This window comes from Antennarius striatus, chromosome 5, assembly GCF_040054535.1.
Source record: "Antennarius striatus isolate MH-2024 chromosome 5, ASM4005453v1, whole genome shotgun sequence".
NCBI classification, from domain to species: domain Eukaryota; kingdom Metazoa; phylum Chordata; class Actinopteri; order Lophiiformes; family Antennariidae; genus Antennarius; species Antennarius striatus.
The window spans coordinates 22,257,217-22,401,395 of NC_090780.1; the positions used below are offsets into that span (position 1 = coordinate 22,257,217).

General features: G+C 41.6%; 1 protein-coding gene across 2 annotated transcripts; it reads right to left on the bottom strand.

Moving 5' to 3' along the window:
- Positions 1–4,240: 4,240 nt before the first annotated feature.
- On the bottom strand, positions 4,241–84,106 carry pdzrn3b (PDZ domain containing RING finger 3b). Of its 2 annotated transcripts, XM_068315137.1 has the most exons (10): positions 82,607–84,106; positions 78,048–78,134; positions 76,001–76,108; positions 10,583–10,836; positions 9,393–9,480; positions 7,440–7,538; positions 7,260–7,322; positions 7,038–7,139; positions 6,816–6,932; positions 4,241–6,609 (listed from the first exon to the last, which is right to left on the bottom strand). In XM_068315137.1, the coding sequence occupies exons 1-10, from the start codon at positions 83,318–83,320 to the stop codon at positions 5,086–5,088; spliced, it is 3,156 nt and encodes a 1,051-aa protein (XP_068171238.1). In that variant the 5' UTR covers positions 83,321–84,106; the 3' UTR covers positions 4,241–5,085. The 2 variants fall into 2 exon arrangements, with proteins under 2 accessions (XP_068171238.1, XP_068171239.1); XM_068315138.1 differs by lacking the exon at positions 78,048–78,134 and having other exon boundaries at positions 82,607–84,105.
- Between the last annotated feature and the right edge of the window lie 60,073 nt (positions 84,107–144,179).

Sequence of the window (144,179 nt, forward strand, 5' to 3'; positions counted from 1 at the left end):
ACGCTTCATATAAAAGTGTGACGTAGTCAAATAAATCATCTCTGGTTCTGGAACACTTCACTAAATAAACCTACAGTAACTTTTATTTAAAGGAGTAAAAAAAATGTCTCAGTTAATGAATAAAACTGATGAAATGTGGGAAATTATTTTTAAAAAAGATTATTAACATCAAAATATTTTATATATAATACAGTATATAGGAAATACTTTATTTCTAGTGAATTTGTCACCACAAAGAGATAGTAATCTCTTGATGTTTGCCTCATTCACTAGCTCTTAGTTGTGAATAGTTGCATGCCTCCTTTTGTGCAGAAAGAAAATAGTTCCTGCGCCCAACTGTTCAGAACATGTTGTATAGAACACCTTGTTCAGTCTATCTTTCTCTCACCCTGTCCTTAATCTTCATTGTATTTCTTTTCCACCCAACCGGTCAAGGTGGATGACTGCTCAAAAGAGTCTGGGTCCTGTCCGGAGTTTCTTCCTCAATTAGGCTGTTTTTCCCTACTGCTGTCGCTTATGCTCTGGAGGGTTCTGTTGGGTGTTTCTGTCTGCTACAATGCTTTGAAATGTCTGTTGTCATGATTAAGCGCTTTATAAATAAAACTTGAGTACCTCTGGGTATTTAATTATAATATATGGGACAATCAATGCTTGATTCACTTAATACCAATGTGACTGCAAGCTACCAGTAATCTGCACCAAAATGTAGCAAACTTTTAATCTAAGTTTCCTGTTCCCAAAATACTGCATTCAGACGGGGGTCTTCATTCTGTCGGCCTCCCCTTTCTAAAACAAAAAAAAAAAAATCCAAGGGCGTCAAATGATTTTAGCATGACACATAATCTGTGTACACATCTGACGTTGGTGTTAAGACACACCTCATTCTGCAGAGTGTATCCGAACATAGTCTCGGATACGCGGTGCACAAGGTCGAGGTAAATCTCTGGGATCCAGCAGGGAGATGCTGTAGAGTGACAGCTTGTCTTTCTTTTTCTTTCACTCATTCTCTCCTTTCTGGTTGCGTTGCCGCCATCCTGCTGACTGAAGCCTATAATTTGGAATGTGTATAAGGGATAAATTAGCTGTCAGTCAATAAATCTGCAGGAAGGGAGCCTTAAAGATTCGTGCGATCTGACCCAGGAAACTACATTGTGAATAGTTGAGCACAGAGGGATGAGTTGTGGGAGGACGGACCGCTGTGAGTTACGGCTGCGCCCGGCCATAAACAAAACACAAGCAAAAAGGGCCTTTTGAAGCTAACAAAACTATGCAAGGGTCAAATACGAAGTAAGAGACGTTTAGGTGTCTTTGGCTTTCAGCAACTCACAATTTTCAACTACTTGAAAAATGTAAGAAGAGACAAAAACAACATAAAGGTGAATACAACATTTTTTTTTTGGATGTATGACGCATAGCCTCCTTGAAATCGACCAGAAATATTTCAGGTCAATATTTTGTTTGGATTCATTTGTTACCACTAACATCCCACGTGGATCATCAAAACCTTTACAGGTTATAGAGTCTGTTTTGGATATGACATATCGATCGATCATCCATTGATCAGTGGATCAATGGATGACTTTCTGAGGAAGAACACTATTTCTGAGGCAGAATTCTATTCACACATCTTTTTCTGTTTCATCAACACTGAGATAAGCCTGACAAAGACTCTTGGATGGGAGATGAAACATCAAACTGAAAAAAGGAGTCCAGTTGCTTTCTATTCAACCTCTTGGGATTACCCTGACCTGCATGATTGTGAGTCTTCACAAATGTTATGAGACCCTATATAAATATAGGATTTTAGGGTGAATTTGGGTTAAAATACACTCTATTTCACACTATTTCTTTTCAAAGTGCAAAGAAATGACTCTAAGACATAGCATCAGGGGCACGTGTGAATTTTCTATTTAATCATGGCAGCGCCTAACACTTGTTTCAGAGATAATAATGAATCTGGACTTTAATATCTCACTTAGATCTTTGACTTCTAAGTCCTTAACACAACACGTTTTGTCTTCTCTCAGTCAGATCTCTGAATTTTCCTCCTATATTTTTCTCCTCTCTGGTTTTGCATCTTATATTCTTACACGTCTGTGTTTTTCCATCTTGTGAAAGGTCATTATGCTAATCCACAATGAACTTCTCTAGTAAGACATACAAGTAAAGAGAACAATCCTAACTCAAATAGACACTGATAGTATGACTATCCAGCAGATTATACAGACAGAACTTTCTGGTTGAATGTGTCAGCTCTCATGTTGGGCTTTATTTTTGTTCAAATGATGCAAAAAAATAAAGTTGATTTCTACAAAGACATACTACAAATGCTTCATTTAATTGAGTCTTGTCATCCTCTGTCGAAGTAAGTATTTTGCGAATACGATGGCGAGCTTGTAAACGTGGTGACGTGAAGGATGATGATGGATAACGTTAGCAGGAACAAGCTTCTCGGTGCGTCTCTGTCTCGGTGGAACAGCATCATAATCGGCAGCAGAGGAGCCGCCTCCTTATCAGCTAATGGAGAACACTGGAATGTCGACCTGTTCTCCACAGTGACATTTAAACTGATGAGGCTGGCTGTCCAGCACAAACACAGGACTGTCAGAGATGTGTGTGTGTGTGTGTGTGTGTGTGTGTGAGGGGGCAGTTTCATCCCAAAGATAATAAGAAAAACAGGGCAAGGAGAGCCAAATATGTGATCGACTTATCTCCCAGCATTCTATGTTGTCAGTGGGGATGGGGGTAGAGGGGATGGGGGTGCTTTGCCAGAATTGATTGTTGGAGCTTTTTGTTTGCCTTGCATGCCATATTGTTATCTCCCATTAAAAGAGCGTATACAGAGACTTGTACCCGAGACATAAATCACAAGGCTTGGGTTTGTGAGGAGTAATCAATTACACTCCGGCAGACATAGAGGAAGAGGCTGAGATTGCACCCCGGGGCTCCTCTCATTATCATAATCATCCCTGTTAAGTGATGCAGAGTCAAACAGACAAGGGATGAATGCGCGAAAAGAGCTTGGGAAAGAATTACAGCCCTTTACTATAAAAGGAGATTTTGTTTTAAATAATTCACACACTGACATGTGTTTGTGGCGGGGTGTGGGCTCCATGAGCAGTAAGGTTTAATGAGGGTCCAAGTGGTGGTCAGTCAAAGCCGGATGAGACTTTTTTTTTTCCTGACATGAGCCCAATTAAAGTTTAAGTAGTATCCATAAACTATTCTGATTCAAGAATTTAAATTTAGGAACTCAAAAGTCATTTTTAGCCCCATTTATGAAATGGCTCTATATATGGGACAACTTCACACAAGCTAAATAACCTAAAATATGATCATTTAGTATTCGTAATGATGCATCCAACAGCAATAGGAACATCCATCTGGATATTTTAGCAGCTAAATGCTCCACTAGCCAGTTAAAACCTGTGTTATGTAGAACTGGGGGCTACTGGCAGCTAATGGTTTGCTTCAGCCCAGTCATTTTTTGGTTATTATTAATACAATTGAAATATGTTTGTTTGTTTTTTAATTTGAAAAGTATGAATAACCACAATAAAATTTAATTCATTCATTGAACTGCCTCCTAACAAACTGTAGGAATCCTGAGTCAGATAAATAAACTAGAAGATATGTTCATCACTCATGTGGTGGAGCATCATGCTAAGAAGGTGCCTCTAGTTTACAACTGCAGGATAAATCATGATAAAGACAGATTCTGATTCTGACAGGGGAAAACCAAAGATCTCCTGTTTCCACTGTGACATCTGGACAGAACGGATTTCTGCTGATTTTTTTTTTTTTTGGGTTAAGACAGCATTTGATTGATGTGTTGCTGGCTCAGCGATAAGTTTTATTGCGGCTTGTTGTTGGGAAAGAAGAGTTAAACCATAATCATTCTAACATGTTGACGATTTCATGTAAACCGCATGTACCTGAGCCAAGCAAGTAAAAACAGTAAGGCATGTAATAACTTGTTACACAGACGATTTACACTACATATGACACAAATAATAACGTTTGTATGTAATTGTTTTGCTATTACTTTTATGATGAAATAAAAAATTTGAAGTATTTAACACTTTTCTGGGTCACGACTTGTACTTTTGTGTAGTGGACGTATAACACCGTTTGTGAAAGTAGCTTAAAATTATGCAAATTCTTCTTTTCTCTGGTGCTTATATTTCCGGTGATCCAAATACAAATGACAAGTTTCACCAACATTTAAGAGCTCATCATATATAAAACAATAATTTATTATCTCTCATTGTACAGGACATCAAATTGTGTGGCTAACTAAGGATTTAAGATGTTACGTTCAATACAAGGAACCCTACGAAAGCAAAAATCAACTACAAGGTGTGCAAGATACTTAAATTCTGACGTGAGAAATATCTTTCTCAACAGATAGGTGCTGACGTTTTGATGTTCTCTACATCATGTAACAGCTGGCATTTTTGCTGGTGATATAACCTTCAGCACCATTAGAGAGAAACTTAAACTATTAAAATGGATTTGTTGTGAAACATGTATTTATTCAATTTACAAAAAAAACCTTTTGAAAATGATTACGTGTTTTTACCTTGCAGGAAAAATAGCAATGTTTCCATAAAAAGCATTAAGTATGCATAGCAGTAAAATACTGATAGGGGATATATAGTAGAATTAAAATAATGTAAAATAGTGTAAATGCTGTCTGTTTATGTATGGCACACGGTTTTTACACACTTTCTAAAACCTTCCAAAAAACGTCAAATGTCATGTTTTTATTTCCAAAAGTTATTCAAGAAAAAAAAAAGAAAAAAAAGGCAAGCACAAAGGTAGAAAAGTTAATTGAAAAAAAAAAAAAAGTTTCCAAAATCATCCTCATTGCCATGTCCGATTCGCGTCAAGTCCAACCATCATCTCTTTGACTTTCTCCTCATCACAGTGGTGGAAAAGGTTTGTCCAGAAAAGGCTTTTCTTTATTTCCTATTTACAAAAAAAAAAAATTGCCACATTGAACGAGGCGGGAATCTCGACTCGTGTCCTATGTACAGTCCGTCCCCCTCCCTCTGGCCCCGCCACCTGAACTCAGAACCCGGCTTAGACTGTGGTCACAGATAGCAGTGAGTTGTAGACCCTCGTGCCGTCTGGTGACTTGGTCCCGTGGGTCAGAAGTTCTTGGATAGTCATCCAGTTGTCAAATATTTTCTTATTCCTCTTTTTCATCATCTTTTTGTGGCTGAGTTCAATGATGTTGGGCTCCTTTTTGTCCTCCGAACCGGACACTTGTTCCTTCAGACAATCGGCCCGGCTCTGCTTCATGAACTCGCGGCGCTGCCTTTGCTCTTTGGCGCGAACGGCGTGCTGCTTCCTCTCCTCTTTGCTCCAGTAGCGGCCCATCTTCAGCTCGCTCAGAGCGTCGTCGTCCGTGGTCATACCGCTGCGCTCCTCGTGAATGCGCAGGGCCCGCTCCCTCAGCAACTTGTCTCGGACGGGCCGTTTGGTGATGTAACGGGTGCCGTCGCTACGGATCTTCACCTTCCATTCCATCTTGGGCTCCAGATCTCTGGCGGAGATGGAGTCCCGACACATGCTGACCAGACTCATCTGGCTCTGAGCGTACTCCACGGCTGATTTCTGCTGGATCAGCTGCATGTAGCTCTGGTAGTGCTGGGCGTGAGCGGGGATGTGGGCGTGCTTGTAAGGCGAATGTGGCTGGGAAAAACCCCGTCCGGACTTGCTGGACTCTCCCAGCTTCCTCTCCTTGCTCTCTGCCAGCAGGGCTCCGGTTGGATCTTTGGACGAGCCTCTGCTACGATTGGCACCGCAGCCTTCCTGAACGGGGGACAGAGGTTTGAGCATCCGGCCATTTGTACCATTCGTGGAACCGGACGCTCCGGTCGGACCCTGACTTTCCGCTCCACGACGGAGCGAGTTGTCCGGAGACAGCTCCAAGGTGAGAGGGGTACTACGACAGCTCTCCCCAGTGTTGTAGGCACTAGAGCTGTCTTTGTCGGACTTCTCCGGCAATTCAGTGATGTCTGACAGCTCGTGGCGACGTGCGTCAATGCTGGTGTTGTAATTGCGGAAGCCGCTATTGTGCAGCATCCAGGACTCGCGACACTGCTCCCTCAGAAGCTGCATCTTGTGAGCACGGACAATATTCAGGCACTCCAGCTCGATGGTGCGCAGCTCCTCATTAAGCAGCTCCAACTCTTTGTCTACGCCGTCTTGGTCCTGACCTTCTGCGCCACCGCCCTGACAGTACAGACCCTGGGCGCCGCTGCTTCTCATTTGACACTTCAGTTCCAGGAGTTCTCGGAATCGCTCGCACTCATCGGCTGTGATGCCCAGGAAGTCGGCGTCCGCGTAGTCTGCGGAGATGAACGACTCGCTGCTGAAGGGCAGGTCGGTGCTGCCCAGGGTGTCCTGGCTGTAGGTCAGCTTCCTGCAGCTGCCAAGAGTGTTGGAGGCGGTGGTCTGGTCATCGCCCAGGTTCTCCTGCTCTGAGCTCTCATCGTTTCGCGTACTCTCATCTGTGCGACCGACTCCGCTGTCCTTCTCGTGATGGTTGGAGAGCAGCGTGGCGGTGTCCGTGGTACCGCCATCCTCCTCGTGTTTCTTCTGTGAAAAGAGACAAGAAATAGCTAAATAAAGCAGACACAAGCAAAGATTGTGTGTTTACATGTGAAAGTCTGAACAGCTGTTACCCACAGTAGAACTGGCTTAGCCAAAATAATCTATAGATGAACGTATGTGTTAGTGCAGATTGATGATGCTATTATACATTTGGACAGTGTGTGTGTGTCTCTGTGTGTGTGTGTGTGTACCTGCTGCAGCATGCTGGCAGTGAATTGCATGGCCTGATGGTGCTGCTGTTCCAGCATGTCCATGTGAAGGTCATCCAGGAAGTCGTTCCTGTCATCATCCATCCAGCCCTCATCCAGCTGAGACACAGCAGGAGGTTTAAGATGCAAATATTCAAATAAGTCTTTTAAGCCCACAAAGGGAGAATTTATATTATCAGCTTTGAGATCACGCCGCATTGTTACCTGGATCTCTGGTCTGGCTACAAGCAGAGAGATGTTCTGGTTCCCCTCACTGGTCAGCAGTGCTACAGCATCTTCCCGATTCTGGATCTCTATACCATTGATCTTGAGGGACAGGAGGGAAATATTAAAATACCTTAGAATAACGATGCTTTTCTTAAAATACCTAAAAAATGTTTTTTTTTTCAATATTACTGTACTGATTCTTTTACAAGCCAATCTTACCTGAATGATTTTGTCTCCTTCTCTAATCCTGCCATCCTTTGCAGCAATGCTGTTTGGATCAACCTGAGGAAAAGAGAAATGAAAACATTATAGAGAGATAAAGAGGCCTTCATCACCGCTAACAGCCTTAGCATTTGGTAGCCGCTGAAACGGATCTGAGAGTTACCCATTGCCACTTACCTCACTAATGTAGATCCCAGCCTCATCCTCATCGTCCGTCCTGTAACAGATTGTCAGACCGAGCTTGTCTTGGATGTTGGCCCGGTACAAATCAACTTCCTGGTGAGACACATCCCCAAATGAATACCCCACACGTCTATTAATGTTCTTAAAGACTGAGTAAATAATGTACATTTGCTCATTTTCCCTTCACAGACTGATTATAATTGTCTATAGAATGGGATCACGGTTCAGGAGTGACCCATCCATCACTGTAATGAATCTCAGCTGGACACAGGGAAGCTGCTGGTTTTCATGGAGGACCACTGACAGAATGAGAGATGGTGCGATGGGCTGCAGATGGGCCGAATCTCCTTTTTTCACATGTCAACACCTGTAATCTCACAGATACAGCTATGGATATGTGCATTGTTGTTCTTTGAGGGCAGAGGTTGAGCTCTGTAAGGGTTAAACCCTCAAAAGTAAAGCTGCAGATTAATAAAAAAATAAAAAATTAAAGGAATGGTTTTGGAACATTTAGTAAAATTGTTTATTTCTTTTTCCGGGGATATGTGCCAGACTCTTTCTTGGCTGGCTGCAGTGACTTCCTATTTCGCTGTGCCAGGTCTTTGAGCAATGTGGTGGGAAAATGTGGACCGTCAAAAAAAAAAAACCCCATCAGACTGTATCAAAACAAATAAAGGATGCGGTTTTACTGCCAACTCAATGTCACATTTCTGTTCATTGATATGTAATCTATTTATTGTGATGCAATATGTTGAAAACTTGTCAAGATGTTTTTAGTTACTTTCCATTAAATGTATTTGGCAACTGGTTTTAGGTGGACAAATGATGCAGAGTGTGATTATTAATTCCAATTCTACATTATTTATATCTGGGAGGGATAAAACCGACACTGGCTGCTCGGCCATGAAATGTATATTTTATAGGTCTTGCCATGTGGATCATATGTGCAACACCTGGGTAACTATTTATTAAATTAAATTTTATGGCTGTTGGTGCCACTGAACTGCTTCCTTATGAATAAATGAGACCTCAGCTCTGATGCTATACCTAGTTTCTCCTAAATAATATCATGCCTGGGAATTACAAGGAGAACTTTTGCGCCAACTATTCTCTTTGATTGTTTTTAAATTTATTGATGCTTAAATTAAACACAGAACACACTCAGTCTAAGTTTGAGAGCAGAGTTACTGCAACTGCCAGCTAATTTGAATAAAGTACAGGCTATACAATCATTTTCTATGATGACAGAGTATTTCTGGGAATGAGAAAGAAAACTTAAAAACAGTCTCTCCTGTTTTTCCATGAATTAAAATCTTCTTGACAAACATTAATTCATACATGCATCCAATTCTAATCCAAAAGCGGATGTAAAAAAAGAATGTTTGGATCATTTATCCATCATCAAGTTCTAAGATGAGAGAGTCCTTCCACAAGGTCACTGGACTCAGTGTTTGCTGTATCAAACAGTAGGTGTCTTTGGTTTAATGACAGGGGTTGTCAGGGTTACTGGAGGTCAGCGAATGCAACAGAGGGTGTATCACGGTTTAATCACGGCGTCTTCCAAGCATCGTTGATGTGCATCATCAGATTCATCACTGCAGACCTATCATCCGTGCTATCTAATTATCCCCCGGGTCTCATCTCCACTGCGTAGGAGGCCAAGGAAGACTTATTAGGCCTTGTCACTAATAAGTAATGATGTCACCATTGTGCATCTGCTGGAACAAACCAGCAACTCGATTCCTGTCTGGCCTCCAAGTCAACAGTCTGTATGTAGGGAGAGTGCCCATCAATAACTGTGATATATAAGGATTAGACGTTGCTAGCAGGGCCATTGGACTGGAGACACAAAGGCGACCTTGGGTCTGCTTATGTAGAGATAATGCATTGCTGTCTGTATGTATATCTTCATTTAAAGGGAAAAGAAGTGGAGTAGTTCAGATTTACCTCATATTCCATCTCCTCACGCTCTATGTCCTGTTGGATGCCCTCCAGGAAGTCATTGGGGTCAAAGAATGCATGTCCAGGAGCATGTCTGAGAAAACGACAATGACAACGACAATAAGATCAAATGGAAAAGAGCAGAACGCAGATTTACCCCACACAGAGCCTAAATAAATTAAAAGCAAAAAAAAAAAAAAAAGAGTCAATCTGGATTTACTTTTACCCCAGACTTGGTGAATTAAATTAGACATAAAAAGAACTCTATGTAGAAATCACTCTTGAATCAGATACACTGAAGCTACACCCGCAGGCTAATTTCAAATTAACATGCTGTGTGATTAATTGACTCATAAATCAATTAAAGAAATCAAAAAATATTCATTAAAGGGCAACTGCTGCCTGTGTAAAAATACAGACAAACTCTGAGCTCCGGGGTCCATCTCACTCAAACACAAATAATAGGTACCAATTGGGAATATGCAAATCCGAATGAACTGAGCAAATCTATTTAATATGTCTGCCCCCGGGTGGGGGGAGGGGGCACACACACACATTCAGTCACTGACAGAGACAGCTTCCCTTCAAACTTCAGACAGGAGCAAGCGGGGTCTGGAGACGGTTCGGTCTGTCATGATTAGTCAATAGAGTAAAAGGTATGGTGATGTCTGAGAGTGAAGTGACCTTTGACACCAACAAATTCCTGTAACTTCTCAGTTAAAGAGAACTTCATAGAAACCGTAGAAGCTTTTTGTCACCGCCGCCATGCTATACACCCAGACAGCGCTCTTTCAGATCTCAAGGCAATCCATTTCTTGACTCGGATTTCTCAAGCCACTGATTTTAAGGGTATATTTATATACGGTTGATTTGGTTCAGTTCCACTTTGAAAGCACTTGCTATGGGGGTCAAGAGCTAAATGGGCATTGAGAGCAAAAAAACCCCAAAATGTGGTTTTCGGCTTTTTGCTTCAGATACTGAGAGCAAGGTACCAGAGAGGTTAGAAATACAAAAACTCTTCGTATAATACTGTAATATTTTCTCCATATCCAGATATGTCCAGATTTAAGCAACTGCTGAGTCAGGCTATAGCTTTTACTGCATTGTTTTTGTCATTCAGGTGTAGCTGGATGTGGGACACAGACAGATATACAAGACTTTTTATGGAATTCATCACGAAATGAGTCGGTACTTACTCCTCTGGGAGTAGATACTCTTCAAGCTCCGTCATAGGGGGTGGAGAAGGAGGCAGATTCTCGAGGGCCATGATGTCCTGGAGGGTGATGTCTGTCTGGGTGCTGATGTCTGTGACCTGGGAGTCAGCAGCTGGGCTGACCACTTTGGGATGCGGGGCTCGGCGCAGGACCTGGACCATGATGGGCTCCTTGGCTGTACGGAAGGCCTCCACCGCCTGGTCATGCGTGGCCTTGGAGAGGTCCTTGCCATTGACCTGGAAGAAGAAGGAGCAGAAAGAATTGGATGAGCAGACGCCGTTAAACCCGGTTTTTGCGTGGTCTGATGATGGAGAAGAAACAGGAAGGGAACTCCAGAGGATGCAGCAGCTGCACGTGTTTTATTTACGCCTGCCGTTGCGATCTCTCACCGAAGAGGATATTCATTATTTCAAAGGGGTTTAATTATCATCTCTGATAATTAAGGCACTGCGTGAAGTATTGTGTCCATAAAAACTGGGTTTAACGCTGACATTCTGTTTGAAAAATGACTCATTACCTCCTCGGCTTGTAATACAGGGTCATAGTTGGAACAAGTAGAATAAGACCTTAATTAGGAAGAGTCTCTGGTTAATTAATCAAGGCCATTGGCTGAGGCGGCACGGAGGAGCCCTCATTTAGCTAAGTAAGTCCTCAGCAGAGGATAAATTTGACCTGATGTCAAAGACGGGTGGAGTGGGTGCCGCACATTAACCTGAGAAGATTAATTTGAACAAAAAGGCTGGAGCGTGTCGAAGAAAAGAGGCTAATTAAGTTTGGTCAAGCCACTTAAGGCCTCCTCCGTGCGCCGATGAATGATGAGCAACCGATCCTGCCTCGGGACAGAATGTCAGCGGATCCAATCAGAATTATAATTGGATGAAAAAAAGCTCGTATGCAAACGCTGTCCAAAATGTCAGGGACAAAGCGCATAAATCAAATTTGAGATTTCTCACTTTAACACAATTGTATTCGCGTTGCTGCGAGCTCGACGTATATAAGCGAAACGGAAAATGCCGAGGATCCCCACGCGGCGTGTACTTCGTCCCGGGTGACCGCGCTAGCCCTTTCTGATTGATTGCTGTTTGAGCAGAGCTTCTGTTCCGCCTTTCAATCACTACATCATGTGCAATTTGTTGGTGTATGATTCATGGATGTGCTGAACTCTTTGATGGGGATCTCAGCCGGTGGTTTTACTCATTTCTCACCACCTCCTTCTCAAACGCAAGCAGACGTGCTCAAAGGCTGTGTTAGAAACGAAGCTACTGTCAGGCAGACGCATATCTTGTTGAAGGTCATTTGGCTTGACATAAATCTTTAGCGTCCCGTCTCACTCCTCCTGACATCTAACATGCCTGTAAGTCTGTGTTTGAAGATTAATTTTCTGATAAACACAGGCCTGGTTTGAGCGCCTGCCTCTGGCCATTGCTATCTCATTCAAATTCATGGCATAGTTTGCAGACTTAACTCACTGGTGCCGCACATGAGTAGCAGCAATATTAAATCGCCTCCAGGGAATGAAAGCTGCATACCGATATTTATATTATATATATATATATATATATATATATATACATATATGAGATCCGACTATGACCCAGACAATGTAAAAGCCAAGTACATATTTCCATAAAGGAGTACAGTACATGTAAAAAACCAAAGGTAGCGAGATATTGTGTTCTTAGAGTAAGAAGGAAAAAGTGCAGAACTTAACGCCGAACTTCTGTGCCCACTAATAACCGCAAAAGATTAATGCTAATCCCAAGCCTGAAGGATAATTGGATCATCTCTGCAAACTTAAACTTCTACTTCTTCTACATCAAAAATTAATAGCTCATCTATTTGCAGTTGTGCTCCGAATAATTTGACATTTGCAAAGGCAAGTCGTATCGTGAGAATATTAATGTGAAAAGTCACATTGAAGAAACAACCCAGAGATCTGGAGATCACTACCAACTTCCTGCTAAGAATAAATTGTCAGCGAGCTGAAACACAACACGAAGCGATGGCAATAACACAACTTAAGACATCTCTGATGTTGCTGGTTATTGCCGCTGGTATTGGAAATAAGCCTTCCTGAAATTGCAGAGGACCTGATATCCTCTCTGCCATCTTCGCTTCCCAGAGCGAATCACGATGTTGTACATCAGCTGGAGGAATACAAGCGCCTTTGTGCTTCCTTTTTCTCCAGCAGTCAAAACCTGGTTGCCAGGAATCCCAGGAACACTTGAAGGCAGTGAACCAGAGACAAAGCCCTTTTAGCCCCCCCCCATCTTGTTGAGCCTGGAGCATTCTGCCTCAGTGCTCTCAATCAGGGGGGTGCAACCAGTTGGCTGGGGGAGTTGGGAGTTGGGGGGTCCCACGACCTCCATTCACTATGTTCACCTCTGACACAGTGTCCCTCTGCAGCACACTGGGAAAAAACACACAACACTCCCCTGATGCAAAACACAATGCTTCCCCACCGCTGGGCTAAGCTAGGCTAACTCTGTGCTTTAACACAGATGCAGGAAACTCCATTGACATAAAGCTAATCCAGCGACGAGCCAAGGAACCGACTGTGATGTGCATCTCTTTTCTTTGTGCGCTTGAGCTTAGCGTTGTTGACGACGATGACTGACAGAAATGACTCAGTCAACCTCTGGTGCATCGTCCCAGAGGGGGTGTCTGCGAAATCCCTTTTAATGGCAAGGAGACAGCAAGGAACCACTTGAAGGAATACTAATTAAGTCTAACTCGCAAATCTGCGGTGTCCTACTCGGTGAGGGATTTACACGGCTGTGGCTTTGTTACTCGTGACCTATTTTCTCTAATTAAAGCATCACACTGGACCTGTTGTAAAAGCATCAACAGCGTCGAGGACCTGGATCCCCGATTCGCAGCAAACGCATATTAAACTGACTGACGCGTTAGTGTGTTAATCTGTGTGTGGATTTATGGGATTCTATTTAGTGATTGATTGATGACCTAATGCCGAAGATGGTTATCCGCTAGGCAACAAGCTCAATCTGTCTGTGTCGCCTCATTGAATTTCTCGTTTTCATGAAATAACAGACAATATCACGCTTTGGTTCTACGAGACTTCTAGTTAACATCTTCACCAGGTCAAGGCTACACAAGCATATCAGTGTTGCTTCATGTCCATATAACCTTATTTGACTGCATAATATACAAACTTGGGCAAAAAAACATAAAAAAATTAAATGTAAAACTTATTTTGCATTTTTTTCGAATAGCATGTTTCACTTTTAATACTTGAAGAGAATTGTTTTTGAGATGAGAAATATGTTGTTTGAGATTTCTACCAGAACTTCTTGAATTAAAAAAAAAAATTCAGGTGATATTTCCGTTTCCATTTCCAAAAGGACTTATTTCTAAATATTTCAATATAGTATTTTTTTCTCTCATTTGTCTAAGGGGATTGCTGTTTATAGTGTTTATTGGATGATTAAAGTTTGGGGATGGGATTAAGTAAAAAGAAATTTAAAAAATCCAGAAAATATGGTGACATGGGTAATTTAAAAACATTTGCATTACATTGCTCTAATGATCACACAGAAATGCCTATGTAGTATATTAAGTCACCTCACTGTGTTGTGCAGCATTATTCTCTGATGCACCATTGACATTCATTCAATCACAACGTAATCCTTCAATACAGAGGAGAGTGTCATTAAAAAGCCAGTGTTTCTGTTTTATTTGGGGAAACGCGGTGAAGTGAACGGAGTGGAAAACTCTGCCTTTCAGAGCCGGGCAAAGGAAACTCTACAGATGATTTTCAAAAGAGCCTCTGCGCTCACGTCCTCTTTTTCTGGTCCGATACACTTCTTAGACAAACTCTTCAAAGTGTGTATTTTGGAAAAGAGAGGAGAGCTGACGTGATAGGGAGCATGAAGACTTGAAGGCTTCCTTTCTGTGGAGTTGTTGGAGTGGTGGTCTGAATGCGAGCTTTTGAAAAAACACAGTTAATCCCTCTATTATTCCACTGTTAACCACTTTCAGAGAAGAAAATTGAATTTCCGAGCATCGGCCCATGATTTCTCCATGTGCATACTGATGCACACGCTTCTCAACGTGTCATGAAACCTGCACTGTTGTTCTTTTTAACTGAGCGGGGTGAAAACACCCCCTGGTGTGAGGCATGCAAACACAGCCTTCTTTATTTACCGCGGTGAGGGAGCTTTCAGAGGATTACAGAACAAACAGCTCAAAACATAATGCCGTCTGAAAGAGACACCACTGTTTCCTTCCATTGAATCGGATTTCAGCGTACGCCGATGATACTGTCCTTAAGTGATCGATCACTTCCAGGGAGCTTTCGGCAACCCCTTACCTGTTCCATCCATCGTATTTGTACATAAGCTTTGGGAAATTTGTTGAACTTCAAATGGATTTTCAAGGTTTTATTTTTCTGCAGGGTGTACGAACAACCCACCAGCAGGAACTTCCACATCCTGAGTATTGAACCAAGACTCAGATTTGGTGCTAATCACTACAAACCTTCAATTGAAATCAAAATTATTTGACTATTTTACTTATTTTGAAGAGAACTCATCAAAAACCAACACGGCCTAACCGGTAAGCAGCATCACCACCTCAGAATAAGCATTAAAACAGGTTATAAAGTTGAGTTCGGGAAGTTAATATCCTGTGCCATGCTTCATTAGCACACTTATCCAAAGGCTTCCTCTTTTTCCAGCAACTACACACACATACACACACAAACACACACAACAAACACACTCATTCCCTTTGAGAGCTAACTGCACACAATGAGCTACCAGGGCCCAATTCTGTTTGTTCAAGTCGACAAAGTAAAGTTTGCTCTGGCGGCAGCGATCAAACAAAACTGTACTCTACTGGAAGAAAGGGAAAGCATCAGTCACTCACCAAATAAACACACACACACACACACACACACACACACACACACACACACACACACACACACACACACCGACTACGACAACACCACAGTGAGTCTCCTCCATGATGGAGAAGCAGCCAGTGGCCGCCACAGTAGAGTCTTCATCACTTTGTTAGACACGTAACGCATGCTTGGTTCTGTCACCTGGTAATAACTATTAATCATCCTCATTTAAATGTGCCCAACAGGACGGAGATGGTGAACAACCGCTTAAAGGCCACATGGGCCATGCGTGTTTTATTCATGATTCGGCTCACAAACACACAAGATGAGGTACTTTCAGGGTACACATACATTAGTTTTATTATGAGACAACTCTTCATCATATACCTACCAGGGCAATCAGCTTATGCCCCGTTGCTCCTGTAAAAACACATTTAATTCATTCAAATGAAGTGCAACACGGTGTAAAAGGAGCAGATTGACTAATTTTAGTACCACTAATGACATTTGTGACCCCAGTGTGGTTTGAGAGGTTAGTCACTTGGGTTTGTTTTTTTTCTTATTAGTGGAGAACCTGTCAAATTATATGTTGATAACGAACATTAGTTAGTAGTATACGAAATATCTGATCGATAGACATGATCGCCACTCAACCATATTGGGCCATACACATTTTTTTTGTCTCAACTCAGAACTTGAAGCGGCTCATTAGCAGCTGTTGGAAAAACTGTTAACCAATCAGAACACTGCAGACAAGATTACCCGCTCTTGTAATCTAGCACGAAAACAAGCTCTGTCCGTTTGGTAAGAAATAAATATAAAAGACTTCAAAAAATACTTGTCCTCCTTCCTGATACACACAGAACATGTCAAACGATATAATGCTGTATGTACTTTACGAGATGTCCATTTCAAACTAACCTCTTCCAAGTACAGTAATAGGTAGAGATGTTGCCATGGCAACACACAAACACACTAAAAGGCACCACTCCAGTACTCAACTGATGTGTGTGTGTTTTTGTGTGTGTGCAAAATGGCTCCGGTTGAAAAATAAAAATAATAAAAACCCAACATTGACAAAAAAAACCCCTCTCGTCTATGAATCTATGTGTGATCCAATGAAAAAGATTCCACAGCTTTTTGGGTAAACACACACACAGACACACCAAAGGATGACCGCATCCACCTGCATTGTTTGCCGAGGGATAATGAACGAAGCTAAAATAAATATCATCACAGTTTAATCAGCAGATTCCCCTTATGTGCCAAAGCTGCCTCGTGGAAAGCTAATATTTTCATACGTTACATTCCGATAAGCTCCCACGAGCTGGCTTATGGTTTTGGTTTTGCGAGAACTCACTGAAAGCTGCCTCACTTCTGTCGTGCTTTCTGGATAATGTTGTATCTCCGCTTGAGCGTCGAGTCCTCTTTGCTGTTTTCTTTGGACTGACGGTTAAGTACACGGGCTCCTGCTCGCGTTCCCCCGTGGTCGCCCCCGCCACCTGCTCCAGTGTTTAACAGATGTGACGGCGCACCAGGCCTGATCTTAGCCGTTATTAAAAACACACAGTGTCAGGCTCCGACGGCTGCGCTGGCTTAGCTGGTGATCCCTGCTTTTGTCTCCGTACGCCGCTCATGTCAGGCCTCATTACAGGAATGGGAGTCGGGGCTGAACGGGCCATCTTCACTAGGTTCCACTTTACTGGCGGCTGCTTTGATGATGGGTTTTGGGGGGGGGGGTGTCCTCTGACAGTTGACAGGGGTGGGCTGAGGATAGAAGAGATGAGGGACTGTCTTGCGCGAAACATTTCCATCTCATTTTTCTCTCTTGTCTGGTCCGGAAGATGTCATACTGAGACCATCTGGCGCTACGACAACTTGGCTTCTTGGGCTGACATCTTCGCAGCCTTCAATCAGAAATACGGCTAATTAGGCGGTGGAACTCCGGCGGGCTCATTTGTAAACTTCAATTGCTCAGCAGATCAATCCGTTTTTTTGTTTTTTTTTGTTTTAAAGTGCTTTTCCTCCGCAGGGAGCAGAGGGAGGGGAAAAAAATGACAGAGGGAGACAGATAAAAAGTGATCTACTAAAGCGAAAGACTTAACGGACAAACAATAGTCCGGATCGGTTCAGAGAAGATCAGAGCCTCAATAGTTGGCTTGTGCTAAAGCTCTAATTAAGATGTGGGTTTTGTAAGAGCCGCAGCATGGCGCCACAGCCATTACTTGGTGTTTCTGCTGAGATTTAGAAGCTGTTGGACTGTCAAACAGTTTCTAAGGCCTTCACCTTGAAGTCCTTGACAAAAGCAGCTGAGCTTACGACTCCACATGGCGCTAGCTTTGAAGAAAGGTCGAAAAGGTTTCGCCACCGCCGACAGGAGGGTCAAGTTTAAAAGGTTGGACTGAGCTCAGGCCTTTAATGATCATGAGTAGAAGTGAAAATGCTCGTCTCAAAAGCCCTTTATTTTGTTAAGATCTAATAGACCTTAATGTTTGACCTACAGTCTGGATTTATTATACAAAGAAACATTTGCTTAAGAGCAATTCCTTCCAGAAAATAAGGTGTGCTTCAAGATATTAGTTATTTATCTATATGGGAATCGATGCTAAGGTGTTAAATGAACTGGAAAAACTTGAAAGTTTTCATGTATTATTAAGTCTTCAGAGCAGAATGGGCGTCGTGCCATCTACGCTTATCAAGAGGATCTGCCTGTATTATCAACAAGGAGGAAAAAAAAAAAAGACCTCTAAAAGTCCCTCAAGATAAAAGATAATCAGATGGCCAACCTTCACCTCCACCTACTCCACCGACTGGGTTTCATGGAGCAGATGCGACCACAGCCAGAAGAAATACTTCACGATGAGTTAATGAGCCGTTTTGGTCAGAATCAGTCGTAAAAGTCCTCAAACAGACAACTTTACTGAACGTGACTGTGATCATCGACATGATCCTTCGCCACCAGGTTGGGATGAATTTAAAAGTTGCATTTTTGCCAACACAGCTGAGACCGATTGCTTCAATGTAAAATCATAGGAAAATAGAAAAGGTCAAGCTGTAATCAGAGCACAACAACCTGAACTCAGCCATCATTAACCAACTGGAAGTCTCTGTGGGTTACAAATCCACCTTCCACTGGGATGTATGTAATCATTACACATGTAAAGTGTGTTAGAGGGCTGTACCTCTGAGCCGTGTGTAACTTTTAAATAAAAGCTTTCTCAAAGTTGTCAAAGGAAGCGATATGACCAAGACTTTGGCAGAATAGGAAAGGTCTTCCATGAACATCACTATCACGAACCTTCTGAAGCAGAGTGTTTGTTCCAGGACACCACATCTGATGTCTCTGGTGTCACAGCTGATTGGCTGGAGACTGCTACCAGGCTAACGGCAGAAGGCTAACGTCCTGCCAATCCAGGATAATTGACAGGCAGGATGACTCCGTGACCGAAAAGAAAACAGAACAAAAGAAAAGACAGCGCTCGTCCACACAGCAGGTTTGAGACGTTAATGGTGGTCGGCTGGAAGTGGAGGAGCGGAGGGTTTTCTGACCCCAACATTAGAACCCATAATCCATTTATTAAGCCGCAACACAACACCAACCTACTCCTTGAACAACCCACAGCTTCTTTTTTCTCTCCTCCATGAACAGATCTGATCAAAGCCAAGCTATTTGTCTATCTTCCTCTGACGGGAAGGGTCATTTAAAAAAAAAGAAAAAAAAAGAAGAAAAATAATGAGCGAGATCCCCAGAGAGTTTGATCATTATATTCATTGAAGCTAGCCACTGGCCACCCGGCACCCCTGTGTAGTAAATGGAGATGTAATATGGTGTGATAGGAGGATAACACTTGGCTGGGGTCCATTATGGATGAAAAGAAGGAGCAAAAAAAAAAGAAAAAGATCTGAGCCTCAAAGAAGCGTGACATATTTACATCTGCTGTCAGACGTCTTGGACTGGACAGGCTGTTGGAATCAGAGAACCTCACGTGAACAAACCAGCATTTTAAATTGTATTGCCTCAATCAAAAGTTGAAAATGCAGCAAAGACGGCAAAAAAAAATAAAAAATAGAGAATATAAACACAGGTTCCACTACAACGGAAACACAGAGCAAATAGAGTAACGTCAGCAGGTTCTACAGGGGAAATATTCAAACAGAAATATGAAATATTCACTTTACTGCCGCAGTCAGAAATCAATAGTTTCTGAGAAATACTGCAAGAGGTGGATTTCATGAGGTCATCTGAGGGAAGCTTATTGGGGAAGCTGGCTATACTTGATCATTTTTAACATTCAAAAATCAATGCAGTGGTCTTTCCCAAATACATCTAACATCAAGCAAGGTACGGTACAATGAATAATTCTTTTTTTTTTTTTTTAATGACAAAACACTAAAAATGCTCTTCACCAACAGCCCAATGTGAAGATTTCAAGTTTGCAATCATGCAAAACAAAGCAGTCAGAAGTCAGACAAGGTAATTTGCAGTTCTTCAATTTATCAAATACTCTTTAGCTCCAAATGTTGGTCGACCGCAATCGTTTTTTAAATGTCACCAAATAAAAAAAAAAAAAAGTGATAAAACCTGTTCTGTTATTGGTGTGAGGAAAGTTTTCTCCCGGCGTGTTAATGTTGCACCTACAACACTCCTGCTCTGTTTTCTTTGGTGGAAAGAAAATGTGCAAAACAAGCACCGGCGTGTTAAATATAAACTTTTAGTGAAAGTCAAATGGGGGGGGGGGGGCTGAGAGGCGAAAAGCTCCGAGTCAGCATTCAGTCGACAATAAAGAGTTGGGCAGCGATCGGCGAGCTGAGAGAGCTGTCACCTCTTCATCACCCCCCTCCTTTTAAGAAGAGCGCGCCACCTCCCGCTGACCCCTCGCGACCGGAGTTCAGGCTGCTCAGCTGCAGGAGCTTCCAGCTGGCAGCAGCGGCAGCTCCTTCCTAACACTGGAGTTGCTGACTCGAGCAAGGAGTCAAAAGACTCCATGAATACAAAAAAAAAAAAAAAACACAACCCCAAAAAAGCACAAAAGTACAGCAAGAAACCCAGAGAAGATTCTCAAAAACTCTTGGCTTGACCACAGTACCTGGCAGACTTCGTAGAGTAGTTTATAATGTTCCTCCGGCTTCTGCAGGGTACAGAGGCTGCATCCCATGGTGGAGGAGGTCTCACCATCCAGGATCTCCCTCCGGTCACTGACAGGAGGAGCAGCAGCAGATATCTTCCCCTCTCTCACTCTCAAATGACTCCCTCCGTCTGCTCCGTGTCTTTTTTTTTCCACAGCCACACAATGACAGGAGTAACACCCCTCCAGCTCGTGGATCTATCTCTCGGCACAACCTCCTCCCTCCCTCTCTCTCTCTCTCTCTCTCTCTCTCTCCCTGTCTGTCTCTCTCTCTCTGTCTCTCTCTCGCAGCGTGCTGCCGAGTTTAACGAAAGGCCGGCAAACCTCCCCCCCATTCTTTCTCCTTATGTTTATTAAGCAGCCACTTGCCGTTTAGTCATCAAGAAGGCCAACACAGTCTGACGTACAAGATGAAGTCTTAATTAAATATCATCAGACGAATCTTTTGGATGGGCTTTTTCTTTCGTGACCAAACCGAGACATTTCTCTCGCACTCTTCAAAAAGTTCATTGGTACCCAGACTTTTAGGTTCTCTCTCCTCTCACATTTCTTTCCCAAATAAAAGGGAGGAAAAGCAAATAATACTGGTAAACATTTAGGCGTAAGGTAGAGATCTGAATTTGACTCAGTGATGTCTTTGCTCGCGCCCCTTATAATTTGACCCCACTTTCACCGTGAAATAGAAAGGATTGTTTCAATTAAGTCTACGTTGCATAAAGGCACATAGCTGGATAGATTTCAGGGCAGGATTGGGGAGGGTAGTCCTGTGGGAGAAACCCCTGACTGCTGGTGTTAGCGGTATTTCCTTTTGCCAGACGTGTCCACTGATCCCTATCTATCAGCACTTCCACAGGTCCAGCGCTTTTTCCTGAGACAGCCACATAATTAATGAGGCTCGAAGATTTCCAAATGTCAAGCAAATTTTATGTAAAGTTGTTCAAATGCCACAGAAAACAAAACGTGAAGCCCGAAGGAGGGATAAAACTCCACTAGGAAAAACAAGCAAAGTGAAAGCAGCTCTATTAATGTTGCCCGTTTTTCAAGTTGCAACTCATTTTAAATTTTCGTGAGAGTGTGTGAAGACTTTCTGAAAGGGTTTGTGAGACTCATAAGTCATGCTTTTTAAAAAAAAAAAAAAAGAAGCACTACCACAAGTTTAATGGCACAATTTACAAATCAGCAAAAAACATTCACCCAAAGCAAAGCCGTTTTTGCCAGAAATAATTTTAATTGGAATTTCCATTTCTACTTAGATTCACTAATTTGTAATTTAAATAAAAAACCTTGATAGGATTGGAATCTGCCTGAGAAATTTCCCATCTAATCTCTTTGCTTGTATTTTTTTAATTTATTTTTTTATCGAAGAACTCCATATAAATTCTCATCATTTTCCCACAATGTTACCTTTCAGAAAGAAGAATTCAAAAAAAAAAATATATAGATCGTAAAATCGGATCCTTAAGTTGGATGGAGTGATGTGACAGGAAGTTGCCTCGGGCTGATATCAGAGTGAACCTAACAATCGCTCATGATTACTGCAGGCTTTGCTTGTCTGGGCGCTCGGCTCAAAGTTACATTCGGCGTAGCATGAAAAATAATCCTACGCTCACATTAGGTGCACCATTGTGCCCGGGGCGGGGATCAGTGGAGAGTTTTTGCTGGTGCTCTTGCCCAACTAATCTTTCTTTCACACTGAGATTATCCCATTCACAAAACCAAAACAGAGACAGAGCCGTGATGTAAACAGGATTGTGGAGCTAAACGCTACGACGTCGGTGCACCGATGAAAGAAATAGGAAGCAGAGGGGAGCTATTAAACCACAAGAGGAGGATGAATGTCTGTCGCAGGATTAGTCTCATCTTTGCTGAAATGTCTTGTCCTCTGAGAGAAAACCTTTGGTTTCCATTCCTAAGGTGCGTTGTGGATAGACACACCTAAGCACATCGTCGCAGGTTCCTGTCTCAGCAGGAGTCAGATCTAATGATAATCGCTTCATATGGTTTGCTATAACAAACACCAACATGAGGGCGAGAGGTCACCACATCTCCCCCCAATTAGCGATGTGGCGCTTGCGTCCTTCGCATTTGATCTACGCTCGGTTGGGTCTTCGTTTTCATGCCGAGCAAGGTTCATTTCTGGGTCCCACTGGACTCGGTTTAAAAATCGTGACTTTAACTGAGGAACAGTGGGATCAGGTGCAGAATACACCCTCCTTGTGTGATTTATTACTAATCTTACAATTATGAGCTGGGATACAAGTTGCTGATGATTTCACTACTTGGTTGACCAACTGAAAATAAAGACAACTTCAGACTACTATTTATGTCAAACAGTTCTGACATAAAAGCTGCCAATCCTCGCTTTTATGAATCTCCAGCTTCCTTTGGAAATCTATAATCAATAAATGACTAAAACTGCTAAAGAAACATGGAATCAATATAAACCTGAAGCAAGGATCCAGTTATCTTAGCTTTGGCATAAAACAAGGAAGTGGTTAAAGTGAGTGCTGACACAAGGTGACTTTTTGGTTGATCCTACAAGGGAATAAAATAGAAAATTTTTGTGTTTCATTGCAGTTTTCACCAAAAAAGCAATTATGAAAACTATTGCTTTAATGGTTTATCTGCCGATTTAAAGTCTGATCCTCGTCGTCTCCTGTCCACATCGTTATATCTCTAATTAACATAAACTTATGTTGCCGTTTCAACCTGAGCTGTGGAGAAATGCCATTAATCTTTAAAATCACCAGAAGCCAGATGTCGGCGCTCAGACAGTTGGACTGATGGTAAATTTTTTTTTTTTTAAAAAGCTAAAAGCTGGCCTTAGCGGGGTGTGAGGTAACAATGTGGAAATGTGAAGTAACAGGACACCGATGGGTGATGGCGATAACATAAGGAAAAAGAACTATGTCCAGTTTGCCTCACCTGACTCTAATGCGCCGTCCAGACAGCAGGAAGACGGGAGGAGGGATGGAGGATGAGGAACGATAGGGTGACGGGGAAACTTCATTGCCTTCATATTGTAAATCCACGAGGAGCAAGTCTCAGGCTGGGTTAATATTACTTCACATCATTTAACTTGAGGTCAAACGAAAAATTACAACTTTTTTCCCAGTCTTGGGCACATGTAGGTAACTGTCATGAAGAGGTTTGTACATACTACACTCTGGCTTTAAGTTGCGTTTGCACTTTATTGCCATAAATTCTGGATATTTTTATATATGGCCATCAGGTAGAACTTACATCCACGGAATAATTTCAGATGTAGGAAACATTTGTGGTCAACAATCTGATGGACTGTCTGATTGAAGAGCTCCTCATTCATTTTATAAATGAAGACTATATGCCCTATTGGAAACACAGGTTACGCCGAAGGGGGTAACATGGGGTACGGGTTCTTGGAGCTAAATTCACTGGTAAAATACATTTAGCTATCCTGACTGCCGCTGCTTTGATTTTTTGAAAAATCTGCAGTTGGCATGTCCCTTATAATGCATTTACTAAATCTCTGTGGAACTTGTTTCATTATTGAGCAAAAACTGGGGATGTGTCCTGCAGGAGTCAGATAAAACCAGTAATACCCACAGGCTTTGAAAAATGGCTTACAAGAAATATATATATAAAACTCAGGAGCCCTATAAAGCATTAGTGATTGTAACTACAAAGGCCATCTGTCACAACTTATTTAAATGGGGTAACAATGATGAATGTGAAGAGCCTTTCTCCCCTAACTACTTTCTTCTCAAGCATTTTCACCAGCAGCTAACAACAGGTTCATCCCATCAGAGAAAGGGGCTAAAAGGCCTCCACAGTGTTAATTTTGGGTGTAGCATCGACCACTTTAAATCTTCATCATGCGTTCTCACATCTGCAAAGACTGAGCGAGGAGACGGTAGCCTGATCAAAAACAAGGAACTGCTTTATAGGTGTGATTTAACAAAAGGAATGAGAAAGAAGGCGTGAAGACGATAGACATGAGACGCAAATGCAGAACCCAAAGAGGAGTGAACGGGCGGAGGAGTTTAACGAGTCTCCAGTTCCTCCTTCGGTGTGTGTTTGTGAGCATCCGCCTTTGAAACATTGGGCTGTGCATAATTTATCAGACAGCTGTCAGCTTTGTACTCCTATTTACTCTTCAGGCCCGATTCCGTGCCAACAGGGAGCCCGGCCAGCAGGAACGAAAGCCACTGAAACAGTTTAATTTGAGACTCAAACAACTAATAATGTCATTACTCTCACTTCAGTGTGATTATATATGAGTTATGAGGGGAGGTTAACAAGAATGTCAGGTTAAAATGCTACGATGATGCTCTATTTTCTACAAACACCTTGATGTAAGACACTGGATATTTTTGCGATTTAGCTTTAAGCAGTTTCACCTCATCAAGCTTTCTCACATGCACAGAATTTTGCTCTGTGGGTGTATAAAATCATCTTGAAATTTTGAGGCCTGGAAATAAAAACACCTTCAGCTGTCTGTTGTGGTGCAACACTATGAAACAAAAAAGGCAGTAATTGTTTTTGTACGTAGAACCTCTGTGCCTGTTTTCTTTTCATGGAAAAGCAAACAGCATTCAAAAGTTTAAGTGTAAAATGAATTATTTTTGGCTCTGACACAATAACTGCACTCTTTTTCTTGGCTTGATCCCTGAGTGACCGACCCATTATCAAGTATCACCCGTAGACTTGCACTTAGAACATTACCTCACCTCACAAAACATCTCCACTCCAGTTTGATGTTGAGATAATAAATAATAAAATACTCTTTACCGCTAATCAGTCAAATGCCACGGCATTGCTGTAGGTAAACCGTGACACTTGTCAACACAGTTATTAGTCAGGATATTAAAAGGAGCTCCCATTTCATCCCCTCTCCTGCAGTGAAAGCAGGGCTCGATGATGTGACTCCACTTCGAGACTCTGAGGAAGGCTCTGCCAACTCTGGAGTCAACGCATAACTCCTGTCACCGACTAATTCCCCAAGCCTTCATCACTTCTGGCTGCTCCAGCATGCTGGCAGCTAAAGTCACCAACAGAAAGGCCTCCAGCTACTTTGGGTGCAGATGAGGAAGAGGAGGTGCTCAGACTGGTGATACAACATGGAAGATGCAGCAGCTGACGTAGTGAAATGGAACTGGGTTGAGACAGTATGGAGGCAAAGGCAGTCTTACAAGATAGGTTTCCAGCGTAAAAACATTGTTTTAAACTTCAACCGATTATGAGGTTGAAGTCTCCAACAACTCTCCTAGGAGGAGGAGCTAGGTTGATTCTAGGCTACTCCTCCTTTAGTTCCTGATGCTTGTGCATGTGCTGTTTTAATGAAAGCTATGTAAAATGCACATCTACTGTACCTCATCAGGAAACCAACTGGAGCACATAGTAAAGAGAAGATTGGTAGGTAAGACCTGATAATAAAAAACACCTGCCTGATGCCAGGGGGTCCCTCAAATCGTTTGAAAATCCATCCATCCATTTAATGAAACTGCTTCGATCAAGAAAAACACAAGCTGTGAAAAGCCAGGAGAGATACCTATCCAGCCAGACAGCTAAACTAACAGGATAAGGAGGAAGCGGAGACCAGTTCTGCTCCAGTAGTCACAGGTAAGTCGAAATTGTTAACCCAAGGAGCAGGGAAACCGAACACAATCATGAGGGACAAAAACAAGCACCCTTACGGCAAATTTGAAACATAACGGGCAAGATTGATTGTTGTGTGGAAGTTTCAACATTTCCCTCAACTGCAAGATATTCAATTTGAACTCAGCCAGGGTTGTGGTCTTTAAGCTCTGGCTGTGATACTCTACCAAACAAACCTTGATTCAAGACATGTCTTTCTTTAGTTCATCTCTGTCCTGACAATTCAACCAGTCAAACTGGAACAAATGGCTCCTTTCATGCAATCCCGTATAAAATATAGTCACAATTTCGTACTTTGGTATATAAACGCTGTCGAAACCCACATTTCTTTAAGCTTTGTTTACCTGTTTCCAGTGGTTGAGCTTTGTCCCTGACTAGATTCTACATTGCGTTTCAGTTTTATTTTAACATTTAGAAGATTTTAGATATCAAAAACTGAATATCATCACTCCAATCTTTTAGTTGTTTGCTGTGCTGCCATCTTTCTTAATTAATTTGATCATTTCCCCGCACTAATTCCTCATGTGGGATATCCTCAGTTACCCCGATTGCTACAATACCCTCTGGTGCAGCGTACATCAAGTTCTCCCAGCTGTTTCCAGTTATGTCTAAATGATAATCTTCCCCCTACGTCACCCTAGACACCCTTCCTTCAACAACAGCAATTGACAGCAGTGCTCATACTGTTGAAAGAGCCGCCGACTTTTTATCGCCTCCTGAGAACGGCTGATGATTGCCGGTCTTTAGTAAATATAGGACTAAGTGGACCTCTTGACAATGTCAGCGAGATACGGTAAACCACTTTCACAACCTGCAGTAGGAAGACGGAGCATGTCGACCTGTTTGAGGAGTGACTTATGGCCAAAGGTCCACAATCAACCCTCAAATCTCATTACATTATATTGCTCTTCTGAATGAAAAGCTCGGAAAGAGAGCTGAGGTCACCGAGAGGTAAGTGACTGACATGTTGGTTGACATCACTCAAATGTTCCCAATAGTCTCTGATAACTGTGTTTAACCAGCCAAGTCAAGCCGTGATAAACGAGCCCACAACCGTGGAGGCGGATTATTACTTCTACACACATCCACATCTTTAGCACTCCGCTAGAATTGGATGAAATTGCCTGCAATACTAACTAGATGCCTTGACCAGTCAGTAAATCTCTCTGGAACGCGACCCCCTGGCCATTACTTAGGCCAAGGCAGTGACCTCAGAGGTCTTACGGGCAGTGGAAACCGATTCATATCCTCCCCCTTGTTTTTTGCTGAACTGGTCTGGGATTTCAAAGCGAGGCGTCTGCTCTTCTTCAGACGTGTCAGACTCTGGTGGCTGCAAGGTTACACCAAACATCACTTTGTCTGATTGATACCACTTCAACATGTGGCCAAGACCATCTCTACGTACAAAAGGAAAGACACAAGTGCTTTTAGGCACGTCTCAGCTCTTTGTCTAACCTCAGGGAAGAGAAAATGGTCCAGGTGGTTTCATTAAGGGAGTTTTGAAAATTTGTATTATTTCTTCGTATAATTAACACGGTAAAATCCAAATACTGGAAGCCTTCAATGTGAAGACTACTTGGTTAACTAATCCAGGATTTTAAGAGGTGTGCAATGAAAAGTTGTGAATTTGATGTCATCATTAGCCAAGAAACCCCGCAAGATACCTGTGACAGTCTGGTCTGATGATGGCTTTTTAGATACGGAAACTAAATTGTCTCATAGATCTGATGACATGAGTTTATCTGCCATTCCTCTTTATTCGTCATTTGATCCATACAGTCCTTTGGTTGAAGTTCAAATAGAGCAGGTTTGCATTTCCTGCAGCATAAATTGCAGCTGGATTTAAAATAAAGAAATCTGTTTAATTCCAGTAATGCTTTTACTTGTTTTTTTTAAAAGAAATGGCCTTTTTTAAAACTCTATACTGAGAAATCCTTGTCAAATAATTATTCTAAATGTCAAATGTGTAACCGTGTAACACTAAATATGTCATAGGATCACCGATCGTGCGATCTGTAATGAATTGGATTTCACTGATTAACTCCACTTAACTGCCTCTCGTGACACATCTGCTCATGACAATACAAATCAAGTTTGCCCAAAATAAATTTAATTAGCACCTCCCAGGGATTCCAAGCATGTACAACGGTCCCATTCTCCGCTACTTTGCAAGCAATTAGCCAAAAGAGTGGGGCTTTTAACAAAGGAAATGCTAATACCATTAGCCCAAATGGCACTCTTATTTATGACACATGTCAATAGATGTAAAAAAATATTTTCTCTGAGTGGTTTTCAGAGTGCTAATAGAAACATTTAGTGTCCTAATGTGTTATTCTGCAAGCATCAAAACAATATGCAAACCAAGCAGAGAGTTGTGGAATAAACATGAAAAATGAATGGCAGCTGGAGAAATGATGTTTATACCAGTGTTTTCCTGTTTATTTTCAAAATACATAAAAATATTTTACCACATATCTCAAGGGATCTTAATACAGCCTTTTTTTTTTTTTTTCAAGAAAAATGAAAGACATAATGTGGATGATCACCGTGACACACTTAGCAGCCATGACAAAAAGAACGCGATGTCAATATGAGGGGCGCTGGTTGAAAAACATTTCATCTCTCATTCAGGTGGGATTTCTCCTTTGATGCGCTGAGTGTCATTATTCTAAATATAATTTCTCGTGCACCACTTCCACATATGCATTGTAAGAAGGAAGCATGTTCGATTAAAATAACAGCAACGTCTCCACCAAATGGAAGTGCAGGAAAAATAAAAGCATGCTTTTAGGGAGCTCAAGTCTGTAATTTTCATTGGCAAAGGAAGTGCCTCACAAATTCTATCCATCCAGAGAACAATGCTCTGTTGACGCTTCAGAAACCAAGTCCATTAACCACCTCCTGTCTTATGAGGAGCTGAGAAGAAGAGAAAAACACATGCACGGAGGATGGAACGAACATAGACAGAGTATTAAAGTAGCGATAGGGAGAGGGATAGAAAGCTGCAGTTTAATGAGGAGACGGTGGTTTTAGGAGCAAGCCGGGGGATGGTTTGACCTTTAACATCTCAGATCTCTTGGTGCGTGTGACAGGTCTGGGTTCAGATGGAGGATTAAGGTAATCAAGGGTAGTAATGAGAACAGAGCACACATTCATGAGGCCAAGAGAAACAACTACCCACCTTGGTGCTCCTTCTCCTGAACGCTCATGTCAATGCTTAGACCTCATCTTTAGCTGCGTGGTTTAATTCGTGGCACACGTGTCTAGTATTGACCACAGATATCCCCGCCCCCATCAATTGGATACCTCGCCTTATCTCTAATCAAGAGGATACATGCCATAGAGAGATCTATGCAATGGAACAGCACAGCATCCAGAGTGGAAGCTTGGAATGCAGGAATCATCTGGTTGCCGTGGGCGATTTAAACAGCAACAACTTCTATGACAGATGAAACTTCAGCTTCTGATGCAGGATTCCTTGCCTATGACAAATTGAATATATTTTATGAGCTGAATGGCCAAACCCAGCAATTTCATGGCATTAATTGGATTTTCAATGAAATGTTGAGTTAGGATTATTCACCATTACAGACACTCAACAAAATAATCAATTACATTTCAAGGCAGGCTTAGCACCTTCTCTAAAATCATACTACTACAAAGGGGATGTGTGCGTCTTTACAATAAGGATGGTTCTCCATTTGACTGTTGGATAGAGTTACATTCAGCGATGCTCATCCTTGCGTTTTTTTTTTTTTTTAATCACGTTTTTTCAATTACTCTGGGCGTTCACAGAACCAAATTGTGCTGTGATTCAATAAGGAGACAAAGAAGCAGGTCAAGTGGGTGAGACAGTTGGGTATTGTCCCGGAATGGCTGAGTGACGGGGGCGAGCTCAGGACCTCACAGCACACAGCGGTTACTTTGTAACCTGTCAATCAAGCGGTGACACATACAGCTTCATGGGGGGACTGGGTGGTGGTGGTGGTAGGGGGTGCACTCAAATGTGCGTGAGGTGAGAGGTCGGGGACCGCAGGGCAATCGTGCACCAGCAGGTAACTCCAAACGTATGAGAATAATTCAAATAACAATAAGGAGGGCGGAGGAGCTGCAACATAACAGTGAGTTGGATAAAACTAAGAACCCTTTCAGACCTTTAGAGAAGCTTTAAGAGCAGATTTTTAATTATTTCTAACCAATTCGGGCAAAGGTGACATTTTCTTCCAGGGAGTTACAGAGGAGGCAACCGGCCTTGAAGGAATCTCATGGTGTAAAAGACCTCACAAGAGGTTAAATGCATTGAACTCCACAACAGCATGAGAGGTGAAATGTCTTCAAAGCTCCAAGCAAAGACTGCTTGCTTTCTGTTTAACCCCCCCCAGAGATGGAACCTTATAGAAAGAACCAAGCTCCAACCTAGACACCTTCCAGTAACACTGATGAAATCAACTGTCAGACCAGCCTTGGCTTTCCAAATGCTCTTGCCACAGCAGCTTGATTCCAACTCCATTTTGCTTTTGGAAATGAGATGTCAAGCAAATTTATAAAATGCAACGAATTTTACAGTCCAACTGGAATGTGCCACCGTTGCTCAGATCATATCTATTGGCAGCATCGAAATGTTCCTCTCGGTCCTAGCAGATTTCCTTTCCGTTGAAGCTCACGCTGCAGGATCTCTCAGCTCATCTGTCTCTGTCAGAGCTTCTCACTGTCCAACTCTTTCCTCCATCCACCGCCGACTGCTTCCTTATCTACTGCTCTCAGCTAACACACCATCACTCAGACCATTTCTGAGCCAGTGAATGCTCCTCAGCCAAAGGGAAAAAAAAAAGATTGATTTTTGCAGTTGAGCGGTCGAGGTAAGGGGGTGTTCTGTGCCAGTCTTGGCAGACTTTACTGTCAGCTGGAGTAAATGGTCATGGATGGACAACGAAGGCAAAGTCCACAGGAGGTTACCAGTATGATTCTTGAACAGAATAAGATTTTTTCGAAACTTCTTCTCTCTTGTTGAGTTGCAGAAGTTAATATCTTTGAGGTGAAAAAACCTAAATCACTATTTGAGACTAGTGATTTTGAGATTCGAATAATAATTGTCTCAAAAAACCCCCAAAAATGAACGATTGGATTTATAACTTCCCAAATAACTTTCCACAGGGGGGGAAACTGGATGTGATCAAGAGACCATCAGGCTGGCAACATCATCTGAGAGGACAGCAACAGAGTCGCCAAGGAAACATGTTTCCAGTGGTCGCCACGGCAACCTGCATCCCAAACGGGTCGGGGTCGCTCATTTCTTGGAGATGGTCCCATTGTTAAAGATTTCTCTTGTGAAATAAGCTATTATACAAAAAAGGGAAGGATGAGTGACAAGCTCCATTAAAATGATAATTTTAAATTAAAACCTGTGAAAACTCTTCTAGCTCTCTGAGGTCATGCTGTCGTCTCACGTCAAGTCAGATATTATTCACGTCTTTATTCCTAAAGTGAGGCAGGAGACAGATCTCCATTGGGCAGACTGTCCATCCCCAACCCAATCAATGGACTCGGGCCTTGAGCCCCCGTTTTTGGTGGCTGTTCAAGCATCTAAAGCTGCACACAGTCGCATTGTGCAACCCGAGGCAGGCTGAGAACGCGATTTCCTTCCTGAGGCTTTTGTTCCCTCTTGTGTGATTGCCTTGGTATTGAGATTATTGGTTCAGATGGGAGTTGTAGGGGCTGGAGGATGCCAGAGCTGCAGATATCTGGTTGTATTCGCTTGTGTGTGTGTGTGTGTGTGTGTGTGTGTGTGTGTGTGTGTGTGTGTGTGTGTGTGTGTGTGTGTGTGTGTGTGTGTGATTGGCGAGTGCAGTTTGCATGCCTGAATTGACTGCCCTGAGGGGCTGATCAGCAAGCAACAGGGCAGAGATTAACTCCTGATTACATCACAAATCTGCCCCGAGCTGCCGTCCTCTGCCAATACATGTGGTACAGAGAGATTTGTATTGTACAACCTATGACGCACACACACACGCACACGCACACAACACACACGCTGTCTGGCACACACATTCCTGCATCAATGGGAAAACAACAAATAGCTTTGCCCTTGCGGAAACACACCGACCAAGAGAAACCCTTGCGGGGAAAGAGAGAGACATCCAGACTAAACAACCTCGGAGAGATGTGAGCACTACATCTTCTCTCCTTTGACAGAGAGGTCACATTATGTGAGGAGGACAGGAGGAGATGTTCACCTTGGAGGTCATGTCGACAAGGTCAGGGAGGGTCAAAAAGTAATAACGGACAACACACTTTTCAAACCATTTTTCTGTCCTCTTTCTTCTTGTATTTCTTAGAACGTCTATATCTCAGGAAGCAAATGATAACAGTTTCAAATCAGATCATAGCCTGCCACATAGTTAATCATCTGGTCTAGCTAAAATCCATTGCAGTCCACTTTCAAATGATTCATCTCGAAGTCCGGCGAGGTCACTTCGTATTTATACGAGTAATTGTCAATTTCTCCACAAACACAGTCGGCCTGTCTCCTCTTTTGTAGCCATCTGAAGAACGGCAAATCCTTTCCCCATCCTCTCCGTTAAAGCTTCGGGGGGTTGCACGCAATCCCCTTTTCACATTCATATTCATTTGAGATCATTAGAAGCAGACAGTCAAAAAAAAATAAAAAATCAACAAGTTAAAAAAATGTGTGAGATCCTCTTTTTTAAAAAAATTTCTATCCCACCCCTAAAAAAAGGAAAGAAATCAAACAAAGAAAAATGAGATAATGAAATATTGTTTTGCCCATGGGGTGTGGGATCAAATCAGGACAAAAGAGGGGGAGATTGCTTATTTAAAAAGGAGCAGAGAGGGAGAGTTTCTGAAGAGTCATATCGCCACCTACTGGTGGGTGTTCAAAGAGTCTGGTGAAGTCAATGTTGAAGCTGAGCAGCAACGAAGATTAAAAACGCTTGAAAGCTGCCTGTTTCGCTCTCGTTTCACTAAAACGTGAAACGGGGAGGGTGTAAAGACTTTTACAGACGTCCGCTCAGGAAAAGGTGGAAAATTAAGCGAGAGGGTAGAGGTGAAGAACAAGACATGACAAAAAGTGACAGCGAGGGGCGACGTGTGGCTTGTAGCAGACTGAGAAGCTGTGGAAACGGCTTCAACAGGTCGTTTAACCCCAGACGACTGTCCCGCGGTCAGGGAGGGAGGGGGGCACATACTGGTGTTTGCCTGCTAGATTCTACAGCAGCCCATCAGTCTCGGTGTGGCCTCCCACCGCCTTGCCTCACCCCTCTGCTCGATTTCATCGCTCCTCCGTCCCCTACTTCTGTCTCCCGTCAAACACCTCTCCGACAGGAGAGTGAGGGCGACGGGATATTTCAGGAGCCCAGCTGGTCGCTCCGGCGGTGGGAGGGAGAGGTAGGAGGAAAAAGAGGGAAAGGAGCTTAGGGAGCTGGAGCCACGGCTCCAGTCTAGCATGACTCAGTCTGGATGGTTATACGCCTGTGGGGGGAAAACACACAAAACATATACCAGAACACACCACTCTTCCTCCTCCTCCTCCTCCTCTCCCTCTGTAATTAGCATATTCGAAATGCCCCCACACTCCCACCCCTCTTTAACAAGCGGTTCCATGCCTCTTTGCCCAGTCTGTCAGAGCAGAAAAAAAACACAAAAAAAAAAAACAGCATCGACTGGAAAAACATTCGTCTGAGTTGAGAAGCGAAGATGTGAGCCGGCGCTGCTTCCCTGCTCCGGGCTCAGCTGTGTAGTGTGGACTGAAGAATGCGACGCCCAAGAGAGCAGAGATGAGATGACATGAGAGAGGCCGGAGCTTTAACAGCCCTCGGGTGGCGGAGGTGTGTGTGTGTGTGTGTGTGTGTGTGGAGGGGGGGGGGGGTGGCCCACCTGTTCAAACAGCCAGAGCCATCCTGAGGAAATGAAAACTTCCATCTCTGCAGAGCAGAGCAGATCCTGCACACTAAATCCCTTTCACTTCCTCACCGGCATCGCTCGCTATCTTCTGTTTCGACAGCTGGCTGCAGGTTCATCTCTTTTTCGCTTCCTATATCTGCACATCTCGACCCGGCACAGAACCAAAAAAAACCCCAAACAAATCCCTTTTAAATCGTTCAGGTTGAAATTCTCACGTCTTAAATGTCAAATGTCTTCTGCAGAGCCTCACGTATAGGTCTGCAAAAGTTACTGTATGCATACCGGTATGAAAGTGGGTCAACTTGTCTGCCCCGGTGCAAAGGCCAATTATTCACCAGCCCTCTCATACAGATTAAAACCCACTGGAGCTGTGGTGAACCGGGTGAACGTCTGTGGTACGGCGGAGGTCAGAGCCCCTGAACGCAACGTCACGGATGGGCGACAGCGAGGAGGATGGGAAAGGAACCAACACTGTCCAGTCATCGCTCAGGTCAACGCTCTCAACCGAGGTGACTCCCAGGGTCACGGTGGGTGTGACCTTTCTGACCTTGAAGCACCGGTCACAGCGTAGCATAGGTGGATCGTGGGTACGGACGTCAGCTCAACAGCTCATATCGCAGTTGGTTTTAAACCTTTCAAATAACGTCTCAGTGTTTACGAGTAGTTCACAAGCCGGTAGCGAAAAGCATTAATGCGTTTAGTTGGGAAAACTTGACAAATGGGGGGGTGGGGGGGGGATAAAAGTTTCTCATGCAGAACTTCACCCTGAAGCAAAAGCAAATGTCTCCAAGACTGAGTCTCCGTCTCTTCCCAGCCTGGTCTCGGTCTTATCAGCCGACACAGACTCCTGGGCGTCGGACAGGGCAGACGGCGGTACATAGAAATAAACTCCACCTTTAACTGCACTCATCGCCAGGGAGATATCCTCAGGGTGGAGGCCGACAAAATACCTGGAAACTGGGGAACAGTCTTCCAACAGTTCTTTTTTTTTTTTTTACGAGCGCCTAATGAACTCCCATGCCCCCCCTCCACGTCGGGACGTTCTGTTATTACCGCCGTTCACAGGGACTTATCTGATGACTGTGGAAGCGGGAGGGGGATGACGGATAGATGCGTTACAGGTTGAAGACCCTGACACTTCGGGGGTGTCAGGAGGAGACTGGGCGTAAACGATCACAGCTGGTCGGGTCTCCGGATGATTCGAGACACTTTGGGTTTTTTTTTTGTTTTTTTCCACCGGCGCTTCCACAAGAAACCCTCAAATTACACCTTTGAGAGGAGTCATAAATCAGGAGCCTGTTGGCTAAATGCTTTTGTGTCAGACATAAAACACAAGCATGACAGGTGTGGGGGGGGTGAGTCAGCCAGTAAAATGAGGGGAATGAATTTAGCTGTGGTCCAGAGCCATCAAACTAAACATTCACAACAACCACCGGTGACATTATCCTTTCACTTGGACTCATCATTTTTGACAACGCTGCTTTGGAAGAGATGAATTGCTCTGAAGGTGTAGGTGCACACCAAAACCACCAGGGGTCGCTCTGTGCCTCTAGAGTTCAACAGATTAGGGCCAATCCAGCTGGACAGGAGTCAAGAATCACAGAACTGAGCCTCCATTCAGGTACCAAACACAGCTTCCACCTTCCTCCAGCAGGCTGACTGAGGGTCTTTAAACAGACAATGGCTCCAGCTCCATATTAAACGCATATATAAATGTGCTGTAGACCTGAACAGATGGCATTAAAACTTGCAAATCCCTTCTTATTTGCCAAAACATCTGCCAAAATAATCTTATGTCTCAGAATTATTAATGGAGCACAACTCCTGGGTTCCTTTTTAGGCCAACAATGTAGGAAATAAAGCCAACAGAACAATAGACTGTCTGGCTAAATTAAAATTTGAAGTCTGAAATTTGGCACCTGAGGAGAGATGTATGATACACAAAGGTTTCCTGCTTAACATTTACCACTCTGGGCAGATGTTGCTGACAACTTTATCTCTTTTATTGCAGGAGACCGAGAGAACAGCAGGGAGCAAAGGAGGTGGGACAGTTCAGAAATACAGAGATGGGGGGGAAAAAGAAAAAAAAAAGCAACAGCTGGTTGTTTAAAGTCCTCTTACAGGACCCACAGGATATTCTGCAGGCGCAAGAGAGGCACAAGGCTCCTGGTCGATCTGGGTTGTCATGGGCACATTCTTACTTTTCCAGCAGGCAGACAGGAAGCACCTGGGTCGAAAAGGGGCCAGGGAATTGTGGGGGGCCCTGGCTCCACCCCACGCAATACATCATCGGTTGGATCCTGTGCAGGCTCTATAGCTGCTAACGGCGCTCTCTGGCTGCCTGCATGTAAACAAACGTACCTCCTCGGTTTTGGGCAGTTCCGCTGGGGAATTTGAGAAGCGTTGCCTCTTTACACTAAAACCTTTGACGAATTGAATGGTTTTTCCCCTCAGCTGAACTGAACTGAACCGCCACTAGAAATCTGATGAGAAAAAAAAAAAAAGATGGTTGTGTGACGAACATGACTGATGTAAAGCTAAAGGTTTTGGGGGCGGTGCGCGACTGACTGGGTGGGAGCCTCGAACAATCCCAGTCTGGCGGGCTCTGGGTTGCGCTAGGTTGCTTTTTGGTGACTGTGTGGTCGCTCCAGCTGGGCTCCATGGGTGGGTGGATTGGGGGGGGGGGGGTTGTTGGCCACAGCAGCCAGAGGCAAGTGGCCCAATGTAAACAGCTCATTCTGGCGGGGGGGGGGGGACTAAGGAGCTGCCGTAATTGCCACTCGTCATGAGAAGATGAATAGAGATTTAGAGAAAGGGAAAGAGAAGAAGTGGATGATGAGGATGAGGATGAGGAGGACTGGAGCAAGAGGTGGGAGTGGGAAGATGGGGGAGGCACGATTCCAGCCCTTACATCGATCTTTATCTATCAGAGATTCCAAGAGAGGGAATTATACAGAGAACAAGCCCAGGGCAGGGAGTGCAGTTCACACCAGCGTTGCACTCTGAATCCAAACACTTCTTGTTACAGTCTGTTCCAGAGGCCCTTGGCAAATCAACTCTAATACTGGTGAGAGCCACAGCGCTGAAAATTAAGTTAGTGAGAATTCATTTTAATGTTACAATGAACTCACCTAAAAAAATAAAAAATTTAAAAAAATCCAAGTTTTATATCCTGCTCCTGTACGCCTGTGACCCAATGTGCCTTTAAGAAAAACCCACGGGGGCTTATAGCTGAAAGATCCTCGCATACTCCTCCAGCTAAATCAAAAAAAGAAAACATCCCTTGAAGGAAATGAGGATGTTACTGTGCGCTGCTTATTGCCAGCAACACCTGAAAAGTGCACTGACTTTTGCACTTGTGCTGTTCTTGCTGATGTTTTTCTGCTCGTATCTACTGTTCACGTAACAAAGGCACCCCCTTTAACAAACCCCACCACGCTATCCAATTAGCGTTGGCATTTTTTTCAAGCATACAAACCTTGATCTGAAGCGAAAAACAAGTGAAAACCACTCGGGGGGTGGGGGGGTGGGGGCTATCATTGTTTGACGGAGCTCCTATAGCCCTTGATTGTGGGTTACTCTTTAACTTTGACTTACAAGCTACAACTTCTGTGTAAATGATAAAAGAGTTCTTTTGTCAAACATTTCTCTGAAACCTGCGTGTTATAAAAGTCTGTCCATTGTCAGCCAAAAGCTGAAGAAACAAAAAAAAAAAAAAAGACCACAGGGACGTATTGTTGTTATGTTATGTTTACGCTGCAATGAAAAACTACTTTACGAATCAATGGACTGTTTCATCTATCGAAATGATGATTTCCTGAGCACACGGTGACGTTTTGCTTGTCCAACAACACACAACTTAGAAAGCTAACTAAACGGATCTCACAACCAAACATAGTGGAAGGATTTGGGTTAATTTAAGGTCTTTATCGTTAATCCATTACTAAATGTGTCGCTATATGCTGAGGTCAAGAGATTCCAGCTTCTCCAACTCAGTCCGTGATCTCCTCACCGGGCCTTTACTCTAAACCCAGCTGTGATTCGTAAATTAACAAGCTGGGGAATTCATCCAGACTTCAAGGTGGTGATGGTGCAGGAACACACGACCCGACAGTGGAAGATTAAGCCTCTTTTATGCCCAGATTACACAGCATTTATCCCTCCTGGTAGAAGGACAAGATGGGAAGGGGTCTACGTTTGTGTGATCCAGTGAGGTAAGGGGCTTCGGGTGCGCCCTTGCAGATTATCGCAAAGCCCCTGGTAATGAAAGAAAGAACGACCGCCGCTTTTGCGTTGTCTTTGAAGTCTGATCAGAAAGGAGAATAAATTAAATTCCCTCCCTCAAAAAAAAGGAGCCCCAAGAGGCCTCCTAGAGGGTCAGCGCTGATAAGGAGGATCTGGATTAGACTCATCCGGCCTTGATTTCCCTCCGCCTGCCCCCATCCCCCTCACCCCTACGCCAGTCAGCCCTGTAAAGCCTTCTTGGCCTTGCACCCACTAATTGAAATAAATCCATATTGGAACAAAAGCCTTGCCAAACAGCTAAAAGGTGACAAGGAAAGTCGTCTTCTTAACGCATTATACACATTCAATAAGGACTTCGAAAAAAAGTGCTGAGAGTCTGTGAATTCCAAAGATGCTTGATAATCAAGTTTAACTTGGAATGGTTAAGAAAAGCGGGGTGGAGAAGGGATAGTCGGATGAGAAATGAAGGGTGAGGAGGTAAACAGAGAGAGGGAGTTGAAATATGCATCCCAGCTGCAGCTTTGGGATCACCTGTGGAGCTGCAAAGGATGTTACTGATGGACAAGTCTGACATTGTACTAACAAGCAGCCCATAGATTGTGCGGCACACACACACACACACACAGACACACACACAAACACACCAAATACACATGTGAAAACATACTTTACAGCGCACAGACAGACTATTGTATTTTTATTCTTGTGCAAACTCTCCGTGTAACACAAACACATTTTCTTATGGATCACAAAACCTGAACCTAAATAGACTCTTAATCTTTAAGATATTCATTTTATTAAAAAAAACCCAAGCAACTGAAATATAATGATTACAACTTTTTAAAGTTACTTTTATTTTTTTATTCTGTCGACAACTTTTAAAGAAAGACTGGGTAAAGTTTGTCTTTTCACTTATGAGAAGAGATCAAACTGAGTCTGGCTTGAAAGATGTGGGAGTTTACCCAGTGGGAAGGGTCTAAGGAAAAGATGCTATCCAGTTTCTAGTTGCATTAAGAAAGAGTAAGATCCAGTCTGTATCCAAGACAAAATCTCAAGAAAACTTAGCCTCTTCTTCACTAGTTTTGACTCTTTGTTTATATATTGCTCACAAACTTATAGTTCAAGACTTCATTGCTGGAATGTCTCCTCAAATTAAATACCAAGACTTAATGTAGCAGCAGAAACTTAAGAAAATCACAAAATCTTGTTAATACAATGCCTTAACCCTAGAATTACCAGAGGAAAGTGTAGTTCCTTGGTCTTTGTCACTACTTATGTCTTCACAAAGACAGAAACAAACCCAAAAAGAAAATACAAACACACTGTTCTCTGTGTGTAATTCCCCATTCGACCCAAAGCTTGGTTTAGTGGAAGGCTTTTAAACATGGTGAAGGATTCTCTGACCAATCCCCGCCATGGGTAAGAGGAATGCACCCTCTGGAGAGGGGGTGGGAAGGGATGGGTGGTTTACACCATGTACTAAGAGAGGATTTGTATCCATTGAACAGTACTCCCTCCAGCTGAGCTGCAGTCCAATGGGGTTAAATTAAAGGCAAGCTACACAGCTTGCTTTGTTGGAGCTCTTGTTAGATCCAAGAACTCTTATTTACAACAGCCTGGCTCATTTTCAAGCGATCATCTCCCAGATAAACGTCAGAGACCCCACATTCATCTCCAAAATGATTTAACTAGAGATGCTTCACTGACTCTTGAAGCTGGATTTGGCTGTTTTGAGGGGATAAAATGGCTTTTCTGAGCCAGAACTGTCAGCGTGTTGCCAGACGGTTATGACTAGCTGTCATTTCAAATTGATGCCCTCCAGATCCACAGATGCCAAGGCACTGCCATCATTCACCATGATGAGCTTGTCCTGCTTGCTCATCATGAGCCAGAGCTGAAATCTTCATTCCTCTGACCCCCCTCTGAATGTTGTCAACCAATCAGCGAATACCCCCACAACTGCACTGTCACTTCTCTCTGGACTGATTGAAGGGATTAGAAGGGAAAGTGAGAGACTAAAGGGTGGATAACTGATAAAGAATACAATGGGTAGAAGGCGAGAGTTTGATGAAGAACACATGCTTCTTCGCAGAGACGACCCAGATGAGACAGGGAGGCCTGCCGGAGACTTAGTTGGTGGTAATGTAGATGAAGCACAAACAGGGCAGCAGATGGCACTGATAACAAGGAAGTGTTGGTGGAGAGTGAAATGTGGTCGGCTAAAACAACACTCATTATCACCTCTCTCTGAATCACATGGCACATCAACCCCCTTTAATCATCACCCGCACATCTCAGCTCTTGTCTGATAACGGTGCATTGCTCTCCCAGCATGGCCTCCAGGCTTCTTCAGTGAACAGCGTTGAGCCTCAACCTGCAGCGTATTACCAACACACTCCTGCTTAAGCCGATTGCAAGGGCGCCAATTTTCCATGATTACACAAATACAATAATAATAATAATGATAATAATAACAATGTCATTCAAATCTCTTTTGGCTTCTTTCACTTTAGATTCTGGTCTGTGAGGAGGTATATGGAGTTTTCTCTCTCATCTGAAAACAGACTCGTAACCAGAAGGAAGTCTTTGAAACCCAAGATTTCAGGTAAACATTAAAATGTACCGGATTGCCATGATCTCTGATTCCACAAAGACTGTCCTAGCAAAGCCTACTTGGGCAATAAACAAAAGGCCTAGATTTATTAGTCTTCAAAGCGTGAGGCTGTGCCCTTTCCCAGCTGCCCACATGATGTTTAATGGCGACTGCTGCAGCCCTTAGTAACCTCCTGCTCAACCCAATCCACTGTGTATTTTAAAGGCGGATCGGCCAACACCAACTCATAAACAGCACAAGTTTAGAATACGCAGCACGAATATGGTCTCCTCAACGGCCATGGTTGTGTTGACCTTCAACAAAAATATTAATTTCATATCATTTCACTGAGCAAATACGATCAAAACTGTTTATAAATGCTGAGGGGTACCTCAAGCTCTTCTTGGTTGTAAGCCTTAAATGCAATTGAGGGTAGTTAGCAGCCAAGTCAGGCTGAATGTGATCCCTATCTGAGGTCGTGACTGTGCGGTTTCGTGTAAAAGAGAATATGAGCAAGCCAGCAGAACTATCAATGTTTAAGGATGTGTGGTCTGGCAAAAGTGGAGGAAGGTTTGGAAGGGAAATGAGGTTGAATGTGAGACTGCACAACACGCTCTGCCTCTATATCCCAACAGTTGGGTTGGCTGGCCCTCCAGAGAACTGAGTTCAAATGTTCTATTTAACCGACGGAACCAAAATACTCCCTTGGCGTGGTCTCTGGGTGACACAGCTGTTTCTTCTCAAGAAAGCAAAGCTAATGGTCAAACCAGCAATGATGCAAACTCATCACAGGTAATAGAAGGATAGACTTTGGTCTTGACGGAATGTCCCCAAGTTTGAAATGTGGTGAGATCAGCGGTGAAATGTTAAATACTTAAGATGCTCTCGAAAGAGCAACTGCCTGTAGTTGGTACTGGATTTTGAAAGGAAAGGCATGTTATGGTAAAGCAGTAATTTCCGTTTCTGCTCGAGGTCAACGGCACCATCAGGATTTATCGTTATGACTGTGATACACCACTATGTCATCTGGAACTACTGTGCTCCTGTGCAAAAACTGTCTGCCAATTTGGGAAAGGTTTGAGTTTGACATCTGTCCAGTGGGGATACATCACTACCTTTTCGTTCCATTGTTGGCCTTGTTCATTGTTAATGATAAGGATGTCTATAACTTCCTCGCAATGTTAGAGTAAACGCGCTTATCTTTTACGGCCCCTTGTCGTCCACCCCTCCTCTGCTCTCCGCTGCACCCAGGGTGTGGTGAGGTCTGGCTAAGGCAGGTGGGTTACGTAAGCAAGAATTATGGGTTTTTACGGGGTAGTGTGTGAAAGTGTGGTCTGATGGAGTGGTCCTGGTGGACCACTGCAGAAACCCCACCCCCACCCCCCGGCATAGCGTAATTGTCTACAGCTTCCTGTCCCGTCTGAACAGATCCAGAGTGGGCCCATGTTACAATGACAGTATTTGGGTAAAGACTGTTCCAGGAGATTTCTAGAATATGACAAAAAGTAGCTTGGGTTGAGACTAAAATTAGTGTCACTTTTTCCTGAATGTGTCTAGTAGCAGTTTATAAGCAATGCGATAATAATATAGCAAGAGCAATCCTATAGCAACAGCATTCCCATTCACTCCCTACTAAATGACGATTACTGTCATCCTCGTCTTGGAGAGTAACTATCTCCTGAACTTCATGATATATATGTTTGAGATAGCTTTAAACTGTTTATGTCTTCAGTTTTCTGAGTTGCACACATGCCACCACAACGTCACACATTTCAGTCCTTTCTCAAAGCCTTGCCAATTGAGATGTTACCACGAACATTCTTATTGGTGATGTTGCTACTTCCACTGCCTCCTCAGAGGTGGAGCAACAACAGAAACGTGAAGCACAACAGAAGTGCACCAGTCCCACCTTTGACAGGCAATGTAAATAGAGCTAAAAGGATGTTAAAGAGATTTTTTTGACTCTTCAATTGAAATGTTTTTGCATTTAATCTCAATATAAAAGATTTAGGTTTCCCATGCTATCTTTTGGTGTGGGCTCTTGACTGCCTTATTAGGATTAGTAAGAGTCCCTCATCTGTGCTATTAACTTGTAATAATCACAGGCTCCAGACTGGAAGTTACGCTTTAGCACTGGTTTAAGGATTATGCAAATGACTGAGTCAATACAGGTTAAGTCTCTATTATCACACAGCCAATACTCTCCTCCTGGTGCTAAACTGCCACCAGTAAATTGCTCCCTTTGTGGAGTCTGAACAATAGGGAAAGGAGGAGAGATAGGATCGGCTTGTGCCTGTAATCAGTGGGCAGATTTGAGTGACGTGCAGCATTATTAGCATGATACAGGGTAAGGAGTGGGAGCTCACACAATACAATTTACACGCGATCTTCTAATGCAGCTCAAGTCAAGAGTCTGTCACAACAACAGTTACCCTGGGGATATCATGCGCACGCACACACACATATGTACAAACGCACACACAAAGGATGTCAAGAAGGAGGAAGGAACCTGAAAACGTGACGCTTACTTACAAGGCAGATCACAAAGGCTATTTAGGCACAGGAAATCTGTCTTACCTGCAGAGAGACAAAGAAGAAACAGAGATGGAGAATGTTCAGAGTATTTCTTTAACAGAGTGTTAGTGTCACTTCCTGTCAGCCTGTTGGTTTGGGTTCACTCATCTACCTCAGATGCCAAACTGGATGTCCATATTTGGCCATGTGGGTGCTCCTCTGATGAATAACAGTGCCTTGTCTCAGCTGGTTGGGCCGATGGGTATAATTCTTTCACACAGTTAACGCATACCTTCAACAGCAAGGACACTACGGGCCGATGAAGGTGATCCGCAGGAGGAAAGTTGGTGGCAAAACGCTGTTAATGCTGGTGGTACTCTCTGGCACCGCTACCTCAATTACAGTTATTATTTTGTTAACTGTTAGCATGCGTAAACATCTACTTAGCCTGTCATTGCTAATGCTACTGTTAACACTAATGATAGGACATTATTCACTTCTCCTGCTGCTGTTATTCCCAGTTTTTCCATGCATGCCACCACTGCTACTACCTCTTATATTGCTGTACCAAAGAAATAATATTATATCTATACACATGATTTCAATGCAACAGACATATGTCTCACCGATGAGACAGAGAGGGGTGAGGCTTCCTCTTAATTCCCTGTCTAATTACTCATCCCTTGTTCACCCCAGGTCAAAGACCCCACTCTAATCCGTCTCCTTGGACCACTTCAAAGGGCCGTGATTACAGGGAGGAGAAGAATGAAGAGAGAAAAAGAGAGGACGGGACGGAAAGACAGACGGATGAAAGCAGGGATTGAAGGAAGGCGTAACGGAGGTGGGACAGGGCCAGAACAAAAAACATATCTCGTCCGTCTCAGCTGTCTGGTGCGTGAGGTCCGTCAAGCTCCTGGTGATGCTTCTCCTCTCCAGGAGGTACAAACCATGTGACACTGCTCCAACTGCTGCTTTTGAGAGCATGGGAAAACTCATACACCTTCTGGGCAGCAAATGAAGTAAATAAATGCAAAAATCTTAAGTGCTTTTCTGTGAACTTCTTGCATGCATATTTGAACTTTGTCCAATCCTCCAGACTATCCAAAGTCTCCCATCTATTAGCTGATTTGAGGAGCCAAAGCATTCAGACGAGAGATAAGGAAAGGATGAGCTCATCCGTCGGGGAGATTAAGCCAACATTTTCCAACGAATAACAGAGTACTATCATCATCACCTCAAACAAGTACAACATTGTCTGCATTTGTGTGGAGATTCAGTCCAAAATACAAAATACAGACAAGCTGCCAAGTATTCTCTCATGACTGAGCAACGTTAGGATCAAAATGTTAATACGACACACCAAGTGTGCTTTCTTCTGATGCATCCTGTGTCCATTCTTCGGTAATTTCGTTCGACTTTTCCCCCACCGTTTCATATGTCAACCACTGGAATTCTAAGCAAACCGATTGTGCTGCAGCTGACACAATAAAATGCATCCCTTTCTTTTTTTTTTTTTTTCTCCTCAGGAAACAACCTCCCAGGTGTTCATAAAAGAGAACGCAAACTGTTTTTGAATCACTATTGTGCCGTGCTGAAAGAAACCTGATGGATTTGCTGGAAAAAAAAGCTGCTGATAACTGGTGAAAACCACCAACCTTTTTCAGAGCAAAAAGACCGTCTTGCGAGGATTAAATGCTAAGTGAACGCTACAGACGCATCACACAAATCACCTCAACAATGCTCTAAAGCACTCTAATATATACAGTTTTTCGCCCACTTCTGGGGAGTCTGGAGGCTGCGGAATATAACTTATAAAGTATCATTTCAAAGGAGGAGAGAGGGAGGAAACAGACGAGGGATGTGAGGGAGAGCACATGAGGGAGCTAGAGGAGTAGGAGGACAGACTTAAAAGGCCCGAGGCAGCCTCCCTCTCTCTCTTTCCACGCCGTGGACAATCAACGGATGGAATGAGCCTCGCCGCTGGCTAGACTCGTCTGTCCACAGGTTTAAATTTAGGCCGGAGCAGACGCGACGCCTCGGCCCTTTGCCTTTCGCAGCCAGTCAGCGAAGCAACTCGTGGAAGCCATCGCCGACCGCATTATCATTCCTTCTAACGTCTCACGGGGGAGGTGGATTGGGGGGGTGGGGGGGTGGAGATAGAGCCGGCCACCCAGCATCAAACTGGCCCTAATGCATGTCAAAATGTCGAGACTAAAAAAAGAATCTCTTTTCAGGTGAGGAGGTCAAGTGAAAGTATTTTACTCTATAAGGCGATCTCTAATTTGTGTTTTAAGGACATTAGTGATGTTTTACTCTCACGTCTCATTGTGAGTAACTGTGGTTTCAAACTGCAAGCATACATCCCACACACAAATCCAAATCTTAACATATTGTTGTATACATTATAACTCTTCTAGACCACCAACTAAATTTCCACTGTATATATAAACAGAAGGTGGTTGGCTTGCCAATTTTTCTTTGTGTTCACGACACACACATACACACACATACACACACACACACACAAAGTTTCAGCGAAAAGAAAAATCATCAGCGGATCACGACGAGCGACTCTCCATCTGATTCTGCGGTGTGCAGATGACGGTTCGAGCGGAGGTAATGATGATAGCGAGATGTCTTATCAGAGCCTCTGATGTGGAAAGTCTGACCAGCATTCAAATCAGCAAAAAACACGACATAATTGCGGACGGGATGGTTCTGTTGTTGTTGTTTTTTTAAAAAAGGTAGACATCATCTTTTTCCTCATCAAAGCATACGGGGCTGGAGAGGATCTATTTACAAGCCATTATTCACTTCCCTTTCTTGAAGTCTTTTTTTTTTTTTGTCCACACTGTGCCACGCTCCCCCCCCCCCTTCCCTATAATTGCGTCTTATTATGCAGGATTGATAAGGGAACGATGAAAAGGGGATGCCGCCTCTCGTGTAAACATTTGGATGTGATTTTGACTTGTGCTATCTGAGCTGTTCTCTCTCTCTTTCTTTCTCCCAGCCTCTAATGCCTGTCCGTGTGGGGGTGGGAGGGGGGGGTGAGGATGAGGGTGGGGTTAGGAGGGGGGGGGGGGGAGCTCCAGTGGGAGACAAGCCGCAAACCTTCTCGACAACAACAGAGGAGAACAGACAGCATGGAGTCTCCACAGCTGTTTCTCCGTGGCTGCAGGAGGAAGCTCATAGTTGAACGTGAAAGCAAATCGCAAGGGCTTTTAATTTTGATGTGTGTGTGTGTGTGTGTGTGTGTGTGTGTGTGTGTGTGTGTGTGTGTGTGTGTGTGACAGACCTACCTCATCCCCACAATCACATCTAGACTCACTAAATTTCACTTCCCTTTTATTTGTTTATTTATTTATTTATTTATTTACTCTACGTGTCACACCTTTATAATTAAAAGCTGCAGGAAAAACCAGGTTAATAACAACAATTTTATGACAACCATGAATTGTGATGCGCTAAGATCTAAGATCAGGCTGTAACGTCCACCCGGGCCCCCAAATCAAATTAGAGAGTACAGACCTGAAAAAAAAAATGTAGAGAGGAGGAGAAAGACAAAAAAAAAGAAGAAAAAAAAAGAGGAGGCTCAGCTGTATCCTTGCGTAATAAGGGGGGGGGGGACACGTGACAGGAAAAAAGGGGGTGGTGGGGGGGTTTAAAAGGGGCCAGCGTATGTCGGCAACATTACAAGGTACGTCTACGTGGAACACATTCAAACAGCTGTAATCGTGTGATAACTCCATCAGCTGGGTGAGTGGGCGTGGGGTGGGGTGAGTGAGGACTTCCTCTTTTTCTGTACCCCCCCCCCCCCCCTCCACCTCTTCTCTCCCTCCCTCTGGGGCACATCGGCACCTCTGTGGAAAAACATTGCATAGATGGAAATCCAAGCATGAGGGCCATTTTTCGATTCAGTAACTCGAAATGCCTGCGTGACTGGCATATGGGCCTCATTTGAGCTCCGCTGTAGGTAAGAGACGGAGGGGGGGGAGGAAAGACAGAGGGAGGTGGAGAGTTTAATAGCGTGAGATAACTAAACTTCCATCAATGCCTTCGATTCTGGATTTAATGTCCTTGCGGGGGGAAAAGAGGAGCCTCGGCTGACTTGTAATAAGTGTGAACGTGGAGGGAACAGTCAGCTCTGTTTGCCCCCCTACCCTGAAATATGGGACTGTTTAATGTCACTGATGAGCCCAGTTTGTTGTTGTAACACCCCCCCTCCAACACCGAGTATGTGCTCACACACATATAACCACACAAACACAAGCAGACAGGCAGAATGCAAGCCTTGTGTACCCATCCGTGAAAAACACACGTAGTCGGTGCTCGTCCACGCCACCGCCGCCGCCACCGCCGCCGCCAGGCCCCGAAACAGAGCACCTTTTCAAAAGACAGCACTAAGTCATGGGTTTGCAGTTAAACTGCACCAGGCCACGGCAGTGGCGCGATGGCCAAAGGCATGTAAAAACAGCAGACGACAATGAGCAGACTGACCAGAGTGCACACGTCTTTGTCATTCGAAACCCTCTTCATAACTCCGTACCCACAAGCCACAGCGCCACGCTGGAAAACGATTGGCTTACGTCGCATCATTCGTATTCTGTCGAACCGAAAGGGATGATAAAGGTAGAAAAGCAGTAGGGAAGGGAACGCTCCATAAAGATGAGTTCATGGTGGGTTTTTTTATTTTTTTATGAGTGGCCAAAAAAAAAAAAAGAAAAAAGTGTGAGTTTACGGTAAAAGTTATCTCCAAAACACGTTGCCTTGGTCTTTTTTTGGGGGGGGGGGGGAGAGAAAAATATCTAAAAATTCCTCCTGAGGCATTTGTTTTAACCTTTTTTTTTTTCAAATTACATCTGGAGATGTTTAAATGTCATTAAAATATGTGCCGGCTGAACGGGTCGGGCTCAAATTACAGCCCTGAAATGGCTGCAAGAAAAATACGCGTCGAGCATCTGTCCTTATCGCAACTCGATTGGTGTCGTTGCACTAATTTTTTTTTTATCTGCAAACTTTTACACTCCGATCCTGTGAAATTTTGGTTTTTGGGGGAAGAGTAGATGAAAGACTCGTCTTGTAAAAAATAAGAAAAAAAAGTACAAAAAACAAGAGCGGAGGGAAAGCGAGAGAGAGAAAGAGCGAGGGGTAAAAAAAAAGAAAAAAAAAGAGGGTTAGTGATGGGAGGTGGAAATGGTTGGGAGCCTCGGTTCTGTGTGAGTGTCTGTGTTTGGCCCATGCCAAAAACAACAAGGCCTAAGCGACGATGGGATCTGATTTCAGCATGGAGGCATGGCAGGAAACTGGTTCCTCTGAGGTGGGTGGGGTGGGGGTGGGGATGGTGTTGGAAAGGGCAGGGGGGGGGGGGTTGCACTTCATGTCCTACCAGAGAAAGAGATTTAAACCAAGAACAATCGTCTTTCAACACCCAATCATTTACGGTGGTTTGATGTATGCGTTTTGACTCCGGTGGCTCGTCATCGGCGCCGCTTCCTGCCAGCAAACGCTTTCACAGCGATCCCAGTTGGGCACGAGTCCTGGATTGTGGATCTTTGTGTGCCACATCAGGGTCAGCTCAGTTCAGAGTCTTATATCTGCATCTGGATCTCAACTCCGCAGCTGCGGAGCCCGGAGGGATCCTGCTCGGGACATGTGCAGAGAATTAACACCGGCTATACGGCACAGGGAGGGCTTAAACGCCGCTTGTCGCTCAGCCGCTGTGCAACACGCCACCGAGCCCGCGTGCAACAGTCTCGATCTCGTTTGCCTTCCGGTTTGTCCCCCCCCACACCCTCGCTTCGAGGTATAGTTTCGTGAATGACAGCGACTTGCAGCACGCCGTATCCCAAGCTGCTGGCACTTCACTGCGGGGGCCGAGTTCGACTACAAATGGTACGAAAAAAAAATACAAAAATGAAACGTAAAATAAAAGACTCAGAGGGTGTAAGGTACGGTTAGGCTGCCGCAGGAATGATGAAAGCTTTGTGTGAAGGAGGATGAGAGAAACTTGTGACAGAATCTCAGGAGCCAAAGCGAAGTTATTTCCCACGAACGCGATGCGAGTTGTCTGCGTTTTCTGTTACTCTTACAGTATTTTTCTCCCTCTACGAGCTCTAATTTCTTTCGGAGTCGTGCTACATTAGTTTGCTTCACTGGGTCAGGAACCGTTAGACACAACACGAGCTTTGGAACCGTGACCAAGCTGAATATTTTTTTTGATAACTTACTTTGAGGAAACTTGTCCCAACAACCATTGTAGCTTCTCACTTCTTAGCAAATTTAATACAGTAATCGGAAATTTCCCAAGTAAAGAAATAGTTTTGTTGAATAATTTTCAAGCATTCTGGAAGGCCTCAATATCACACATGCCAAAAACACCCCCTGGTGGGGTGGGGTGGGGTGGGGGGCCCAGCCAGCAAATACAAATAGAGCCATGTTGCTTTTAGCTAAAGCCTTACATCCAGTATTAGGCCCCCAGGAGCCCATTCCAACAATGACCCTCCCCTGTCTACCGATACCCTGCCCCAACCTCCCCCTGTTCCTCCCACATCCCATCTCCGTGCTGGACAGCCCTGAGGTGGAAGTAATGAGGCCAGATGTGACCAATCAGGCTGATAAAGAGCGTGGTCTGCTGTGGACCGGCGCACAGCTGTGGGCGCAGCTGTGCACAGTCGTCAGGCCAGTTTGCTTGCTCAGAAAAAAAGAGAAAGTTAAAAAAAAAAAAAAAAAAGAGGAAGGAAAGAGTGACGAGGAGGGAGAAGTAACGCCACACCGTCTTAAAATAATCTACTTATATGAAAGTGTTGACATTCCCAAAAACGTCCATCTTCGATACTCCTGCCACATCAAACCCGAGTCTGGATCATTGTTCTAAATAATCATTTAGTTCTTCTCTTTCCCTCTTCTCTCTCTCCCTCTCCTTCTCTTCTCCTCGTGCCGTCTCTCTCTTTTCCTTCTCTTGTGCTGGGACAGAGCCTGCTCAACACATTAACACCATATCCTGTTCTGACAGCAAGCTTTAGCCCAAATCCAACCATCATTAAGAGTTATGCCATTGCAGGCAGGCTGCGGATTTTTGGGGGAGATATAATACAAAATCAATCCTAGGGGGACCTGAAGGAAGAAGAATGGGGGGGGGGGGACTGCAAAAACAGCAACAACCGCGGAAAACTGGAGGAGCCGTAAATTCAGAGGCGTTGCGCTCGACGAGACGACCGGATTCGCGAGCATCGAAATCATCTGATCTAAATCTGATTAAAGGCTGAGGCAACATTTTTTTTTTTTGAATAATGCATAAGTTTGTGGAAAATATACATGTGATGTGCACTGCAACGGTGTTTCGCACAGTAGATTTTCTTCATATTCAGTCCCTTCTCACAGAATGCCGCTTTGAATTTTTTTTTTTTTGCGAGAGGGGACAGATAATTCCCTCATGCACAATGCAAAGTCACACAAAGCAGAGGAAGTTGGATGACTCTACCAGTATCAGAAAAAATAAATAAAAAAATGTCGCTTGACTCAAAGAAATTCTTTAAATAAGTTTGTATAGGGAACTTTTTAAGTGTTTGCAGCCAGAGGAAGATTTCTTCTGTTGTTTCGAGTCAATAAAATGATAAAATGGTGTACGGGACTTTTTTCTCTTTGCATGGTCGCATCCTTTCTTGTTCTTAAAAATAGACAGCAGTCCAACCTCATTTAGTTTTCCTTCTGTTTACTTCCCCCTTGCCTTTGTCCATGAGTCTCCACCTTCTGTTTACTTTTCCTTGCCTCAGTCTTCAATCCTTTTATGTACCAGTCTGACCAAATGTAGATGTAGTTTCAGCAGACTGACACGACGGCATGTATTTTACAGACAGCTATGCCACGTTTTGTGAGGCAGAGCAAAAGTGATGATGAATAACGTCCCGCATTACTCGAAACTTATGTCCCCGGCTGAGACTTTGCAAAATTGAATCTATCTGGATGGATAATCCTGTCGACACTCTCTCAACTTTCGGTTGACTCTGCGCTCGTAAAGATTGGGAGTTTTATGAAAGTGTTCATCTTAGTGTGATGTTTTAAGTGTCCCAGTTTCCTACAACAAATTAGAGAGCAATTATGTTGTGCCTCTTCAAAGCAGTTACAGTGATTGTCACACCAGTGCTTTAATCCAAGTTGGGTCAGTGTAAACACAACCTGATTAAAAATATCTCACTTTCCACCACATCTTTGATTTTCTGTCGAAATAAATTTATTCCGATTACCTCCAGTTTTGTTTTTTTGGGGTTTTTTTTGCTGACAACATGGCAAGTGGTGACAACTGGTGTCTCTGCCTCAAAAAACAAACCAGGGGGCTTTTTGCAGTTAATGAAAGGGAGAGATCGATGACAATTTTCAGGCAAAGTCTTTTTAAAAATATCACAGAATGTTTTAGACTTCAAAACAAGCACAAGTCATTTTAAATGAGACGCCATGTTAATCTAATTGATCATGGTAGCGATAGCGTAGTGGGCGTGCAGATTTCATCCGATGCTGCGCTTCTCGTTTTTCCCGAGGCTGGGTGGCAGAGATGAGTGGCGAGAAAGGTTTTTACATGTTTTTAAAGCCGCTTAACGGCTGGTAAAAAAAAAAAAAAAGCCCTTCAATACAAGTGCCGCTATTCTGTTCGAGGGCTTTGTCCGGTTTTTAAACGCGTCATTGAAAATCGTCAAAGATTGACTCAGTGGAATCAGAATCCAAGCTCAGGGAGGACTGAATGTTACATACAGAAATCGGATTCTTTGACTTTTTCTTTGGGGTACGTCTCTTGCAAAGCAGCTGACGCAGCTTCAAACCAATCACACAACAGGCGCTCTGTTGTACATTTGGCGAGCTGTGGGCCACCACCGGGCCTCAGTGAATGAATGTAGACCTTTAAGAGTAAACCACACAAACACACACACACATACACACACACACATAGGAATGAAGTTAGGCAGAGAGGTGCACACAAAGTTGGAAACAACATGCCTATAAAAAAAGGCTGACTTAACATAATTAAATCCTGTGTCACATGCGGTATGCCAGCAGCACCACTCATGACTATCACATAAACAACATGGTTAGAACCTGAGCTGACATCCTCATACTGTTTTTCTGCATGCAACAATTTAAAAACGTGTCAAACGTTTAGACAAAGCCCCTCTCACCCTCGGACTTGCAGCTAAGAGCTGGCCTCCTAGGTGTAGGGACACAAATGACCTAATGCAGGATAAACATATAGCTGGGCGGTAGATGGATTATATGTCTGTGTTTTGAAGTGAACAGCATGCCTAGTGTTTCAAGAGGCAATTTACCCAGAATACCCCCTGCTCGCTCTCCATGCAAATGAAACGGCATCCATCTGAAAGCGTTGGCTATTAATAAAGGCTGTTTACGAGCCGTCACACTGCATCTTGGATATATTGGATATCTATGTGTTTTTATGCACTCAGTGCAAGTTTATGCAGGTGGTTATCTGCATAAATCCACACCAGGGCATGTCTGCAGGCTGAAGATGAAGTGGCACGGCTATGTGCTCATCAGTGCTATTAGATTCCACCGATGCTGATTGCTTTTGACACTTCGTACCATCCGAGCGTGGCAATGAAACAGATCGGTTTTCTCACGGCAAATTAAAGGCTGATGTACAGCTCCTCTTTCTAGGTTGGGGTGTATTGATTCCGGGCTGCGAGTGTGTGAATCAGCCCCAGACTTGTAATTTGGAGATTTGAAGGAGATAACTGATGACCTAGTGACAGGACAAGTACAGTGCTGCAACATGCAAGACAGATCATGATGGAGCGGCGTACGCCGAGAATAGAGACTGCACCTGTTGAGGGAGTTGTCCCGCTGGGGTTTGGACCAAAAACAGAACGGCACGGCTCACTCATGCTGATGCACAGATATCATGATGCTTTTGCATGACCTTTATATAACAGAAACTTTTTCAATTGCTGAAAAATTCCTCAACTTGATGAGCAAAAGTTGAATTGAAAAAAAACAAAACGACAACCCCAAGGGTTTGTGCTACTCCCGTTCTGTCTGGTAGGACCAGTAGCTAACTGTGGGTAATTTTCTGTAAATATGGCTCAGTGATGGTCGGTTCATTGACTCTTCTTTGCTTGTGTTGGTGTAACACAATGCTAGTCTGATTGTCAGGAATGTGTGGGTGTAGCTTGATCAACTGTGATTGCTGGTGGCACTTCCCTGGCAAGCAAACCACCCATCAAGCGAGGCCTGCCAACTTCAAATCAGCGAGAAGCACTCAGAGAAATAAAAACACTACAATACGTCATGTGAAGCCACCAATATTGATTCAACTTTGGTAGAAAAAAATTGTGTTTTAATGTCTGAAACATCACTTCAGGCACTTAAAGCGATCTTCATTTACAGCAGGAGATGAACTGCCAATTGAGGAAGCAGCAACAGCTTTAAAACCCCTTAAGTTTGGTTTGGTCGTTATGAGAATAATTTGAGGGGACAGATTTTAAAACATTAAAAGTGGTTTAGGTCATTACCAGAGCCACTAAACTGTGCTCCCCTTGAACTGAATGATGATTTTTAAACTCCAACGATGTGACCGCAAAACGCAGGGGCGGTGATATTAATGACGACTGTAAATATGCCGATCCCCAGTCCAATCCCACACATATATACACACACCCACACCCACATCCTCCTCATCATCATCTGTTCCTTCACTCATGCCTGAGTCACACCGGGATGATGAGCTCAGCTTCAGCTGGATGCTGAGGCAAGCTTCAACTCCGTCAACCTTCCACCCCCCAGCCGGCACAGCTCAACACGGACCTGTATCGCCAAAGTTCAGCATGTCTGCCTGTTCCAACACCTAAATCTGAACTAGTCCTGAATCAAACTCTCCTGAGAAGACAGAGGCTAAAGGCTGTGGCGGCAGTAGCCGCTATGCTAATCTCATGTGTAGACTAGAATGCCACAACAGTACCTGGACCTTAGCGAGCTGCCCGGGCTCCAACTGGGCCAGCTTTATGCCGATTTACAGCCTCCTGTGGAGGAACAGAGGGATTTTCGGTCTAGATCTAAACCATTCCTGAAACTATTAGGAGCTGCTTACTGGAGCAGTCGAGCAGGAGTCTGGGGACTCTGTGGTTTTCAGAAGTTCGACCAACACTGAGGTTTGTGCTAAAGCCTTCTTACATTAGCAGCGGTGTAAAGTGTGTTACAATCCTCTCTGAGTTTTGTTTGGAACTTGAGAGCTGAGACACCTCCAACTCAGATTTTCTGGTGGTAGTAAAGCTACCACCTGGCAGCGAGCTACCCCAGAGTGATCAGAGCTGTTAGCTTTACTTGGTTTGAACTAATGTATAATGGTTCCAGGATAGTAAAGGTCCCGTTGCTGTATAATTCTAAATTGCAGCCTCTTCTTAGCTTTGCCGCTCTAATGAGCAGAGCAGAAAAGCCTCGGCTGCGGAAGATCTTTCAGAATTTAAACTACATCATAGCAAAAAATGGTTGTGAATATATAAGACTGACTGAACTTATAAGCCACAAGTCGTAACCCTCATTAAATGTAAGATTTTTGAATGCACCTCAGCCAAACACTTCTGCTCCAAAGAAAGCCCAGCAGTGAGCCTCCACAACTCCGGTGCACAACCTTTGCTAACTAGGCAGCATGTGTTGGTAATTTCAGAGCAGTTGATGTTGATTAGCTGGGTTGTAACACCCTGTGACCTCTGCTGTAGACGAGCACATAGACACACATTCTGCAATTAGCCCAGTGGCGTTTGGCTATCAGGCTTTACAGGCAATAAGAGGGAGTTATGTGAAAAGTCTACAGGGCTTTAGTTGGACACTAACATCTAAGAGTACATCCGACCAGCTACTGGAGTAATCCATGCAGACAGCAAATGACATGTGCAGCATGTGTTCTCTTTTCCCATTGCATTCACAACTACTGTTACCCCCAAAATAACATTAAACAGTAAGAACACTTTTTTCAAGGCATACTATCGTTGGGTGTGTGAAGTAATTCAAGCTGCAGCTGTGGCGCGAAACAACAAGATCACAAGGCATCATGTTAAGAATGTTGACTGAAACCTTTCCCGATGAGCCGAAAACAGAAAGCAGTGAACTTTTCCGATTAGGAAATGAGGATTTGATACTTTTTAAACTTTCTTTAATAGAATTTTTTTGTTGTTGTTCAAGTTCAGACAGTTAGACACATACAGCATACTGTCATGGGAAGAGGTTTAAGGTCCGTCTTTCACATTTTTTATCAAACTCAACAAATATTCCATCAATTTTAAAGAACAACTACAAAAACACAAGAGCATTCGGAGACCGGAAAGCTCTGCCAAGGCTGAGAATTCCACCCAAAGGGTCCCTTTGCAACAAGATGCATTCCTACCCATATGCAACACATTCTTTCACCGTGAAAACATACATGTAGAACTCACATCCAGCCAGAACTTATGTTGTAGAGAAAACAGCTGTTCCAGGAGAGTTGTAACTTCCTTTTCATCTTTATATATATATATATATTTTTTTTTTTTTCACGTTAATCTGTTGAGGAGTGTGATTGATAATGGATTATCTTTTACTAATAAACCAAATTTCCTGACAGGTACTTCGAGCAATCTTCAAATAGTTGGACACCTTATTTCTTTTTGAAACAGTACAATTTAAGATTATTTATGACAACAATAATTAATTACAAGGTCAATGTTTTCACTGTTCCAGATTGTAATCATTATCATACTGTGTCCATTCATTTACTCATTTTCTTGGAGATAAGACAACCATAATCATCTTGTCTTCAAATTTGAGACAAATTTTGACCTGAAAGTAATGTTGTGGTTAAGATGCTTCTGTAGAAGGAGAGAATATCAGATAAAAGCTGGGATAAAAATCAAATTTCAGATGAAGTGAAACCCAAAAGCAGTCTCCCAACCTTGACCGACTTCCTAAAATTACTCCATTATCGTGACAAGAGGCAATATTCCAGCAACGGAGCTCAAGGCTTTCTTGGCCTGCATCGTGGACGAGCAACAGATTTAGTGCTGTTCTTGGATCCTATGGGGCTGAAACGACTTAATAAAGTGAAGCTGACATTTTGAGTATGAAAGTGGAAGCCTGAAGTCGAGAGGCTGGAGCAGGGATGCCAGGACTGTTTCCTATCCAGTTGAACATGTGCGTGAGTGAACAGAGCCGCAGAAACCACCAGAACCTGAACTATAGTAGTACATGCAGTAGCTGTCAGAGCTCTGTTCTAGTGGGTTGGGATCGAGTGGTGATTACTGTGGAAACAACCTTGGCAACCACTGCCATGTTCTCAAGCTTCCCGGGAAGCCTGGAGCGACTCACATGAAAGTTTAGATTGTCATCCACAGGAGTCACCGTCAACTATTTTAAAATTGATGTTGTATCATGTTATGAGACTGCTCGTAAACCTCATTAAATAGAATTTGTTTGCTTTAATAACAAACCAAATTAATTCCCCATTACATGGTAAACCTACATGTAAATTATGTCTTAAACCCAAGGCTTATGCCTTAAACGTAGAGCATCCCAGTCGTGGGAACCATCCAAAATGACTTCACTTCCTGAATCCAAAGGTCTAAAGCCCAAGATCACATGTGGACATAAGAACAAATAGATGACTCCATTCCTTACATTCATAGAATATGCTCTAGCAGAATTATATAGAGCCGCTCCTGTGGGGTTTCTTAGCTTGCCAACAAGCCAGACCAGTTATCTAAGTGTGTGCATGTGAGAATGTAACCCTCACCCCTCCCTTGTCCCACCAGTACACTCCCTCCCAGCAATGCTCTGATGGAGAGATAATTCGAAGGTCATCCTGAGAGAATAGAGGCTTTGCTCAGGAATGTGTGGAATAGCATTCTCTTCTTCTGTAGACAAAAAGCATATCAGAGGCAGATACGGTGTCATGTAAGCCTGTGTCATCACTGTGATTAATATGAGCCAGGGAATGATGACTTGATTTGGAAAAGCATGGAGGGTGACAGTCAGCGGCTAATCACAGACCCAATTTTCTATAATTATTCTCTTCTGTAATGTGAACAATTGTAAAGAAAAAATGAGTTGAGATAAAACTTAATTTGATTAAATTGTTACACTGGCAAACCATCAACCCAAGAACTGAATTTATTCCAAAACGTCATCTTGTGTGCAGCTGTTTTGATGTTAAAATATCCCTAAAAGTGGTGAGAAGCAAACCAGTAAATAAAGCTGGAGTTGAAAATGGGATGCAGTTCTGAAAACTGATCCCTTTGAAGAAACTTGTAAAAGCTAAATTCCATTTTTTTTAATCTACGCAAGGTGTTTCTTTGTTCCAGAACACAGAATATTATACCATGATTTCACATGAACTTAAAAACTGCTGACATTGCACTGAAATATGAAAATTTACAGCTTATCTAGTTTGGAAACCGATGTTTGGATATGCAACAGAACATAGTCATTTCCCCCCCATAACACCCATTAGTCTCAGCCTCATTACTCAAAAACTATAAAGAGATCCAATGGACACATCAAGAAATAGACAAAATGGTAACAGAGCTCTACACTGGTGGTGTTAGTCTGTCTCTACGCATACAGATTAATAATGTGTTTGTGACATGCAAGCCTCCCAGCTGGTCCTGTCCAGAGCTGTGGAGGTTGGATGATTCAGTATGTGAGCTGAAGGAAAATGAATGTGGGTCCAAATCTGTCATACATCATGAAAGTAATACACCCAAGTTCACTGCTAACACGAAGATCCAATAAACAGCCATAAGTTGGAGGTGCAAAAATTCAGGTTACGTCTTCTTGTGTGAACCCTGGCCCAATAACAGCCTGAACCGAATCAAATTGGTTTTCAGGTGTGTCATTTGCATGTTTTACGCAGCGTATTATTGTTTGAGACATCTGATGCAAAAACCTTGACCTTCTGGTGCAACATTCTGTATAAAAGATAGAATTGAGTCTCAGGTACCTTCTCTCCTAAACCCAAACCAGCCATTAAAGGAAATATGCACAGGCTAAATGACGTGAAAAGCCCCAAAAATTGTTGGGGAAAAGGTCAAGTTGAAATTTACAGAGATAAGAAACACTCATCAGTTAGTTGTGTGTCCTTTTGTGGTACCTGGCAACACAAATCAAATGCACGGCAAATTCCTTTCCACTAGTGCCAAGATGGCTCCTACCACCTATATATTGTACACCACTCAAGTCATAACATGGACCAAGATATGATAACTTGGATTCCTGTCAAGACGTAACATGATTTTATGTGTTATCAGTATCTCCATGATGATAAACCACATGGCTATTGGGTCGACAAGTCTGAAAGAAAGCCTAGGATTAGTTGACAGGAACAAGAAAATTTAAGTTAGAAATGTCTTATTAGTTACTAATCAGGTATCAATGGTATTGTTGCCTCCTCAGACCTTGATCAAATGATCCATGTTACAGGAAATAAAGTCTGTCTCAAAGTCTGGCAAAGCCTCTCAACCGCAAAAGCAACTAGATAATGGAGAAGGAAATCCAGTTAACTTGTTTCCAGGCCTCAGGTTTAATAATACCTAAAATTGACATTTCTATTAAAGTAAACCTGGGCACAGTTCCCTAAACAAGATCGCTAAACTTATTATATTAGTCTAGTCTTTTCATAGACTACAAATCTGTGAATCTGGGTTATACAATTTGCTCTTAAAGGTTCTTGCTTGAGTTCACCTGCTCACATGAATTTTCCAAGTGTAAACAGAGTGAGTGTGTTTAGGTAACTGAAAGAAGAAAACCACAGTCAGTGACGTTAAATACTCAGGCTATATATCTTATTAATGGACATCTGACTGGCCCTGCTAAACGAGGCCAGTAGAGATTCCCTTCACTTTGGTGGTCCCTGTGCTGTCAGCCTTCTACTGCGTGGACATTGGACCACACATCCAGCTCAAAGAAGAAAACATCCGAACTGAAAGAGAGTAGTGGGTCAAAAGCTAGAGTAGACTGGATATGCTTAGATAAGCAGAACTTGAGGGACCAGCCCCTTACAGCAACACGGCAGATGGGGGTCCTGCAAGCCAGCCTTTGGGCACCACAGCTTAAGAGTTCATCAGCAGGAAAAAAGGAGATCCTACTTTAATCCTACTCCCCTCTTGTTCTCCTTCATTTTTCTTTGCCCAATAAGGTTCTGTAGCCTTTTTTATGTGGTCCATATGGGAAACTGTACAGGGATAATTTCTCAAGCCTTCTCTTTACAGAGCAGACATACACCACTTCCCCATTTTGTGTCACATCTTACTTTAATGATACAAAGACCCTTTCAATACCCAGACACAATTGTTGCAAGAAGTCAACAAGCTGGTGATGTCACACTCGCTGATTAGCTTGCACAATACCGCATAGTAGAAATGCTGCATCTCAACCCCCCCCCCCCTCCCCTTTTTTTGGTCTTTCTGACAAACAGCAGACATCTTGGGTCTGCAGTGGAACCCATTTACAGTAAGGTATCAAATCGCACTTCATTTCCCTCCACAACATTCATGGCAACAAGTTGCCCCTCTCGGATCCGTACAATCCACTCTCTCTCTCTCCCCAATGTTTGAGTCTGTGAAACATATATATGCCGAAACTAACTTGAAGGAGGTCAGAACATTAATCAGAGAAGTGCCATTTGAGACAAGACCCGTTTCTGGCATTGCTGCCTGTTCTTTATACTGTAGCACTGTGTCCAATCTGCAACACAAACCATGTTGAGTTTGTTTTTGACAAATCACCAAAATTGAAGCACCACACTCATGATTCTTTATAGTTTTAAATAAACAAATATTTAAAATTATACATTTCCCAATCATGCCATACCGCATAATTTCCATACCATATTTCCTTTGGGTTACGACATGTACAATGGAGTAATTAACGTTGACAGGCAAAGACTTTCTACTTGGCACTGAAGCAAAATCTTGATTATCTGTGAAGAATTCATGGCTTACAGTTAAATGGTGCAAGTTGTATGGAAAGTGTTATAGAAGAGAAAGATTGGAGAGAAAGATTGTGTCCTTACGAACAAATTGACTCTCAGTTTGGAATTCATCCAGGAGAAGTGCCTGGATCCTTTTCTGACTTTTGTCTTGAAAGCTTGATCGCTTTCTCCTGACACTCGCTATTTTGTCCAGGCCCGAGGTTTTTGCCCGCGAGACCTGCTTGTTTACAATTTACACATTAGCCTCTGGAATGAAAGGCACAAAGGCAAGACATTTCTGCAGAGGTATAAACAGGTTTGTTGAATGAAACAGGCTAATTGACTAAAGTGAATCATGTGCCTGTGGGTGTGAGTGTCCTTTGGCTCCGACTGGATGATTCTTGTGTTGAGGGAAGTGCAGTTATACTTTCTGAGTTAACTTTTACTCTCTGTGTAGGAGAGCTGCAAAAAAAGCTCAGTCGGCTGTGAAAGGCTTCTTCAGGAGATATGACAACAAGGAAACTATGGTGACACCACAACCAGGTGGTGCGAGTTGAAGATTACCCTAAGCCCTGTGTAAGTGATGGAAATGATATGCAGCTGAGTGTTGTTTCTCCCCAAATGAACCTCTCTCTTTGGCACTTGAGCCTCTCACAAGCTAGTTGACTTTTCTTTCCCACAATATGTGAGACGGTGAGCTTTACGGAGAGCTCAGATGGTGCTTGCCCACAGACACATGCTGAGGAAATCACACTACACTGCGCTCCATTAACAAGGTGTACTTTTTAACTTGAATGTTGAGTGTCTATGAAATTGTATGTCAGTCCTAGTTTGCATAATGGGGCATAAATAGGGATACTTTGTAAGACTGAATGTAATATCACAGTAACACTGTTCATAATGGACACTAACGAGATGACATTCACTTTCCTCCTAAGTCCAGACTTAATATTTAGCTCAAAAAATTCCATATTTAGACACGCTGACAAGAAATGAAGCATCAAAACCACAGAGTTGCATTTTTTCCCCGGAGAGTCATACTCGATTAATCAGAGGTTTGGGAAAGAGAGAACAAATGTGAGCTCAAGATGAGGAGAGAACCATCTGTGAAAACACTGAAAGAGACACTGAAGACAGAGAGAAAGAGTGAGTATGAGGTTTTAAAAGTTGGGAGCAGCTACTTGACGTTTCAGCATGATGGCACAGAATCCCTCTTGGAAAAGGTAAACCAGTTGAGTTATTTCACCACTTCTCTCTGCTTTTTGAATGGAGACTCCAGTCTGACCCCCTAGAGTTTCTGCATCATGTAATTTTATTCATGGGCCACAAAACACAGCCAAGTGAGGCTCAAACAGGATGAAGCAGATAACCACAGTATCCATTTATGAATGACGTTAATTCATCTTTTTTTCTTCAAGACACTTTAAGGATTAAAAAAATATCCAGTTCTAATGGAAAAACAGTTTCTAGTTTGTAAAGAGGAGAAGAAGTACATTAATTTTCTGTAAGATCTGACAGTTCATCAAACCAGTGTGTTTATCTTGACCTCATAGTGTCCAGTTGTGGTTTAGCAGCACAAAGAGGTATATTTTCTTTTCCAATAGGTCCTTGCTATTAATATACAGGGCTACCTTAAATGGATTTTTATAGCTGCAGCACAGTTTCAACTTCCAGGTCAAGAACTATGTGCTCTCAGTGGATCTAAATGCTATAATCCTAAATCCAATTCTCCCAATCCTTTGTAATTTTTTATTCCTTGTTGGGTGTTGGACATCGAGAGCAATTCAACTTCTGTCAGTATGATGTGTCTGAGTGAAGTGAAACATTGGAGGCTGTTAAGTAGGTAAGCCACCGGTGGGGATGGGAAAAAAAAAAAAAAAAGCGTTGACCCCCATGTATGAAGCTTTGCCCTCAATTCCAAGCGAACACCCAGTCTGACATCTGAGTACCCGCAGCCTAGTTAGACATTTCAGCGAGTCGAGTCAGAGGAAGGTCATAGATGAAAGAAACGTTTGATCACAGGTCCGTTGGACTACCCCTCATGTATATGCTTACATAAATATTGACTGGATTTTGAGGGCCATGTAAATTGTTCAGCATTAGAAAGGCAGGGAGATAGCTAGACCATGCTTGATGGAGTCCTTTAGGTTTCAACATGTTTGGAAGTGTTGACTTTCACCACTTGATGAATCACACACCCTTCAAAGAAGTCCCATGACAAAGAAACCATGTTTGCCCACTTGAATAGATGTGTAACATACATGCTGATGTCCACAGATTTTACACGACAGTGGGTGCAATGAAAACCGAGTCCATTTATTTAACACTTGCACATGAACAGTGATGGATGAGAAAAGCATTTGTCTAGACACATCTTGAAAGTGCCATGAAATGTGTTCAAATAAAGATATGTATGTTAGCTATGTATTTTAGCTTAAACCCTTGCTTGAAGACTCCCTGACAGTGTTGTATAAACGTAAGGCAACTAAAGGAAGACCATTGAGGACTAATCTTAGTGCTGAAGTATTCTTTGGAAAAAACGCTTGGGAAGATAGTACTGGTGGAAAAAAAATCTTCCTGTCGCTCACATTTAGCCACTCTAGTCAAGTCTTTCAACAAAGGTTTCAAAGCACAGCACATTTGGTTCAGATCAGTAAGGTCATGACCCACACAGGGTTTATTTGGACCTTTACACCAAAATAATCACAAGGCTCTGACTCTGCTGTGACATGCATTAACAGTCTGGAACTACTTCTCCATCCAACATCTACCTGAAATGTGAACTTTTGGGTCCAGCCAATGTCATGAACATTTCCAAAATTATTGTTGGAATTATGTGAGTTCTAGAAGTGAAAGTGTTTCTTGCAGGAGGAAAAGGCTTTTCCTGGGACAGGATAGTATGTCTTTTAAGTGATGTGGTCTGTCTGCAGGCAACTCAACAATTTGGAGGTAAGGAAATGGGAGGAGGTCCGGATGAGACAGAGAACCTTTTTCTTAAACCTATACCTGGACATGCAGAAAGGAGACGGATGTGGTTCCTGCTCTAAAACATTATTGCAAATATTAAATCTAATAGCTTTTAGAAAGTGCTGGCATACAAAAAAAAGTTGACAGATGACCTCTGGTCATATACCTAGTGAAATAAGAGTTTCAACCCCTTGATGGTGGTCCTAGTGGTCTTTGCGACCATTGATGCCAAAGTTTCTGCTAGTTTTTAGTAGCATTAAATGTAATGGTAGTAACAGTAGTAATAGTAATAAAAATAATAGTAGAAATAGTACCAGTAGTAATAGTAGAAGTAGTAGTAGTAGTGGCAATAGCAGACAAACAAAAAAAGTGAAACAAAACCACATGGAACTGAGAAAAGGATAGGATGGAGAAGTTGATCTGTGGTCCAAAAGCTGGCTCAGACCTCAGGCTCAAGAGAACTTCTCAGAGGAAGTCAAGGATATAAAATCATAGTTTGGCAACCCAAAGTAAGATGCTGTGCAATGTTCAGACCAACCTTGAGCATCAGACCTCCAACTGTTCTAATCTTGAAGTCCATCCGGAGAGAATTAATGAAGTGAATGAACAGCTGGAGAGGGACTTGCAGCAGATTGCTGAAATTATTTACAAAAGCTGCCTGGAGCATTTCCCTCCACCTTAAGCAGGGGAGAAGCTCCTTGCTGGACGAGACTATGAAGCTCAGCGTAGTGAGAAGGAATTCAGCTGCTCTGAAGTTGGACAGCTATTAGATCAATGGACAGGAGGACATGTCTTCTCTCATGGAGACAAAAAAGTCTGAAAAAGAGTCTGCTGGAAAAGGAGCAGGGGTGGAAGGAGAGCACGATGATGTCCATTATGGAAAGGAAGGACAAATATGAAGCTTAGTTAGAGGAGCAGAAGACGGAGATAAATATTTTTAATGCTACTCTGAAGGAGGCTTATGAGAAGACGTCTCTTCAAGAGACAGACGCTCTGCAAAAGACTGCTGAGGAAGGAGTAAGAGTCAGAGGAGAAGGAAAGCATCTTGACATTCCAGCAGGATGAGATGAGAGATTCATCATTTCCCATGAGGCACAGCTAGAGGAGCAGTGGAAGGAGATGAACAAACTTAAGGCTGCTCTGACGTAGGAATCAGTGGACTCTTCTTTTACAGGTCCTTACTCTTCTGAGATTGCACAATTACCTGGGATTGTACACAAATAATAAAAATAACAAGAGAAGTCATAGTGCTCAGGAGTAGCTTGGCTGTTGTCTTTGAACACACTGAGCTGCAGCTGTAGTGTTCAAATAACTCCAACTCTCCAAAAATCAGATAAATGCCTTTTTGATGCACCATGGAAAAGCTAGGAGGGGGTTTACATGTTTTTGGCTCCAGTTCAAGGAATTTCAGTCATGGAGCTCAAACCCACACCCTCTTACCTGTGATACCTTGTTTAAATCTTCAACTCCAGGATAAGACAGGAGCTATGCAGCAAAGCAAACACTACAGCTTCTCCAGATATTCGAGGTTTCACACCAGACATGAACAAATGTTTGTATTTCTTCAACTAATAAAATACAAGATATAAAAGAAACACCCCCAGCTCCAAGTCATAAGCCCAAAAATAAAGGGCCTTGTGTAAGATCCGGTGTGAGTGGAAGCCAAGCCTCGGCACTCAGCATACCTTTCGCTGAGAGACAACAGCTGTTGGCCTGATATAGCATGGCTAACAGAGAAGCCACACTGTTTGAATGAGTCTTGTGTGTTTGCAGCATCTTTTTTCTCTCCAAGAAAGACTGCAGGTAATCTCCTTTGATGATACCAGTAAGGAAATAAGGAAATTCTAATCTTATTATTGCTACTGATGTGAAAATAAAGACTTCAAGTCAAAGGGATTTCAAAACCAAAGGGACACTTCCTACTGCACAAATTCCATTTCTTGTGGATGTGTTCTTGAACTCCCATATTTTCCATGTTGTGTTTTTGTTCTTTTATCACCAAGAGAGCATGTCCTGGCAGAATAGGGCTAGAAGATGCTGTACGATATGAAAGCAAAAAAGAAAGAGATATCTGATTGAAATCTAGGTCGTAGAAAAGATGATGGTGACTTTGTCTCTTGCAAAGCTAGACAGGGCAAAAGTCAAAACTAGCCCTAAAAGAAATTCTAAAAAGGAAAGACCCAACAGATTAAATTCTATAAATTATTCCGAGCACATTAGTAGAGGCATTTACTCTCCTTCTGGACTATAACCTGAAGACGTACCTTCGTGCCATGCACATGATTATATCCCTTTTCCATATTCCTAAAGACTGTCAGAATTCCTTTTAGCTTTAGTGGACTCTGCTCTGCACAAATAAACCAGAACACCTCTAAACTCTGCAGAACAGACGCCCTTCAATTATTTTCCATCTTGCTTCTTGGCACTTACAGACTACTTCCATTTATTTTCAGGGTAGACTGTCACAGGAGAAGGCAGTGTGGAAACTGCAGTGACAAAAGGCTTAATTTCCTTGTATTTAAAGCCCAAGGCATCTGGGATTATGGTGCATGGAGCGTTTTAAAAAAAGAGCCTAAAATGGACTTACAAAGGCCTTTTGTCCAGCCAGGATAGGCATGACGTTAGAGACATTAGACGTTAAATTACACTTCTTTTCTTTTCCTGGCCTTCTCTGACTCTCAGCTTTGAGACTACTGTTTTCATAAGATGGTAAGGAGGGAAAATATTCTCTTTCAAGTTAGCCGGGAGCTCTTACTCTCGAGATATCTTTTACCACCTGCACATATCAATCACGCCAAGTGCTCTGCTGGAATAAAAGGGACGTAGAGACAAATCAGAAGCAGACAAAATGGCTGCCACCATGCATCTGCAGGAGTGCCTCTCTGTTTAAATGCTACATATTCTTGATGGGGTTTGTATCAAAGAGGCCCTCTGTTAGGGGGAGTAAGGATATCTTCAGCAGTGTTTGCACTATGTGGTACCTGCTCTACCTAGTTCGTGTTTGGGTTTTCCACTGAGTATAACTAAATCTAACTGTGCTTGGTACCCTTTATTTTTTTGGACCCCATGATACCAGTTCTATCATGGGGTTGACCTGGGAACAGGGATCAGTGCTCAAGAGATGTCCAGTGAACCTGGGTTTCTAATCCTGCTGGTTTTTCTTTGCCTAATCACAATTGGATGTCAGTATTTTTGTGGACACAACATATTCTACCTCGGGTGCATGGTATACCATTTTAACAGATGACAGATGGAGGAGGCAAGTACCTTGACACCCATGCTTTTGATAAAGCTATTAAATGAACCCATAAGTTCATGTGTAAATACAGCACATCTTCAAATTCTTATCAGGGGATGTTTAGAGGCATACTCAGTGATATTGGACATCTGGCATATATCATCGTATATATGCAGACGGGATTAGAAGACAGTAGTACATACTTGCAGGGAGAGCACCTGTATATTGTCAAAAAAAAAGGGAGTACTGGTAGAGAGCACATTTTACTCCCCACTACAGAATAAATCATCCTCTGAGGGAAGACCAAAAAAAAAAAAAGACATGAGCAAGGGATGTCTGACGGAGATGCCTGCTGAACATCTTGCTTTTTCTCTTTATGTCTGATAGCTGAAAAGTTTGCTCAATGAGCTGGATCCGGACAATCCTTCGGGCTGTTTGTCAAAAGAGAAGAGGAAGTCTTGAATGAGACAGAGAGGTAGTACTTGTAAGGGAACATCTCTCTCTCAGGGGAAAATGAGAAAGGCCAGAGCAAAGCAATGAAACAGAGATGGAGAATCACGAAAGTGAACAATTTTTTTTTGTTTTGTTTGCACACATTTGCATGAGAAGTGGCAAAACAGCGACCATCGGTTCCACTAGTTGGCTGGTGAATGGAGCTCTACGCCTCCTCAAGGGAGGGTCGGAAGTGAGTTGAAGCATAAGGGAGTATAAAATGGGATATCTTTGGGATTAGTCGGCGGGGTGAAGAAAATGTTTTCATAAGGGATGCCTCGTTTCCTCTTTTTATCCGTGGACCATTGGTTCCATTGGAACGACAACCTGTGGTATCATAGGTAAGAGAGAATAGGAGTGAACAGCCTTCACTGTACATTCAGTTCACGCCAAACTTTTTTTAAGTTCTGAAACAGCAGGTAACCACATGAATTTTTACCTTCCAGGACTACTATGCATAATATGTTGTTAAGACACATGGGCAATATGTCTTTTAGGGAAATTTATGCTGATGAATTCCAATTTGCTTAGAAATTTTGGAACAGCTGTCATGTACAGCAGGGACAATTATATAAGGTGATGTCAACCCTGTATGTTTTGCATCTGTTATGTGCTAATGGAGCCTTACAAAATGACACTCAACATCTGTTGGCAGCAGTGTGAGCCATAGCTGCAGTGCTGCATTGTATGTATACAGACTAATTAGGCTCCCTTCAGAAGAGATTCAGACTTGTTCTGAAGGTCAGAAACTCTGGCATTTCGGATGTGAGGGAACACTGCCTTAGAGAAAAGTGATGCTGCTTTATATTTTTGTGGACTAAAACAATACCAAAAGTCTCAGATGTTCGATTAAGAAGAATACCATGATTGATCAATGGATTGCATGTTAGTAAAATATAAACAGGAATTACCCTCAGACCACACGAAGCATCGATCCCATCTATAATACAAAATGTATAAGAAGCTGCTAACAGAGGATTTTTAATTAGGTGGTTCGCATTGCCTTCACAGTCCCTCTCAAATCTGACAACAGTTGAGTTGATAATAGCCCTTAGCTAAATCTTTATTTACATTTGTATGGCAATTTCTACTCCATCAATTCTTCTCTGAACTTTGCGACCCAGACTATCTGAGCTGGATTAATTTGCATTAAATTGAGACTGGATGTGGTGGGCTGCTGAAAGCACTGCATAGCTCTCCATGCCGCATTCATCATGCGCTATGTGGCCATCATCCCATGCTGTACGGTGACGACATCGACCAGAAGTACTCCCCCTCCCTTTTGTTGGAATGTAAAATAACCTGGATGCATTGAAGCATGTAGCGATGATGTTAAAATCATCAGCTCTATTGCCTGTGGCGACAGTCCTGTGTGAAACCAATACATGTCATGGTTTATAATAAAGAGCATTGGACTAAAATATATTCGGAATAAATGGCAGACAGACTTTGGACGTATAATAAATTTAAAACGTCTTGGTTTTGGTTACATACTCGTCACACGTGTAGTCATGCTAAAAAAATAAAAGCATGCCTGCTCTATATGATTAACAACAAGTTCAGATTAAAGTAATGCAGAGCAGTGGGAAGTAAAATGAAGTCCACTTCATCATGTCACTGGAGCAACTGTAATGCCTCCATATGAGATGAAGACAAGCATACTCTGGCATTTTGATGGATGATGGAAATCTCTATAGCTTATAATATGCTGAGGGACCAATGCTGGATCATACAGTATCACACAAACCTTGTTTAAATCACTGTCAGCCTGCGGCCCTTTCAACAGAAACAAACACACGTGTCATAGTGTTTATCGCCAACAAGTGACAGATTGAATCTATGTAATAAAACAGGAAAGTCCCTCTATTTCTAAATGCTCATAAAGCAGATTCACGAGAATCCAGTTGCCGTGTCAAGAGACTGTGGTCACTATTCAACTTAATTTCTATAAAAACCTATAAAAACTAACTATACAAAAATCTACAATCAAAGCTGCATTCATGTCATCACGTTTTGATTTATGGCAAAGTCCAGTGATGTGGCTTGGCAAGCTGTTTCACCACTTAATTGATTTTCCTGTATGGAACAAACGCTCACTCATCAGTAACTCTTTGGATTTTATGTTTGCTATAATGCATTTATCTATCAGCTCTTGGACGAATATGCTACCAGTATATATTAAGAAGTCATATTTTATTTGACAAAATTACAGTGGTGAAATATTTTACTCTCCGGAGTCATTTCTCCAGACTGTCCCTCAAGTGAGAAGAAAGAGGAAGTTGGCAGAAAGGTCCAAGACAGCAGCAGAAAATCCAGCTGAAAGTTTTACTACATCTTAAATATAACAAAGTTTTAATCCGTGATTAATACAACAGAGCATAGATCTTGTAATAAGTGTCAACACTTTCATTAAGCTGATGATTTTATGACTGGGTCACTGTTTCCTATTTCTGCTTTGTTCCCTTGTGAGATTCGGCCTGTGATCATGTTAAGTCTTGAGAGCGCTACATTGACACGTCGTGTTATTTTTAGTTAAGCTGAAAGCAAAAGGACTCAACTGCCGCAAGACACTCATATTAAAAAGTAGTTAAGACTCTCTGCCTCACTTTATTCTTGGCATGTAGGCATAATGTTGTCATCCAAACAGAAAGACATGGGTGTAGTTAATAAAAATGCACACATAAATACTGTAAATGGTACTTGAAAATTGACAGGTAACTTTTATATGCCCACATTTAGAGGTTGGCAATTATGTCAAGTCCTTATGATGATCACTCTAATTAAAAGCTCAAAAAAATTCTCTACTAAATTGAAGTTGCTGAAATTTTGACAAGTAATGTTTTTAACTATATATTTTATAATAATTTTGGCATCTATGCAAAAGTGAAGTTGTCTTTACTCTGTTGGAGTCTCTGTTTGGTACAGAGATTACAGTTAGATTTAGTTGTTTCGCCTCTACCCTGGTGGCGGCTTCACCAAGTAGAGGGCAGAATAAAGAAAAGAAAACTTTGGGGGATATGACGGGATGGGGATGTGATGCATTGTTGGCGTATTATATGTATGAATCACAATCAGGAGATTTTAAATTAGCTAGCAGCAGTGAGGAGCTAACCCTTTGAAAAACAAAATTCATTAAAAATTGGGGAGGCAGCGTGAAGATTGGGTGACAAGATCTCACACTGGGTGACAGGGAAGGTGTTGATTCCATTTTTTTATTTTTATTGTTGTTATATGGAAAAATGTCATGCTAGACGCTGACGACGCTGTTTTTTTATATATCAAAAGCCTTTTTTGCTTTTGAATGCTGAAATGTCGCCGAAGATCAAACAGTAAGGTGGTGTTATGTAATTCCATTTATTTAAAAGTAGCTTCAAATTAAGGAACCACATGAAAAGATGAGGGATACAGAGAGAGAGACCAAGATGATTAACATTCTGCATTTGGGAAGCATTTCCAAGTGGCAGTGGGAGGAAACGATGGGCCATTACAGCACAAATAAGGGTCTGTTAATCAGCCTATTAGGGTTTAATTGAGGGTAGATTATTAGGAGTCATGGGCAGTCTGTGCTGGAGGGTCAGGAGCTGACTTAAGAAGCAGCTGGAAGGGCAACTTAATCTGATTGGTAGGGGATTCATTTATACAAGGCCTGTGATTGACTGGCAGAAAAATTAGTCTTAATTACACCTGTCTATTCATGCCCCCTTTAAACCTTTTAAAGAGTCATAAATTAACCTACCGGCTCAAGTAAGTGAGGAGCCGGGCGAGACCATGTTGGAGGAGAGCAAACACATTTACAGTAGACCCAGACTGTGTGTCTCCACAAAAAAATCATCAGGCGTCGGCCTGCCTTTGAGGACATAGGCTGTATAAACTGAGTGGAAAATACAATATTCTGTGTGTGGTGAGGGACAGAGATAAAAGCAGCTTTCTAGCTGCAGCCAGGCCTAAGCTCACCTCACACCATTTCTACACTGAGACCACTCCACATTTTAAATAATCTTTTTTTTTTTTCTTTCACCCATACAGAGCAGTGGAAAACAAAGGTATGCTTGTCCTGACTTTTTAAAACCGGCTCTGCATAGGGTTGCGGCTACCACCAGAAGCTGATTATGGACTCTTTAAAGTTAGATTTGATTTAATGTCCTGTTCCTGGACCACGGGGCACAGGAATGTGGCTCACTGCTAGGATTGGCCAGCTTAGCCTGGGGTGGATTCATTCTGTTTAGGGCCAAACAGGACAAGCATAGCGGGGCCACATTCATCTTGCCTATCTACACTGCCTGCACAAGGGCCCAATCCAATAAAGAAGCCTGACAAAGGCCTGCTTCTTGCCTTAGAATGCCAAACAACATGTGATCCCCTTAGGGAAATAGTTTCTATGTCTGTTCCTCATACCCCTCTAGGTCAGAAATAATGCCTCAGGAAATTTTGGCACATGTCCTACTGAGGATTCCATGTGCTGCAACAATATATTAGTGACAGGAGAGTCTAGACGATCAAATTATTTGGTGTAACCTGACATTTTGTTTCCACAGTGATGCTATGCTACACCTTCAGACATGCTGTCAGATTTGACTGGAGTACATTACATTACACGCACTCCTTAAAGCATTAATGGAATCATGTGCTCAATTGTATTAACAGTTTAAATTCACTAAAAGAGTTGGAATAAATGGCATTGGAGCAGCTCTGTAAAGCAGTCCATAAAATTCATAAGCACATTACTGAATGGACAAGAATTAAAAAAAAAAAAAAAAGCTTTATGTGATTATTGTCTTTCAGTGGTTGATAATACCTGATGCTGATGTTTGCTCAAAGCAGAATTTTGCTTCCAGTTTCTTCGAAATTTATTCGGATGAGACGCTCCTACTCGCCTTGGATGGTCGCCCACACACCGAAAAGGAATAAAGCTTCAATGACACGCGTGCGTCAGAACAGCCTCCAACACAGCCCACGTCACATGTCTGTCAGTCACTGCTTAGTGCTATCTGGCTGGGTTTTAAGTTGTTTCTGGCCTTGTGACTTGATACTCAAGTAACTGTGGGGAGGCTCGAGGTGTTTAGTGGCTCACTGTGGGTAACCTCGCAACTCATTCAGCTTGTGACAAGTAACAGATTGCAGATGTACCGCCTTAGGGAGTGTCGCAGTTCCATATCTTAAATATAGATGGGAAATTATTCTTGGCAATTGGAGATAAATGCATTACTTTTAAGGGGAGACAATACTTTCTTCACATTTTAAGAACACAACTATCTTTAGCTACAAAGCTAAAAAGCTCATTGCTTTTTTTTATTTAGATTTAATATGAGGTGTAAAAATATGGTCAACGCAAGAGATTGTAGAAAAGACAATACAGCTGACCTGGGAGGGTTTCTCTGTTAAGTTTATAACATCCACATCCTCCCCAACCTCCGTTCGACAACACACATGCAACCCTGCTCTTCATATCGGATCTGGCTTCTCTTCTTCTCATTTTATTTTAACGTACTTTGTCTTTGCCCTCTGCAACCTGAGAATGTTTACCAAGAATTTACAAGGCCATGTTTACAACACCGGCCGGGGAGTCTCCATTCTCTGCCTATGTTCACACTCACTGGCCCTCACAAAAAACATTCACCATTGCTCTAAGTGTTCGAGTATTCTGGGGCTGTGACATTGCCTTAGTAGTATTACTCAAGCAAAGAGACTTCTGGAAAGCGGAAGGTGGTTGGCTGAGGAGTAAGTGGTGCTATAGACAGAAACGCAGGGATCGCATTTTTATAGTAAACTTGTATAACACCGTCAAAATAACAGGCTAAGTACACAAACAAATGAAAACGTGTAGACGGTAACTCAGGGCTACAGAACCTTTCATATCACTCTGATCCACTACATCGCTGAATCAGAACTTATTTATGAAACTCTGGCAGCAAACACAAGCACATCCTGACCGGCGCTTGTGGAGGGGGGGTTGGCAAAAGCAAACACACCTCGAGTTTTTATGAGAAAAAATGTCTGCCTGAACAAGGAGGCATTCATGTACCGATTCATACCAGCCTGTAGCTCAGTTAAAGGACAGCCATCTGCTATCACACTCCCCCGCTAAGAGCCTGTTATAGAAGGACAGGCCGTGGATCATCATGTACATGCTACAGCCATATAGTCTTGCTGGAACTAACACCTCCAAGACTGGAAGAAAAAAACATCTTCGTGCCTGTGGTTTTCCATCTCCTCGGGTGGATTTGCTTTTCACTATTCAATGTAATATGCGTGCCCTTTAACAGAACAATTAATGGACGTAGCAGCTCTATGCTATGAATCCCTAACACCCCCCCCTCCCCCCTGTCCCCCGGAAGGCTTGTAAGGCTGGTTTTATGAGTTAGACCAAAAAAGACTAACATTTTCTTACTTCTGGAATTGAAAATCAGGGTGCTAATGCTACCAATAAAACATTGGTGGTTTATGAGTTTAATCTTTAAAGCTGCCCTTATTTTCACATTAAAGAGGGATCATATTGGTCTAATATACGTGTCATGTGAAATATTGAAAATATTATCAACCCATTAGGTCCAGTGGAGCCTTTTAAGCCTCTCTTTAAGCCTCCCTTTTTGGTTGATTCGTACCAGAACTCCTTTTTCTCATCCAGTTCATTTTCAGCAGCATCAGGTGACTATTTACTTCAAATAAACCACTAAATGCCACCAAATCAACAAATTTGAGAAAACATAGCGGTTTCTCAAAGTAAAGAAAGTTCAAGTAAAAATCCCAAACATTTTATCATCTGACCTGTCAAGAGTTTTCAGATTTCTTCTGAAAGAAAAAATATGTCTTCAACTTGAAGGACATGGGCAGACTGTGAGATGAAGTGGAATCTGAAGAGTTAAGCTTAATTCAATAAAAAATATTGAAAGATGATGAAAGTCATTGTGAGCTGCAACCCAAATACCAGTAGAGACCCTAAGGTCAGTCTAAAAGCCCTTATGATTTCTTTATATAAGCATATATGAAGGGCAACTTAAAATTGCAATTCCTGTACAAAGACTTTCAACAATGAGCCCAAACTAGTTTCAAAGATAAGTGGGCTTTAGTGAGATGTGAGACGAGACTTCTGTTCTCCTAATGCATTGCATCCTACACGGGGATGCTAAGTGGGACAGAGTTACGAAATGATGTTTTCCAACTCTCAAGTTCAAAACATGAGCATGAAACTGCCTCCGGGCACAGGCGGATTACATTTCTTTGATTCACCACTGTAGACCACTGGGTTCAGAATTTAAAAAATAAAAAAATAAAAAAGGAACCCATAAAGCTCCAAACAATGTGTGACACTGCTTTTTTTTTTTTTTTAAACTGAGTGCTGAAAAAAATCATGACATGCAACTTTTTGCTTTAAAACCAGCTAACAAAGAGGGAGTGTTCGAAATTCGAACCACCTACACTATCAGGTTACCCATTCGATGAAAAGCACCAATCTGGAAGAGCAGCTCTGAACTCATTTCTTTATGGCTGAATGGTTTATTTTGTTGCTTTTTGTCCCATAAACCCTCACCTCTTCAAAAGAAAGGGTCACTTAACAGGGTTCTTTGCCACCTCCTCCGGCTCCTCGCGTCGTCCTCGCTCACAATAGAGCTTTCGTGACTTCACCCACAACAGTTCAAGAACAAGACGAACACATAAGCGGCATTATTCTACAGCAAAAATATCTAACCTCTCTTGCTTTTTAACACACAAGATATTTTCTCAAGTAACCAAATACAGCAACATCTGGCCCATTAACATGATTCCCTCGCCTTCTCACGCGTCCAAGCAAACACATGTGTAAAAAAAAAACCCTCATAAAAACTGACACGGCAGATGCATGCATAGACAAACACAGTCGAATCCCAACTCATGCAGGTTTGTGTGGCATGCGAGTTAATCTTTTCTCTCATCATCTCAACACAAATCTCAAGTTGCTCTGAGCTTTCTCTAAATTGGCTGTTCTTTTCGAAAGGGTTCGGCCCTGAGGAATAACAAGTCACATCTCAGTTATGGTGTTATCATTCTTTTTGTAATATTTGTAATATTTTAAAGTGTGTGCCAGAGGAATTGATTTCGCTTTTTTTTTTTTTTTTTTTTTGTAGCGACTGTAAATGGATAGAGTGATAAATGTGTGAAATACACTGGTCAAAATGCTCCGAACCAACTCCACTGAGGTTTTAATGTAAAAGCCGACGACGAGCAATAGTTGTCATTACGCTGCATGTGGCCATACACGCTTGTAATCCACGTAAGTTTCTCCATTCAATGCTGCCTTTGTGCTTGGCTTTGGATAACAACTCATCTATAAAGGCAACCTTTGTCGTGCTAACTTCGACGCATCCCTCCCGTTGACCTCAGGGTGAGCTAGCCTTTCCACACAAGATTCTGTTTAAAGGCAAGAAGAGGATGCCATGCGGCCGCTCCGTCATGAGGGATTTGTCTGCTAAGGAAGCAAACACAGGGCTCTCTCACTCAGAAAAACCCCAAAGATGGACAGCTTCGCCTCAGGTTTTATCTCGGTCCATCTGCAGCGATGCACCACTTAAAACCTTTTCCCGAGTGTTGATGGGTATAAATACATACTGAAACCTTAGCTGACGGAAGGATTTGCTTCTAAGAACTGAAATAAAAGTCCAAAACATAAATGTTCATTCCTTGTGTCACATTTTCTGCTTCCGCCCAGAGCTTAATTTTCATTTCTACATAAACTGTGAGTGATTGTTTCACGCCGTCTTGCTGTAGTCATTTTTATGAGGCAGACGGCAGCTGTCGCACAATCCAATTCCTCCATCTACAGTACGTCAATGTCTGTTTTGGTTTTTTTACTCCTCCATATTAAACACGACAGTGCATGCCACATACCTCTATTATTCTGTCATGAATTTCAAGACCTCCTTCCTGGTCTGCCGGACCTTTCTCCACAATCTTGGACACAAAGATCCCTTCATTTGAAGAGCTGTCAATGTCGTCCTGTGGGATAAGATTGCAGTTATTGTCTGGAGTTTTACAAAAAAACACAATGTTCAGATTGTCATGGAGAAGAGTAGCGATGAAAATTCTGACAAATATCTTTCAAACCTTGTTAAATTTATTGCTGACATCTAAACAAAAAATGGCATTGGAAACGTTCAATAAATCTCTCAATAAAACTTGGAGAACTACTTAAAGCCCTTGAAACACTCGCATCGTTTATCTGCACCACACAATTGAGTTCTTTCAGGCTAGAAACTCTATTGTTATTTGGGCGTCATTTCATCTGAAACATCATCTGCCACACTAATAAAATGGAGGTTGACTGAGTTTGGTTTGGTCAAACTACTAAACATTTAAGATAACGACCTTGAATATCTTTCTACAAGTACAACTTTCTCAGATTCATCCAGAAGCTTCATTTTCAGACATTTTCAAAGAAAGAGGCAACTTCAGAGCTGATTGACATGAAACCAAACTTATTCGAAAGACCAGTTACCTGTAAAGATAGATGACATGTGTGAAATATAGTCAACAATTGGTGAAGACCCTTGCACCCTGCCTTTGAGTGTGAACTTAAGAGGTCAGCTGTGACTTCACATGCTTCCCTGGCCTGGAGGGTTGACGCCAACTTACGAAAGGTCTTAAACGTTGACACGTTGGGCGGACACGAGGCAGGCTGAAGCTACAACTGTGGCCGTGACCTCACAACCCAAACTAAAGCTAGCTTTAAAAGTGTAAAGGCATCTCTGTTAACGCTCTCTTTAAAACCACAAGAAACATGTTCCACAGGCTTGTTGATCCCTGCAACACAACTACAGTTTAATGGGATACTTAAGGAAACCTCAGACATCACAGTCTAATTAATACTTTCTGGTCCACTTCCTCTTTCAGGGGTATCATGTGCAGTGTTAGCATGGCACTGCTTTTTACATATTTTTCGGCAAACTCGCTGCAATGCCCCGGAGCTACTCTGCCTTATGTCTAACCCTATCTTGAGATTTGTAGAAAAACTAGCGTGTTCTAGAGACCGCAAAACCTTGCAGCTGATTGCATTTTGTAAGCTATGCCAACACAACAGTCACATGAAACACATGTGTCAAAGGGCTATGGGGGATACAAGCTATTTTCATTTTAATGAATAGGCTTCTTACATGCAGCTGATTTGAGACTAGCAAGGACAGCAAAAGCCAAGCATTATCTCTGCTCCCTCATGGTTGAGTTTGACACATGGTTCTGTCAGAGGAATTGGAATGGTTGCAAATCTACAAGATAAATGTGTGGATCATGTATTGATGTAGTAATGTATATAGAGAAAATAATCCTTGTCACAATGGCTGTGGAAAAAACAAGCATTTACTAGACATCCGGGGAACCCCATTTCGTTTGGACCATTTGCTTCAAGAAATAAAATTCCATGCACTGGAAGACCGAGCCCTAACCAGCATTGGGATATTTTCCACCCTTCACTTAGCTGGAGTGTGTTGCATCATTAATGATTTTCACGTCAGAGCCTTAAGGCGCAAAACATAGTGGCTGTGAAAAGTTCAGGCTGGGATAAGAGACCCTTTCCTCTCCTCTGTGTTTACCTCACCACCAAAATCCCTCAATTAGAGACAAAACAACTGTGGTCAAAGACATAATCCCAGCTTTAACTTCCATAAAAGTAATTATAGTTTTTTTTTTAACCTGTAATGCCAAATCCTCTAGACCAGACCAATAAACAAACACAATAAAACTTGCCGATAGATGCGGTCCATCTATCCGCAGAAAGTACGTGCACAGCTCTAAGTTGTGTCAATCACAGCGGAGAAGGCATATGCTGCTAAAAGCTATGTGCTACTCATTTCTGGGTCACCATATGACACTTGGATGATCACCGGGTGGGTGGGGGTTGGGGGGGAGGTGTAACCTCCAAGACACTGGGCTTTCAACCTACCACGCATGGCCTTCCTCCTACGATGTTAAAACCCAGAGATCCGCCCTCACGAAGAAGGACGACCGTCACGCTTTTAGTCTCGCCTTCCTACAGACAGACAGAGGAGAGACAGGTGAACAAAGAGATGGGAGGGTGTTATTCACAATAATCCAACACTAACTCCAGGTGAGCGACAGAGGGATTAAATTTGGTGCTCAAGGCTGAAGAAAGAAACTACCTACAAACAATCTGCCTCATTAGAAGATAATAAATGGGCTCAAACATGTACAATCACCCAGAGGACAAGGTGTAGGGGTGACAGAAAGGAAATGATACGCTTGTTGAAACATTTAGGACTTATAAAAGAGGGAACAATCTGGTGCAACGTGTGCCAGATTTCAGATGCTTCCTTCTGATGAACAGCTAACTGATTTTATGTTGATTCACACTCCACAAAAAGTGAAAATGGAAAAAGATAGATTAGAATTCAGAGCTAACCAAGTCTAACAGTTTACGCACAATGACAGCTTTTGCTGACATGTTGGTCTCAGCTGTTGCTTATTGCTGTGAATTCTGGGAGAGAAAACTGACACTACTCACTCCATCGCAGAGAGAAAGTAGTCTAAACTCTGAACTAATTATTTTCTAAAGGAAACCAATGGCCTGACCACAGGCCTTTCAGAGGAGATACCCATCAGGTTGATTTACAATTTGTCTTAGTTTAAGAGGAAGCGGACCGGACGTTTGCTTGAACGATTGTTTCTTCAAAAGATAGCATCCCTCAACACTGCAAAAGGTCCAGATGATTGGTGAGTTCTTTTAAATAAGCACTCTAAATAATCAGATAGCAAGCTAATGGATAGAATTACCTCAGGAGTTGTAGTGGATGTCAGAAAGGTGGTGGACAGTGTTGTTAGGACGCTCATGAGTTGACTTTGAAGGCTGTATTTTTAAGCTCATCAAACAAAGAGCTATGAATCTCATTAGCGGTAAGTCGCTTACATTCCACCAGTTTGTAGTCAGAGTAGGAAGTGAATTATTTTCTCTCATTAAATTAAGAAAGAACAAGATAAGGTTGCGATTAGACCTAGTATAAATAAATGGGTTAAAACAGTCTACAAATGGCCAAGAATTAATAGTGTTGAGCAAAAAAAAAAAAGCTGATGAATATTTTCTTCAGTCTTTTCATCGTGACCCTTCAGCCCAAAGAGCAGAGTTGATCAGAGCCAGAGTCAACAGCCCAGCCCTCTCAAAAACTGTTGTCCGAAGTAAATTAATACACAAGCGTACCTCTGCTCAGCGGCAACATGACATGAAATCCTCTGGGAAACTCGCCGAGTCAGCTCTTAAAATGTTTTTTTAAGCAGGACTTAAAGGAGAGTTATGAGGTAACATAATTTCAGCTGCCACTCCGGCCTTCTGCGACACACGGAGACTAAATTTAAACCAGATACGATTGGCGCATACAGTGTCCTGATTGCCATATAGGCTAAAAAAGACGGTCATGTGCAAGGCAGGCCATTCAGGAATGTGAACTCCTGCACCGTGTCACTGCGACATTAGTCACAGATGCTTCCGAATTAACCGAGAAGACGGCTGGACGAAGAAAGTGGAGTTGAATTTGACAAAAAAAAAGCAAAAATATAACACACTGTTCCATCAACCCAGGTTACAATACATTGCCAGAGGCTCTGAAACAAATTGGATGAACTCACAGCAATTAAGCGGTGTTCATTCTACATCTGCTAACACTCTAGCAACGCTCTAATTCCATGGAATTTAAGTAAATCTCTTCAGGAGGTGGCGTACCGGTGTATTCTAAAACATTAGGTAAGCCCAGGCTGGTGAACAAAATCTCACAAGTAAAAGTCCAAAACATGATTGCTCTGACATCACCTTGGCGGAACACATGGGAAGCTATATCACATAAACAAGTTTGACCTTAATGGAAGAAGGAGTGAAGATTCCTCAGAAGAAAAACAAAGCAAACTGGAAGCAAGGCTGGCAACTTGGCAAACTCTCAGCGAGCCTTCACCTCAGCGCCAGTCACACTTTCCGAGTCTGTCCTCAATCAAACTGCTTCCCCTCCATCTGCCTCTCGGTGCCCTGTATCTAATTGTAATGCACAAAATAGTTCGGCCCGAGAGGCAGGAACTTGGTGACCTGGAATCATTTGTCTTTATTCAACTTTTATTCAACCAGAACAAGTCTTGAGAGTCGAAACCTTTGAAAATAAGCTTCAGTGCATGAGGATGTTTGCAGTAACATAACCAGAAAACTATATCTATTATGGAGATCTCTGTCATTGACACCCAGGTGCTTGAGATTACTATAAACTAGAATAGTCTAAACAAGCATTACAATTAAGCCGTTATTAGCCCCATCAGATCAAACCCATGATTACTATGCTCAAATTCAACGAGGGTCGATCCGTTTGACATCCTGTGATTTTTGTAGATGCTCTTTATCGCATCAAGTCGAGCAAACACTGTCATCCTCTACCCACGGCGGCTACAGAGGAACTCAGAGTGGAAAGTGTGATGGTAATTCAAGCAGTCCTGAAGTAAACCAGGGCGAGATGTGAGCTTTTGCTTTGTTTTATTGCTCTTGCTGGCTCGCCGAAGAAGTTTAAATAGTGTTAGGACTATTATTGGAACTCAAGTCAGTTATTCCACAACGCTAGGTCTCTCTGATCTCCCGCACATCGCTGCCCAGTTATTAAAAGATGAAATTAAAATCCTCCATCTGGATGAGGGGAGCATAAGCTGAGGAGTAACAGAGAAACAAACTAGACAGAGTTATTTGTCTTACTAGGACTATATTCCGTCTCTGTGAATCAAGGATTAAAAAAATTTCATGGGAAATATAAGTCACTTCCTCTCACCATAGAGGTTCTGAATTGTGGTCATTAACAGATGCATCCCATTTAGTTCCAGGTCTGACTTTCAACCATGAACTGTGACAGGAGCTCAATAGCTAATAAATTACACAAAATCTGAACTAAAATGTACAGATGAAACAAAAGAAAGGCAGTTTACCTCTGAGAGTTTTATATCTAATCTGACTTGTGATGCCATGTTTCGTGTAGCCATGTTTGCATTGAGGTTTTAGATCAAAGTAGTCCAGCTCCCAAGTGAAGGACAAAAAATAGAAGCTTAACATCTCAAAGTGTCGCTCCCTCCCCTCCAACCTGCTCTTCTTACATCCTTTACACATGTTAAAAGGACTTTATTACCTCTGTTCACAGATGAAGCTGGAAATAACTGAGCATGCAGCTCTCCGGTAGGGTTGAAATGCCACTGTCACATGAACTACGATAACCAGCTGTGCTAAAGACCAACAGAGCTCCCCTTAGAGCAGCATGAGCAATTTCACCATTTCCTTGCATCGATGGATCTGACGAACAATTTCCCAGTCTAGCAGAATGCAATTTGCTTGGAACAGAAACCACTGACGGACCGATGAAACCACCAAGTGACCGAAAGCACGGACGAAAGGTGGAAGTCTTTGACGGGTGTCAGTAAAGAAGATGTGCCACTGTCTCGAAAGGTAGCTTGGGGTTCAGAATGTCCAGATTTCAATTCTAACAAATCTGAAAACAAATCCTGATAACAATCTGACCACGCCTCTCTACCGATCCAGGAAGCAGTGCAACCAAAACACTAAGTCAATCCATGAAAAACACTCAGGAACATCCTTCATGATCTTGATTATGGATGATGACTCATTATTTGCACCTTAAAACCTCCTTACTTCAACTTTTCTCTTGTGTGTGAGAGTGTATGCGGTCACCCACAAATTTAAATACCATGAACCAGCAACCAACTGTGAGTGTGAGGGGAATAAAAATGTGGCGCATTTCAAAGCGTGCAGTATCCACAAAACATATGGTATTTAAAGGGCTTCCAGACACTCAGATGCCTCCTGCTGATATCCACTGACTAACACAACACTGGTACAACTTTGATGCCTGTAACTCGACCCTCCATCCCCGATTCTGATTTGTTATGATTGTTTCAGGCGAAGGCCGGACATCCGATGACAGAGAGACTCAAACAGGCATGCAAGGAGGCAATATAACTGGAACCTGGCTCTTGTTGTGTACAGAACTGCAGTAAATATTTGCCCCCCCCTTTCCTCCTCCAAACCCCCAATGAATGCCAACTGGCCAGAGACACAGCTGACATCGATGTCTCAAAGAAGACAGGGAAGAAACTTCTGAAAACTCCTGTGGAGCCGATTGGAAGTTTGACTTCCATTTTCATGTAGGGTGGAGTGGAGTTGGGCTGGGTTGGGGGTGGGGGGGTGGGCAACACGCATGTTTGGTAAGATGTCCCAGAATGTAAGTAAATATGCATTAAAAAAAAAAACTAATCCAAGAGATAAGGATAAAGGCATCCTGATACATTTAAGGAAGAAATGGAGAATTTTATTCTAGGGATCAACCAAAAAAAAACAAACTTTTAAGTGGTATGGGATGTTTTTTTTGTTTGTTTTTTACACTTTGTGTGTGTTGTATAGCAAACATTCTCTTTTTGGCTTTGGGGGGGGGGGGGTTTACTTGTAACTAAGTTGCTTACCTTGCAGGAGAAAGCCACGGTCTTTGTGAGGGAGTCGATCCTCTCGCTGTACTCAGTGAATTTCTTTTGATATTTCAGAGCTGTCATCTGCAGCTCGCTGTGCACGGCGGTAAGTTGCGCCAGGAGTGATTTCTCCCTCTTGTTGGCTTTAATAGTCTGCTTCTTAAACTCTCTATCCAGGCTGATAATTTTGCAGTGCAGTGCGCTGTTGTGCGCCTTCAGGGCTCTCAGGCAGCAGTGGCTGTTTAATATCTGCTCTTTGTGGGTCAGCATCAACCCGCAGCCGTTCTCGCACATCCCCACCGGTCTGAAGTCGCAGGTCTCCAGCATGTGCGCATCCATGTCCCTCAGGTTGAGGACCTCACCGCATCCTTTATTCCTGCACTTCGCCGGGGAGTAGACGCACATCTCGGCGTGTTCGGCCAGATGCTGCAGCTTCACCACCGCATCGCAGCCCCTGGCGTGGTTGTCACATTTGATGTCCAGCTTCAGGATGAGGTTTTTGAGAGGCAGGACGTGGTTCAGCTCTTTGGCGGAGATCCGTTGACACTTGACGGGGCAGCTGCTCTGCTGGACGACCCAGGGCAACACGCAGCCGGAGCAGAAGACGTGACCGCACGGAGTCGTCAGCGGGTCCTCCAGGACTTTATTGCACAAGTTGCATTTGAAATCCGGGTCCACGGTCCCCTTGAAGCGATCCAGCTCGAATCCCATTGTTTTAAAAGTCCAAATCCGAACTTGTCGACTCCCCACCCCCGCAGATCTGAGTCGGAGAACGGGGCGTTTTTAGGTGGTCATCGGTGGAGCGCTCACACACTAACTACAAGCTCCTCGCTGTCCAAACTCAACTAATTGACCGAGACTTTTGATGCGTTCAAGTGCGCCTCGTAAACTTACTCCTGAAAAGTTTGAAAAAGTTCGTGTCTGCAAAATAGGTTTACTTTTCGGGTATTAAAAAACTTTTGAAGGGAGTTAAAGACGAAAAGAGACCAGATCTTTATGATATCAGCTGTAAATGAAAGGTTTGTAAAAACTTTTTAGTTGATATTGAAACGGATAAAGTATGATACCACGCTGCTAGTCTGAAAAACAAGTTTCCAAAATAAAATTATCCATTTGGTACTGTAGGATCAACATATTTTTTTTACGGACATCGTTCTTTAGATAATATTTAATTGGAATAATCGCTAACGGCGCTCAAGGGGACCAATACGTGAAAGGCAAAGATCCTGAAGGCTTTGAAGGCAACATTTCTATGGACAAAATTGTGAAGGAACTCTGTACCGTAACGCCTGTAGTAACTGCGCACCAATACCCCAAGAATTTGTCACACTTTTTTTTCCAGACAGAAGAGGATTCGTCCATCTGTTGTAGTTTATCCACTGATCCACTGTACTCGCATTGTTTGACACGTATTGGTTTAAAATGTGAGCGCATATATATATATACAAATACACACACGCACACACATACACACACATACACACACACACACACACACACACACACACACACACACACACACACACACACACACACCTGGAGAGAACTTACAACCTGTTTCTTTATAATCACATTCCAGGTGTCAAAGAAAGTCTGACACTGTTGGACGCCCTGATTTCAGTGCATTTTCATTCCCAGCAGGAGACTCCATGGGGCTGAATGTATTTGAACTGTAAATGAAACACCAGTGGACACACTGGATTGGCTGAGGGAAATAAAAAAAGAAAACCTCCTCCTTCTGAGGCCGACACATCCTTTGTCAGTTCTGACCCTGCCTTGACTAGATACCCATTCCTACTGGTTGCCTCCTCTTTCGGAAATCCAGTTTTACGCAATGCCATGCTCAATAAAACCTTTCCATATGTGCATTATCCAGAACTAAAAACAAGGGCTTATGAAAGCCTTACTGGTCAAAGTGTGACAGAGAGGTTCGGAGCTTGCGGCTAATCCGACACTGATGTTATAGGCCGCCTTAGAAGGGATGGAAGGGAAAAACTCCTTGTGTAGTCACGTCAAAGGTCTTTGCACCGTGTATGTTCTCAGCCTGTTTCATGCTCAATGCGTGATTACATGTTTTCCTTAGCAGGTTTAAATCATGGGGGTGAGTTAGAAAAACAAAAAAACCTTATAGAGATAAAATGTCTTTAAACAGATGTGAATAAGTCAGCAGATGAAAATGAAAGAGCGGGCCTAATGTTCGACTTTAACACCTGTTCTTTGGTGAGTTTTCATAAAGTAATATGTGATGTGCATCAGTTTTATACGGCCATATATAATTTCACAGTCTGGAGCTTAAGGTTGCTCTTGTATTGAGCAGTTTTGATGAGGGTGAGCCACCTTATCCTAGAGTATTGCATTTGGGGCTGCAGAGCAAAACCAACAACTTACCAGCTACATCCAGCCTGTCCACCTCTGGTCCCGCGTGCCACCAGTGATTTATCATTTCAGTTGAGGAATAAACCCGTTCGCAAGGCTGTTTGCTGTACGAGTTGGGGTTTTTTCTGGCTCCGTTGGAGAAATGTTTACTCTCAAATAGAATGAGAATAAAAAAAGCAGTTGTTTTTTTATAGACTGTGTTATAGCTAGAGGAGGCATGAAGCTGTGAGAGACTGGAGATTCTGGATTTTCATGGTGCAGTAAAGGAACTGATATGCTACCTACTTGACTGGTCTGTTTAGGAATGTTTACCATGTTGCCGGGTGAAGGGGTAACAGGGGCGGCTTCGACAAGTCCATGTTGGGTCTTGACAGCAGCATCCTAGTGAAGATAAGAGTTAATCCAGTCCTCCAATCCTGAGTGAAGGATTGGGACAAACCAGACTTAAACCGACAGATTAAAATAGTATTCAGTGATAATTTCCATGCATGCTGTACTTTTCTTTTCTTTTTTTTTTTGTTTGTTTTTTCTGCTATTTGCATTAGCTGATTATCTTATAAAGGAACATTTCAAGGTTTTTTAGAAATACGCATCTTTATTTTTATAACAAATAAAACATTTTGGAACTGCAGCCCAAAGCGTTTTAATAAAATCACCTGGAAGTCTAAACACAGGTGAAAACAACCCATATGAGTTTTTCATTATGACAAAAGTCGCCCATTACATGTTGCTAATTGTTTAATCTCAAACACAAGTGTGTTTGCTTTTATGGGGTAGCCTGACAGAATTGTCAGTTTGTTATAATCCCACATTGCCTCCCATCTTATTGTGTCAGGAGATTTATAGGAGATTATGTGCCAAACAGGCTCGGTGGCCTTTGAGAATCTTGTTGATGGTTTTCATACAGAATTGTCAAATAAAAATTTACGTCTTTAATGAGTTGTAGTGCTGCTAGCGTTAATGTTTTTAGCATATTCATTCTTAGTTCCAGTGCTTATGCTAAACTAAGCAAATATTCAACTCTGTCACATCACATATAGAAATTTGAGAAAGACAGGTCAATAAACCTCCCATTTAATTCTGAACAAGAAAGCCATAAACATATCTCTTGAAAGAATCAGCAGGAGCCTAGTCTTTTCTGCAGTTTATAAAAAAAATTAATTGTCATTTATAAACATTCCAAACAAAAATGCATGCAAACAAATGCATTCTTTGACCGGCATGAGCTTTTTTTTTACGTGAACTCTTTGTTACAAGGCGAGAGAGGAATCCAGGTTTTCATCGTGGTTTCATGATGGGGGCGCTTTGCATATTCCTTTGGAGTTGAGCCATTTAGTAATCATCACCACTCTTCTTTAGATATGTCAAATACATGAGGGCCATGTGGGGAACTACAAAGATGAGTTATTGCTCTTCAGGATGCCTTTTCATGTTGTACTGAAACATGATGTACGTACAAGAGGAATACGCCATCCATCTTGCTGTGGTTTCCAATGCGCCTGAAAGTCCTATGGGACTCGGTAGTATTGTCAAAACTGAGTCTAGTTCCCAAGTGATTTATACGTCGGTGGCATGGTTTGTTTTTCGTACAAACATCAGTGACTTATTGTTCCTTTCACAAGGGGAATTGGAGTTTTGTGGCTCCAGCGCCTGCAGTGAATGAGTAACTTTAAAGGCTGTTTTGAAAGGTCCTAGGGTGACCTTACGGACATGTTGGGCTTGTGGTTTCAAACTGGCGGAGCTATAATAGCCTCTGCCTGCACGTTACAACAGATGGTATGAACCAAATAACTTGCTCCGGCCTTGTCGGTCTGTTATGACAGAGAACAGCAGTTCGACTGTCACAACATCCTTGCAGGCATAAACATACGAATGCACGATTTGGAATGATTGTGCAAAGCCAGGTGTCGGCATCATCGTTCGCTGAAATACACCCTTAATTGTGCACAGCTATAGCACGCTTGGTTTGTTAGCAGCACATTGTGGCAGTCTCAATAAATGCAACTGATGATCCAGCGCAGAAAAACAAAACAGATCCACAGGGGAGATAGTGACGTGCAAAAGTATTCGCTGCTGCTGCTGCTGCTGTAAAGATCCTTATCACTGTCTGCTATGTGAGCATGAAAAAGGCCTGTAAATATTTTCCTTCACATCTCACAACAGGCTGCTCTGAATTCTGTCGAGGAGGTATGAAACAGGAGTCTGGTGAGAGGAACCCAGATTTACCCCCCAAAGCTAAACAACACAAGTATGGAAAATCCCACCATTTAAAACAAGCAAAGAAAATCTGACGTAAATCTGCCTTCGCATACAGTAGCTAATTAAAATCTTCACGGCAGTGACCTATGCTTTTGCCCCGTCTGGCTGAGGTACTTTTTTGGACCCAAGAAAAACAATAATTATAATTATTACTAGTTTTATTGGCTTTTCCATGACGGCTGCTGCTGCCATTATTATGATAATTATTGAGAAAAAAAACCTGCTCTCTACTTGTTTTTCTCTTTGGTTCGTGCAAGAATGAACATGTACGTTCTTTATTATTACATAGGTGCCATTCAGCCAGTAGTTATGGTCTGCAGTGGGCGGAATGTCATGTGTGGCTGGAGTGTAATTTATGAGTGATCAATACAGTGCATTAATTTGCATTATTTATACAAACCCCAAAAAGTAGCAATGGGGTGAAAATCTAAGTGGTTAAAAAAAGGTAATCACATCAGATAGTTGAGATTTAGGTTAAGAGGTTATAGTACAAATATCAAAATATAATTTACACCATTTTCATTATAATTTGAATAACTTCTTTATGTTCTCTTGCACCAGCGCTTCAACTTCGACATCATAGCAGCTTAGCGTTAAATCTACAGCTAATGATAATTCCAGACTATGGTTAGAAGAGAGAAATAACTATAAATGTGAGAAGAAGGCTTAAGGAAGTCTGACTTAGAGTGTTTTACAACCATTTCTTCCACATTTGATCTTCATAAGTATGTTTTTCTCTGCTTCTTTAGCTCGAAGCTGGAATCCAAAAGCCCACATTCTAGCATACTTTTCAAATTAGATGCATTTTAAACATATATAAGATAAGATAAGGCTCTTAACCTGCAGGCTATGTGGCGATAATATTGTATGGTATGAATTTTCAAGAGCATTAAGCACTGAGAAACACCAAGTCAGTGTATTTGATGATGAATATTCTGTCTGTTTGTGATTTAAACGGATGTGATATAAGTCAAATCTGGCCCTGCAGAAAGAAAAAAAAAAGCCCCTGCTTTTAATTTCATAGTTTTGATGAAAGATTCTACATAACTTGTGCATACGTCTCCAGCATATAACAACAACATTATGTAAATCCTTATTAATGTGACCCCGGGACACAATCTATACCGCTTTTGATGCACAGCAAGGCTAACGTAGTTTGTTCTGCATCAGATGCTGACATGAAGTCTAATTAAAGTACCAGATGAGCAAAACAAACAAACAAATAAATCCAGATCTAATTGTTACAACTTGCTCTCAAGATATAACAGCGTCTGCACTCATCGAACCGCCAGCTATTAGTGACTGTGCTTTAAGTCTCCCATACATTAAGTCACTTCTTGTGGTGTGAATAAATAAGTTGCTCTAACTATGTTTACCCATAGTTACTAATAAGAAAAAATAGCTTCTGCCCTCAGACACAATTCAAACATATAATTATCAAGTCTTGAAAGAATTAAATGCAACAGACAAGCACAACATTAATTCCCAAATGTGTTTCTACAGGTCTGCCTGGTAATAAACAATGTTGGAAAAGCTGGAACTAATTACTTGACCTGATAAACTGCATCATATTTTATATCTTGAAGGTAGGATAATGTATAATGATGTGTTTTCTGGGAAAATATCTAGCTGATTCTCTATATTCCTGTATGTCGTGTCAAGACCTCAGCATTTTCTCAGATGGACTAGCATAATGCATTAGTTGCAGAGGTCTCCAAGACACAAGTGTGTTATATTAGGAACAGATGAGTCTCTCAGTAGGAAAAGTGGAAAGAATTAAAAAAACAAAAAAAAGTTCCCTTCCAAAGCCTGTGAAGCCCTCCTTCTTTTCAGGAACCTCTTCTCCCAATGGGTCCATAAATAGGATTCCAAGTATTCGTCTTATCTTGGCTTATTGAGGAGAAAACAAGGCTCACATAATGAGACAAACCACGTAGAGTTTAAAGGTTACGCATTAAAATCAATAAAGATTTTTCATTTAAACCATGATGTAAGATGGTATCAATCCAACGCTTTGTTCCACAGAAACGCATATTTGCAGCGAATGGATTTTCATGGTTCACGGATTTTTATTGAATTAAATTAATCATTTTAATCCTTAGCATAGCTTAAGCGCCAGTATCTGGTTGCATAAATTTTTTTCTTTCTTTTTGGTCCTGTTTCCCCGCTCACAAAGCTTCATTTTCAGTCAGAGCGGACATTTATAACTTGTAAAATCCATCCTCCACAACATCCTCATTACCAATCAGCTGACAGACAGAAGTCAGCGACTGGCTGGTGAGCTAGTGGAACATTTAGCATCAGAACCTGCTACTTCCCTTGGGAGAGACTGAATATAAAACCAGTCATCAGAATGTGTTACTACTGGCGATCAATGGTGTTAAACATCATATTAATGCGTGTTCTTGCTGCTTTCATATATCCTATTTCGTTGACTGTGTTTTTCCCGGTGAACAATCTCTGCTGTTGGAGAAGCTGTTCTTTGCTCCTGTCTCACACCTGAAGTGAAGTGACAGCAGAACAGAGGCTGCAGATAAAAGCCGCTACGCTGAAAGCTTGTTGATAATAAGCACAGCGACCATGAACCACAAGCTTTGACTTAGTGTTGACAGCTCGACCAACTGGCATAGATCACACGTCCCTCCTCCCGAATGCTTGTGCATGCTTTGCATGATTCCTTTGTGTTGCTTAGGTTACAGCCGAATAACAACAACAACAAAAAACAAAAGTATGAGTTTTATTGGGATGTGATAAAATCTCATTTCTTGGTCTTTAAATAATTTCCTGAGATAAGGCCCACTCTTCAATTGTGCCACATCATGCTTAGGTAGACACTGACGTGACGGTATCATCTTCCTCGAGGCCTACAGCAGTGGGATAAGGTGCTAGGAATTTGCTTTACCCTACCCCCCTTGGGCACGCAATTCAAACACATCACCAGCAAACTGACAATTTTGAAAACATATTATATTATATTATATTATATTATATTATATTATATTATATTATATTATATTATATTATATTATATTATATTATATTATATTATATTATATTATATTATAAAGGCATCAACGGTAAAAAGTGGTTTTAAACATGTTTGGGGTTGACATTAGGGAAGATAATTGGGTGAATGAAGAAAATCTACCTTAAGTTTACACATAAACTTGGCTGATACCAGATCATTTTGTTATTCTGAGCAGTAAAGTGTTTTAGTTTATTGTTGACTACCACAAATACCCCTCTCAATCCAGAAAATGGATTATATAAACTGATCCTACAAGCTGTTGGGGAAAACAATGACAATTGATGGGTTTTAATTAGGAATTAGAACCTACTTGTCCTCTTTAATAAATTTGACCATACATTGCAGGACGTGTCCTTCTATTAGAATTCAAAATTAATTAGATAAAATGAGCCCACAGTCTCTCATTCACAGTATAATTAAACCCATTCATCCACATAGTGGTTCATTCTTTCAGGAGTTTCTCAGGACCTTTTCAGGAAAAGTGATTAGTTAAATCAAAACCATACATTAGGTGATAAATACTGGGATTAAAAGGAAGAATAATGGATGAACAATGTCATTACTGTGCATGTGATCAAGGACAAAAAACAAACAAGCCTGATTGGAACAGTCAATCCAGTTATGCCAGCAGCACATCACGGCGAGAGGGGTTCACTGAGGGATAACTCAATATACACGGAAACAAGGCAATGGTCTGTGTAAGTAACATTAGGAGCTAATCGGAAACAAGCCCCTTCTAATTAGCCATTACCAAAATAACAGACTGAGGTCATAGTTATTGCTTTGCCTCAAAGGGAACACTGGTCTGGGTTTGACTCAATTTAAGTGGCAGCAGAAATGAAGTATTTTTAGACACTGAGTTTTAAATGCAAACTCCATCTGAACAGACGCCCACGTAATGAAGTGATGTTGTTTTGTCTGATTGTATTTACTGCCATGTGAGTTAAACGCATAAAAGGGGGAATTTGATGTCAATTGTGTTTGTATTGTTGTTTTTTCTCCATCAAGGATAAATTGTGATAAGAGAAATCACCCATAATAAAACAATTATTTAATAACTGTCATCAAATAAAATGATTTATTTCATTAAATTATTCTTTTCTGTTGCAAAGAAGACGTAATCAAATTCACATGATTGCAAGGCTAATCGTAGATCTCTCACCGCCCTGCTTCAGATGCCTGAGAGGCAAATACCTCAGCTCCATTTGGTCCGAAGCGGCCCTCGCTCTACCTGGTTGGATCAGATGGAGGTGGAGATAGCGTCTTTGCTTATGTTCTTTGGAGGGGTGTGAAAACAAACACAGTGGAACGCACACACACTCATGCACGCACATAGAAACTAAACAAAAAACATGTATGCTGGTGCAAAATACAGCTCCACAAAAAGGAGCAGTGAGTGGGCTGGGCTCAGAATAACATACAGCAGCTTTGGTTTAAAAATATTTTGTGCAAAAATATGTTAATTCTTTGTACAAAACAAGCGTATCCCATTTAGCATTCCATTCTCTGACCTACTTGTTACACACAAATGAGTAAGGCTTAAATAACTTGTGTATTTTGCAGAAGAATCTGAGAAAAAAATAACCTTGAGGCTGTCCTGGTTTATGTTTCTGAACAAATGGTGCATCTCGTTTGCCTGCTGTAATGATATGATATAAAATAAATGTGTTGTGTGGAGTAAATAACAACAAGCAAAGTCCTTTCGAAACATTAAAAACCCACAGAGGAAAACAAACTTTTACATACAGATTGAAAAGCAGCATCGGGGAGAAATAAACTTGGACATTAAGACGACATAAAGAAAAGAATATTGATCTTTGACAATAAATAGAAAAAAAAATCTTCTCTTCTGTCTGTATTTGGACAAGCTTTTTTATTCCTATAGGGAATGTGTTTGCAAACATTGATCAATTCAATACACAATCAATTAAGAATACATTAGAAACATAAATATTTGTAAATTATGGAAAAAAGGTGACGGGAAAAAAGCTGCCCTGAAAAAAAAGAGTTCATCAGTGGGAAATTACAACTATCTTCCTCCAGCTTATCTATCTTATCTTACGTAACAGTAGCTAGATCAGTCCTAGAAGTTAATGGAACCATTATAAAGGTTATTATTGTCCATATGTAATAAGTTGCTTTTGGTCTTTATGTGTCAGAACCGGGTTGATCGGTGAGCTCGGTTCAACCAGAACAGGCACCGTTCAGCCCACTGGGACATCGTTAGCAAGGAGAATGTCAGCCTGGATGCCTGCAACACTTATTAAATCAATTCCTGACAGCATTGTGTGAATCGATAATATGTTGTTAACACCTTAACCGACTGACAACTTGTGAACGCGGTTTTGTTTTCCACACTAAAAGCCTGACAGCATAATGACTCTGAAAATAGTTCTTGTGCTTTCAGGTAAAATTAAAAAGTTCCAACTGAATGAAGTCAGTTATGTATAGTTATCTATAGCACACATTCAAAGTCTGAATTCACATCAGATTCCAATCAATGATCTTTAAGGAGGACTAAATAAACTATTGTGCTCTTATCCTTTTATGTCTCATATAAAAAAAGATCTGAGGGTGCGTATGTAATCCTCACACCAGACTTATGCTGCTTTTATGAGATATTCTCCAGTATCATTTTTAATGAGCCCATGATGTTGTGCTTTTTATGTAGAAATATGACTATTGTCTGTTTTAATGATCTAATGTTTCCTCTAAAATCATCGTTCATCCATTCGTTTTTTTCCTGTAATGTCTTTTCCCTTGAAGGGCGGCAGGAGGGTTGGAACCCATCCCAGCTGATATTGGCTGGGAGGCAGGGTCATCAGTTCATCACAGGACCTTCAAGGAAGAAAAACAACCATTCTCACCCACCTTCAAGCCTACGGTCAATTTAGAGTCACTAATGCACCACTATTCCACTACTTTGGTGGTGGGAGGAAGCTGGAAAACCTGGAGGAACATGGGGTGAACAAACAAGACTACTTCACACTGAAAAAAAAAAGGTCCTGCAGATTTGAACCAAGGACCTTCTTGCTGTGAGGAAATTAAATGTTTGAGAACTACTGGACAATCTTTAAAGTAAAGATTCCTTAGTGGGCAAAGAGATGCTATTTTCTCTAAATTTACATAATACTGGGTTTTTTAAATATTTTTGGAAATACATAACTCAATTAAATATACAGTATATAACAAGAGTTTGTTTTTTTTGCCAAATGCAGAAATATTAAGATATTAAAATAAGTTGCACAAACCAATATGATCTTACGGCACATCTCTCATTTGTGCATCATGTTTATCTGCTGTTGGAAATAAGAGAAAACTCTTACTCTTTACAAAAGATCTGATCAAATCGAGCATACACTCACAAAACGACAGAACCCCGCCAAAGCAAATCTAATATTTCACATTATGTATTGCGGGTACGAGTATTCCACCACAGCTCCTCCAGCGTTGATGCTGTTCGGATAAACATTGTCGCCACAAATCATCATCAAATGGTTTAAGTAAAATGTTTTCCCTGTGTGTGTGTGTCAATAATAACAGACGAGCTGACCAAAAATATAGAGAGGACACATCTGTATATGATAGAGTCGCATTTTGTAAGCAAACAAAGTAAGAGATCATATGAACCCTTGGTTATCGATGCCAAACTGAAAAAAAAAGTAGATTTTCTCTGGGATCTCAGTTTTCATTGATTCAAGACTTGAGCTTCAGGATATGAATATGCATAAATATACCAATTCACAAACCCCATTAAAGAATCTCATTATATGGTATTAGTTCAAGTAAAGCCTGATTTGAATGCATTCTTCCCCCTGTAGGATACGCAATACCCTTAAATGTACCTGCTGGATGCAAAGCACTAATCCCCCCCCCCCCCCCATAATGCAGATGATTTACTAGATGGAATCATAATAAGGTCATTAGTAATATTTACACTCGCCCAGGGATACGTCATATTTTATTTATAGTAAATTCATGTATGTTGAGCATGTCTGGAGAAAATAGATGTAAATTAGACAAAAAAATAGGTCATACATTGTTAGACCATAACACATAAGGAATGTGTGAATATCATTACATGCTAGCGCAGTTACCCAGTCACACATCATTCTTGAAGCAAGCGGTGAAGAAAGAGGAAAACTATGATTCCATGATTCCTACAGAGCATCTTACACCCCCTCCTCCCATACACACACACTTTCCCATTTCCTTCATCCATCTTCCTGAGCATGCTAAAAGCACTTCAGCATTAAACCACAGAGGATGTGCGCTAAAGATGTGGAGTCCCAACGGTTGGAGCCTCATCATTAACCCGCTGGAACGGCACCAGCAACAACTGAACGCTGCCTCAACTGTCCACTGTTGCTTAGCAATGGACAGTCAACTACACATAACAGATGCGTGTATAAATAATGCCAGTTTCCATATTGGAGATGAGGGGGGGGTGGGGGACTGGCTGCTCTTTCTTTGAGACAGTTTGTAACCAAGACGTTTTTTTCGGATGGAGCTTGTTAAATATCTACAGAATAAATAAGCGTAACACCGGGTGTGAGAGTTGAAAAGGGCAAGCATTTGTAACCGGTTTAGCGTAGCTGAAACGGAGAGATAACAGGCTGTTAGTGCTTTTCCCAGTAGTGATTTGTAAAATGAGGTATTTTCAGATGCTATATAACTTGTGGAACCGAAGCTTCACCAGCCATATGTGGATCTCTGCTCAGAGCTAACCAGACTGGTGAAAGCACCAAACCTCCACAGCAGCAGTTTGTAAACTGTCCCGACCACATGTGTGTGCAGCCGGGCATCTGTTGCTGAAATGCATGCCCTGTCATATGCTAATCCCCGGGGGTGATAGCCTAATTAAAGTTGCCCGGATGAAGTCATGACATTTGGTTCACGATATCACCCGCAAATCTGCTAGAAAAACATACAGAATGGATGAAGAACAGCGCTTTTGCTTTGCCTGACACATGTTAGCTCCTTGGTGAAGGAGTATAGGCAGTGAGCAGTGTGGGATCCGGGGGGGGGGGGCTCCCTGGGACCTCTACCGCGTGACATATGTCTTCCATTACAGTTCCCTTTCAAACATTTTCTTCAGGACTTGTGGCTTCACAGTCTTCTTGAGAAGGAGGATTAGGCTCTCCAGAAATTGATTTATTTCTGCACCCTAACTGTTTATTAAATATAATTGACCATCAAAGTTGTCACAGGGAGAAGGAGAAAAAAAAAGAAGCTGCTACATTCACCACAAAAAAGAGAGCTTTTTCCAAAAAAGCTATTTATCTAAGGAAGGCCCCAGAGGCTGGACTGGAAGGCAGAAAATAGGTCATATTTCAACCACTAATACTACTGCGCTTGGTGGCTGCAGGATTAATTAGAGCCGAAGTAGTAATAAATGTGCTAAGTTGTCTCAAGTTAGACATTAGGCTTATGTAGTGCTCAAAAATGGACTGCCTAAAATAACTCTCCCTTAATGGCCAATGTGAAATATTCCTCTGGTTCGCACAATATGGAAAACCCAATTCATCTTTGAGCTAATGAGAACTGAATTCGATTTTAATTCTCGTGAACATGTCATTAAGGATAAGGTCACAAAACATTAATCTGTGTGTAAGTTCAACGGAGAGATTGTTCAGTTTAATAGTTAAGTCTGAGCTGAAACTAGAATATAATTTGACCAACTGGACATCTTTCAAAAAAAATTTTTTTGCGATATTTTTACAGGTGTGCACATAGATGGAGGGATATCGAAGTAAATAATGATTTAAATAAATTTAAATCACCAATGCACCAACTTATGTTAGTGTAAAGCTGATTGTAAAGTCTCTATTCACTTTGAAGTCATTAAAATTGATTTAAGAAAGTAGGGCAGAACAGAAAAAATGAAGAAGCTATGTGGTGAGAATAGCATTGCTTTTGTTAGAGGTCAATAAATTTCCAATGGCTGCGGTCCGTTGGAAATACATCCACAACTTACAAGTAAGGTCTCTTGCATGTGCTTTTTTTTTTTTTTTTTTTGTGCGCCTGATTGATGAAAGCAACAGAAACAGTGATTTGCTAGAAATAGCTTCAGTGGCAGTGATGAACTGGCCATTCTGTTATTGATGTCGTTTCTGCTGCCACTTAGATGTGGCTCCTCTCTGAAAGTATTGATTTTTAGTAAGAAAAGGAACTCTGCAGAGGTATTGTGTGTTGTTCGAGTACCTGCATGCCGCTGTGGCTGATCAGAAACTAGACGGGGGATAGAAACCGTCCTTTGGCGATGCGAGTTGAACTGTTACTGGAACATAAGAACGTAAACCCGTCTCTTCTTCTAACCTAGCCTAGAGAAAACTCATAAATTGCATTGAGGTAAAGACAAGCTGCGCTCTTGAAAGGCCTTTCCCTGATCCATTCTTCCTCAAATTTCCACCCTGTGTCACATTTGTGTTGGACTATGTTAAGTTTCCTACGGCTTCTGAAGTAACAGGAGAACAGATCTAGGCTGTCTTGGCCTTTGAGTAACACTGTCGTCTCTTTGGTCTCAATTATCTGCATTAAAGATGCATTACCGAGGGCACAGCGTATCCTTTAGATCCTCTTTGGGCTGCTCAGATGTAGTCAAAATGAGCTATCACCTCTTTACTGAATTACCCCTGAAAGTGACATTAATCTACACAGGCTGGGAAGAATCGGAGGGATTTATCCGCATCAGTCATCAACATCCAATTAACCATTTTTTGCCGGTTTTAATTAACATCCGTTAAAACGGTAGCTAACCACAAAAAAAAACCCCGTAAATGATCTGTATCATCGATGAAAGCTCTTCACGTAACCGAGCTGTAAAGCGATTTCTCAGAACGCCGTCTCTCAATCGTATCCAACATCTGGAACAGCTATGCAATACATAAATAAAGCTCGGATGGGAGTTAGAGGGTTGGGTGCCATCATCACGGGGAATTCAAAGGAAAGTGGGGCAGCTTGAGACCGAGTCAGCCCAAGTTTACAAGACGGAATGTAAACACGACTGATGGATGGTTCAGTAAAGCTCTCTCTGTTGTCCCGAGGAAGTTTGGTCAGGAGCGTCTGGACCCCCGCTAACAGGCCGAGATTATGTGGAAATGGGATCTCTGCTCCGGGGGAGAGCATTCTTCTGCTCGTGCTGGGCTCTTACAGTGTATGAAAGTCACATCAGAGACTTCCCTTCTGTGTTGTCTTGCCCAACGCTCTGACCTCTCTCGCCTCACACGCTGCCGACTTTCTAGATGATGTACAAGTGATGTTCAAACAAAGCTTTCCTCTTTGCAAAGTCTATTTCAAAGCTTTACCCACTTATGCATGCTGAGGGTATAACTGCCTGGGGACTCCAGTTAAATAACAGATGGAATAATGGAAAAGCATTTAAGCCCATTGCCAAGTTGTAAATGATGGATGGGGACATGCAATGACAAATGGATGATTAAAGTGTTGTTGTAGCGTTATGAAATAGCCGTGCAGCTTCAAAGTGACTAACCAATTACAAAGTAAATACAAATAAAAAAAAAAGAAAAGAAGTACAAAATACAAACGTGAACAAAAAAAAAGTTTTGGGTGGAAGTGGGAAGCAGAACAAAGGGAAATCTGTTTCCACACGGAACAATAAAAAGTACAAAATACGTACAAATCAATCTCAACAAGCATTCAGTCTTTTTAGATTACGTTTTTAAGCCAAAGTCTGATATTTGAAAATCAATACCAGTGCCTCGCAAAGATCGTAGCATTGCCTTGCTGCCTTACAGTCTGCAGCTCATTTCTCATCATTCCGACTTCAGTTTGCTTTTTGATCCAGCCCCTGTTGAAGGTATTTGGACGTAAATACCCTAAAGTCTGTTGTGTTCATGTCTGGAGTGACTTTTAGCCTTTGCGGAAGGTTGGCAATGTTGATCGCTCTCCCACTAAATATCTCAACAAATATTCGGTAGCTCGCCGTGTATTTTGGTACAGATGTTCATTGTCTCCAGAGGATGAAACCAAGTACCTTTGCAGGGACAGCACTCAAAGTTGTTCTACTTTCATTTCACTCAAAGCGCCAAAGCACTGACGACAGCCTCAGAGTGTTACTAGCATGATATATTACTGAAGTTGTATTCATCTTAATTTTTTTATTCAGTTTTCCAAAGCTAGGCTGCAGTATTTTGCTTAAATCTTCTTAATATCATTTTCATTGAGACCTTTTCCACTTTATATTTGCGACTGCATTTGTAACCCAGCAGCCTCACATTAGTCGCTGAGTGGAAGGGGATACATATTTATATCCCTGAGCTTGTGGGGCTGTTTACCTACCATGGAGACGAGCTTTCAAGTCAAAAGCTAATTTCCCCTCCAGATCAGTTCACAGGGTTAAGTAAAATCTAACTCTCAGGAAGACATATTAAACATCAAGCGTTTGTGTGTGTGTGTGTGTGTGTGTGTTCGTATGTATGTGTGTGTGTGTGTGTGGGGGGGGGGGGGGGTGGAGTGCAGATGAGGAATCTAGTGCAGAATTTAATGTGTGTGCTTCTTATTATCACACATCAATGTATTTTGAGAAACATTAACATTTGCCAGGAAAGCAAATGGAGTGTCTGTGTTCTGACTGTCCATGCACAGATGCAGGGGTGTATGCCAGACAGTTGAAGCTTATACGATACTGAAGCCTGGAAACGGCTTGTCAGGTGGAGGAGAAGGAGGAAACACGAGGCCATCGGTCAGGCCCTGACCTGTCTAATGAGACTCGTGCTCCAGATAAGTGACACTGGTATGAATAAGAAATAGTCAGGGTGTCTGCTCTGTTTAGTCGGCCCTGACATAAAATGTAAAACATGTGCAGGATGAGATTCAGATTTACAATAGAAGACTGTCGTGTGGACTTCACTGTGTGCAGCAGAGGTTGTAGAAATGTGTTTCCTGCTGATTACATTCCCTTTTTAATGTAACGGCATTAACATTATGTAGAAAAAATACACTCGAAAGCACAACTCACACTTGCTTTTCCAGTGTTCCAGTCAATATTATAAATAAATAAATAAATAAATAAAATGAATAAGCAACCTCTGAATGTGTTATCTGTGACCAAACCTGGAGCTGCTCCAGTAACAGTAAAAAATAAAATCTGGGGAGGGTTTGAACTTCAAACCAACTTCACTTTCTTGCCGTGATAACAGTTATGGAACAGGATTTGTTTGCTTACTTGGACAATTACTTTGGCTAGAATCGGCAAATCAAACATTGGCTCCAGAGAGGGCCCTTCCCACTTTCTGTAATTCTAGCAGAGGGGTGTTCAGATGGTTATAATCTACAAACGGTGCAAGGATCCACAGAAATTGCTGATACATCGCACATGGATTAATCATTTGTCTTATGCTTTCCACACATGCATAGATGTATGCCGCCTTTTGCATAGCACATGGTCGAAAACACAAAAAAAATCCGATATACCGCTCGCTGACGTCTGCACAGAGCCAATGCGTGCAGCCTCTGATGATGAAACTTAAGTCAAGTGGATCAAAGCTCCTGCACAATATTATTTTGGTAAGTATAATAGTTAAGAGTCATGCTAAAACCTTTTTTAGGCATCCTAAAGTTGGTAGATTTACTGTAAGTCTTTTCAGTCCCTAATGTGAGGGTGTTAGCATGCTAATATTTTCAAATTCTTAACACAAACTGCTTTAAAGGCTGATGGGAATAATCATAAAGTACCGGATGAATCAAAATGCCGACGTAATAACAGCTTGATATGATCAATAAATGAGGTGGTATAATCCATGCAAAACAAATGTCTATAATGAATAACAATAACCCATAAATCAACCATCTGATGATCAGTTTTACTACTTTTTTTTGTCAGTTTTCTATCGGAGACTTTCCCTTAAAGTCCCCTCGCAAATCTATAACACACACAGTATGTAGCTTACATCATAAATGCCAACACTCTTCTGTGTCGGGAGGGAGGAAGCGAGGATGATGAGAAACAGATGTAGCTGCAGAGCAACAGCGGGTTTAGTTATCAGGGCGGTTGACGATAGCACTGTACTTAGACTGTGGTTCATTTATTGTGGTAATAAGTAGGAAAATAAAGAAATACGGTGTCATAATGTGTTATTCTACTGACCTTACGTGACTGCATTCTATCTGTGAAGGAGACACAGTTACATTATAAGTTCATACAATTGGTGCAATCACAAAATCCCAAACCTGTCTCTTGCTATTATCTTATATTATGTATGGGGTAATACAAAAGTGTCTCAAACAAAGGACAATACAATCTGTAATGGATCATCTGTTCATTACAGAGACATGGCTATCATATTTGCTTTCGATCACAGTCTGATTTGAAGAATGCCGCTCATGATAAACACCCCGAAGGAGTAATTTTTAGCAGATGTTCTCTAATGCCTTGCGCAAAAAGTGTTTCATTGCATACTTTTACACAACAAAAATAGAAAATTGACATGAACTGACAACTTTAAGTCCATCCTTGCTTCGTGTGCCAAAAAATTGAGTCAAAGTTGCCAAATATCTGTGGGAAAGTCTTTCAAAAGTGCTTCCTTTTGATCGGACAACAATCCCTCTTTCCATTCTGTCAGGTGAAATCGTTTATTTTCATGTTAAATCCCATTGTCTTTTGCAAAGGTGAGTTGTTGGGACCAATCTATGATCATGTAAAATATCTAGGGGATATCAGTATGAGATTACAAATTTTGTTATTTTTGACTACAGTTAAACAAAAGTTACACAATTTTCCCCAACAAGCAAACATAACATGCTACCAACAAAGACTAGAAAGACTAAAACTAGAATTAAAATATTACAAATTAAATTTGAGACTGATTTTTGTCAAATTGCTCCGTAGATTAAAAACAACTTTTACTTCTATATAAAGCCATCTAATTTCTTTGTAGAAAATTACTCCGCAGATTCTAAATGTCAAAAACAGAATCCATATATTTCTTTTTTGATGCCTGTTTTGCTTTCTAAAAAGGTGAAATTAATTTCCCCAGCAGATCTTTGTGCCGATGAGTGTAAGACTTATCAACATTTCTGTTGGACCTGGTTTTGTATTTGGTCTTTTTTTAAACAAGACTCATTGGAGGTCAGGGCGCTGAGGGTTTTGATGCTGCCCAGGCAGGTTTACTTGCGATGATGAGGCGATTTGATCCCCATGGGTCTAACAATGGTATGCTTTCTCTGTCAGCTCCTCAAACCTTGTGGAACAGCATCTGTTCCTGTTTAGGATCATCGCTTCCAGACTTCCACTGGACCGTTGGCCACCTTAAGACTCACCATCTTTATCAATTTCTAAATTCCAGTGAATGCATGAAGTGAGGTGTCACCTGACGTTGCAAATTCTGAATCAATGTCAGGCTCAAAACCACTGTGAAATGAAAGTTACACAGGATTATTTAGGATTTCTTGATCACACAAGGATAGAACTCTCTCTCTCTACATACTTCTCAATGCTAAAGCTGTAAAGTCAAACATCTTTTGTCCCATCAGGCATCAACCTGGTAAAAGACTGACATCAACTGCTCTTTTGTTTGTTTGCCCTTGTGTGTGGACATATCAATGTCTTGCATTGTTCTGCATTTGAGACTAGTTACCCACTGGGAGTACTTCGACTGAACTGACCTGAGAGACTATACCGAGGCACTGATTGTGGCCCAAAAATGTCTCTTTGGGTTAGTTTGACCTGACACATTTCATTGCAGGTCATGATGCTGATGAGTCAAAGGCAACAGGGGCATAAAAGAGCCGCGGGGGTGTTATATTCCACTGTCCTTGACTGTGGGGACTCTGTCAGCGTTGTTTCATTGGGTCATGCTAACTCCTCTCATGATGTAAATCACTGCAGGATGACTACGCTGCTGTTCTTTCTCAGAGACTCACCTGCCTCGTGTTCTCGCTGACTTTTTGACACTGGCTTAAGGAAGCAAGGTCAGACTTCTATTTTAACATTCGCCATTTTCTACAGAAAAAGGCCTGATCAAACATGATTCACTGCTGCGACTTCACTGAGGCTTGTACGTGGGCATTTGGGTAAACTCAGTGTTTGCATCAAGCTTCAGCCACCTCCCCTGAGAAGCTTGCATGTGAACAGAGATTGGACAGAGTAGAGACAGCTAAATTAGACCCTGCAGATAATGGCGGAGGGACTTTCCTCTCAGAATCAGCAGGGAAATGAGGAGTCAGAGAATCAGATGGAGTAGATTAGCAGTCCAGAAGCCAGTGTGGCTGGGGAAAAAATGTGCTTCTGATGATAATGAGTCTAACAGGGCATCCACTACACCCTCAACGCTGCTCTGCTCCCTCACAATGTTGCAGCAAAGGTACTTACTGAGGCGGTCGGTGACCATAACTATACACTACAGGAGTCATGTTGTCTCAAGCTCAAAGACATCTTTGTGTATCCCTCAAACAAAGGCCTGACATCGACCAGACGCATCGGTGAGTCTCCTATCAGATGGAGGAGGGTGAAAGGAGAAATGTAAAGTGGCTTATCAGCAGCATGCTCTGGGATAGTGACAGAACTCCTTCCCCTCCCCTCCTGGAAAGCTTTCAAAATAAACACGTATTGACCTAAAAGCATTTCCTGCCACCTCAGACATCACATGGCTAAACCCAGACCGCAAACCACAAAATTACATACCTAATATTCCATCTGTTGGACTGTTGAATGTCACTGTGTTGTAAATGAAAAATCAGCAAGATGTTGAGAATCTTAGACAAGCAGGCACCAAATAATTGAATGTCACAAGTCAATTAAACGTCTAAGTTATGTTAGTGTAAGTTGGCAGCTGAGCAGCAAACGGAACGTTAAAGGGAAAAACATCTGGAACATCTGAACCTCTTTTCCTTGTTAACATGGTTTCTCATTAGAGGCCTTGCCTTTATGTTGTTATTTACAAGTTTGTCTCAAGGTAACAACAAGTATTGCACAAACCAGCATGGGAGTGGAAGCCCCATAATTGCCAACCGACTGGAAGAGGAAATGTAATCATATACAGAATACAAATTATGGCCCAATAAAGATTAGGTAACAGCATGAGCAAATTAAAGCGCTGTGAAAACGGAAGGATTAGCGCAATTACACTCATTACACAACATCCATCTCTCTGACCCGAGTTTGGGCTGAAAAACACAGAGAACAGGAAGGCGGAATCCATAAAAGCAGAGGAGGGAAATAGGGAGGATTGTGAGGAATGCTGGAATCTCTTAATGCACACATCCAGGTTGGAGGCAGAAAAATAGCAACGTGTCTGAACAACAGTTTGTGGAATCCTAAATGGTCCCAAACACAGTAATAGCAGAGCTGCAGGGCTGCTATAAAAGCAATAACTTATAATGCAGAACAAATATCCAGAGAGGAGGTAATGTTTTATAAAAGTAACATCCGCTTAGGGAGTCAAATTAGAGTGAAGGATGATGCTCTCAATCACATCTGGGCCAGGCTACTTGACAAGCATCCTCTTAGGTGATGAAGAAGAAGAGGAAGAAGAAGGAAAAAAAAACCCTCTGCAAAATCAAACCAGCTATTTGTGGTTTCCTCAAAATCATTCCTGAACCTTAAAAACATGGAAACTTTCCCAATCAGCGACCGAAATGACGAAACAATATAATCTATTTACTTTTGCGTGTCAGAAGTGCACTGACATGCAAAAAAAGTTGGATTCATCAGCAATCAATGCGACCTGAAGCTTTTACATTTGTCGATGTTTTTCTCATCTCTGAAATTCTTTCTTAAACTTCAAGCAAATGAAAAAGATTCTCATGATGTTCGCTGTTCCGATGACAAACAGACCAGTGACGGAATAGGTGAGGATGACTGGCGATATTTAATTGAAAATTAGTCTAATGAGAATGATAACAGCATCCATCACTATGTTAAAGAGAGAGAGAGAGAGAGAGAGAGAGAGGGAGAGAGAGAGAGAGAGAGAGAGAGAGAGAGAGAGAGATCAGGTTTGTTATGACCTCATATTGAAATCTCAGGGAAGCTCGGATTAAGGGATATTATTTTGAAAGGTCATGAATACATCATGAACACGAACATGATTGGCAGAACAAGAAAAAAAATCAGTTCGCAATTCGCTTCACTTTATGAGAACTCTGGGTATTTGGCGCATATTGAGACCTTGGCTGGTTTCTCTTTTCAGAAATCGGTTTTGTGCCAAAATAAAGAAGAAATCTTTCACAAGTTAATTTCCAATGTGTGCTAGGGGAACATTTCACCTTTCAGTGCATCACATGCTGCTGTCTTTAATCAACGCAACTGTTCAAAGTAAAATTCCATTCCTCTCCATCTATTTCCGTGTCTCTTTCTGATCAAGTCAGATAGTTTTGAATGATCCGATTCAGATTCAAGCAGCGACACACACACAGAATATGTCTGTCGTTCCATTAGTTTGGCTCTGAACCGCTGGAACGGGGCAGGTTTTCATGCCTCGACCCTCTTTCCTTTAGAAGTTCAAGGGGAGAAAAAGTGAAAGGAAATCTGAACACATGACCCTCTTAAAGGATACGCCTCAACTGGCCTTTTGTTGTATTGGCTACGCTTGACAGACACCAGGTGCAGAAAGGAAAAAAAAAAAAAAATTCTTCGGGGAAGGGGGGGTATCATCAAATTTTAAAGGCTCAGAGATGGGTTTCACATTAAAGACAGAATTTAATAACACGTGTTGGAGAAAAAAAAAAAAAGAAAAGAAAGGGAAACATAGTTTGGTTCGTAAAGACGAACTGACATCGAAATTCCGAGGCTGCCAATTCTCACACTGTGAACTTTAAACTCTCACAATCGACACAGATCTCGGTAGCCAATAAGAAGTTAGAAACACATGGCTTTTCTCGTGCTAACTTTTTATTTTCCTTTCCATCATGTAGTTGTCGTTTTTTTTCTCTAAGTAGCAGAAGCAAGGCACTACTTCACGGATGTGTCCGTGAACAATCGAATCATTCTGATGCTCTTTCCAGCGGAGCAGCCAACTTTCGAAAAAAAGGGCTCGCAGCTAATATTTACAGACGTCTGTAAACAGCACACGGTGCAGCGGCGCTCCTGTTGTGAAGTTAGCGGGACATCAGAGAGGCCTGCCGCCCGCCGACACAGAGCAGCGAGTGTGTCTGGTGTGTTTATGTTAAAAAGTTTAGTAAAACAGAGAACTCGCACTCCATCACACCTCCAAACTACCAGTCCTGCTCAAAAAAACTACTAGTTACTGCCATGATTTAAATACACAAGCTGTTTAACTAGTCTAGGATTGTACATGTGTGTGTATGTGTGATAATTCCATGTGAACTGGGATAATTCATATTCCAAATCCCAACATAATATAGGAGACTAATAAAAGCATGTTGGTTTCATTAGGAGAGCGTAATAACGTGGTATTCTGTGATGACATGGATCAGATGATGATCGGTTATTTCATTTCATATTACTTTTTCTACTTAAGAGCGCTTCCATTATAGACCAGGTTTTGGATCTTAAGATGTGCAGCTCAGGGTTTTCTAAAAACTCACGCAACCCTAACGTTTTGTGAGAGACAATACAAAACAACCCTGTCTACAAATATATATATATATACATATGCTAATCAACAACCGGAACCTGACCTGACCCGCGAATCCTCAGCTTTTTTGTACAGTATTTGCAAAACTGTCAGGACTGAGGACAGCAACAAGGGTAGAGATATGAGTGTCAGAGCACCAGGGTGCTGACCCTGCTGCTGGAAGCAGCAAAGCACTTCTTTCTCATCTGCTCTCCCACATCCACCCTCACCCTTGCCTGCAGAAGAGGGGAAGTTAGGCTAAATAAAGAGACGATTGGTTCCATACGGTGTTCGCTATTGTTGAACTAAATAAAGCAACCCTTCATTAATGAACCTCGTCGGTTTTTCTGCCTCTGTGTCTCCTTCACTATATATGACATGTATTATAATGCGATTTGCATTATTAAATAACGTATAAATATAAGTTATTAATAACTTTCTCAGAATGCTACTTATCGAGTTGCTTCCCAAGGCCGTGATGTCCCGTTAAGACGTGACCCCGGATTTGAAGTGGGACCTGTGGCTTACGGATCAACTTTCACATCCCTTTTGTCCACTGAACTTTTTCTACTTGCATGAAAAATAATAATAGAGTTGTATTTGAAAGAGGCTGATTGTTTCCAATTTAGCCTTAAATGTTTTTGATTATGTCTTTACACAACATGCCGTCTCACATTGGTGCACCCTTGGTGAACTTTCACCCACCTTGCACAAAGCAGAAGAAAGCCAAGGACCGTCCAGAGCATGAAGAGTTGTTCCGCTGTCACAAAGCGTATAAAGATGACACTGAAAGCAGAGGTCAGGAGCATTGAAGGCTCGATCCAGCCAGTTTCTACAAGGTTAAAAGTCTTGTCAAAAGAGAGACAGAAAGACGGGTCTCCCCTTTCAAATGGAGGACAAACAAGACTCCGACTTTATTGGAACCGCCAGAGATCGCTTTTGAAATATTGAGAATGGGGCCGAAATAGAAAGCAATGCTAACCGAACGCCATTCAACGTTTTCCATATGAAGAACGCTACAAAGGGACGCGTGACTCACATCGCCACAACCAAAAGCTGTGTGGGCTCGTTGAAAAGAAGCTAGCACGCTTATCTTTACTGCCATCTATGAATATGATATGTTTCAATCAGTACAGTGCAACACTTCTAACAATGGCAGCTCTCAAATGTCAGTCAACCGTTGCCATAGCAAAGCCAACCAGAGGCCTGAAGCAATAGCTGCATTATCATTATTAATAGTTACATGCCGTTTTACTTTTCCTTTCCTGACTTTAGAAAGACCAACGATGCACTCGTAACCCCCCCCCCCCAACGCAAAACCCACACATCCACCTACCCACACATTCACACTCCAAAAAAAGAGAAAAGAAAGACAAGCTCTAATAGGACATAATGGATTCTGGGTCAACACCTGGTAATCCTTACATCAGTGGAGGGGAGGGCCATGACATTTTCCAGAGAGTGCCATAGAACGTGTCTATAATAAGAAAGTCGGCTAAATTTCAAACAGGGGGTGGGGGGGTGGGGAGGCTGAAACAAAGAAAGTGCACAAACAGAATATGAAACCTTCCGATTTTGAAGCTATGACAACGAACACATTAATCCATCAGACATTGAAAGGGAAAAGCTGGAAAAAGGAAGGAGGAGAAATCATATTGCTTGTTTTAATCTGTGGCTAGACCTCTGATGGAAATTTTTTTTGGAAGGGAATCTTTTAATCACTACTTTGACGATTGGAACGTCTTTACCAGATAATATTGCTTTGGTGTAGGCAGTGAAATGTACTGCCTGGGCTGCATTTATATGCTGGTTTTGATTGCTTGCGTGTTTGCTTACACGCCTGTGTGTGTGTGTGTGTGTGTGTGTGTGTGTGTGTGTGTGTGTGTGTGTGTGTGTGTGTGTGTGTGTTTATGTGCAACCACTTTCATTAAATGAAATGGCATATGTAGTCAATGCTTTGGATGATTTCTTTCTATTCATAGACTTGTAGAGGACGTCATTACGTTGAACCAAAAGGACCTCTCAGTTAGGATTGTGTGTTTTACGGTCAGAGACGGTAAATTTGATTCAATTCTTTGGAGGCAAATTGAAAATCCCAGAATAAATCACATGCCAAATTAGAAAAAAAAAAACAACAAGATTGAGAGTTTGAATTCTCTGTCGCTACATGGGGTTATTTCCAATTCCGTCCCAGTCGTCTGATGGGCTGTGATGCCTCCAGGCCTGAGATGATAGAGGACTCCTGTGTTCTCACTTTGAGTCTGGCAACACAATAACGCCCCCTGCTGTCAAAGTGACACCCCCCCCCACACACACACCCCCCCCCACACCTCACACACGCACATACATACCATCCCCTTACACGACTACTCCGCTCTTCCACTCTGGCTACAGAGATCCTCGCCTCGGCGTGGTGCGTGACCTCACAACTCGGCCCCGGTCTCCATGTGGACCCATCACAATAATGAACTCCTCAACCCATCGACCCTTCTCCTCACCACACAGACTCTCACAAAAGAAAGAAAAAGAAAAAAAAAACATTGACAGAACTGTGCATTCCTTACGGTTTGGCTTTGCAGAAAATCCTCCAAAAACCACATCTGGTTTTGCTTTGCTGAGATCTCTCCCCACATTCAATTGAGTCTTAAAAAATGGTTTCAAAGTAATAAATGGAGGGTTGTGCTGCTTATTTGTACACTGTATGATGAAATTACCAGGGTCGTAATTGGTAACTTCCATAATTGCAATTCAAAAGTAATTCATGTACCGCCTTGAGGATGCCAAATGAGATAAACCAAATTGAGAGAGTTTAACATCCGTTGGTTCTTCTTCTGCGGCTCCTGACATTTTCAGCTCCAGGAACATTTGTGCAAGCGGAGCGCTGATGGAATTGGTAAGGGCGTTGGCATTGCTGGAGTCAGTGTCTGTTTTTGTGCGAAATGTGTGTGTGTGTGTGTGTGTGTGTGTGTGTGTGGGTGGGTGGGTGACACTGGAGCCGTACCATTATTAGTGAGCCACTGGAGGGCAGTGAAAGTACTATGTGTGGCAGGCAGGATCATCACTGTTCAAGTACGTGCATGTAAGCCCAGTAAACAATCAGCAGGGTGTGACAGAGAGGTCATGCATCACTGGAGTAGAAACACAAACATGGAACTCTCCCATTTTCTATTTGCCCTCGTCTCTCCTTGGGCTCTTTCTCCACCGTGCCTTCCCGTGACCCACTGTCAGGGAAATTTAGAGTGGCTGGTGGAGATATTAAAACTGTATTACACACATATGAAATTGAGTTTGTGCTTCTCGCTGGTTCTGTGATACGGCATGTAGAGGCTCATATAATACACAATGAGCAAAACAAAAGGGTTCAGCGGTACAGAGAGTAATTAATGTTATGGCCGCTCCAGTACAATAATAACATCTTGTTGCTGCCGTTTCTCCAGGGACTGGTTCTTTTGTATGTAAATTAACTGAGACAAGGGAATAAAGAAATAATCCAGCTGTAGTAATAACAATGTAATGGAGCCATAGATGTAAAAAAAAAAAAAAAAAAAAGTACAGCAATTCAACTGGTCTGTTGTATAAGTTGGGTCTGTATTGCAGGTGCATAAAAGAGGTTTTGTTAAAAGCAGCAATTCTGTTAAAAAAAAAAAGTAAAATCCAACCAACTGCCTGCAACCCCTCCACACAAGAAAAGGTCTGTTCTATCACGGAGAAATATCATCAAGTATGCCGAATGACATTTTCAAAATGGAACTCTCATTTTGAGGACTAAAATAGACAATCTTTTGAAATTACAAAAAAAAAAAAAAAAAAACAACTTTCGATGCCAGATCATATTTCACACACGGCTGACTACTTTGCTTCCAGAGAGGATAAAAGTAGGCCAATTGTATTAAAAATTTAAATCTGGCAAGGTGAAATGTAACAGAGGTATGAGAAGGATTTCTCTTCACACCCAATGTGAGGTGATTTTTCTTTTTATTTTAGTGGCTTGGCTTGAATGTCACCGCTTCTCATCAACCACGATTGACTCAAACATGACTGTTGTCAAGTTTTCATTTTAGAAGATACAAATATGTTGGACAACCACAAGTCGCCATGTCTGGGTTTGAAATATTTATCTGCAGACATGAAAACACTTTATATTGGGTTTGTATGAAATTTTACTATGTGAAAAAATTCAGGTTGCATTTGGTTTCAATGCAGCGTTACAGCGATAGCTAAAGCTCTTGTTTCTGGTGCATTTAAAGGACAAGGTTTTTTTTTTTATTTTTGGTGCAAATCACAGCACATCGGTCAGCTGCTCAGGTCATGTGTCAGCACTTTCAAAGGTCACGGCGGAATCACCAACTTTCAATGCGATATTACTGTGAAAGTGCAGCGCTGACACCGTTTATTCTTCCTTGCTTTCATTCACCTGACTATTCATATTACATCAGTGCCCCCCCCCCCCAGGACTGGATCATAACTTGACATGAGGAATCACTGTTCCCCTCCGACCTTGGCTAATCTTGTATTTTCCCACCATGAAACGATGTTTGCATTGATTGCTTTTGAGATGTCCTGCAAACAGCAAATGTCTTTTGACTTTATTCTGTGCTATTGCAATGCAGATTCGCCTCAGATCACCCTGTGCAAGCGAAAAAAAAAAAAAAAAGTTTTTAAATAGCTCCATCATGTCTTGAAAAGCCAATCACGATAAGCGTTTCTGCTCATTTTGGCTACGAAGCATTCAAGTTCCCGCTGTCTTAATAAAAACTTTGGTGGCCTTGAAGGAAATGGGAAACACGCCGCAATCACTACTTATTTATGGGAAAGCATTCTGTGCATTCTTTTTGGTGAACTCAGTCTATCAAAAACAGATTTATAATCATAATGGTTGCTTGGATACAATGTTATATCTGTCACAGAGAGAAAATGGCAAGATGAACAACAAAGAATTTGAAATGGTGCCAAGAGGATATCTGATGACCACTTTGTTGAAGAAAGGTTGAACAACGGAGCAGCTGATCCCGTCGGAGAGGAGCAAAATCTCATTTTCAGATTCCTACACAAATATTTAACCAACCAGATGTGTTTTGTTTCCCATATTACCATCCTATTGGACGACTGCAGACAAATTTACACCATGAATATCCCTCTGTAGAACGACACTTTCCAGCTCATCCTGCAGGATCCCTTGGCATTCGTAGTCCAAATGAGATACGTAATCCCTCCAGCAAGTTCCAGGCCCACCCCAGGGTTTCCTGCCAGTTAAATGTGCCCAGAAAATCTCCAAACAGAGGCACCCTGAAGGCATTCTAATCAGATGTCCGAAATGCATCAACTGGCTCCTTTGGACATGAAAGAGCAGCAGCTCCAAGTTCCCTCCGGATGTCCCAAACTCCTCACTCTGTCTCTACAGTAAGGCTGAGCCCAGCGAACCTACAATCGAAGCTCATTTCAGCTGCTTTTATTTCATTCTTTCAGTTGCTACTCAGAAATTGCGACCATATGTGAGGATTGGAGCGTCAGTCGACTAGAAGATAGAGCGCATCGGCTTATGGCGACGACTCCTCTTCATTGAGAGGAAACCCTGGCCTGCTTTGTATTCAAGCGCAGTTTCCCTATCTTTACATCTTAATCTGAAATCATACTGAACAAAGACTTAAGTGGGTCCTGTATGCAGAATGTATAAGTGCGCCTGGAGGCCATAAGAAAATGTACACCTCTCGTCTTACCTCTTATTGGTGCGTTCATTCTAGGAAAGAGTAGAAGCATGCAAAGCAGCGCAAACGAGATGGACCCTGTGGAAGGAGACCCAGTCTTGAGGATGTAGGGTCGTTGTATTTATAGAAATGCTGAAAGCAGATTGAGATATTGCATTAAGTTGCAGAAGTGAGCAGAACAGAGGATAACCCCATTTGAGCTAACTACAGCTGCTCTCTCCATGAAAGGGCTTTCAACAGCTAACTTTTTTTTTATAGCAGCAAATCTTTCAACCCTACAGATGGTGAGCATTTTACACTCAAAAAGATAAACTCAAGAGATGCATGCTTTTATCCTTATCTATACTCTCCAACATTAGCTTGTGAACTGGATCCATAAATATGTTTACACTGGCAAGCGACAGACCAGCAGAGCATAATGTGCAGCCTCTCCTCGCTGGTTTCCATCTTTGAAATGTCATACTTCATCCCCAGCATCATCATCCCCTCGAGAGCGCGGTTTGGAAACTGATGAAAAAGGAGAAAACAAACAGAACCAAACATTCAAATGATAAGAGCCTCTGCTTCTATAGATATATATGGGGGTAAAGCACATCAGCTTCCACTATAAGATAAGTACAGCTGGATTTCCATTAGATTGCTGTGATGTCTTGACCACACAGAACCCCCCCCCCACCTCTCCCCAATCGGTAATGCCAGATGATGCTGGTTTACTGATGCTCTTTGATCACATACCAACGCACACAAACACATGGCTGAGGCTCCCATTTTACACTTTTTAAAAAAAAAAATTTTTATATCTTAGATCGTATTCAAAAAATTTGAATTTGTATGTGGTTGAGTGGGTGGGTTTGGCTGCATCCGTACGGCAGCCCCCCCCTTCATGCTCGCTTCTCAATCGCCGCATATATCTTGATGTTCTTGGATCGCTTGTTCCAGTCTATTCTGAGATGCATCTGACATCAGTGTGAAGTGAAAAAAAATGTGGAAAAGATGGCAAAAGAAAGAAAGAAAAAAGAAAGAAGATGCCACATATAAGCATCACCTTGCTGGGTTTCCTTGCTTTCAACTTTTTGACGTAATCCAGACATGACGCCGCTTCCGTGATGATTCACTCAGGTCAGAAATGTAAAGCTGACATCATCACAGGCGAGAGCAGACAAGCATTTGCAAAAAAAAATAAAATAAAACAAAGATAGAATTAGAATTAGAATTATTATTATCGTATTTGGAAAACTTACTGATCATTTTGTTGGGTTTGGTTATGAATAGAAGCTATTTCATGAATAAAATGAAGTGCATGCTGTCGTGTCATAATGAATAAAGTAACATAACAGTATTTGAAATGAAAAGCCTGGAGAAATTATTAGATCAGTATCTTATGTATGATAAAATGACACTCTTCAGGCCTGAGTGAATATAGTCTATATTGACATGTCTCTGTAAAGGCTTTTTGTGTAATAATAGCATACCGCCGTCCTCGCCCTTTTTTCTTTTGCGTACGATGAAATTCAAAGCATGGAAATGTGGGTCATGCTGGTCGCAACCTTCTGACAAACTGAGTTAGTGCGCGTCAAAAACCGGCTGTGCTTTGGCACATTTATCGAGTAAATGTGCGGATCGAGCTCCTCCCGTATCTTTTTGAAGTGTCCAAATGATAATAGCGGAAGAGAAGAAGAAAAAAAAAAAAGCCGTCCAAGGCCCGGTCTGATAAAGTAAGATTGAAACCTTATCGATTTTGGGGTTATTCAAAATAAAACCAAAAAAAAGTAGATATAAGATATCGCGAAGCGGAGAGGACTTGAGGAATGCTGAGCGTGGTGGATGAGACACTGGATTCCTTCCTCCTCTTGTCACAGCATCCTTCCAGGGCCCAGGGCTTCTTATCGCCGCCGTGGTGCCAGCAGTTAGCGTGACAGCTGGTCTCCATGCTCTCCTCTCACTCTCCATCCCAGAACACCCAGCTACTACACTTCTCTCATTGAGTCCTGTGAGCCAATCCAAGGCTTTCATCTCCTGACAGCTGACAGCTGATACGCCCTCTATGGAGGAGGCCAGTTTAAATCATTCATATACATTTCTGCTGCTGAAGATACATCCTGTGCATTGGGAAGCGCTGAGATGTCTATCCTGCTTTTCTTTTCCCCCAACCCATACTGGGAGTTTGTGGATTAGACCATACCTAGTTCATTAGTCAGACAGTGGGGGCATTTTCAGAGTGGGTCTGCTGCTACTATCGGCTGTAAAGCAGATATGACACCACCCTTATAAGCCTGATGAAGCCTGGGCTCATAGCAATAGGCTGAGAGGCTCAGGGCGACTGCCTATTGCAGAGTCACGGGGCTTTGGTAGTTCCCTCTTGATTAAGCCCGACTCAATGCACCCGGCTCTCAGTCTAATTTAAAAAACTGCAAGGGGAAATGAGAAAGTCAAATTCATAGATATGATGTAATTGACTTTGCTGAACATCTAGGAATCCGAAGGAGTTTGATTAGTGAAAACTAATCACAGTTTAATTAGCGGATTTCGACTTAGATACAGTTTCCACTGAGGGGTTCCTATGGAACCGCGGCTCAAGAAGCGGCGACAGACATTGATTGAGATGTCGTTTATGTTAACGTTTCATCACGGCCCGCCGCTCTCCCATCTCCTCTCGCCTGATTTGATCTACTCGCTCACATTCATATTCACAATCACACTCGTGCTTCTCCTTGATTGCAAGCTGCTCCGCTTAATAGATTACAGTGTATCTCAAGCTGTTGCTGACAACCATAAAGAAATATCAGCCTTGCACTTATCTTGTCAACCCCCCCCCCCCCCCGCCCCATCTTTAAATGAAGTTGGTTACACCAGCCAGTCTTTAAAGGTATCATTCAAGGCTTCATTGGCCGTTGTTACTGTTGGGTTCTCTTTCTGTCTCTTGATTGAGGTTCATATATAAGGTGCACTCAATTATAAGGCGCTCTGTTAAATTAAAGTTTTTTATGTTGCGCCTTATAGCGCGGAAAATACTGTAGTTTTGGTTTCAGAAGACTAGGCCAGTGGGTCTGGATGCGGTTTTAGGTGTGTCGCTACAACACCACATCGATTCCCGGCAGTAAGCAGACAGAAAAGTCAAACCGCCAGAGTGTCCCACCGCCCCCACCAAGCATGAAAGGCCTGAGGCTACGCATCAACCCCTGGGTGAACCACACACCCACTCCAAGGAAATATTATAATAAATGTATATGAAGCGTTTGTTTGACAGCGTGTGAACAGGAACGAGTCGCCTCTGAGCCGGTACAATCAGTTCTATGTTTTACAATTCTTATTATCTACAAATATCTTTTGTCAAAATAAACTCAGCGAGCATTGGTCAACAGAAACAAAACCAGACTAGAACCGATCAAACAAAAAAAAAGGACCTCGTGAAGGTAAATCCTGAGGTGCATCGACGCCTAATCGCACTTAATTGTGCTGATGGGAATATCCTCAGGCAGAGGATTTAGAAGGAAATGTTTTTTCCAAGACATTTCTCCACTTTCATCCATTTTAAATCTGCAAATTTACATATACTCCATGTGTCGGCCTGATTTTTATCCACAAAATGACACCGCTAATCTATGTCACGGTACAGATAGATTTTTTTTTTCTCTCTCTCTATTCACTCAGTTGTGATTGAACAAATGCCACCGATGGCTAATTCTGAGCCCAGTGAGGTGCGACCGTGCGCTGCAGCTGCTCAGTTAACAGGGCTATTGATTTTGAAAACCACCCCCTAAGTATGATAGCTATTCAAACAACACACTAATTGCTATTTATTTCTTGTTTTCCTTATTTCTTCTTTTCAGTGCAGCATGGTGACTAATCATTACAAGAGCCATCATAATTTTAAACTAACATAAAAATAAGGGTAGGTAAAATTTTTAGAGAAATACAATGATGGAAACTAAGAAAAAAAAACAAAAAAAACAACACCACTCTTATTCCCCACTTATATAACAGACCACCTGTGTCTTTTTGAGGTAGAGAAAAATATTACAGCTCGGTAAGACCATGAATCTCCCAGTGATGGGAGGGCAGCGGTGTGTTTGTGTTGCTCTTCGCTCAATGTGAGCCAGCCTAAACAAAAAACTCCCAAATACACAATGCAACAATCATTTATCTGCACATATCTAACAAGACATCATAAATCTCATTCTTCTAGCTGCTTCACAAGACAGCATCCCAGCAGAGTGGCATCCTCCCTGATGCTCCCATCCTTCCATCGCATTAATCTATTGGTGTACACCCTGGGTCATCTATTAAACGTCCCAGTGCCTGTCTCTCCTGTTTAGTGAAAAAAAAACACACAAAAAAACGCTGGAGGGACTCTTCCCACAGTCGAGCTCACAAAAACAAAAATGCATCGAGTCTCAGATTCCATCAGCTGAGGGACCACCGGTGATGTGAGTGAGGAGTGCATAGATGGAGACAGGAACGAAAAAACCTTCAGTCAATTAATTTGCAGATGCCCTGCTTCTTCCAGATGGCGCTGAGACAGGGTGTGTGTGTGTGTGTGTGTGTGTGTGTGTGTGTGCATTAAAGTCTATGAACCTTGCTGTTACTGCCGCGGATCCATCGCAGCATCCATCCTCTGCCACACTCGGTGCCCTCCCAGCAGATCCATTCACCCCCTTGCCCCCACACAACGTCTCCATCGCCCACTCTCTCCTTTCAGATTCACATGTATCCCTGTGCATATATGAAAAAAAAAAAGAAAAGAAAAAGGTATTGACATTTAAATCAAGCTGGAGGATTAGCTGGAGCAGACAGCTGCTCCTTAAGATAGACATTTATATTCATATAAACTAGACATGCATTTTAGACGTCAACACGCTATTGGAAATGAAATCCACACCTCTGTGAAATATTGACGCCCCCCCCCCACTGTGCGTCATGCTCCACATATGTGATATTTTACTTGATACCTGTGACTCTCCTTATGCAGAAATGAATGATATGCCCTGATGGAAGGTTTTAATACATTCGTATTTGGTACATGGCCGAATATTGGAGCTTTTGTGGCTGCCAGGAGGCGAAGTGCATTTGTTACGGAAGAGTCCACATTGAGCCTGATCATCAATGATTTACATGTTCAGAAGAAATTGCTTCTCATTCCATCTGAAATTTCTAGACATATTACAAGGTGTGTGCCTCTTAAAGCAGTGCCAGACGTGACTGTATAATGCTATAAATCATTTCTTGTGTGTAGATAAACAGCAGCAAAAAAATCTGTTATATGTGTTGGAATGCAGCCCACTTGGACAACGAGAGCTTGTTTAACTCAAATCCTGCTTATTCAGAACAGAGAAAGTTTTGATAAAAGCACAATCCTGTCATTTTATGTGATCAAAAAAGCAAAACAATTTGTAAACGTGTTTGAATATATCTGCAAAGTCCCACAATCTTCGCATTGAACACAAGTTCTGTTCCTCGCATTGTCCTCTTACTGCAATTCCTGCATCTTTTCCGGTTCTATTTTTAGATACTAAACCTAAAATTTGTGTAAAAATGAAGAGTAAGGATGAAATCTGGACATAATTGCCACAATCTGTTCCTGCATTCCCCCGGCTTCTTCTCCCAAGCCACATTCGCACAAGGGATTTTAAAAAAATGCATCACTATGTTTATTTGCTATTCTGCATGGGTCATTTGTGCCATAAGAAACAAACCACCTCTATTTTGTTCCTCATTAACTTCAAATGATTAATTTTTATTAGCCATGTACAAAAAAACCCCAAGAAGACACAATAAAAGCAAGGAGACGGACACAAGGGCGATTTAACAAATGTATTTCACGTATGTATATTCGTGGTGATGGTTTTGAAGCCTTACCCTTATTCATCTGCATCCCTGACAGGATGATATCAGTATACAAAAGCATAATGAAATGGCACTGACATTTTCTTCGAGGCAACATGAAAAAAAAAAAAAAAAAAAAGAGGAAATGAAGAAGATAGAACGAGGCTCTCAAATTCAGAGCACACCTCTCGTACGCTGCCTGCTGTGATCCAAGATTTCCAATGATATCACTGGCATTTTTACAGAGAACTGATTGGTAGGTGAAGCAGTGCTTTTTTTTTTTGATTCATTATGATTGCTTCTCTCCAAATATAGTTGCAGGTCAGGTATTCAAAAGTTACCACGGCAATGTACCCCGTTAATATGTGAGTAGTTGCAATATTGAAAACCTGGGATTAAAATTACATCGCAAATCACAGATCTTACTCTGTCTTGCAAGCCTCTAGTCCTTGGTGTTAAAGCCAAATTTTAAATTTATGCAATGCACAAACTTTTTTTTTTCTACATTTTTTTTTTCAAATCTTATTTTGGAAAAAAAAACCAAAACATCTGCAAGGTATTATTCCATCACATGAACGCCACAAAGGGAATAATCTTTTGCTTACTGCTATTTTAATAACGCTCATAAGGAGCCCAGTCTTCCTGATCCCCAAAATGCATTTTGTGTCTTTCCACCATCCCACTGACTCCGAGGGCTAATTCAACAATTTTATTTGTTGGTTATTGCGAGCCTTGGGAGAAAGCGCAGGTGTGATTAAGCTGATCCGAACATCAGTGGGGGGGGGGGAGAAAAACAACACATCTGTCGTGGGTCACAGTGCTGTCATGCAGACAGACCATATGGGCTGCTTCCGTTCAGCACCAGCCGTATCTCAGCACTACTAATCTGACAGGAGTGACACCTCCAGAGAGGCTTTGAGCTATGTTTTAATGAACATTGTGCGTTATTAAACTCATTAAGTCTACATTCTCCTTGCCGGTAAGTCTCCAACAGTATGAATATCTGTTTTTTCCCCCCACTTCCCTTGGAAGCATGTGAATGAGCATGCGCGCATGTACATGCTTTAAGATAATGTGAGCATGTTCTCGTCTCTGCAGGCTGTGTTGCGTTACCTTATTGCAAATTGCGTAATTCTAGGTCATAGCCTAACCAAGTTTTTCAAGCACCTCTAGGCAACAAATGCAAATGTTGGTATTTCCTAAACAAGAAACTGAACAGAAATGTTATCTCCATTAATATTCATAAGTAGTTGCACTCAGATGCTTATTTCATATCTGGTACACATGTCATATCAACCCTGACCGCTTTATCATTCATAAATCATTCAACTGGAGTCATTAACTCCTTGAGATGTACATATATACATTAGAAAATCCGAGGTAGAAATAATTACTCCCGCCGACTGGTCGATTTTGGCTCTGTTTGCTGGCATGTATGGATTTTCAAGTGGAACCTTGTTGTAATTATCTTTGCAAATTAAAAGACATTAGCAGGCGTCTCGATAGCTGTGCAGGGGCATACAACTTCATTAGCCCAAAAGAGGGAATCAGCACTACCAAAGATGTAATTTGCAGTGATGGATATTTCAGAAGTCATTTCAGTCGGACCAACCTTTTCGTTGCACGTGAGCTGCCTCGTAAAATGGGGAACCAGAGGCGGAGCTTCAGAGGAGGGGAACGATGACACGACACAAGACAAAGACAAAAATGGAGACTGTGGAGAAGAGGAGGAAAGCATGATCCAACTACATGGCTTCTCGTTTTTGATATCGATTTACTGAGTTATTTAAAGTGTCACTGTCATACTTTAAACACCTTCTAGTTTACATATATCGGAATAATCCTTGTGCCATGATGTCACAGCGAGAGAAAATTAAACCCAGCCGCAGCAGCTAATGTTTCAAACTGCATTGATTGCTCTGGAAAAACAACAAGTGCTCTGTCATCTATTTTTGATGTCACATAATAAGTTGATCTGAAAGATGACACCAGCGTCCGCATAGTTCACACATTCTGCAGTTTGATTGTCTCATTTTATGTCGGACTATTGAAGACACGTTTCTTTTTAAGAATCCCTGTCAGATTTGAGAAATTGAGCTGATGCTGTTGATTCACTCTGTTTAAAAATACTATCAGTATTGAGTAATTGATACAGATGGGCTTTGATAATAGGGATCATTATTGAATTGAATGAACTCTACCTTTTGCCTGCTTTTGCGTCAGAATGGGTCCACCAAAGGATGACCTGCGGCTCCTCGGTGCCGTTGGGACCACGAGCTCTGATCGCGTCCTCTCAGACCTGCCGCTGGGTAATCAAAACGAAGCCTTGAAATATCTGAGCCGATCACACCAAAGCTCCTGCTTCACATTTTTTTAAAGCAGGAAAATACAGTTCTCTCATTTCAAAATCTTCAGCTACCTTGTTCTCTTGTGTACCCCGAGGATTTCAAAAGAAATTCATCTCCTGTATCTGAATATAGTCACATGCTACGTTATTTAAAATCGATGATAGAGAGAGCAATCCGCTTGTTTGCATTTAAATTACTACCTCAAGTCAACCCCATCGAAAAAAGTCTTTTCCCTAGCCTATTACAGTGTTGCTTACCTGCTCTTCTATGTGTTTTTATTGTGTGTTATTCATTCATTATTCTCCTCTCAAAGTGGAGAGGATTAGACTGCCTTTGCCTTTGGGTCTATAACCAGGGAAGTGCTTGAAAGTCAAAGGCAGACAAATTAAGGTAGAACAGCGCAAAGTGTTAAGCTCTGTGTTGTTCAGATTTTGAGTGGTGCATTTGTTAGGAGTGCTCTTATGTTGTTATTGAAAGCCCGTGTTAGTTTTGCTGACTGCCCATTAGATATAGCTGATCCATTTCAGAAATAACCGTGGTGCACTATTTTGTTCGGTGTCTGATAAGAAGATACGGATCAACTGTAAATTGACGTTTTTTTTCCATCCAGATGCTTCTTGCTGATACTTGATTTTTTTTTTTTTGCAGAGACTTTAAATGTGATCTATAACCAAGCACTGGATTAAAGATTTTAATCCCTGATCACTCAGATCTACTTTTAACCACTCATAACGCCGCAATTTCTAATACTACTATTTTTCCCCATTTGCATTTACATGAGTTCAAGTACAATTCAGTGTAAACTGGAGGGACATTCAGCAGAGCGTTTACCTCTGCCAAGGCCCAACAGTCCATCTTAATGAGATTAAACCCTAATCCAAATTCCAATTATAGACATAACCTAAGTTTCACGGAAAACCCATCAAGTAGTTTTATGTGCATGTCATAAAAATGCAATATTTAAAAATTTACCTCCTTTATCCGATCCAAATTTTTATGGTTCCTTTCCTGTCGCATGCCAAACCCTCCCACCGAGTTTTGCAACTCAGAGTGTAAACTTACACCATGAGTACTCAGTTCACATCATTTCACCTACCGGCTAACAGACCCACAGCTTGAACCTCAAAAATATGACTCCTCATACATGAAAGTCTATCCTGTGTGGAATCTGACTGGATTCTGCTCAGAAAGTCTTGAAGGAGAGTCAAATTTGATTGCAAAAATCAATCACAGTTTCAACTAAAATTTCATTTTCAAATCTTTCCAATGGGATGTAGATGTTTGGTCACTATTGACCAAACATCTACATCTTCCTCCCGAATTTCCCTTGGGATTATTAAAGTATCTATCTATCTATTGACATCTGCAGCACTGCTTCTGGATTGATTTGCTGTAATGTGGGGGAACTCTGCATTAAGTTTCATCATGGTGTCACACAGGCAGTTACTAAATTCTCAGTATTCGCTTAATTCCTTCATGCTTTGTTCTCATTACTCCATGCTGAACTCAAATGGTGATGTAACATGGAGATCCAGCCTCATGAGAAACAGAGAGCTCCAAGTTAGACCTGCTATCCTTGTATAATGTGGGGGTACACAGGGGAGGGAGTGAGCTGCCTGCGCTACAAATAACCCTATAAATATTTCACCAACATGCAGACAAACAAGGTTCAATCCTGAATAATTTTTTGTTTGCGGGGACAGTTGATGCATGGACCTGGGTTATCTCTTGTGAACCAGGTAAAGTGCTCCATTGGATCTGAGTTCTAAGCTGGCTCTCGACGCCTTAATGAGATTGAATATCTTTCTAGAAGAGATTGATCAATGCTGCGGATACTTTCCGTAATCGTTTAAAGGTTGATTTTTTTATCTTTTCTTTCAAACATACAAAGAGCATGCTCTGAACTGAAAGAGGCTACTGAGGTTGTCGCCTAGAACTCCCTTATGTTTGTCTCTTATACCGTGGGGAGTTTGGAGTTTCTTCTTAAAGATATCACAAATAATCCACATTGTCGTTTTTCACATCTTCCTCAAGGTCACGTCTCAAATGTGTGATCCTCATCCTGGTCTGGGGGTGGTCAGTCCTCATCCATCCATTTGCAGGTCATCCATCTCATTTCCAGAAGTCACTGACCAGACAGATAGGTTGACATGATGCTAACCTACACCTCCTGATTCTCTCCATAACTGATATTTCAACACATTTGAATTCTCAGACATTCTAAAAATACATCTTCCTGAATTTTTTTTTTTTTTTCCCTGAAAGGTTTCATGGAATAAAAAGACAGAGACAAAGCGTTAGAAGGTGATGAGGCTGTTTCTTTCAATGGACAAAGAAGGAGAGGAAGTGTGAGGCAGTAGGAGAGCAAAATACTTCATAGCCTCGAGGGGGTGGGGGGGTGGGGGTATGCGCTGCTGAGAGAGACAGCATTATGGAGGGTCCCTGTGAGGAATGGTGACAGTCTATTTGCTTCAACCTAGTCAGCAGCTCTTCTCCAGACAACCACTGAAGGCAGGTGCACTGTAAAATCAGAAGGGTGTGAGTGTGTGTGTGTGTGTGTGTGTGTGTGTGTGTGTGTGTGTGTGTGTGTGTGTGTGTGTGTGTGTGTGTGTGTGTGTGTGTGTGTGTGTGTGTGTGGTGCAATCGAATACCTCCTGATTAAAGGTAAATATGCATATTTAATGAAACTAAAGTAGACTCATCTTCATCTCCCATGGGAGTTTCTGCATAATGTCTGTGCTGCACTAATTTAATTATTAGCAGCCGCACAGTAGGTGAGAAGCAGGAAGACAGGGAGAGGGTAGGAAATCTCTCCGATATTAGAAAGCCCCCCCCCCCCCCCCCCCCGTCCTCTGCTGCCTTTATTTTAAAACTAATAACGCTCGGTGTTAAACGTTCACCAAACCGGGATTCATGTTTATTCCTCAGACCAAATTTCTGGGAATGTATTCAAGTTTTGACACAAACCATTATTGTTTGAAGTACTTAGAATGTGAGTCACATAGCAGAGCAGTAACCTTGCATTTCTGGTGGGGGTGTGTGTGTGTGTGGGGGAGAGACAAAAACTTCTGCAAACAATATGATGACTGCAAAAACAGACAAATTTCTTTCTTGCAAAATGTTCCCGAAAAGGCTAAATGAATGCCACCCTTTTATTTCAAATACACTCTGTTGAAACTTCATCAGAATGTAAGAGGTTAGCAGTTGCATGCTGCCTGACAGGTACATAGTCGCAGCTGAATGACGAAAAATAATGCAACATTTTTGTAACTGCTTCTGTGGAATCCCAAAAGGATTCCGTCCTCCTCAGGCGGACCTGCCTCAGGGGTCAGTGTGCACAGAAAGATACTGAATGCAGCTCTTCAAGGACCCTGTAGCTATAGTTTTTAAAGAGTTTTCTATTTTTGGGCAAGCCATAACTGAGCTAGGTTTCATGTTAGCCTGTGCCGAATGTCAGAAGACACATTTTCACTGCTTGCTTCCCCCATTTTGCCCCTGAAGAGAAAACATTTTGTTGCTTTTTAAGAAAGGAAAACAGAGTAAGAGTGACTAGAAAAACCCCTCGGATTACAGTCATTGAGGCGGATCCTGAGAAAAAACTTATCTGAAGTTCAAGAAGACCTTGCAGAATTTTTCAACGGTTACATTATTCATTGGTGGTGAATGTATTTCTATTATCTCAGAATGTTATTTTTGGTCAGTATTTGTGTGTACTCTCTAGAATAACACAATTAATTTCCAATATGATGCTAGGATTGCCCCACAAAAATAAAAATTGGATGCTTAAAAATTCAAATTAAACAAAGTGCAATAACTTAAAAGGCTATCATGAAGTGTGTTGACTGACAAATCTTTTACCATGTTCCCAAGCCCATGCCGTAATATCCTTTTATACAACTGTCTTTCACTAATCATGAATCCTCATTCCATTGAGGTTGTTCCTTTAATACCCAGTAATGATGTTATTACAATTTATCAGTTAACCAGGTCCACAGTTTTTGTAAAACACTCTAGAGGTCTCTTGTTGCCCCTTTTCTAACCCGTTTGAAACACATTTTACCTGAAGTCTATTTCCAGAACATTTTTTAAAAAATGATTATCTGTTGTCTGTTGACTCAAATTCGTCTGAATCGAGGTTGTACTTTAGTAGAAACCAACTCACGCTACAATGCAATGTTCAAAAGAGCCCCGCTTGCCCTAAAATGCTGGCGTGCATATGGGTTGCCACGGTAACCAAATGATCTTACATCGGTATCTTAATAGCTCTGGAGTGCGAGTCTCTCTCACTTGACAATCAGTGCATGAACTGTTGGAATGGTTTTGGCTTTCACCACATAAATAAGTAACACCATGTGGAACGTCACCTTGGCACGTTTGTTGAAACAGCACGGTTTCCTATGGCTCATCTGTGATAATGTGCTGTGATTTGACCACTGAAATATATTGGCTTAGTTTTTAAAAAATATTTTTTTATCACTGCTCTTTTTGGTTGGAGGAAGATATGAGGACCAATAAACTTGAAGAAGTGCATGTAAATAGTAGGAACAGTAGTCGGAATAAAAACCTTCTTTAGACCAGGAATTCCTTACCAGAATAAAACTTGGAGGTGATTAAAAAGCAATTTCTGCTTCATAAATTATTTTATTTATCAGTCTTTCCTTAATCATGTGCCGTAATGGAACTCTGTAATAGTTTGACTTTTATAGGTTATTCAAATGAGAAGGTAATAGAAGAGAACAGTGCCCTCTGGTTAAACCTATTCTGACTCAAAGACATCTAACGAGGATAAGAGGTGATGAACGGCGCTGTGAGCACCAAGGGGTCAAGGATCGGGATAGATTTATTGGATTTAAGTTTGGGTGCCAATTTCTACTTTGTCATCCAAGCAAGGAAACATTAAAATAAGCATTTTTAAAAACAAGGGAGACAAAAAATGGGTAAAGAACATACTTGCAGCAGTAAGCTGGATGTAGTTTTCACAGCCAGTCAGCCCTCTGCCAGCCTTTTGTAGTCTTTTTAAATATCACCATTAATGGCACCAACGGGGAACGCAATGTTTTTGCCACCCTTCCAAAATCCATCCCATTAAAGACTGAATACTTTGAAATTACATTCAGATGACTCCTCCATTTTATTGAGCTCCAGTTTGGGGTATTAAGATTCCTCCTTTTCAGAACATTGACTCCATGTTATTCCTGTTTTTTGATGGTTCTGGTCACGCTCTCCACAGCTGGTAATGGAATACATCCTGTCCGCATATGATAAAATTAGCAAAATTAGGGAACCATCTGGTGCTCAGTAGTTCGTTGTTGATAGCTAGCAAAGAACGCAAATGAAAGAGAAAATGTAATTTACCATGAAGAACAAAATATTAGCTGGAAAAAAAAATAGAGATTGAATGTTTTTTGAGCTAAAATGTAGTCGATGCATTATGTGTTTGTCATTAAAGCGGTGTTCAGGGAGCCAAAACCCAATCAATCTGAGCGAGGCGGTCGGAGAGAACCCAATCGCTTAAGTTTTCAGACATTCTGATTGGAGTCCCAGGTGACCAGAGCTGTCAGTAATGAGATATAACATGTGCAACCCTGGGAGACTTCTACTCACATAATGCCTGAAGAGACAAGAATGTGATGGCATTTGAAATCTAATTGGAAACACTTTGGTAGTGAGTAAATGGGGACAGTCGACACTGCTGCCATTTGTGACACAATGAAGCATGACGGCAATATTTAAGAAGAATCACAACATTCAGTGTTTCTGTGTGAGTTGCTACTGAAGCAAAGTAAAGCCAGCTGCCGAAACAGGTGCTCGAATCAATATGTAGCTCATCCCCAATTAGACGACTTCAATACGGTCCCATGCATCAAAAGTAATTTCATTTATCATTTATTTGTAGTGTTAATGAGGGTTAAGGAGCAAATGCGTCACGAAGAAGACAAAACATAGAATAGAAAAAGAATAAATAATTGAAAATTGTTCCTGTGTGTCTGATTATTGCATGCATAATATATTTCCAATGTTAATATGAGAAGTAATAAATAAATATTAGAGAGTGCATTGGGAAGACGGAACAGTCCAAGGGACCAGCCCCCAAAGCAAGGACTCGCTTCAAGGTGGCTTAATCCGAGTTAGCGTGGTGATTGGCCGAGCTGGTTGGCAGACGAGACGAGGGCAGGTTAGGCAGAACAACGTGTCTCTGAGGCACAAAAAATATGTTAGCAAAAGATCCGAAACCCCAACTGAGATTAAGTAAGATAAAGAGAGATAAGAGGGGGTAGCATCCAGGGTTATATACCACAAGGCTTGATGGTGGATTGGGATAAGGGTCACAGTCTAGAGGGAGGAGGGAACGCCGCAACGAGGGTGTGTCACAACACTAAGTTTCACCATCCACATCACTTCCTGCATGGCTTCATTGGCAAAATATCTGCAATCAGCGATGAAGTCGGTCAGAGTACGTGTCAATGATAAATGCAACGATTGACAACACATACACCAATGGAGAAACCATCAAGGTAAGTAGGGGGTGGAGGATACAGCCCAAAGCCTCTTTGACACACAAGGACGTCAGACGTTCGCCCTCTTGAAAGGTGGTAAAGCAGGTAATAATGAGGTTTCAACAGTCATTCACCCATCTATCAATCTCCTGATCCTTTCTTCCCCTCTTTGCGAACAAGACTCTGAGATCCTCCAGTCACTGCGGTAACACGTCCATAACCGGGAGAAAAGCATTGGACTCAGACTTGGAGGTGCTGATTCTCATCCCAGACAATTCACACTTAATAGAAAATTGTCCCAATGACACTCAGAGGTCAAGGGTTGAAGAAGCCAACAGGACCAAGTCATGACTGACAACTGCCCCCTGGAAGCACCTAGAAATTCTGTCATTACAGATTAACAACAATATCCATGACAGAGGGCAGCCCTGATGGAGTCAAACTCTCGCTGGGTAGATGGAGTTGGGTCGTGGGGGGTGCTGGGGCTTATCCCAGTTGGCTTTGGGTGCAATGTGGGGTACACACTGAAAAGCCAGCAGATGGGCTGATGTGCTCCCCATGCCACATTTCTACTAAAATTATCTAGCTTAATATGGTTACGGACATACGGGATAAGAAACATTTGCTGGTGTTACCTTCACTTTCACAAAAGCCCATAAAATCATGTCTTATAAAATTGTTGTTTTTAATAATTTTGTGTTATTTTTAAGCTCGTTCCTAGGAGATAGCTCTCTTCACTTTAAATGGAACAATTTTTTTTATTTCCTCATGATTAAAACACTTTGCATCCAGCAAGATTAAAATAATTCTAAAAGATCAAATTTGTTTGGAGAAAAATAAAAATTATTATTATCATATAATTACACAGTTCATTGCGTAGATTGCACTACTTTTTATTTTGGTAAAATGACTAAACCCCTTTTGTCAGGGAGCCACTAATACAAATATTTGCTGTTTTTAAATTATAGCAGAACAAAGAATCTTTGTCTGATAATTCAATTAACACTATAAAAAAATATTTTTTTAAAAACAGCATTTGAAAGAGAAAAGAAAATGAGACTTTACTGAAAACAAAAATCTAGCAATGGTATTGATGTTGCGTGACTTTCCCTGAGTAAAGCTGCTTTGTTTCCAAAGATTTCACCACGTAAACTTGGAATCTGTGTCAACAGCATAACTGTTTGCTGTGCAGAAAAGCATTTAGGTTAATAAGGCTACCCCAGATTAGCAGATTTAAATAATTAATGAAGGCACGGCTCCTGTAGACCGAGCTTAAAGTGCACACAGTTCCCCTTTCAATTTGAAGGTTGTATTGATCCTGTTCTGATGAGATGTTCATAGTACTTAATAAAGTGAGAGAAAAGGAGTTTGTACTTATTTGTTTAGTCAGCATGGGATGGGGCCAAAAGTGTAATGAAGGAGGCACAGCAGACTTCTGGCTTCACCCCAATTCATCCGAGACCAGAGCAGCAGATGTTAGCCTGTTTAGTGTTTCAACTTCTGTACAACCATTTTCCTCACAGCATTAATGGAATTTGCTCTTTTCAATCCATTGACTTAGATTGCCTCTCAAAAAATGGAATTAATCTTGATAAAATATTTTGAGACATTTTGAAATAATAAACTGCATGTTTGTTTTTCAAGCAAAAACTCTCCATTTGGTTTATGTCAGCTGTGACTTCACAAGTTATTCAAATTTACATTTATTCAGAAGATTAATTTGTTTTACAGGACACTGTGAGTACCAGAAGTAAAAAAAAAAAAAGGAAGTAAAATTTTACAAATTTTTTTTTACATGTATTTACATGTATGGTGGCGCCTACATCGATAAACACGTCCATGTCTTTCATATTTGTTTGATGAACAGGTAGCGTTGCTGAACGCCACTCTACAGATCACATGTTACTTTTGAAGGACCTCCTTTCTCTAAGGGTTGCGGCTCTTCACTCTACATCCCCATCTGTCCATGAAAACTATGACACAACGCACTGTGGGAGTTCACTTCCAATCAATTTATATTTATCTGTCTCTGTTGAGCCAAGAGCAGACGTTTCTCAGATGTTACAGCTCAAGTAGCATTCCCAAAGTCGACCATCTACACTTCATTTCAATTCATCTCCATTGATAGCTCTCTTTTTTCCCCACTCTTCAGCTGCTTTATATTCATAGCATGCATATACTCACAACTGTCAATATCTGATTTAAATGTATCTCAGTGACCGAAAAGAGCTCAGAAACTACTTCGGGTCTCCGTCCGGCTGTTGAGGACTGGTAAAAATGTGTAGTTTGGATTTGGATTGGATGGATGTTTGGGTTTCATGGCACCAAAATCCAAAAAGCTGCTTAGTCTAGTGAGACTGGAGGAGGTGACACCGGAGGAGGGTCATGTCAGCCTTCAGGCCACATGTTAACGGCAACAAAGTCATTCTCCAGATTAATCTCTTGCCTGAAAATACATAAATCTGTCGTCCTAAGGCCTTGACATCCAATTAATTTACAGGCGAGAGCTAAGGTTTTGTAGAGCACAAACTGTGCCATTTTTTTTTTTACTGGGGTCTAAAAGGTCATCCTGTTACACGGCAACGCTGCCATTTTTTACATGTCATGCTTCAGTCTTTAAAGCACCCGCCAGTGAGAGCAAAATCGTACTGCAATCATACAATATGCATTGACTGAATTTCATGAATTTAAATGAAGTTTCCTAAATTTGGATGGCAGCAGAAATTAAACCATACAAAATTAATTGAGCATGAAGTTTTACATCCCTGGCGCTCCATTGCTCTATTCATGTACACTGGAGCAGGCATGTTTTCACATGTAGTTATGTGATGATAATTGATAAAATCCATGTCATGGCTAGCATGGAAAGATGCTTCACTCGCTTCATGAACGAATGGCTAAACTTAATTCAAGTGGACGGGGGTAAAAAGCAGCATTTTGCAATCTTAAGCTGAAAAATCAACCTTGAGATTTTTTTTCTGAGACTTGCACTTTGCACGAGGGCGATTTGACACACATGGCAGATGTGTGGCGAATGTAAATGTTTGCTCAAGAGGAGGCACACGGATACTTGAGAGCAAGAGTCTGGCAGGGATTCATATCTGAAAGGCATCTTTGGGTGGAAACACGCTACAGAAGGCGCCACTGTTCACAACATATGACATCTACAAAATGAGAGACTTTATCTCAGTGCACGGTGGAAACCATTATTCCTCACAAATCTGCACATCTAGATCAGATTTTCTCCTGCACAGGAACATGGGACAGATAGCACTGTCCTTGGCTATCACTTCAGATTTTTTCCTGCATAGATCACAAATGGTTAAATGCCAGATCGCATCATTTTGACAGCCTACTCAAGCATTTATAAACCTATTCATGCCATCCAGTAGCATCGCACAGCACTGGAACCATTGTATTTACTGCACTAGTCTGCCCCACAACCCCATGGTCATGTTCAACCCCATGATCACATTCAGCAATTGTTATTCCCAAGACTTACAGAAAATTTCTTTGGACAGTCAGTTGACTTGACATCAATGACTAGAAATGACAATGAGGTCACTGTTGACTGGACGGGAAGAGCTGCTGATCTGGAAAGCATTGTTGGACTTATATGATTGGACATCTCTGGTCAAACACTAAACAGGAATAAAATGCGGATATTTGACTTGTGCAACCAAAGCCAATGCCATCCCATGTACAAGGCTAGGATTCTGCAGGCGAGCTGAATGGCACATGGTCACACAACAACTCCGACAGCTTTGACAGTATCTTATCTTACGTACTTTAATTTGGTAATTAGCATCGCATACGAAGGCCAAACTAATCTGATTTTCATTAATTGTTGAAATTCAAATCCTCAAACCTATTTACCCACATGAATTTAGATGGTGGCTATTCTGATAATTCATCATCAATATTATATTCAGGCCAAGGCCTCAGCTTCTCTATGCTGGTCATTGTGTACAGTCCAACGTGCAACTTGAGACACTAAAAATATCATTCAGATAAGTGTAAATAAAGGTCTTAGAGAGCAAATCAGACAACAGCCAGTGGATTAGACATATTCACCCATAAATACAGGACATTTCATTTCACCACTTACCAATCAACCAGCAATAAACTTGAAAGACAGTAAAAATACAGAGGCGAAGCAGACCATATGTTAAAAAAAACATGAAATTGATAATACCAAAGGACAACAGACATTTCAGGCAACACGAAACATTCCCTGTTGGTGTTTGGAACGCTGCTGCGTTGGATATGATTTAATGAGCATTTACTAAGAAATATGTCTTCCATTGAGCGTAATGTCACACAATGATTTTCTGAGACTGGATGAAGAGACAACAAAACAGTTAACACACGCACATCAAGCTTGATCACATCTGGCACATTTTACCCCCTGGCTTAAGAGGGGTGTCCAAGATGCGCATTGATGTTTCAGATTTAATTAATGATTATGGAGAATAAATGTGTTGGTGGATCAGGTGACTGGGACTGCAGGTAAACTGTGAGCGCAATTGCAGGGTAGTTGGGGAAGAGAAGGTGTTTGAAATGTCAGATAATGACTGAGAGACAAATGAAGCGAAGATTGACTCAACACAAACCTGCTGACAGACATGTAAAGTGCAAAGATTCATCGGCCACTACCACCACCATCCACTTTCCACCTTAACCAGGCTCCTTTGATTGCATATGGGTTGCCATGGCACCCGTTTACGGTTTCCAATCCATCTACTAATTTTCTGGAAGATGCGATGACTGCAGCCCGGAGAGAACCCATGCAGACAAACATACAAACTCCACACAGAAAGGAATTGAACCTAAAACCTTCAACACCTAATTGTGTTGTGTATATTTATTCAAATTTTAAAGGGTATAGCAACTGTCCTGCATCTAAATTGTTCTTGAATTTGAAAACAAGGGAAAATAAATGATGAGTCTCTGTATGGACCAAGTGATCTAAATGTACTAAATAAAATTTGAAATTTCCTGTGTATAAAAAAAAGATGTACAGGTCAAAAAATGGACTGAGCTCTCTCGGCAGGGACAAATTGTACAGAAATGCTTGCATAGAAATGTCAGCCAATGTGTGGCTAAGGAAATTTTAGCACGCAACAGTGTAGAATATACTCTATATATTTAACATTGATAGTTCAGAGATTCCAAAGGTCACAGCAGACTGGAGGCCTACTGGATGCCATCTGACAGTATACTAATTTTATTGTTACTGCAGCTGCAGCGACGACATACCGCAGCGTTCTGGTTCCACTTACAGGGAAATTGCTGTAGCTTCTCGAGGGGTTCTCAAATGTACTGAAAAGCTCTACGTAAAACCTCCTCAGACAGTAAAATATTCATTCCATTTTTACTAATTTTGTCTGAGACAGATTTATAGACAGTTTAGGGGAACTCCATAAATTTTACATGTGAAGACCAATTTAATCAAGTGGAGTAGCAAAGAGCTCAGCCTGTGAATCTAAAAGACCTTACGCAAATAACCTATTGAGGTCCTCTTGGTGTAAGCATGAGACTAAACAGTTTTAATGGAAGTTCTTGATATGTGTGATGTGTTTTAGTCATGCTTTCATTGTACGGAAGGGTCCATCAGAAGGTGTTAATGGTTTTTGCTTTGTTTTATTCATTCTTATGTCCTCGAAGGAGTTGATGTATGAGTGCAAATTATCACAAAACATCTAAATATCTATTTTCATAATTTGGTACAAGCAAACCTGTTTACTAAGCCTCAATTTCTTGTTCTCCAACCACAAAGTGAGGTGCGAAACCAAAAGCTTCTCTTTATTATTCAGATGTGTTTTGATTGTAACATGAATTGAACCAATCGGTGTCTTCTCTGTGAAATCCAGGGATGGTCAGGAATAATATTATTAACATTACTTTGGAGAAATCTTCCTGGAAAAGAAAGCATCTGCGCATTTTATGCACAACGCAGATTAATTTAATGACTTATCCAATTCCTTTGACATACCGACAAAAATTAATATTAAATAACATTACTGTATATGTTATTTTAAAGATCCAAACAGTTGCATACATACAACCCAGCTTCACAGAGACACACTATTTTGGATGGAGGGTAAACTGTTGTTTTGAATAATGGAGCTGAGGAGGATCGAGACAGGATCAGTGTGGCAGTCAGCCATCTCTCCCACAGGAACACAGAAGAAAACAAAGTGTCTGTTAATTTTCTTGCTGGCTGACGCCTGAGGGGTAGAACAACATTTTCCAAGAAAACCCTGGAAGTGTGACCTTGGGCTTTGGCTTAGACAGGAAAAGCAGAACAGGTTTTGCATACCAAGAGAGGTGCCTTCTTGCATTCAGTTCAGCGGGGAGCCGAATAATCGCAGACTGGAGCGGGTCGAACCATCCCTCCTTCCAACTTCCCCACTGTTTCTTTTGTCCTGAACACCTGCTGTCTCTTAGCCTGTAAATTAGAGGGTGTAACACAGGAGAGGTGTACAGTATACAGTAAGTGGCAGTGTTGCTCACAAGGAGTCATTTCCAGCACAGCGATAAGAGCCCTCCTCCTCAACGCTTCTCTGTATCCTCCCTCATCAGAGACTTCAGGACTCCGACTTCCAAAGCCCTCCAACCCATCGCTGCCAAATCAAAGCCCCGTGAGTGAATGAGGATACTGTACATGTGTAGTGACAGAACCAAACCCTCCTGTCTGTTTGACGTCTGCTATGAAGGGCTCTAGAGAGAATACAAAAAAAAGGAGGACTGGCTGCAGAAAATTGAATTTTTTTCCCTTTTTTTGTGGTTGTCTAAGAAACCTAGAAGTTAAAAAATGTTTTTCCATCTGTCACCATGCAACTGCAGAAGAGTAATAGAGTAGCTACTTCCTCATGAGCAATTTTGAGTTTCCAATTTATTTAATACAACACCACTGTATGTTTTCGCAGCACACAGCTCAACTTTACGTGATCGTTCTATAAAAAAAAAAAAAACCTTCAGTTTTTCAACGTAAATTCACTCAAGCCCGAATCGCAGACCCAAACTTGGTCTTGGAGCTGTTGCAAACTATATTTCACACTCAAATGTGACAAGAATAATTTATGCATTTAAACATGGGCTGATAGATTAAAATGTCATTGCTTAAATAAATAGGAAGCAGTAGAAAGAGTTCCTACAGTTTGTGTAATCACTGAATGTGAAGTCGTAATTTTTACATCTGTATGTGACACGCAGCTCTGACTCCAAGAAATAACATTTATATATAATCGACAATAGCAAATTAGTGGGACGGTGGTGCGCTGGGTAGCCCTGTTGCCTCACAGCAACAAGGTTTTGGGTTCAATTCCTTTCTGTGCGGCGTTTGCATGTTCTCCCCATGTCTGTGTGGGTTCTTTCAGGGTTCTCCGGCTTCCTCCAAACCCGAAAAAAACATGCTGCTGAGGTGAATTGGTCACACCAAATTGTTCATGGGCGTGAGTGTGTTTGTTTGTCTTATATGTGGCCCTACAGTGAGCTGGTGTCTCATCTGGGGTGTTCCCCCCTGTCAGCCATAGCCAGCTGGGATACGATTCAGCAGACCCGTGACCCGCAAGGTCGTAAGTAGGTGTTGCCTAGACGAAATGTGCTCATTTACGAGAAGATGGATGGATGGATGCATGGATGCATGGAGGGTTGGATGGATGGATGGATGGATGGATGGATGGGTGGCAAAAGCAAATACTTTTGTAAGGGAAGCAGCACACAGATCTCTTATTATTCAGAGATCAAAATTAAAAGAAGATTTTAATTTATTATTCCGAGATTAAAATTAAAGAAAGTTCATTCATGCATTCATTCATTCATTCATTCATTCATTCATTCATTCATTCATTCATTCATTCATTCATTCACTCACTCACTCACTCACTCACTCACTCACTCATTCATTCATTCATTCATTCATTCATTCATTCATTCATTCATTCATTCATTCATTCAGGATAAGACTGAAGCTCCGGTAAAGTTAAGCTAACTTCTGCCTCATGTATGATGTAATCACCTAATATACAAGAAAAACCAATCAGTGGGAAATAAAATAACTTTTCCAGCTTCGAGTCTCAAATCAAGGCGTTTATTTCACTGTCACAAAGCCAACTTGCCACCAGCTTCACAACCGCTTATAATTCGGATTTGGATGCGTACACATGTCTAATTTGCCGGAACACCCACACGCGAGATATTAAATTTTTATTTATTTTTTATTTGAAATGAAGCACTAGAAAGATTTTATAGGCAGCTCTTGCATTCTGTGCTGATTAGTCGACTCCAGATACCCAGGATCAGGGTAGAATCCTTTACATTTTCTGTACAAACAAAATCAATAAATGGTCGACTCACCTCTTAAAACCTTGGGGTGTTTTTACAAATTTGTCGACTCAGGTTTTAGCCAAATTTAGGAACATCAGCATCCCAGCAACTCTCTGACAATGAATCATGCATTTACATTCCTCTGACTGTAACCTTGAGACTATGATGTGCTTCGGTTCTGGAACTGCAGCTCTGTTTCGAGTGTAAGTAATAAACAACCAAGACACATTTGGTATTCAGTCTGCTGGAACAGTTTTTGAAACCTTTACTTCAAAACATATTTTTACGGGTTTGCCTTTCTGACTAATGACTGTTTTGTTGTTCCATAATTGTGTTGTGTTATCACATCCATCTGTTGGTTTTTCTTTTATATCTTTTATAAAGGTAATTTTTGACAGATCCTCTCTTTTTTTTAAATATTTCCTTTGCTTGTAGGCTGTATTTTGCACTTGCACTTCATTTCCATTCTTCTTCCAGGAAACCTGTGCTTGAAAAGTAAATACAGTCATCATTCTTTGTATTATTACTTGGGACTCTACAGCTTTAAGAACTGAACAATCAAAAGCAATTTTTATCTACCTGCTACGGCAATTTTGAATTGTTGTTTGTGTAGAATTTACATTACATTATCCGACACAGCTTGCTTATTTGTGATAATAAGGAGCATTTTGAACGGTGTTGATTCTTTTCTTCAGATACTCCAACCAGAAAAGATGGAGCTACGTGGGTCTTTGTATTTAATTAAGGGATCGCTTAGCATGGGCAGCATTACAAGTTCCCGCAGAATTGATTTGACAGTCTTAAGCCTGCCTCTTTTTGTGGCTTGCACATCCCATCTGTTTGTCACCTCTTAATATGAACAGAGTCACTCAGGCTGAAAATGTGTTGCGAGACTAATATTTATGGAATAGCAGTTATGCTAATGCATGCCAGAGCTAACAGCATAACACTGGGCTTATGGTGCAGTCTGCATGACAAATGTGCGCTGTTGCTGGTGATACGTGTGATTAGAAAAGGCAGTCCCTGGAGCATCGCGCACTCCAAACGGAGAGGCGGTGTTTGGAAGAAGAAAAAAAAATGCTCAGACAGTAATCAGTTAAAGCAGCAATGATGATGTAATGAAAAGTACCGCATTAACATGGACAGTCGATTCCGTCAAGTAACATCATTAGCCGGTCATGGCCACCTCGACACTGTGCTGCACCCCATTCATCATTGGAACTCCTTAACATGGTTAGGAAACAAAAGCTCCTAGAGTTGTTCTGCAAAAGGAATTTGCGTTCATATTTCAAGGTAATATAAGGAACACAATTGCTCAGACAATACCTAATGCCACTTTGTATTCATTCTTGTAATCTTATACTATATAATGGTCTCCTTTAGGTAGAGATACGGGACTTTAAAACTAGGTATTTTTCCCAGGTGCGCATTATTCAATTCACTGCAGCTGAATATGGTAGTTAATCATCTGAAGATTGATGTTGCAGTTTTCCCCCTGCTTTAGAATCTCTCTGAGCCTTTCAATATGAACTATAGAGAAGTGCTGTTAACAGCGTCAAGGTAAAGTGAAGGATTCAAAACGCTGAAGGGATATGAAGACCTTACAGAGGCAAACTTCAGACCCAGAAACTTATCTGGTATTAAATAATTCACACCCCTAAAGAAATCAATTTTCAAAGGTAACAGTAACACCATCTCTTGTCTTCTGAAGCACGGTCCCATCTTGGGCTTTCAGTACGGTGTCAGACTCTCTTCAAATTCACATCAGTATAAATCAGTACGCATTTTTATGACTGAGCTTTTTTGTGCGCTGAGATCAAGGACAATAATCGAGTTGTTCTGATTCACTCCGAGCCGCAATCCATTTAATGTGCTCAGAGCGGTGTCAGCCCATTTTTAAAACCACATAAATACATATCAGCAGACAGTTGCCCAAACAAACAGATTCTGTTGCTGATTGTCTGATTTTTTATTATTTTTTTGCCTCCATTATGCTCACAAGCTTTTCTCATGTTGGACTTTAATGAGAAATATTATAATAAGATTTAAACTCCTCCCCGGTGTTACAAGGAATCTGCAGGAATACCTTATCTGCACATGTAGTAGCATCAGATTACGAGACCTTTGCATTTATGCCAGAATTCAACAATTATCATTATCATTATTACATCTGTGCCTGCTCTGTAATCAAATCTAAACATGCAAATGAGGTAGGCAGAGCTGGCTGACTCGATGGCTAATTTAGGTCTAAAGCTGGCAGGCGCTGGTAGATTTTATAAATCACTGCTGTTTGATCCATCCCGTACTTTCGAAGTAAAGCCAAAGCATATGTTAAATTAATATTTTCTATTTTTTGTCTGACAAGACTTTCATTCCAATCAGGCTTTTGCGTTAACACATGAAACCGCTTGATCGTCATTAACAAGGACCAAACTGCTTTGTGCCAGTCAGAATTTCTAAATCTGAGCATTTTCATCTTTTTAAGAACATCATTTGATCCACTAACTGATCTGATGAAGGTTTCTTGGTGGCTTTCGCCTCACAGAAAGACGGCACTGGTTCAAATTCCACCTGAGGATGTTTGACCCTCCTGAAAGAAAAATTCACGTCTCATCTCTAGCTGTTAGAGAGCCGGATGAGTCGGTCGTGAGCAGTTGATCGAGGTACGACTGCTCATTGTGCCGACTTGTAAACAGGAAGGTAAACACAGTCCAGCAAAGTCGGAATTCAGCCCGACTGAAATGAGTCAAGCAGCTCACAAATCAATTCGGAATTATACTTGAATCGTACAATGTATGGCCAGCCTAAAGCTTGCTCTGACTTCTTTTACTCATGCACCCCATATCCTGGTGAGTCCACAGTGTTAGTGTACCCCACTGTGACTTCTCCTGAATGATTAGCCCTTCTGGGGAGAAGGGAGTGAAAAAGGATCACCCCATGCACACCGCCAGCGTCCAAGTGGCATGACTCCTTCAGACATTCAGTTATACAGTAGTTTCAAGAATATTATTTGTAATAGTTGACATCTACTCTGGAAGTGAAGCTAAACACCAGAACGAGGAAGACAAAAGACTTTTTTGACAACATAGGATGATCATTGAGTTATTACTAGCGCATAAAGATGAATAGAAAGACAAAAAAACCTTCCTGACCTCGACTCACAGACAATGCAGTCATCTAAGGAGTTCACTGACTGGCAAGTGGATGTCCTTGCGTTTGTATGTATATCCCCACTTATATATTTGAATAAGCTCACTTCAAAAAGTCTCACATTTTCATCAACCTCCCAACCAATCACGGCTTATCTGCCAGAGGGAATCACGTGAACAATATGGCATAAGGCATCTGTTACGTAAGGAGAAATAACTATACATGGACTTCCCAGTTAGCATAATTTTTGAGAGTCATAACCGTTCCAACAATTTTCATGTTTTTGAGCAGAGAGTCCAAACAGCAGGAACGACACAGAAAATGTTGTTTTTGGACTACGTTGGGTGCACTTGTTTTATAACACCACTTTTTTTTTTCAAATGTTTGGTATGAAGTCTGATATTACTGCTTTATTGTGGAATTTCCATGGGTTCCCGTTAGTCATTATATACTTAAAGATTGGACAACATGCTTTCCAGGAGCGGCAAGCTGACACCTGTCCTCCTCCTCCTTTTTTACATCACTGTCTTCCAGCCACACTGAAATCACATTACAGCCCAACGCGTTCTTAGGAGTTCAGTAAAGACGATGGCCAAATGAGAGAAACACCATCCTCTAATATTCGGAGGCTTTGCTGCTTCTGATAACATTAGCAATTCTGTAAAGGGGTTATCAGCACCAGAGGCGTAGAATGCTCACGATGATCCAATAATGGTCAAATCTTATATAGCAGAGTTCTAAGTGAGGATTGCATGTTCAAAGCAGAGAGCCAGGTTCATACCATGACAGAAGTTTTTCTGAGACAGCTGGAGACTGACTTGTAGCACGTGTGAGATGCAATCTCATTACTTTTTAAGCTTAAATATCATAGCGCCACAGTCGGGGAAGCGGAGTCTCATCTGAGCAAATATTATCAATTTAGAGAGACAAGGGGAATTCCCCCCCCCCATTTCTGTCTCTGAATTATACATGGAGGAATGTGTCATTGATTTTATCTACATGTGGGGGGGATCCAAGTGTTAATTAATTAAAGAGCCCTGTCTTTACTCTGTTCTTCAATTACAAATGAATTAAAGAATGCCCAGTGTGAATTATGTCTAATCAGAGGAATAGATTTCACCAATTAAAGTGCCCTCCAGGCTGGAGGAGAGGGTAAAAATATGTAGCAGACCTGCTCATAAATCCAAGTATTGATTTGAACGCAGGCAGGGGGATTCAATAAATATGCCACCGCTCCTACACAGAAAATAAGACAATGATTAACCATTAAGCAGACTGCTGATGGCATCAGGAGCCTGGAATATTGTTTATCGTGCCAAAGGAGATGTTGTTTTTTTTTTTTTTTGGACGACCTTCAACAACATTTCACATTTTGTGACGCGCATGGCGAAGATCCTCTACAGAATGCTAAATATATGAGAAAAATTATGATTATATTGTTTGTATTCTCAATGTAATACATGGAAATTCTTTCCATTTTACTTTACCTGCTAGTCACAAGTGCATCCCACTTCAGCCTTCAAGACACCACTGTTAACCAATTGGGTTACCTATGCATTGACGCCTTAATCAGGTTAATAAGTGCTTTAGAAGTTGGATTGCAATATATACATTAACTGTCATTGTTTGTCATTACATAATAGAGGTAATCCAACTCATAAACAATCCACGAACAACAGCTCACACGTATTTAGTTCCAGTAATTCAATGGATGCAACTGTTGAGATAATTTTCTTCTCAAAGCACCAAATCACCACAAAATTACCTAATGAAATATTACATATAGAGCAGGTGTTTTCTTTATTTGAAAGAGACTCAGCACTCCCCAATCAGCAAGAACCTTGAGGGAGAGCAAGGCTGCTGATATAATTTTATTGCACTTTACGTGTGGGATGTATAAAATGCCCATTTTTACTGTGTTTATATGCCTACTTATATGCAATTAATCGTTTTGCTTAATAGTTTAATGTATCTTATAGACATTATTTTTATGTTTTGTTAATTTCCACTTTCATTGTTATGAAACAGACAGAAATAGTTCTTGAGAAAACATTCAAGACACGTTAAAGCTCCAATGGGAATGGAAATGGAAACGGATCCATGTGCATGTGCATTTTAAAAATAGTACCAGGTGTGGCTTTATAAACCCGATGAAAAGAACGTGTGCTAACATCTGTTTGTATGATTACAGAGTGCAACAGTATAAATGATGCATAGCCAAACACTGTATAGCTTGGTGATGATCAAGGTTCACACAAAAAAGAGAAAAAGCAGTGAAGCGGTGTTGAAATGGGAGTCATTCTTACTGTAGCTCCTATAATCTTTAGAGTCTGTTTGTGTGTAGATGATTGGGTAGAGCAGCCAAAGTGTAACAGAACAAATACTTGGATCACATAAAAGCTCAAATGTAGAGCTGTATTCTCAAGAGCTCTTTTTGTGTCTGACATGTTTGTTCAAGCTTGAAACCCGAGAGCGAAATGATTTAAAGTGTTTAAGCATGCTATTGAATGTAAGGCTATAGTATATATTTGGAAAAGTACTGAACCCTCCATGGATGTGTGGAGGATATAGCAGCGATGACCCAAACTCTCCAATGGCATCAGATAAAGTTCTGTTCGGCAGATAAGGAGAGTAGCCTAAAGCGGTGGCGGAGATGCCACCCCGGAGAGTAGGAGTGAACAATCGTCTGTGTCAAACCTGCTCTGAGATCTAAGAGGACTAAAACGGGATTTTCCACCTTAGTTACTAAAAGCAGGCCATTAATCACCTCGAGAGGCGCTCTCTTGCTGCTATGCAGTGCACGAAAAGCAGATTGAAACTTCTCACGACTTGCAGCTCAAAAGACTAACTCATTAGTTTGGCGGTATTTTCAAGAGCTGTGGGCAGGGATGGCCTTCTCGAGATTTATCAGCAAGAGGACACAAAGGTTAAGATATATCTAAACTGGAGATATAGGACGGAGATAGCATTGTTGAGGGGTTAAGGATGGATGCATTTATAGTGGTTTTAAAGGAAAACACAATTCGTTTTTCCCCTTTTTAAACAAAATATGACAGCGAGTCGTTTCTCCAAGACCTCAGAAAACACTCGGTTACACAGATGAGGGATGAGACAGATAATAAAAGAATTAGTATTCTCGTCACACTTAGCCACAGGGTGTCCTAACTAACACAGCCTTGTTCTGTCTGTCCATCAGAGTGAAATAATATCAATAATCATATTAACGGTTAAATTATGGTTACTGACTTTGGTAAGGACATCAAGTACCTTGTCCTCAGAGGATGAGTCAGTGTCATACAGTATAATCCTTCAGTTGGCATCAACGTCAATTTCTCTGTTACTAAGCTATTGGATCAATTTCAGGGAATCTCAGAAGCCTTGGCTTTAGTGTTTGATTAATTCTAATATCACATGCTAAGCAGCCCTATTTGTGACACATGTGGTAGACTATGTGAGACTTATTATCATTCTGCATCTGTGTTTCAAGCCGGTAATACGTGTCGATGGTGATGGTTAGGTAAGGATGACAGAGAGAGAAAGAAAGAGAGAGAGAGACTAGGGTTCAGGCAGGGGTGATGTGGATATTTTAAATAATACAAGTAGCCAAACTGAACAAATCAACCACAGTACACTATCTTAATGAAGATATCACATCTGTATGGTAATGTGTATCAGCTGTGTTGGGAACTCCTTGACAATGAAGAAGTATGCCTCAAGAGACCCATTATAACAAAAAACATTCAAATCATACACCTTCTAGCATAGAAAAGCTTAAATTAAGTCACAAATTAAGTCGAATTGTTAAAATTTAAACTTGCTTTGCTTTTTTTTTTTGTTTCGAACTTTTTACTAAATTCTTAGATTCCATAGAATTATGAAGGAAAAAAAACAACAACTTCTACCTTACCTCCTGGAGCAGTTGCTTTGCTTTACAGCACACCAGTCACCAGCCATGTCTTTGCTTTCTAAAGCATAATTTGGTGCCTAATTTGGCGTTCTTCTCTTCAGCCCGTTTTGCCTGTAGGTTTTCAGTCAGCAGAACAAGCTCTGCATGAATTGCGTGCTATTTTTACCCTACTGCACATCTTTTGTTGATAGGTAATTTTCAAACCTCTCCTTTCATCATTATCAGCCTTCTGAGAGCTTTGCATCCCATCACAACCTATTTGTTTTTAATCACAGGGAGATATTTTTTTCTTCCAAACATTATATGTTATAAAGGGGGTTTGAACTTTCAGCAGATGGATAAAATTGAAATGCATAGAAATGGGGGCATTGAATCAAATGTTCACATCTCATACTAAAGATCTCCATTTCACTTGGGGGAAGCCAGTCCAATTACTAAATGCAAGGCTTTCTCAGAGAACTGTTGCAAAAAGTCATGTGATTATCCATTTAAAGGCGCTAAACAAAATCCTTTCCAATCCTATTTGTTGATAACTCCCATCTGTGCTTATCCTGTAAATGTGAAATGAAACCTGGGAGGCAGTCTGCATTGAAGTTACCATTCTTCCCAGTGTCATTAAATCTGCCTGTAATGAAATCGACTAGCATGGGCTACCCTGTCTCATCTGCAGTCTTTGCTTGCACTCTGGAGATGGACTCCCTGTACACATTCACTGTGTTGAGTGTTTTATCAGCACACAATGATTCAATGCTTTGTGGTCTACCGCAAGCTGTGCTTCTCACACATTAAGCGGAGTACTATTAGAGAATGCATGGGGTTAGGTTGGATGGGGGTTGGTTCCTCTTTATGCTGTATGGATTTTGCTGACTGAGTCATTGTGATAGACAACCCATGTCTGTAGTCAAAGCTCAGCAAGGTTCAGGAGCCCTATCTGACAGCAGCATTGTTTGCCAAAGACTCAGAGGGCACAGCCAAGCAAATATGATGCTTTAGCTCAGTGGAAAAGTCTTAAACCTAGTCCTTTTAGGGGGAGCCCTGTGGTCTCTCTTTCTCTTTGTATAGCTTTATGGTACTGAATATACATTACATATCACTTTACAGTTTGAAATCTCTTCTAGCTCCACATTTGCTTCTTAACATGTGCATTTGAGCTTGATATATGGAATAAATGCAAATACAGTTGAGTGTTTAGAAGTCACGATCAGAGGGCAGTGCAATTGTGTGTAGAACAATCTTTTCTGTCTGCAGCACCCGTTTTATTTTGACTTTGGCAACTATTTTTTGAAAGAGGGAGTGCATTTCCCATCAACCTGTGGATGAACTGTGTACTTTTCCACCCAAACTCTCCTGTGTAATGTAACGCTTTAAAAGTTTCAAACAGTATCAGGTAAGCTGGGGTTTTAACAACGAGCAGTTTGAATAGAAATATATAGTTGCTTATACAGCATGAAAATTAAACAGCTAGGGTTAAAAGGTCAAAGAAGTTAATAGATCAGATCAGATCTATTAATTGACAAGACCAGTATGGGCCTTAAGTTATCAACAATGTTTTTAAAATGCTAAACTGCATGGTAAGCCAATGAAGAGAGGCTAATACAAGAGCAAAGTGGTTTTTGGACTTAGTGAGGAGAATGGATCCTGCATTTGATAACAACTGAAGGTTGTGTACAGTCTGGACACTAAAGATAAGATAAGATAAGACGAAAAATTACAAGGTTAGTCCTGAGCCGCTGCACCCCGAGTGACCACCACTACTGGCCAACAAAACCTACTGTTCCTAAGACGCGTGTTGTTGTTGTTTTTTTGTTACAATGAATTGCACGAATGAAATGGATTTGAAATGCATGCCATAAAATTAATTTATGGCTACCTCTGGATTTTTGTTCAAAAATACTGAAGTGAGCTCAATAAAACATAGGTGGACATTATTTTCACATGTTCAAGCTATTTAGCAATGATGGCGAAAATAATTTTGCAATTCTGTGTGCATTTTGGAAGAAATGGTCCATATCATTTTTAAAAATTGTGCATTATCTCTGCCAGTAACAATTACCCAAGTATTCAATAATTAGAAGCAAGAATGATTGGGTCAGCCAGCATTCAAGATCATCCATGCATTTATTAATTTGCAGCTCAATTAGAATCACAGGTCTTAGAAGGGATACAACTGTCATCTGCATATGAAAGGAAGCTGACATTACGTCTACCAATGGTTTGCTCAAGGGATAATGCAAACGGAAAATAAAAGTGGTCCAAGGATTGACCCTTGGGGTGCCCCAACGGGTCAGCTTCATAGAACACTGCCTTGAGTTACCAAAGCCAGTTACAAAGCTCACATGTTCACAAGCTCATATATTGTTTTGAATTGCCACTGAATAAAGTTCAACATCATCAAGATGAACCTCAGAGTTTTTTTTAATCAACAACTGGAGGGAGGCTTATGCATTCATGAAATCGAATAATATAATGACATACCACACAAAAAATGTCTAGGTCTACTAACTGAACTAAATTTATATGACGGTTTTTAGCATGTTAACACAGTGCACACAAATTTTCATTTTAAGATTGAGGGATAATGTAATCTGTTTGACTGACTATTCTCTCAAACAT

Bases quoted from the DNA above. Each gene is read 5' to 3' on its own strand.
- pdzrn3b (XM_068315137.1), bottom strand. From the start codon at position 83,320: ATGGGATTCGAGCTGGATCGCTTCAAGGGGACCGTGGACCCGGATTTC. The intron at 7,323-7,439 runs GTAAGTGGCAAT...TCTTTTCCTCAG, and splicing joins CTGGGATCTACATTAGTGAG to GTTGATCCAAACAGCATTGC. The intron at 7,140-7,259 runs GTAAGATTGGCT...CTGTCCCTCAAG, and splicing joins AAGGAGACAAAATCATTCAG to ATCAATGGTATAGAGATCCA.